At 46.4% G+C, this 144179-nt stretch overlaps 2 protein-coding genes, 1 non-coding gene and 1 pseudogene across 5 annotated transcripts in view; 1 reads left to right on the top strand and 3 right to left on the bottom strand.

Annotated features, from left to right (window-relative positions):
• Pex19 (peroxisomal biogenesis factor 19) overlaps positions 1-30780 on the top strand; it is a 43701-nt gene extending 12921 nt beyond the window's left edge. The window contains exons 4-8 of one of the 3 annotated variants that reach the window (XM_050180092.3): positions 4199-4281; positions 8106-8279; positions 11289-11465; positions 20453-20494; positions 30404-30780. In XM_050180092.3, coding sequence (XP_050036049.1) covers positions 4199-4281; positions 8106-8279; positions 11289-11465; positions 20453-20494; positions 30404-30466 — 539 coding nt within the window. In that variant the 3' untranslated portion in view covers positions 30467-30780. Of the gene's footprint in view, positions 1-4198; positions 4282-8105; positions 8280-11288; positions 11466-20452; positions 20495-24530; positions 24681-30403 lie in introns of those variants that run through there. The other 2 variants (XM_055071562.2, XM_055071563.2) reach the window with 2 other exon arrangements.
• TRNAS-CGA (transfer RNA serine (anticodon CGA)) lies at positions 8528-8600 on the bottom strand. The gene has a single exon. It is a non-coding gene; the product is annotated as a tRNA-Ser (tRNA).
• Positions 30781-34618: 3838 nt separating the features above from the next.
• Positions 34619-44854, bottom strand: LOC126532363 (uncharacterized; annotated as a pseudogene).
• A 16757-nt stretch (positions 44855-61611) lies between these two features.
• LOC126532371 (uncharacterized) lies at positions 61612-141082 on the bottom strand. Its single transcript, XM_050180095.3, has 4 exons — positions 140985-141082; positions 76876-77183; positions 63253-63300; positions 61612-62417 (listed from the first exon to the last, which is right to left on the bottom strand). The coding sequence occupies exons 1-4, from the start codon at positions 140991-140993 to the stop codon at positions 62381-62383; spliced, it is 402 nt and encodes a 133-aa protein (XP_050036052.1). The 5' UTR covers positions 140994-141082; the 3' UTR covers positions 61612-62380.
• Between the last annotated feature and the right edge of the window lie 3097 nt (positions 141083-144179).

Raw genomic sequence — 144179 nt, 5'->3', positions numbered from 1 at the left:
TTCCCAAATAAGCATCATCCTTATGCACTGCACAACTTGAGCATGTGCTATGTAAGTAAGAGGAAAATAACATATTTAGAATATTTTTGAAAAGCAAGTCACTTAGACAAGTAGGGCTTCAGATGCACCACCCAGGGTAGGTGCTGATGGTACCTCAAGCAATTCGTACTATCTCGAGGAACCTCGGGCTGCCACTGAGGTTAATTCAGACTTGGTGGGGATTACCTAAAAGTTCCCAATAATGGATTCATCAGAAAATAAGTGCCTTCATAAGACAAGTGGCAGGAAAAGCTTGTGAATGTGTTGCTGCGCACACATACGTCTGCCTAAGACCTGACCAGCCTGTATTGCAATCATTGTCATGCTGTAGCTACAGTTAGATGATGAAAGTGTGGTCAGTGCGTACACTAAATCTCCATCCCCTGTCAATTTGACAAAGATTGACTGCACTTTGATAGCCAAATGATCATGGGTTTCTTCAAAAGTCAGCTGTTAGGCACAGACATTGATGGTGCACTCGGTGCCAAACAGCTAGTCAAAGTGTGGTTTTGCACACGAAATGCTGTGCTGTGCAGCCGGTTGTCACACTGGGTGCACAGCAAGCTGCCTCATGCTAGTGAGAAGATACATTTTGGGCACATTGTGTGAAAAATATGTGCCATTGCTGACATATTTCGTTTTGTTATGTTTCATGTTTACCTCGATGCACCATGACGTTAACATGTTTCAGTGTCTTTCACTTGCTTTTTTTTTCTGCAGGTGTTGGATAATGCCTTATGTGCAGTGCAGCAGGTGTAGGGGGTCACATCGCATATTTTTGATGGCTGGAAGAATGGAGTTGCCATAATTGTGTGACCTTGAGTATGTGATGAAATATACTGCTGCACATACATTATTTTACTTCTTACGAGGATATAATCTCTTTCTCTGTAGTGCACATGTATAACTGTTATTGTGCTATCTCCCACACACACAATACACATGCTTTACTGCAGCACCAATTACACCAAACTGGACCTTATGGTGAACTCTGCTACATTTTTGCTAAATGTGATAAATCTGCACGCACCCTGCACTAAAGAGGTTGCTCGGGCTTTTGAAGAAAAAAAACTAACTCCTCAAGCACCGTTTCTTCACAACATCGAGAGTGACTTGTCGTAGACTGTCGGCTTCATTGACAGTGTGATAGACCGAGCCAAGTCTTGCCAAGCCATGCACTTTTGTGTTCATTTATTTTCCGCGGCAAGCAGGTTGCTTAGGCATCCCGGCAGGATTGCTTCTGGTCATTTTCCACGTGCTGCAAGCGATCGCACTGCACCCTTCACCCCAGCCCAAACTATATCACGTCAGCGTGCTTGCTTGCTTGTTTTACTACAGCTTTGTGCAAGAGCTGGGAGTTGCCACTGTGCATTTCACACTGAGCCTTTCTTGTTCCCATAAAATTGGGCAATTATAAAATTTGGGTAACCATATTAGACAACTCCAGCTTGATTCTTGTAGCACGCCTCTGTTTTGAGATGCAGTCGCTGAATAATTTTTTGGACTTCCCCGTGCCACTAAGTTCACTAAGTTACTAATGTATAATTGTGACCGAAATTTGTCGGCAAGATGACAGGCGGCAAACCGTCTTTGAATGTCGGTCGTCACCTATGCTAGGCGGTGAAACGTGGTCGCCCGATAAAAGTAAACAAATACACGTGTCTTAAAAAGCATCGTCCCGATGCTGCAAACAAATGAAAGTAATAAACAAAAGCACCCATAGTAAAGAAACAACAAAATAACAAAGTTCATCAGCGTTGGTAAAAGGGCTTAAAACGCACCACATGGACCACTTCCAATTGTGCGTGGCGCTGCTGTGATTGCAAAATGCCGCCTGGCACAACCTCGTAGTCCAGTGCACCAATATGTCGGATGATCTTGTAGGGTCCGAAATAGCATCTCACTGGAATAGTTTCTCACTGAGTCCTCGTCGGCTTATCGGGGTCCAAACCCAAATACAGTCGCCGGGCTGGTACTCCACGTAGCGTAGTCGAAGGTTGTAATGTCGGCTGTTGGTTCTTTACTAGTTCTTGATGCACAGGCAGGCGAGCTGTCGGGCTTCTTCGGTGCGTTGAAGATCACTGGCGATGTTGACATTTTCTTTGTCGGTGACGTGTGGCAGCATGGCGTCGAGAGTCATCATTGGGTTCCTTCCGTAAACCAGCTTGAACGGTGTGATCTGTGTTGTTTCTTACACTGCCATGTTGGAAGTGAAGGTTACACACGGCATGACGACATCCCACGTCTTGTGCTCGATGTCGACGTACATTGCTGGCATGGTGGCGAGAGTCTTGCTCAGCCGCTTCGTACGACAGTTCTCTGCGGGTGGTAGGCAGTTGTCCTCCTGTGGCTTGTCTGGCTGTATTGCAGAATGGCTTAGGTGAGCTCTGCTGTAAATGCCGTTCCTCTGTCGCTGATGAGGACTTCTGGGGCACCATGTCGCAGCAGGATGTTCGCGATGAAGAATTTTGCCACTTCTGCTGCACTACCTTTTGGCAGAGCTTTCGTTTCAGCAAAGTGGGTGAGGTAGGCCGTTGCCACAATAATCCACTTGTTTCCAGATGTTGACGTTGGAAAGGGTCCCAACAAATCCATCCCGATCTGCTGAAACGGTCGGCAAGGTGGCTCGATCAGCTGTGGTAATCTCGCTGGCCTCGTTGGCGATGTCTTGCGTCGTTGGCAGTCACGGCAAGTCGTGACGTAACGGGCGTCGTCAGCAGTCAGGTGCGGCCAGTAATACTTCTCTTGTATTCTTGCAAGTGTACGGGACAACCCAAGGTGCCCAGCTGTCTGATCGTAGTGCAGTGTGTGCAGGACATCTGAACAGAGTGCTGCAGGCACAACGCGGAGGTAGTTTGCACGGGTTGGGGAAAGGTTCTTCTTCACCAGGATGTCATTTCGCATGAAGAACGTAGACAATCCGTGCCTAAATATCTTCGGGTCAAAGTCGGTCACGTTGTAGTGATCGTGAATAATACAGCGTCAAATCTGTGAATGCCGAAACGAACTTTTATTGGGCGAACTTGTGCCCACAAAAATGGTAGCTGCGAACACAGTCGATGATCGGCGAAATCTGATCAGCAGGTCAAGCCTGTCAGCCTTTATACATCAGTCATCGAAGGTTCCAGAGTAATCGCTAGTGGCTTTGTGTCTTCCAGAAAGTTCTACGCCATTCGCATTGCACATACATGAAATCAGATTACACAAGGTTCGGTGACAACAGACAGCTGATAGAACCATTGATAGCATTCAAGAAACGTCTGATACATGCAGGCACGTCCTGCGCTGTACGATAACATTTGTACGTTAGCATAAGGAGTTTTTAAGGTGTATTTAATGCATAAGGACTTTGTGTCCATCAAGGTGCAACTACTTGCATAGCTAGTGTAGTGTGTTTATCAAAATCCTTGATGGAATTGCCACCTGTATAATTTTGAGTAAATTACACGAACCTCCGCTATATTTACAACATACCTTTTGTTTCATGAAGTGTTCCATCTGAAGCATGTGTTATCTAATAGCGACAAGACAAAGGAGAAAGTTCTCAAACACTTCCAAGGTATCCATGTACCCGTCGACTTGCTTCTGTTCTTGTCACGTAATTTAAGTGCTTTTTAAGCACACCTAAAGCATATGTTACCTAATAGCGACAAGACAAAGGAGAAAGTTCTCAAACACCTCCAAGGTATCCATGTACCCGTCGACTTGCTCCTGTTCTTGTCATGTAATTTAAGTGCTTTTAAGCACACCTTCAAGCACCACCACTATTTGCTTCGCCGTCCACAGTGAGGACTATGACACAGCGGTAATGTAATTTTTAATGTTTTAACTAAGGTTCAGGGCAACCAACCATTTCACATGGTTTTCACGTGGCTTGCCCACTGTAAGGGCTTCTTATTTTGCATTCGCTTTCTTAAACCTGCTCCAGAAGACCATTCTGCTACTCTGAAATGCATTTTTGGCTGCTTTAAAGGCTGCTCTGGATTGGCATGGGCCAGTAACTTTACTCTGTACTGAAATATTCATGAATGCTGTGATTACTTTGGTGGTGAGGTATGCCCATCTTAATGCCTGAGAATTTATGACTTGGCTTGACAGTTTTGTGTCAAGATACTATTTTTGGCAGAAAGTCCAGCTGTTCTGTCTCTGCGAATTGCAGCCTCTGCTGCTTCGGATGAGGAGTTTTCTGCTACGCTGAATGAAACCTTGCGGAACATCTCGGACACGGCCCTTGCTTTCGGGGTAAGCACTCTGGAGCTAACAGCCAAGTTGCAGGAACAGCATACTTTTATCTTCGGTGCATGCAAATGCTCTTATTTACTGCGTAACCTTGTGCACAAATTTTGTATGTAGACAGCAAGAAATAGTTGAAAGGCACCTGGTGGCTTTTGAACCCCTTAGAGAAGGCATTTGGTACTTTTTTAAGATATTGAGCGAAGTTGAGGAGGCAGATGTCACACTTGTTGCTTCATTTGGCTAAGGCTGCACCTATATTGAATGTCACAGTTTGTGCCACATCGCAGGTCCTTACTTTTGGTGAATGCTTTCACCATCGTATGTTGTACTCTCAAAAAGGCTCTGGACAGGTTTGAACATGGTTTAGTTTAGCTGTGGTGATATGTGCCTGAGTGGGCATTTGTCACAGATTACAGTGTAAGAATGGACAAAATTAGACGAAGCTGTGCTACACCTTTTCTACAAAACTGAGAACACACTGAAGTGAGTGTGATGCCTTTTCATAAATGTATTTTTGCAGAAAATTTTGAAAGGGCCCAATTATGGAGGTATAAAGAGTACAATGGTTACTAAAGAGTGCAGATGATGTCCAGCTGGGCTTTAAGTCGTGTAAACTTGCCATCTGTGAGAGACAGGTTCGGCTTGGTCTGAACGAAGTGTCAGAATGGGCCTGTGAGAATGGATTTAAGCTTAATCCGGATGAAGAGCTCTTGCGTCCTCTTCACAGCCTGGTGCCAGATCCCAGTGTAAAGCTTTATGGACAGCAGTTAACTCTGAATACACAACACAAATTTTTAGGCATCATGTTAGACTCGAAACTAACCTTCATTCCATGCATAAAACACCTCAAACAGAAATGTCTGAAAACAATGAACCTTCTTAAACTTTTATCACACACAGCATGGGGCAGTGATAGGAAATGCCTAATGAACCTGTACAAGAGCCTTGTAAGTACACATTTGGACTGTGGAGCTGTAGCCTATCAGTCTGCTACACCGAGCACCCTAAAGATGCTCGATCCTGTTCACCACTTGGGAATCGGACTGGCCACAGGTGCCTTCAGGACAAGTCCTGTACAAAGTCTTTATGCAGAATCGAATGAGTGGTCACTTTATCTGCAAAGGTGCTCTGCCAGTTTCATCTATTTTCCAAATGTACATGCCAATCCTGAGCATCCTTGTTATGATACTGTGAACGAACTGACATGTGCCACACTTTTCCAGAACCGACCTGCAGTGACTAAACCCTTTTCACTGCGTGTGAGGAAACTTGATAAAGAAATGGGTGTTTCACTCTTTGAAAATCCTGTAATAGTCTCAGTGAAGCTGTTGCCGCCGTGGAAGTGGCAACTTGTCGAATGTGACACATCGTTTGTTGAAGTGACAAAGCAAGCACCAGAGGCACACATCCGAATGCACTCTTTAGAGCTTCAGTCGAAGTACTCATGTCCTGAATTCTACCCTGATGCATCAAAGTCAAGCGCGGGTGTAGCTTATGCAGCAGTTGGACCATCTTATTCAATATCCGACATCCTACACTCATAAACAAGTACCACAGAAGAGGCTTATGCAGTAGTATCGGTGGTTAAACACATAATAAAATTGAAGCCACAAAAAGTGATCATATTTACTGACTTCTTATGTGGCCTAAAAGCTTTGGTGTCTGCAAAAGTGCAAGCATCCTGTAATTACCAATCTTAATTCACTGCTGTGTACAACATATGTATCATACCAGCATGTCAGAATATGCTGAGTGCTTGAACACTGAGGGATTAAGGCAACATGCTCGCAGATGAAATCGCCACGTCCATGGCAGGGAGGGCTAGTAGCTCCTCCATAGCTATTCCTACCACAGACTTAATACCGTTCTTACGCAAAAAGCTCAGAAGTTATTGGCAACGAAAGTGGGATAGTCAAACATCAAACAAGCTCCATCTAAATTAGCCATGTTTAGGAAATTGGCCACCAGCAACTAAAATACGGCGAACTGAGGTCATTTTCTACAGAATCGGATAAGCCATGCATATGGTACACACTCCTACCTTTTTACTGGCGATGAATCTCCTACCTGTTGTAAATTTGGCAAGATACTAACAGTCCTCCACGTCTTGCTGGAATGTCAGGAAGCAGTAGTTGAAAAGAAACAGCACGTTTCACTAGCGTATCAATAGCACATTCCCCATCACCCGGCATTGTTTCTTGGATCAGAACTGTTTTTTGACCATAAATCAGTTTTAAGCTGTTGACATATCGGACATTATAAGTTCATAAGATTCATAGTACTTCCTCTCTCCAGAGGCTGCTGATGTGACAGTAGTGTCTTGTATGGCACATATCTCCAGGCCCTTGTGCTTAAGGGCAGTGTTGACCTATTGCTACTTACAGCGATGTATTTTAGTATGTAACCTACTTGTAATATGTAGTTTGTACATAGCACACATCGTTTCTCATTGTAATAGTTTTAATACATACATATTTTACGAACTTTTTCAGCTAATGTCTTTAGGCCTTTGTACAGTCGTGTTTCATCCACCCCTCGTAATTCGCAGTTCAGTTCCATTGACAAGCCCTTATGAGCCACACCTGGCCCTTGCACCAATAAACCCCACTAATCGTCGTCGTCACCCCCAGCAGTGCACTGCCTTTGTTTCTTCTACCGTGCACCTGTGGCAACCCTTCGAGGTTGGCGTCCGGTACAGGTGCTGGAGATGGGAGCAGGTGGGACACGTTAACAACCACCTTTTCCCATTCGCTAGAAGATTGTGGGGGTGTGCATTCGAGCAAGGGTAATAATGAACAATCACTCAATGGTGGCTCAAGTCTATTGCTTACTAGATGGAGCAAAAGTGGTCACAAAGTGGCTGCCAGATACCCAGATCCCACGTACCCCAAATTGATCTCAAGTCGCCAAAGAAAACCTTGTCTTCAAAAAGCCTAACGTAACATGTTGCCTAACTAAACTACGATACACGAGTGTGCTGCTGAAATTCTGCCTCACCTCCGCATTCTCGAAGGTAGCACTGCACATGGATCATTTCGAAGGTCTGCGGCTGCTTCACAGATGCATCAGGAGCACCAATCCCGACACAAATTGATACAAGCTTACATGTGCATGCAGCATGGCCAGGGCTGCTTGCACTGGCCAAACTTAACACTCAGCGTTGATCTTGATTGTTTCTCACGCCAGTGCTGGCACCTTGGGGACTGGAAATGCCTGACTTTCGTCACAAAGATGAAGATTAAAATGAAAGCTATGCTCACGTGGCACCCAGGGCTTCACACTCCATTGCGACGCTTCCCCTGTTTACTCCACTTCCCTTCCAAACCCACTCCATCGGGCCGCAGAGGCACAAAGAGCGGACACAGTTTTAGAAAAGAAAAACGAAAAGCATAGGAGGAGCAAGGAGGTGGGTGGAAGCATATCCTGACATGCCGCCGTAAGTCTAGACTGAGCAGTGACTACTTGCGTTGCTGGCGCTACGATGACTCCAGGCTAATGCTACAAGAGCTGCTGCCCGGTATCGTGTTGGGCCCTCTCTTCTTTTTCTTTTCTTTATGCAGTTGTTCGAAGCATAGGGTGCATTGCTTGGATAAACTTCTCATGTGGCTGCCTTCACCGCAATTATAGCAATGACTTTTTCGAAATTGACCATAGGTTGGCAAAATAATGAGAACGTACTTTCTCACTCAGAAAATGTTTTGCTTCATAGGGGTCCTTCATAGGTAAAAAGGGTGTTAGGGACTTTAGTTTACCCTCTGCCAGGGGTCGCAGTAACAGACTCTATCAGCACTGTGTCTACTGTGAACATGGCTGCTTCCTTCTGTGGCCAGGACCCGCCCACTGAAGACGAGCTGTCACGGCTGGTAGGCTCACTGGGTCTCGAGGGTGGCCCCAATGGTGGTGGGGGGGATGTGCCTGGCCTGGTCTCCATGATGCAGGGCATGATGCAGAACCTGCTCTCCAAGGACCTCCTCTACCCAGCACTGAGGGACATTGTCGACAAGGTACGATAGCTCTGCCTTGTGTGACCAGCGGCTCATGTTGTAGATGGGATTTCATTCACATTGTGTGTCGTGGCACCTACCGTATAAAGAAATGAGAAGAAACGGGGTTAACCGAGGGGCCCAATTAATATTAGTGATATCATAAGAAGCCAACAAACACTGACACCAAGGACAGCATAAGGGAAATTACTTTCGCTTAATAAATGAAAATAAAGAAACGATAAATTAAAGTGGATGAAAAAACAACTTGCCGCAGGTGGGAACCGAACCCACAACCTTCGCATTTCGAGTGCGATGCTCTACCAATTGAGCTACCGTGGCACCGTTTCCCCATCCACTTTCTTGGGTATTTATGTGTCCTAGTAGAACCCCAGGAGTGACCCGCTGTGGTTGCTCAGTGGCTATGGTGTTGGGCTGCTGAGCACGAGGTCGCGGGATCGAATCCCGGCCACGGTGGCTGCATTCCGATGGGGGCGAAATGCGAAAACACCCATGTACATAGATTTAGGTGCAAGTTAAAGAACCCCAGGTGGTCGAAATCTCCGGAGTCCCCCACTACGGTGTGCCTCATAATCAGAAAGTGGTTTTGGCACGTAAAAACCTATAATTTTAACCCCGGGAGTGTTAGCCAGCGCCACCACTCACAGACCTTGGCAGCGGACGTGGCACGTCCTTTTTGCCGCAGGCGTCATGAGAACGTGATCTTTTTGGGTGAAGGCAACTGGTCAATAAACTCACACATGCTACCTGAAGGCATCAATGTTGCTGGATTTGAGACCCTTATTCTTCTCCCAAACCCCCTTTCTTCTCGTTTATTACATAACGAGGGTCTCGAATCCAGCAACATTGATGCCTTCAGGTAGCATGTGTGGGTTTATTGACCAGTTGCCTTCACCCAAAAAGATCACGTTCTCATGACGCCTGCGGCAAAAAGAACGTTCCACGTCCGCCGCCAAGGTCTGTGAGTGGTGGCGCTGGACACATAAATTGGACACATAAATACCCAAGAAAGTGGATGGGGAAATGGCGCCGTAGTAGCTCAATTAGTAGAGCATAGCACGCGAAATGCGAAGGTTGTGGGTTCAGTTCCCACCTGCGGCAAGTTGTTTTTTCATCCACTTTAATTTCCATTAATCTTTCCTTTCTTTATTTTCAGTTATTAAGCACAAGTAATTTCTCCTATGTTGTCCTTGGTGTCAGTGTTTGTTGGCTTCTACCGTATAACAAGAATAAGTCATGATATTTTTTTGAAAAAAGTAAGTTAACATCACTATTTACCTTATATATAGTAGTCTTTAGCAGAATGGTTTTTATAGTGATTGTCTATATGATATCCGCATTGATTGTTCCTCTGTTTCATTTGCAAAAATGACAAATGCATTGTTTATATTTTTTGTGTTCTTTCTTGACTGTGACCTATGCATGTACATATACTTTGTTTGCCATTATGTTGTATTTTCTTTCATGTATTGTATCCCACCCTGCTGAAATCCCGTAGGGGTTGCAGTACCAATAAACAAATAAAATAAAATAAAATGTGAGTGCTCATCTGGTAACCTACACCATGCTTCTTGGTGAATGTATAGCTAAAGCAATATCCATGTCCAAATGTGATGGCCAGTATTTCTTTTTTGTGTTCTTTTTTGCTGTATCGTCTTGCTCTCTCTTTGGGAGGACCTCGTGTTTAATTTGTTTTTATTTGTTTTTCCTGGTGAGCGATGAGAAGCTGCACGCAGAGACAGTTATCAGCGGCATTCAAGATAAAAGTTGTAGGCTTCACTGAAGCAAACAGCAACATGGCAAAACTGCAACGTAGCAATTGCTATGATGGCATGGATGTCTCATTTTCCCTTAATTAATTACTTCTCTCCACCTTGTGGTTTTTTGCAGAACTGTTACGTCAAACTTGCATTTGCTTCGAGTTGTTGGTGGGTTCTATTTCGTGCTGACATCTGCTAGCAGCCTGTTTAGCTCAGATTGTAGTGCGGCTGCCCCAGAGAGGTGGTAGTCCTGGGTTCGAGTCCCGGACCAGGACGAATTTTTCTTCAACTAAGAGACTTTTCTTTCGATGAACCCGTATGGGTTTCCTTGGGAGCAGTTGCTACGATTGCATGGATGTCTCACTTTCCTTAATTACTTCTCTCCACCTTACGGGTTTCCACAGAACTATTATGTCAAACTCTTGCCTTTGCTTCGAGTTGTTGATGAGTTCGACTTTGCGCTGCCATCTGCTAGCCGCCTGGTTAGCTCAGATAATACTGTACCTGCCCCAGAAAGGCAGTGGACCTGGATTCGAGTCCCAGACCAGGACGAATTTTTCTTCAACTACGAGGCTTTTCCTTCGAGGAACCCGTATGGGTTTCTTTTGTAGCAATTGCTACGATTGCCCCTGTGGATGTCTCATTTTTCCTTCATTAATGGCAAAACATGCATTTTAGGGCCCTTGTTCCAAAGTAAACTTGCACAAAGCTCCAAAACACACTCTGTTATTTCCACGCAACACGACTAAGTTGGCCGTTCAGGATGCTTGATTTAGGCATTGCATACTCATCAGAAGGAAGCCTCATGTGCAAAGTCATGTGAACAGACACTATGCTCCGTTGGTTTAATCAAAACTTTGTTTATTTACTTGCTTGGACAGCAGACAGGGGAAGGTACAAGTGATATTGTTGCATTCAATGCATCTTGCCTGCATGCCTTGGTGGTGAACTGGTAAAGCTGCTTTATGTTTGCTCATGCAGTACCACATTCTGCACCATGCCTCACAGAACAAAAACGTGGCTTGTGTCGGCTAAAACAGACACACAATGGCAATTGTGTGTTTTGACTAATCTATGTAGAGCTAGCAATGGTCACTGGGATGTTTTGACAAGTGTAAGAACAGGTAGTGATGAAAAGTCAGAACTTTGACTGGTCATGCTCAGAAAGGGCAAGCCATGTACACTGCTGTTGTTGGCAGTCAGGCACAGGTAACAAGTGTCTAGACTATAGCAGGTTTGTCTTGCGCAGTATCCCGACTGGCTGGCCGACAAGCGGTCCTCATTGGTAGACGAGGAGTACGAGCGGTACAACCGGCAGTTTGGCCTCATGCGGCAAGTGTGTGAGGAGTTTGAAGCAGAGCAGAGCTCGGACGCGGCCGAGGTCAAGCAGGCGCGCTTCGAGCGAGTGCTCAGCCTCATGCAGAAGGTAGGTACCCTGCGCATTTCATGAAGAGGTCGCTCACCAAGGACACTTAGAGGGGAAGTTTGCCGGGGTCTGGAAGCCAGGATAGAGCAGGCACCAGGCTATGTCCAGTGCTTACCAGCTGGTTGCAACTTCAAGCTGGACCAAGACAATTTCTTTTGTTGCAGTGACAAGGCTTTCTTTTTTTTCTTCCCAGGAATACATGTTGATTTCTTTTGTATCACTGTGCTACTGCCGTGTAGACATCAGCTTCTGCTTTTGCGATTCCTTCTCCAGCTGCTGCAGATCATCACAGTGCAGATGTGTTCAGCAGTTGCTTGCAACTTGAAACATTGTTACAGTGGAACCCTAATCGTACAACTTTCTTGAGACCATGCGAAAACTTTGTATAATTTGAGCATCATATAATCAAACGAACAAACATTATGTCTATACAGTAAAACATTGTTAAACTGTACCCACTTAAACAGTAGTTTCGTTTTAAAAGTAGTGAAGTCAAATCGCTGACTCAGCAGCCATTGAACGTATAACATATTGAACGTATCCGCATAAACCATAAACCGTACCAGCTTATTGCGTACATATCGGTTAACGCATAGTGTTTCCACTTTTCGTCGCGAAATCGCAACGGTACATCGGCCCAGCAGAACAACGAGCCTGATAAAAGGTTCGACTTTTCGAGGTTCAACTTTCGCCATTTTTGCCTCTGTTATTGCCGAAGTGTCGCCTAACGACAGTGATGAGGACAACACGGAAAGCAAAAGTAAGAGCGATACAGGCCTGACAGTGGCAGAAGCTACGCATTACGTCAGCCTCATGTGACTGTTTGCTAAGAAGAGGGAGCTGGCGGAAAAGCTGGCTCGTAGCTTAAGTGGGCTTGAGGCCACCATCGTCGCTGCTAGCCTGCTGGGCATAAAACGAAAATAAGACTCTGGTCGAGCTAAGTGAATAAATACTGCATGTTTTCTGCCATTTCATTGCACTCTCTCATAGTTCCGTTTTTGACAGGTAAGTGGGCGATCTCACGCTATTTCGGTTAAGCAGTACTACTATTTAGTATGTACTTCTTCCAAGCTCAGGCCCTATGGTTTAACGATGTTTCACTGTAATACACAGTTTCATGTAAAAGAGTTGCAAGGAGCATAAATTCAAGCTATAGGCTAAAACAGTCGAAACTCTTCTGCAACGAAATTACCTTCACATTGAAGGATTCCATGTATCCAGACAGAATGCCTATCTTTTGTTATGTATTGTGAGCGCCTCTATAGTGAAGACCACTATACAAGGAATTTGCCTGTACAAGAAGGAATTGAGGTATCCCCGATGAATAAATTGTTATTTTACAATGTATTCACATAGTAGTACTGTTACACAGGTACGTACGCAGGATTTTCTGTGCAAATAAGGGGGAGGGGGGGTATCTTTACTAGTGTAAATGTGAATAATGCCCACCATTCGCCATAAAAACATGTAATCCCGCAAAAGAGAAATAAAATGAGGTGTATCTCACAGGTATATCTCGCCTGTGAGATAGAACCCTCCTTTGCTTGACAAACAAGGAACCACATCAAATGGACTCTCGCAGGAAAGAAGCGCAGGACGAACACTGCCAATAACAAGTAAATAAGCAAAAGTGTAAAATAACAATTTGTAGCAGTTTTTTTTTAATCAGCTCTGAAAGAACTACAGAGAAATATTTATGTGTGGAATAATCACAGTTCTTTTGGATCCCTCGTTTGCTGCTTATCAAGTTAAGTGCCAAAACCGACTCGAATTGCTATTTGGGAAGTTGCATAACAATGCGTGGCTGCCGGTCCTGTACAGCCACTTGGAGCGCAGGACGCTGCGGTTCTAGACGTACTCCGCCCACCACGGAATGTTAGAAAAACACCCACATAAGCATAGCAGAAAAGTGGCTACGTCAGGCAGTTTATTTATTTTTATTTATTTCAGGTGCCTGCAGCGCCTGAAGGCATTATTGCAGGGGGAACACACAGTGTTACATAAACTCGGAAAAATACATAACTGATCAAAGAAAAATAACACAACAATAGAAAGGTCCACGCCGCTATAAATTAAACAGAAATGCTTTGAACGATGCTTCATTGCGATAATCGGCAATTTCCTGCGGTAGCTGGTTCCACTGTGATATTGTGTGTGGAAAAAATGAGTTCTGGAAGACGTTGGTTCTACAAATAATTTCTCTTATTTCTAAAGAGTGGTCACTTCTGTGAGATAAGAAATGAGGAGGTCGAAGGTAAGTTTCTTTATCTAGTTTAACCATACCGAAATACATTATAAAAAGCATTTCTAATCTCATGTTTTGTCTGCATGTGCTTAATAATTCCCACCCCAAGCTATCCTTAAGTACAGTAATACTAGAAGTTGTCATAATTACTACAGACAAAATGGGCTGCATGGTTTTTCACATGCTCGAGCATACATATTAGACGAAGTTTTGGTTTGCGGGTCCCAGGCCATACAGGCATACTCTAATATGAGTCTTACGTTCGAAAAGTAAAGTAGTTCTTTAATTTTGGGAGGAGCTAACCGGAAGTTGCGTTTAATAAAATTTAGCATTTTATGGGCTTTCGCTGTAACATATTCAACCTGCTTAGTCCAAGTTAAATTCTATGAAAAATAAGCACCAAGATACTTAACTCAGTTACTCGCGATAGCTGTACATTGTCTAAGGTATAATTAAACAGGTATAGATCTTGTTCATGTGTAAAGGAGACGTATTGACACTTACTGGGGTTCAAAGACATTCGCCAGCTAACACAACAGTGTGTTATATAGTCCAAATTGCATTGCAAGTACTCGTGGTCAGTGGAAGACCTAATGCAGTGGTAAATTACAGAATCATCCGCATGCTTCCGCACACTGGAATAGGCTTCCCAGGAGCATTGGTGAATGTAAAACGTGTTCAGAGTTTCTGTCTTTATTGTCACGCAGTCTGTCGTAGTATATTATCCCGTTTTATTTATATCATTTGGCTGGCATTGCACTTCATGCGATAGTGTACCCTTTCCATTTCTGTCTTGCAATTGTGCACCGCATTTCACTGAAGACCATTTTGCCATCGAGATGACTCATCGATGTTACGTATTTTGTTACTTTTACCACCTGTGCTCTGCTGTATCAAGTTTTTGTCACATGTTCATTTTTCTTCAATTTGTCCCCCCCTGCAATAATGCCCTTGTGGCGCTGCAGGTACTTGTATAAATAATAAAAAAAAAATACAGACGCACTTTGCATGACACAATGTGGGCAATATCATTGATGTATACCAAAAGCAGCAACGGCCCCAAAACAGGTCCCTGGGGAATTACCGAAGTAACAGCAATATAATCAGATTGTGAGCCATTAATTACAACATGTTGCATGCATTCTTGTAGATAACACTTAATCCAATCAAGCAATGAAGGAGGGATACCAAGGAATGATAGCTTATATAACAGCAAAACATGGGGAACAGAATCAAATGCCTTTTTGATATCTAGAAATATGCAGTCAGTCTGTGCACCGAGATCGAATGAATGAAAAAGATTATGGCTGAATTCTGGGAGCTGTGTCGAACAAGAACGACCAGACCTAAAACCATGCTGATATTCGCTAAAAAAAATTATTGTTTTCTAGATGTTTTATTACGGCACTGTATAAAGTGTGCTCCAGTGTTTTACTACACACACTTGTTAGAGAAATTAGCCTGTAGTTGGAGACATTATTTTTTGGGCCGCCTTTATGGATTGGTACCACATTTGCAACCTTCCACTCGATTTCTCAAACATAATAACCAGATACTAGTGGGCGATTATGTCAGAACAAGTCTTTAACACATAAGAAGGTATTGCATCAGACCACTTGCAAAAGAAGCATTTATATTGTCAAGTGACTTAAGTATACCACCGTGTGTCGGGACCAGTTTTGGCATAGGTTCGAACACATTGTTGGGAATACACGGTAATTCATTATGACAAGGAGTTGTGAAAGAAGGCTGGACATAAAGATTGAAGCAAGAATCTGTCGAAGTGATCAGTAAGAAGGACACTGCCGTTTTTAAGCTCAGGAGGCCAACTGATTCTTTGCTAATTGTTTTTAAACACTTCCACATTTCTTTCATGTTATCTTGTAACTTTGGGCCCAATGCTAAGAAGTATTTTTCCTTAGCAACCTTGTTTTTTACTTTTATATCTTTTCCAAAGGACTCTAGCATTAGAAATACAGAAGGGTTACGCTGCTTTCTACAATCATTCAGAAGACGGTCTCCTATTAATCAATCGCCTGACCTCCCGAGTAAACCAAGGCTTATCACTACGTTTTTTTGCAGACAAATGTTTACATGGAACATGTGTGTCAACCAACTGCTTTAGTGTGAAGCAAAATGTATCCCATCGGGTATTGCAATCTGCGGACTGAGCTAAGTGACTGAATTCCTGCAGGAATATGGCAAGATTATTAGACAATGAAACATGATTGCCTTTCTCAAAAAAATATACCTTCCTAGGGGATCATGTGCACATGAAAAGGGGACAATCAGAACGTGCGCCACAATGCAGTCATGGTCACTAATACCAGGAATTACGGCGTTGTCAGACACAAGCAATGGCTGGTTTGAAGAAAGCAGATCTAAGACAGAAGAGCTATTTGGATCACACCTAGTAGGTTGAGTAACAAACTGCTAAATATCATTGGTAACTATTGCTTCGCCGAATGCTATAGCCAGAGCAGAAGAATTAAGAAGGACAGGTTTATTGTGAACCCACCTCACCTCAGGCATATTGAAATAACCGGAGAGTGCTTTGAAGCTCTCAGGCGATGTGGAAGCAGGGGAACAGTAAAAGGAGCCACCTGTCAGCAACTGCCCAGTTTGAAATCGGATATTGCACCAAACTTACTCGAGACAATCAGTTGGGATTAACATGGGAAACGATTGCAAGCACGAGTCAACAAGTAGAAAGACTCCACTGCCATGCGCATTAGGATCGGAATGGTATGCATGAAAACCAGGCGGGAAAACTTCGAAACTACCAACAGATTCGTCGAGCCAAGACTCCGTACCTATAATCACGTGAGGTTTCACTAAACAGGTCAGAGTAGCAAATTCATCAGTTTTGTTTTTTATGCTTCTGCAGTTCACAACTAAAATGGTAAACTCTGAAATTGGATGGCCGGAACGTCCCGCACGCACGCATTGCTTTGAGGACTGATTGTTCGGGTCTGACCGCCGGACCGTTCGGACTGACCGCCCCTTTTGCTACTTATTCAATTCAACAACATCTTGAGTAACATTATAAACGTAGCACTTCTTATCAATCAGCAGCTTGTCGTATCGAAGTTTGAAAAGAGAAATTTAATGTTTTTGCATAACTTACAAGTTTAGATCGCGCAAGCATGGCGTCAGGGCTGGAATCCTCACAGATTGCAAAGTTAGTACCCTTAAGCCTGATACCACGAGATAGGATACGTTCCTTATCCTTGAAGTTAACAAACCTAGTAATGATAGGGCTGTTTTTGCTTTCATGAGAGTTACCAAGCTGGTGAGAACGCTCTATACTTTCCGGAGTAATCTGTTCATCCACTTGCGTTTGGAAGAAAGACTACTTTTTCCTCTGATTCAGACCCTGTATCATCGGCGGAAATATCCAGGCCAAAAATAATGAGGTTGTTTCTTCTCCCCTTTAAGATACAAATGGAATGTATCGTATCAATACAATAATTACGGTAGTATCTTGTATTGTATCATGATACAATTGCAAAGTATCTTTGCCCAACCCTGCGTCAAGGCTTGCTTCATCTGAAGAAGACTCGCCGACAGCCATTACACAAGCTCCAGATACAGGAGAAGCCAGTAACCTTTGCTTTACGCACTCTATTGTTTTTTCCATGGTGAACAAATCAACCACTGGCCACAAGTGGCATGCTTTGGTAGCCCTCCTTTTGAAACACTCCTTGATATTCAACTTCGCGCAGCACAACAACCTGCCATTGGTTACTGCATATAGAATCATCTGCGTCATATCAACACAGGATCTCCCCTACCTATTTGATAAGTTTTATTGTGCACCACTCACAGAGTGCAAGATTAATCAGCAATCAAGTCCATGAAATGCTAAGCAAATGAGTCATTCAAGATTCTTTCAGGCTTTTCTTTGGGCGGCCCCAGTAATATCAGGGAAAAAGAAACATGGTAGGGAGTGATTCTGTGTTAACACTGGCACTGCCTAAATGCTGTTACAAAAAAGAAAAAAAGTCATGTACCCACTGCCAAGGATTTACAACGCCATTGACTGCCTTTTTGCAATGACAAGGAAAAATACAGTGTTTGTAATGCCCCACAGACTACAATCGATCCCAGAAATGTCACTGGAACTTATTGAATTATTGCGTATATTCGAACATTTGTGACGTCCCCTTCGAAATCCCATACAGAAGTATAGCGCTACATGTCTATGGAACTCACATTCACTGCCACATTAGGTAATACGCTGTGCTGTGCCCCTGCAAGTGCACTTCTCCTAACAGGAACATGTTTTTTGCACTGTCATAAATATTTAATGCCGATGAAGTCAAGGCGGTACTGTTTAGGCAGATGCTATCAAACGACACAAAGAATCTAAGAGCAGTGCATGCCATAGAGGAAAAATGCACAGGGTGCATGTCTCACTTTTACTCCCTGCGCATTACGGATGGCTTTTGCAAACTGCGTCCGTTCTTTATCGCTAAGAGCAAATTGCCACTCTGCTTCAAAAATGAAAAAGGCCTCCTGGTTTGACAAGTGCTTCACAAGAAAGTGTGAATGACACTCAATCTTTTCACTGAGTGGCTCTGAGCATGGGGTGCCGAACTGGAGCAACAAAAATTCACAACGGCAATAAAAGTTGTCCAGAACTGTGCCGCTATTTAATAACACCGCATGCCACATCCTCTCTTTGTGGAAAGACCATCACAGCAACAGTGTGCAAGGCTCGTGACTGTGCCATTCTCAGACCCACAGTCTGTGCTGGACCAGGTAAACGTACATGTGAGTGGGAATGGATGTGGATGTTCATCAAGCTGAACATCTCTTTTCAATCCAACAGTGTCTGTGTAGTGTCGGTAATCACCAATGCAGTGGTCAGAGGGCAAGGGCTGAGAACAAAAGAAATTAAGACACTGGAGCACTGAGCAGCATGCAAGAGGATTCAGCTGGACTTGGCCACGTAGGGTGGACAAGAAGCAAAGGCAACTGGTTCCAACGAGAAATCTGTTCTGCAACTGAAATCTTGCGGTTGACTCATTGCCGACATATCACGATCACTCGTTCAAATGGCACATTGTAATGGACGAGCAGCCAGGCATGTACTATTCCTAGTATGTGTGTACTAGCAATTTCTAGCGCAAACACATATTCATACAGGCTGGTTTGTTTCTATGTTGTGTCCATTTCCACCTTATCCTGGATAAGAACGTGCAACAAGCACTTCGACGCGAAGAGCACACTTCAGTCTTGTGTCCGGACGATGTGGGCTTTTAGGGTTAGCATTGTGATCAGTATATCGCAAACCACTTCTACTACAGACCACCGTGCAAGTGACTCGCGAAATTCGTGTGCACAAAAAAGAAACAATGACATTTTGTGTATTCGACACAGCTTTGAAAAAACAAGTCAGTAATGAGTAAATTCCTGCTTTTTGTGATCACGGGAAACGGTTCGAAATGTATGGAATTTTTAAATAAGCTTCAGATAGGGACATCTTATATTTCAAATTATTTATATATGGAAATATGTTGCAATTGCAATCCTGGTTTATTGAACAGTCATTTTCACCCATAAAGATCATGCACTCGTGACGCCAGCGGCAGAAAGGATGTTTCACATCTGCCGCCAAGGTTTGCGAGTGGTGGCACTAACACTCCCAAGGATAGTTCTAGTAGTAAAACATAAATACCCAAGAATGTGGAGTTAAAAACGGCACCGCGGTAGCTCAATTGGTTAGAGCGTCGCACGCGTAAAGCAAAGACGTGGGATCGTTCCCCACCTGCGGCAAGTTGTTTCTTCATCCACTTTCATTGCCATAATTTATCAGTTCTTTAATTCAATTAGTAAGCAGAAGTAATTTCCCCTATGTTGTCTTTGGTGTCTTTGTGTGTTGGCTTCTCATGATATGATTAATGAAAATCGGGCCCCTTGGCTAACCCCTTGCCTCCTCGTTCATTACATAATGAGGGTCACGAATCTGGCAACATTGATGCCTTCAGGTGGCATGTGTGAGTTTGTTGACCAGTTGCCTTCACCCAAAAAGATCACACACTCGTGACACCTGCAGCAGAAAGGAGGTTCCACATCCGCCGCCAAGGTTTCTGAGTGGTGGCACTGGCTAACACTCCCAAGGTTAGTTCTAGTAGTAAAACATAAATACCCAAGAAAAGTAGATGGGAAAATGTTGCCACAGTAGCTCACATGGTTAGAGCATCGCACGTGTAATGCGAAGATGTGGGATCATTCCCCACCTGCAGCAAGTTGTTTTTTCATCCACTTTCATTGCCATTAAATGATCATTTCTTTAATTCAGTTAAGAAGTAGAAGTAATTGCCCCTATGTTCTTGGTGTCTTGTTTGCCCCCTTTCTTCTCGTTCAATCCCCTTCGAGTGTGATATATCCAAGATCGACTGTGTTGAATAGCACAGTACACAGCCTTGCTTTGCCTTATCACTGGTTACTGATGTTAACAGGGGTGACGGGATGTAACCTCGCTATGTTCGGCGGCATTGGCATAATGCCAGTGCCAGGCACACTCGTAAAGTTGCCAACCGCTTCCAGTGCAACACTGCAATGTCAGCTGTGTAAAAATCGAGAGGTAACGTGCTGAAAGACATGCAACATCGAAAGGAGCTGCTGAATTTGCTGATAAAATCATACATGCGTGAAACATGCTTAACATTCACTCTCTGGCATCATGTGTAAACCTGCTGAAATGATGGCTTATCACTACTGGTGTCCTTTTCAGATGCAAGAGTGTGGACATCCACCTAAGGACCTGGTCGAAATTGTGAGTGCTACCTTTTCCTGGTTGTGGTGGTATCTTGAGATAAGCCTCAAAGGAGAACACATAATATTTAGTTTTCTGCAGAGTCAATATCCATGAAGTGAGTCATATCAAATGACCAGCCAGTTCGTACAATGTTAAAGTTATGTTTAGTACAGGACCGATGATGTGTTGGGAGGTTCCACATGATTCAGCTTGGCTCATTCAGAAACAAAGTATGCGTCCATCGTTTTATGCACACTACAGAGTCTCTCTTATTTACTGCTCTTTTGCATTTACTGACTGCATCCTATGCTTGCAAATTTCCTTATTTTGCTTATCTCATCTCCTAGTCACCTTCCATTCCTTCCCTTGGCATCCACTTTGTTACCTTCATCGACCATCGATTATCTCCTCTGTTCTGCACGACCTTAAAAAGAATTGCAAGCCTTACAGGAGTAAATATAGTATGTGGTTTAATCTCGGACAATTGAAATTTTTAAGGGAGGACAAGGGCCTGAAATCGTAATTTTTGTCGAATCGCAATGTTGAAACACAGTTTCTAATTTTTGGGGGGTTTTGGATATCTAAACATACCAAAAAGCTCCTCACCGTGTTTGGTTATCTGCTCAAGAAAGGAATTGCTTTTTTTTTACATGGCGGTTACACACATTTCCTTTCAAAAGTGCCTACGAATGCCGTTTTTAAGATGTGGCCGTAGAACGGGAGAGAACTGTGACACGAAGTCAATTCACTCGTTAGAAAGATTTGGTGCTTTCTAGTGGTGAAAGACGTTCTGTTGGGGCTATTGAAGAACACGAAAAAAAACAAAACAGAGGCACATTTTTGGCCACAGCAAGTCCACATTGTTTGCAAAGCCTGTAGAAAAAGACAAATAAACGGGGCAGGCGGGCACTGCAAAGAGAAGAAGTTGGAGCAATAAGTAGCTTTTTGTCTGGTTTCTTCACGTCTCGTTAGTCTTATACAAAGCCAATGCTGAAGGTAAGATTTGTGGCAGTGAAATTCTCAACATTCCATTTTTCCCGCCCGCGGGGTTTTGGGGCCCAGCCCTATTTTCGTTATCGTCAGCACTACTCGTCTTCATTTGCTCTGGATTTCTTGCGCTAGTTCTCATCAGTAAGTGGCCAGCGCTTTGGTGGAATGTGCCTGCCATGAACTCTTCGACGTAGAAAAACTTTGGCATGCAAAAAATCACTACAATATAGGAGCAAATGCTGCTGTGCAGTGTTTAGTCGAAAGAGATGATGCACAACAGACAGTTGTATCTCGGGGTTGGAATTTATATTCTCGGTGAGCTTTGTGTCATCCTGTGCACCCATGGCAGTGGTTTTCCTCAATACCAGTCTCCCAAATTACATCCTCCAGACTGTCGGAGAAATCTATCCTCGGCCCATGGCCTGACACTGCAACTTCAATGCGTGCAACTAAAGTGTTGTTGAAGTTCCTGCAGGACACCAAGCTAGACGAGCGGCTCTAGCAAGGCAACTGTCTCGTATACATAAGCACTCACCACTTCTCTTCTCTTATCATCATCACCCATCCCAGTACTTTCCCCTTCCCTTTTCCCCAGTGCGGAGTAGCAGACTATAGTCGGATACAAATTTAGAAAAAAGGGGGTGTTTACTTCTCCGAGGCGGAGGCACACGAGTGTCCACCAATGGGAGCGCACTCTGGACTAACATCATGAGCCAGATGGCCGGTGACTCTACCGATGGAGAAGATGGCCGCCCACGCTTCGAACTGGGCAAGGTCGCGTCAGCTGTGTGCTTCAGCCCCTCGTCAGAGTGAATTCCAGAGCTATTTGTGATTATCTATCATGCCGGAAATATTACTGCGAGCTTACGATGTGGCATTTGTGCCGCGTGCGTTTATTCTGAGCCGTGATCTGGCGAAGGAACGTTGCAGCAAGAATCGCTGGCGCTGCGCTAAGCTTTGCCTGAAAACAGGATCCTGCGGCGACCGCTACGAACACACATCCTGCGTGTTTGTTCCGTGTTGTTTTATTTCACTCCCAAGTGAAGTTACGACGAGAAAAGTTTTCCAAAGACTGGTGCCTACTGTTAGCGGCGGGTGTTTTCATGTACTGTGTCACTGCGTTTTTCATCGGACGGGGTGAAGTGATGGAGCAAAACCATTCTCGGGAGAAATCAGAAAAGTGTGCGCGCATGAAACAAACCTACGAGTGTCTCAACAGAAAATATTTGCAGAAGAAGCCTTCAACGCAAACATTTGTCGCCGTCAACTTAGCGTGAACGATCATTGTCAGCAGTGAGATAGCCGAGCATCTATCGACGGTGTTCGAGCGTTGTGTAGCACCGTCGATTGAGTGCTTTCCACCAGTGCTCACTGCACACGCAAGCTGTAGAGTGCGTGCTGTGAAAACACAAAACCCAAAAATATAAATTTTATGCTATTTAAAACCAAGAGTACTTATTTAAAATGATGAATGAAGCATTTTTGTACCTTCCTGCCTCAACCGTATTCTCGCCCCAAGTTTGTAATGGTTGCGATAAATGCATTGTTCTATATAAGTACTTTTTCAATAGCAACTGATTCATTTTAAGCTTGGAAAACGAGTAGTAGACGCGCCGTGTACATGTGAACTAGTGCAAAAGCCTTGCAGAGCTGCTCTTTCTACTTTTGTCACTTGCATTGAAGCTAAAGAGCAGACAACGGGCAGCGTTGTAGAAGGCATGGGGTTATTTTTCTCTCGGGTTATCTTTCGGGAGCCATGGCACCCATGGTTCCCGCTTCAGCATGAGTTCTTGTGATGGCTACACTCTTACTCGCATTGATCGCCAGTAACTATTGTAATGAGCTTTTGCTTTCTCTAAACTCACCCGAGGGGTTAGTTATGAGCACATAGCCCATCCCATTTTCTGAGATCGTTCGGCGATTCGGGCTCCCGTAGGCCTAACGAGACACATCCGCATAGCAACAGCAAGGTGTTTGCTAATGGATTGTCTTGGCTTGGATACGTTTGGCACGAGGCACCAGATGGCGCCCTGTTTTATAACGTCTTCTTTACGTCTGCATTTCTGTAGGGTGAACTGAAAGACTTGAAAGGATACACACTGTAATGTCCTGCAAAGGTGCTTACGTTTAACCTACGTAAGGCAACAAATGCTGCTATATAACTGTCTATCGTTTTTTTGTTAGTGTTTGAGGATGACATTATTAAAAAGAACAGTGATGTTGCAAATTCGGGTAGAAGTATTGGCATGGCTTCTGGGGTAGTACAGGAAGCATGATGTTGCTATGTTCGTGGTGAATTTTGCAGGGCGTGCCCAGCCGGACATAACACCACCTGCTGTCAGTGTATGTCTGTGTAGACGTACCAGGTGGCAAGGGGAGATTTAGATGTTTATTAATAATAATAATATTCCAACCTAGAGGACTCATTGGTGAGCCCATAGGACTACTAGTAAATGATAGTTTGGTGTTCGAGGAAATATTTTTTTAAGTGTTGGCAAAGTTTTTTAGAGTACTTATGAGATCTGAAAAACTGTTCCACTGCAGGATGCAAAAGGTTGCAAAAGACACCTTTGAAGTCAAGAGACTAGTGAATCAAGTAGCTTTTTCTTTTCTTTATTTTTGCTGAGTGTTTTATGGAGCACGTGTAAGGTGAGGTGCACACTCTTCCCATGTGTGAAAACAAATTGTTTAGGATGAAGCAAATTATCAGAGTGCAGGAAATATCTACGAAAATTGAAAAGCCGTTAAGCCGGCGTTCGTGTTGTCTTTCTCTTCTCGTCCGTGTTAAAGAATTTCGCCAGAAATATAATTCATTAGACTAGGCCAGAACACGTGTCAGAATGGGTGTTACCCAAGGTTGTTCGAGCTCCTCAATGGTGAAAGGCATGTTGTTAGTTGGTGGTCAGCCATTAATTTCTGGCACCGAGTGTGAAAATCATCATCAGTGAATCTGGAGAAGTTTGTGTGGTTAACAACTTAGTGGAATGTAAAACACTTGTTCTGAAACCACCGTCTGGAAGTGGAATGATGGAAGTTGTTACATGGTGTGCTTTTTCCAAATCAGATTTGGAATGGGAGACCAAATATATTTTGCTGTCTAAACATTGTGCAAAGCCACTTGGAAGCCAGTGTTTTAGTGCTGAAGAGGGCTGTGAATATCATTTGGCAGCCAGGTTCCAAACCAAGGTACTGTTCGTAACGCTGCTACACTTACTTAGTTTTAATGCACAACTTGCTGTAGTCAATTGAATGCAGGAGGAATGCCTTGGTTTGGTTTGGTCTTTGCACCTGCACAAGTTGCATATGTCCTGCAAGATTATATATATATATATGTTAGCTTGCTTGTTTATACTTCACATTTGTAATGTTTATACATCATTCCCGTTTAAATTCATTCACAAACTAAAAGACAGGAAGAGAAAGGTCTGAAATTCATTAAAAAAAAGTGAGTTCCCGAGAACACTTGCCTAATTTCGCCACCCTTTGTTAGAACTTATGCACTACGCAGTGAAATTCTTGGGCCATCACTTAATAGTGTACAAAGACAAGAAGATTTTGAATGGCAATATTTAATCTTAGGGGTCATGTTTGCAATGATTTCGCATGAATCAAAATGCAAAATGTGCCATATTTCAGTGACCAGGAACAGGCCTGCTTACTGCATAATTTTTGTCTTGTGATGTTGCCAAACCGGAGTACCTAATGAGCACACTGCTGTGGCAATCACAAATGGAAAGACCAGTGTTGTCTACCCACTTTTAAAGAGTTCAATGTTGGACTAGTAGCTGGTATTTTGACATGAGAGCCATCTTGAAATGTTGTGCAACTAGTGTAAACAGTGCGCCTGTGTTTTTGTTATTTTTTATTTAGGAAACACTGCATTCATTAAAAACCAGTCAGGAGGGGAGAGGAACAGATAATCAATTATACACACATCAAAAGCAATAATTAATTATACAAGAATATGCAATGGGCGATCAATAAAAAAAAATGAAGGGGAATAGACAGTAAAATAACGAAAGCCAATGTCTACACACACACACACACACAAATATATATATATATGCATACATATATATATTCACATATGTATACATGCATGTACAAATCAATTCGATTATACAGCCACATTCAATAATTACAATCTGAACAATTATCCCTACAGATTATACAAAAAGAAGTAAGATATTTTGAAAGGAGCACAGTAAATAGTGTAAGTAGTACACAAAAGCTCGGGCTCACTCAATGTTCATACCGAGCAAAGCTTTGTCAATGTCATCAGCACAAACGATATCTGATGGCAAATTGTCCCACTGAACAATTGTTCGAGGAAAAAAAGAATATTTGAATATGTTTGTCCCAGCAGTGTATGGGAGCAGGTTATGCACATGACGATGCCTGGATGCGCGTCGTAAGAACGGCTGTATGTAGGTCTGTGCAGGTGTCTTTACCGTCCTATTATAAACGGAACGCAAAAATTTAAGGTGCGCGATTGTGTGGCGATTTTCAAGCACAGGGATGTTATTTTCCTTTACTAGATTGGAGAATCTGTTGATAGAAATTAAAAAAAAAAAAAAAAACGTACAGTGCGTCTCTGAATCATCTCAATTTTTTTATGTCTTTTTTGTTGAAAGGGTCCCAAACCACTGATGCATATTCTAGATTTGGTAAAATGTACGTTTCATGTGCGAGCATTTTCAATTCGGGAGGTGTTATTTTCAACTTGCGTCTTGGAAAACCAAGTTTTCGCGAAGCGGATTTGCAGACGTTTGTCATATGCATGGACCATGAAAGCGTGTTAGTAATGGTTACTCCTAGGTATTTAAATTAATTTACTTCATGTACTGTGTTCTCTGAACGCGGTAAGTAAACGCGAATGGTTGTTGTTTCTTCATCACGCGTAGTAGGACCGTTTTATCGGGTTTTAATACCATTGACGACCGGGTGCACCATACACTAACTTTTGTTAGGGCGAAATCCAAGTCAACCTGATCTTGTTGACGAAGTTACTTTCTTATATAAAACACAGTCGTCAGGAAACAATCTGATATTAATATTAGAATCAACCGTATCTACTAAGTCGTTGATATATATTAGGAAAAGAATCAGCCCTAGTACACTTCCTAGTGGAACCCCAGAAGATACTGGTAATATGTTAGAAGCGTGTCCCCTTACACCAACGAACTGTGCACGATTTGAAAGATAAGCATCTATCCAATTTATGATGAAAGATGGAAGATCAGGGTTTTGGAGCTTCAGGAGAAGTTTGACACGAGAGAAATGATCAAACGCCTTGCTAATGACCAAAAAAAGTAAATCTATCTGACCTGACGAATCAAGCGTCAATGCGATATCGTGGACTCTTGCTACGAGCTGTGTGCAGGTTGTTAACTGTTTTCGAAAGCCATGTTGAGCTGAAGACAACAGGTTATTACTTTCAAGAAAATCAGTAATGAAATGAGCAATAATGTGTCCTAGTACCTTGCAGCACGCTGACGTCAGAGAAATTGGGTGGTAGTTTTCTTTCAGCAGGTGATCTCCTTTCTTGTGCACAGCTAACAACTCTGGCGAGTGCCAATCATCTGGTAAGGTCGCTGTTTTGATTGATTCACAGAAAATAGTAGTTCAGATATGCGATACTGGTTATGCATGTAGACGTAGGAAAAAGTTCGGAATTCCGTCGGGGCCCCCAGAAGATTTTGCTTTTATGTTCAGTAACAGAGAAAACACCCTCAAAGGTTATGAAATCTGGATCTAGCGAGGATGGAACAAGATCAGGATTTGTATCATCCTTTGAAGAAAACACAGAATGAAAGTAGTCGTTCATTACATCTAAAAGTTCTGTTAGGTCTGTAACTGTTATGTCGTTGTGTTTTAATTTTTCTAAATGAGAAGCTTTATTTCCCAGATAGCACCAACATTTTTCCATATTACTCTTTCAGTAACTTGGTGAGGTTTATAAAAAATGTTTATTTCGAGATGCAGATAGTGCACAAGAAAGTTGAACTTGAAGTTGTTGAATGAGGTCGGGGTTTCTGCTCAATCTCTTTTGGGCTCTCTTTAGCCTTCGTTTAAATTGTAGAATGTAGCGGGTAATACAAGGGTTTGTTCGGCTCATTTTAATAAGGTGATCAGGAACAAAGGCATCTGAACAGTGCTGTAGAGTGCTCTTAAAAGAAAGCCACAAAGAAACGGCGTCAGTTTGGGGTAGCTGCCACAATACATCAAGAATGGTCAAGTAATATTGCGCAACAAGAAACGACACGGACGTAAAAAAAGACACACCAAGTCCGTGTCGTTTTTTGTTGTGCAGTATTACTTGAGTAATGGATTACCAACTTGCCCGGAATGCTGCTCTCATCAAGAATGGATTCGTCACCAGCTTTTGTCATATCCTTCACTGTTTTTGGAACTCTTTTTGGATGTTGCGTACAATGAACAAATATACAAGTGACTAGTATCAACTTGTGGTCTGGTACACCCTCTTTAACAGCCACGTCACACAAAGAAATATCTCTGCTGAGAAATACAAGATCTAATATCGAGCCATGATTGGCAATTACCCGCGTGTTCTCAAGTACAACTTGCTCCAAGTTGCAGGAAAGCATAATGTCAACGAGAGAACTAATCAAGATGTGAAGCAGACTTTTTCAACCACTTGATGGAAGGTAGGTTAAAGTCACCAGCCATTATGACGTGACGACACTTTAATGACGACATTAATCATAGAGTAGTGGTAGGAACTCTGGAGGGGAAGACGGTGGCCGATAGACAGCGCACAAGACAAACATATGGCCCCAACAGTTGAAGTTTATTTGCATCATCACAATGCGGGAATGCCCAAGCAAAAAGTGAAAATCAATTCACTTGAGAAGCGCCCGAGCCCCCAGTATACAAGGCATACAGAAAGGGCGACAATTAACAAGGCATTTTAACTGTTTACCATTGCAGGTCAACCTCTAGTGTTATACAATGTAATATAATACAAACAGCTTGACAGTAACTATAGATACATAAAAATACTAACAGCAGTGGAAAAAGAGTACTGACATCATGGAATGAAGAACTCTCGTATGTTACGTATGCTGCACATTTCCACATGAATGTCCTGCAAAATTAGTCTGTTCAACAGAACTGTAGTGCATGACGTAACATTTGCCGCCCATGCTCAGTACGACAAAATGGCACGTGCCAATATTGTTTACTATAGAATGGATATACAATGGTGTTTGTTTTCAGCGATGATATGCTAAGTTTACTTTTAAAAAGGCTTTCGTGGTCATTTCTGCGCGAGTAAGCCAACGACAAAACTATCTTTGAGTACCATCGCCACCTCTAAACCTCGACTGGTGCGATCGCGTCGAAAGATTTGATATGAAGGGTGGGTTACATTCGCATCACTGATGTCACCATGTAGCCACGTTTCAGAAACTACGGTTGTGTGGGAATCGTATTTAAAAAGAAGTTGTTCAAGCTGTTCAGTCTTACTTAATAAGCCACAGGCGTTAAAACTTCGCAATCTCAGTTCCCTTAAATTACTATGCGTGTCCAGTCAGTGACTATCACGTGGTTTACGAGCTGCTCGGAAAAGGACGCGCTGGAGATTGTATTAATGCTTAGTTTTTCATTAACAAGGTAAACATGTTTTGCTTGAGATTTATCGGCCTGAGCAGATTCCCATAGAAGGTGCCTTTTACGCAGGGTATACAGGCTGTAATCATTTTGCAAATATATGTTAGTGCCTTTGAGCTTTCTAGCATTACGCATGACCGCTTATTTTTCTAGGAAATCTTGGAAGTAAATGATCACTGGCCTGTTGCCTGACTTTTGCCCAAAACAGTGAATTCTTGCAACAGAACGGATAGTTTGGTTTAGCTTCTGTGAAAAAAGCTCATCTACGATTGCATGCTGCAGCGATTTTTCATTTTCTCCTTGTTGTTCTTTAATGCCATAAATAATGACGTTGCATCATCGGCTGCGATCCTCGAGATCTGCCAGCTTACTGTTTTCTTGTTCAGTTACTTGCTTTAAGCTTTGTACTTCAGTCTGAAGTGGTTCAATTTCAGTTTTTTTTTTTAATAGATTTCTACCCGCACTTGGTTAACTTCTATCCATTAGTATTTAAGGATGACACAGTTTGCTCTGTAGTTGAAAGACGTTTGCGAATGTCTGCTAGTTCTGACAAGATTGTGGCTTGCCCAGATTGAAGTGATGCAAACATTTCCTCAACAGAGGGACCGGGATTTAGTTCGATATCACCGCAAACAAGCAGTTTACAGACACAAAGACACTCATACGCTACTAATAGACACGTCTGTGGGCACGAAACAACTAACAAAGTGAGGTCATCACTCTTAAATGATGAAAAACTAACCTGTGTTATGAACAGGAAACGTTCGGTGAGCGGCACGATGCCTCTGGCCTCGCTATGCCCACTGGTGAAGAAGTGCTGCTGCAGGTCTTTTAGAGCCGGAATCGATGATGTCGTGCCTTGCTTCTGTTCACGTGATGACACCACTAGCGCAGTGAGACCACAGCACAGTTCCCAGTCGGATGCTGACGAGGTACAGGGTAATAAGATGGGATCAGATTTGGTATCACCCATGCAGTGGTTTTGACACGTGCTTGCGGGACATGATCCAATGGCGCGGGCAGCCAGCAGCACTTGTGTTATGAACAGGAAATGTTTGGTGAGCGGCATGATGCCTCCGGCCTCGCCATACCCACTCATCTTCCTTTCTCTTGTGCCATCCCGTTGTGTGCTATTTCAAGATGGTTGTCTACACACCTTTATATTTCTTCACTTCACACCTGATATGGTTGTTTGCTCTAGAATAAAGAACACAAAGAATATCTTGCAGGTATCCAAGACTAGTGATGCTTTCTTATTTAGCCATGACCAGGAAGAAGCTTGACCGAGGTTTCTTCCATTTGCAGGGCCCTGACATTGGCCTGGATGGGCATGCCCCAGGAATGCCCGAGCAGTGTGCAGTCATGTGACTGAGCTTGTTCATCAGAGGTCCTGGCTGCCTGTATTTTGTGCAATATTTATTGCAACGCAATCATCAGTATTTTTGGAGACAGTGCATTCGTCTGCAGCCACTTTGGATGCAGTGCTAGCTTTTCTGCATATTCTTCGTGGTGCAGAGTGCTCCAGCTGGTGGTTATATAAGTATGTTCACAAATTTGAAATGCCACTACCACTAGTGATCACTTGCTTGTGACACCTGCAGTCAGTGACTGTGTTTTAGTTCATTCCCGTTGCTGCAATGATCAGTGTACATTCAGAGGGAATAAATTTTGCATATGTTGTCTGCGAATACTTTAAGCACTGGAGGGGTACCTGAAAGTACCTCTTCAGCGAGCGTACCTGCATAAGGACAGCGGCAATGGTTGGAACTTGTATTTTGTGTCATTTCATGTGTTGCTCATACTGGTTGGCTATTTTCCAGCTCATGTAAGATATGCTTAGAACACAAACTGTGCTGCTTCACTTTGAACTGTGTGTGAAAAAAAAATGATGGCATCCACCCAAATGCAGAGATCACAGCTTGCATGTTCTAGCATGGGTTGAGGTCATAGGCATATCTACCAGGAAGGGGGGGGGGGCAGGGAGCACACCTGCCCCCCCACCCTTCACCGTCAGAAGTAGGGGGGCAAAGTATGCCATTTGACCTCCCACTTTCGAAAGCGGTGACTGTCAGCTGTACACTGGAAAATCCAACAAAACATCCACGGAGGCCAAGTTGTCTTCCAGAATAAGATCCCCGAAAGTGTGCTCTATTACAGCGTACATGTATTTCCTGCTTTGTCAGCGAGGATTGCCTTTCCGGCCTTGCATATGGGCCTCAGCCGGCCGCACCAAGCAGAGTATGGTTCTTGGTGGTGCAAGACGTATGCACAATGCGCCTTGCACTTCTGCAGTGCTAAGGAGGCCTGTCATCGGGTGGTCCAAGACAAGTTTTGACTTCCGTTGATTGCATCATCCTGTGTTTGTTGGACATATAACCTAACGATCTATGAAAACACAATCTGCTTTGTATTTTATAATTTAACAATCTGTAATCAGTGTTGCCATTTAAGCAATTTTGCCGCTAGGTTTAGCGACTTTCTTGCCTGTTTAGCAACAAACTTCTATTTAGCGACCAGTGAATTTTTTGGCAACTTGAATAAACAATGGGCAACATTTTAGTGACTTATAAGCTAACAAAAAATAATATTATGGGGTTTTACGTGCCAAAACCACTTTCTGATTATGAGGCATGCCATAGTGGAAGACTCCGGAAATTTCGACCACCTGGGGTTCATTAACGTGCACCTAAATCTAAGTACACGGGTGTTTTCACATTTCGCCCCCATCGAAATGTGGCCACCATGGCCGGGATTTGATCCCGCGACCTCGTGCTCAGCAGCCTAACACCATAGCCACTGAGCAACCACGGCGGGTGACTTATAAGCTAGTAAAGTCCATTGAAAAGTGACCTTCTAAAACAGAGCTCATTATTCGAAAGCTACATGTCAGCAGCCGAAAATTGCTGTGTGACGCATAGGCTCCATGACCATCATGAAGCAGCGGCTGGCTTCACATTGGCAGTCTTCACGTTGTAATTGCGCTTCATAGCACAGTGGTTAATCACAGCCTTCATATTGTGTTGACAAAAGTGTTTTCTTATTCTCTAAAAAACAATTTGAGTGGCTTGAAACGCTGCCGGTTCTCAAGCATCACTAAATGCACTTGATTGTAGTACATTCGCAAGCGTATTGTCTCCCAAAATCAATTGGAATAAATTTTATGTTCAGATTGACTATAGAGAGGTGTAGGTCTCGGAGCACTTGAGCTTGTTCACGCGAATCTGAACAAATCGCTTCCGTTTCGAACGGCTTTCCGACCAATTAATACTTTACGGTGGCTTTTAGGTAGATCAAGGGCAGAAGCATAGTACTTGACCTGCATAACGCTCGGGTAATTGTGATTGCCTTGTTAACAGCATGTGGTGAAGGATTTAGTTCTCTTATCACGAATGTTGGAGAACAAGAAATATTTTGGGAAAATGCCTTTTCGTGCTAGGAAATCGTGGTTATTTGTCTTGCTTTGAATCATGCTCTTTTTGCAATCTTTCAATCTGAAAGTAAACAAAGAATCTAAATTGTTATCTTCCGTCTTGTAAATATATTAGTACAATATCAACATGGGGTTACTAAAGGTTTTTGTTCATCTACTCGGCTAACTAAAACTGGTCATGATTTTGCTGTAGAAATTAATAATGGAAGCAAACTGCCAGTTTTTTATGAAATTTCAACAAGGCACTTGACGAAGTTTCCCACAAACAGGTCCCCAAAAACACAATTGATAACCTGGTTGTCAGCCTACCTAAGAAACTGGCAGCAGTATGTTGTTTACAAAGGCCACTCTTCGGAATGACTATCAGTAGACTCTGGCATCCCACAGGAATCCATTCTCGAGTTGCTTTTATTTCTCATATTTATTGATGACAGAATAACAGATATTTCAGTTAAAATGAAGTTGTACACTGACGATTGTGTTGTTGCTTGGAAATCAAAAGCTCTTCTAACTCAGAAGAGTTGAATCAGGACTCCTGGAAAATTATTGAATGATGTCAATTCTGGCAAATGGAAACCAATTTGGAAAAGATTTCTATGACTATTACTCTGAAACGAAAACCTTAAAAATTTAGGTTTGGTGCAAATAACCTTCTTCTTGATAAAATAACTCACTTTAAATATTTACGACATTGGATGACTAACACCCTTCATTGGTCAAAGCACATTGACTATGTTACAGCAAACCCAAACTAAAAACTGTTCTTCAAAGAATTGTAAAACTATCAACCCCTGCTCTTGGGTTGCTAATCTATAAAACTGGTTTCTCACCAATAGTAGAGCATGCTTCTTTAATGTGCGACTCTTTGACTAAAAATGATATTGACAAAACAGAGAAAATGCAAGAAAAAAATTATCTCCGCTTTACATGTAATGGGTTGGGACAGTGTTCAATAACAGCTCCTTTTGCCAAGGCTAATTTATCTGCCTTGTCTCAGAGGAAGCTCTGTTCCCATGTTAATTTCTACTGGCTGAATTATGGGCCCTACAACACTGATACATCAAAAGTTAACTCTTTGTTATCCAGATATGCCACCATACAAAGGCATAATTTAACCGTTACTGTCTTTCACAAATGTGTTCATTGCTTCAAGTGCTCCTTCTTCCCGAGATTTGTTAACAATTGGGACAGTTTAACTAATGATAAAGTTCTTCAACCAAGTGTTGACTCTTTTGTTTTGGAACTAGTATGCTGAGATCGTGTTCTTTCTTTTGTATGCTGTGATTTATGTCTATATTTCACATCTGCCAGCTTTTACGATTTTATTGTGAAATGCTCAATTTTGAGACCTTGGTTACGATTGTCGTATTGATGCCAATAATTGTGTGACTTCTCATTTGCGTCCTACGTAAGGTCAAACTGATCTCAACAGGATGCAAATATATAGTCATCAAGCGAAGTTTCGGAGCCTTACTTTTTGGACCCGCTAGATTATTCGTACCTACCAGTGGCAGCACCGCCACTAATATGGCAAGTGACACTTTGGCCGCTATTCCATGGATATTTCACGAATAAACATGAACATTTCCGTTTGTGATGCAAATCATATTTGTTGCTAACTTTTCGATGCATTTTTGAAGCTTCCCTTAAGGTAATTGTAAAGATAAACTCTGTGTCTTGACTAATGAAACGACTACTGGTATACTTCACAAAATTTTAGTATTTCATGGCTTTGGCAGTAGTACCTTCTGCATTTTAAGCTTGGCATAAATGGTATTTTGTAATTAGTTTTGTTTCATAATCCACTCTGCCGAAATTCCCATTGGGAATTGCAGTATGAATAACTAAATAAATGTACATAAAGGCTATGTACACTCTGTTGGTATAAGCACTGTTCATCAGTCACCTGCATGGGCATTACACAAACCTGAAACGTCTAGATAACTGATTTACTTCACGTTAGCTTATACTATATAGTGTTCCAAAATTAAAAATTCCATGAAATTTACTAAAGCTTAGTAAGAATGTTCGCAACCTTTTTATCTCACTTCAGCGACATGCTTCAACAAGTTTTTAAAAAAATTATGGGGTTTAACGTGCCAAAATCACTTTCTGATTATGAGGCACGCCGTAGTGGAGGACTCCGGAAATTTCGACCACCTGGGGATCTTTAACGTGCACCTAAATCTAAGTACACGGGTGTTTTCGCATTTCGCCACCATTGAAATGCGGCCGCCATGGCCTTCAAAAAGTTTTTGCAACACTCAATTTTAATGGTTCATTATGCAAGAGTGATAATCAGGTCTGTCAGTGACAAAGATAGGTCTCACTGAGGCATTTTTCAGCATCAGTGAGTTCTATAGGCTTTCCTATAGGAGGCTTGCCCCCCCAATCGAAAAATAGTTGATACGCCACTGGTGGTGGTGGTGAATTCTTTATTTTTCCCAAGCAGAGGGGGCCAGTCCAAGGACCGGTTGTGCTGGCTTAGAGGAAGTCGGCGGGCACCCTCTGGAATGCTGCGGCATCCACGGCACGCTAGATGAGACGGCATTGATCTCCTGGCTCAGAGGCACATAGGAGGTACTCCCACGACTCTGGAGTGTTTGTGTTTGCATTGTAATGCGTACATGTCCACGTCTTGTGTATGAGAGTGGCCAGAGATGAGCAGTGTTTGTACCTAGGCAGGAAGCTGCCTGTTTGTAGTTTGCGCCATTGAATGGCCTCATGTGTTGTTAGATCGCGGTGTGTGGGAGAATATATGCATCTTCCAAGTCGGTAGTACTGGAAGATGTCCATGTAAGTGGTGAGTACAAAATCGGGCGAGATCATCATGTCAGGGGAAGCGGGGAGGTGGGTCCTACACTCAGCTCGGCAGCTAAGATCTCTGGCAGTTGTATGTACGTGGGCGTTTCCGCTGAGCGACTCGTGGGCTGGAGCCCAAAAGAGTAAGCGGGGGATGGAAGAGGGGGGAGTAGAAAGTAGAATGTGTGATGCCTGTTGAGAGCCGCTAATGATGACTGTGGTATTAGGATCATTTAGTGCCAGCGCATGGCAACCTCCTCTGCTGCGGTGACTGTTTCTGTGTTGCGAATGCTGCAGGCTGTGTACCAGCTACGGTGCGGGGTGAGGGCTACCGCCACCATCGCTGGCTTCGAGGGGTGGTAAGAGGCATCCGTATATGTGACATCCGGAAGTCCACTGAAGCATTTCTTGAGTTGATGTGCAGGGTTGGCCCATCTCTTGGTGTGGTGTTCCGGATGCATCCATTTGGGAATGGGAGGGATGCAGAGATATTGAAGATATTCCAGTGTAAGGTCAATATCATTGCGGGCCACACTGGTTGGTGAGATCCCAACTTGCTGCAGTACCGCTCGGCCAGCGTGCGTGAGTAAAAGCCGCTCGTATTGGGAGGTGAGGGTAGCTTCGATCAGTGTGCTCACAATGTTGGGGGTGCCGAGAGCCGTAAGCTTGTAAGTAGCTGTAGACATTGGAAGCACCAGGGCCGTCTTATATGCTTTATGAAGCGACGCCTCTAGTCACTCGCTTTCGGAGCGGGTGAGACGTAGGTAAAGTGCAGAGTAGGTGATGCGGGAGCAGATGAAGGCTTGAACAGAGTCCTTCCATTTTTTTTCTGGTCACTAACTGCCGCCTCAGTTTCATATAGAGCCAGCGCACGCCGCTAGAGGCGCTACCGTGCATGAGAGGGCATGCGAACGCCGCTACCGCTGTGGTTGTGTGTGGGCCAGCCTCGGTATTCTAGCTTTCTCAACTTCCTCAACCGTCGCTTTAGTTTCACGTAACTATTTTTAACATTGAATATGCTTAAATTACTGCCTGAGCGCGTCTTCTGCCATGATATGAGCGCCCGGGACGAAAAAAAGCCGCTCATAACATGGAGCTTGCGGCGGTCTCGGACCAAAAAAAAAAATCGGGTTTTAAGAGCCAGAACCGCGATACGATTATAAGGCACGCCGTAGTGAGGGACTCGGGATTAATTTTTAACACCTGGGACCCTTTAAAATGCACCTAAATTTAAATAAACAGGTGTTTTGCATTTCGCCCTCGTCGTAATGCATCTGCTGTGCCGGGCAGTCTCGGTCCAGATTTCTTCAGCATCGCCGTTCGCCTCAACACTTCGGTGGGCTCCGCTTTTTAATATTCGCCTGAAATTAAATACCGCGCATTCGCAACAAAGCGCCAGTGGTCCCACTTATCACCAGATGCAAACATATGGGCTGTTGCACCCCCGCTTACACGCAAGTAAGCGCCAACTCTCCGTTGCGCATAGCGCCAGATTGTTCGCCGAGCACAGCTGTTCACTTTCTCTTAAAGTGTGGCAGAGAAGGACTCTGACTGTGGGCAGTATCTTATAAGGAGATCAAAAGTATGAAATTATTATTGCAAAAGGCTGCTACCATAGAATACTTAATGACAAAGAAAAGGAAATTGAGCTGCTTCGTGCGCTTAAGATTTCTCTGCAAAGCGATGCCATTTCCGAATAAGGTTTAGGTAGGATTAATGCAAGACGAACTTCGCTACTAAATGTCTTCGGTGCGGCTTTTAGCAACGGATTACGGCAAACGTGAAGTGTTAGGATCTGCACAGTTGAAACTAGCTGTATTGTAATTAAGAAATTGCCTTAGCAAGCAGTCGTTTAGAAGCGTCAGTAAGCCTAGCACTTATTCACGCTGCTCGTGGTTTCGACGCAGAAACGACGAGACTAGGTATTTTGGTTCTTAATGCGCAACTATTTCCGGTCCTGATATTTTTATTATGGTCAAAATATGAAAATACAACAAGTTTATAATTGGATTAAGAAACGAAATAAAACGTGTTGGTGCAAAAACAACATACAAGCACGATCATTTATCATGTAACATAAGCGGAGCGAAATACAGACAGCACAGAGGCGTCCGGTCACGAATGGTCTACCATTCACAATGCAAGAAGTTTCTTAAAAGCATGACACTGACATAATAAGCATAAAGAAATAACATCAAACGTGATAGATGTGCATTGGGGGGCAGGAAACAAACACCAGCAAACGAATGACAATAAATACAGAACGCACAATCGATTGTTTTTATAAACAAGAAAGTGTAAAGCATAAGCATTTCATAACACATGGCAAAACAACTCAAACGAACACAAGTAGCCACATCACAAATACAGCAATTTTTTTTTTAAATAGCTTGTTAGAGATACCACCATTCTACTTCTTCAGCTGTTACTTGCAACACGTGTTCGGCATCGTTGTCCCACCCCGCCACATCAACTAAACAGCCCAGCACTCGAAAAATAGCGCTGTACATGCACAGAATGCACCCGATCACTCAGCCCGCCTCGCACTAAGCACGCGTTTCGGTACGCGAACGATGCCCTCTGTTGCACAGTGGCGCCGCGTCGCGGCACCTTTGGGCAGCATATGAACCTCTTCCATGGGGGCGCTGGATTAAAGCCCCTCCTAAAGTCCCTTGAGCCCCTCCATACACGTTTCCGCCGACCAGCGGCGGTGGCGCGTGGATGGAGGGGCTTTACGCTGGATAGGCGGCGCGTCGAAAAGAGTGCGTTGCACGCCGGCCTGGCGACGAAACGCGGCATATACCAGCCGCACGACCAGACGACACACGTGCGCGGCCGTATTATAGTTCGTATGTTTCCGTTTTCGCGCCGCTTCAAGTGGCCAGTTTTCGTAAAGAAGCTAGTGCCATCAAGTGAAGAAATGACGAAAGAAGCTTTTTAAGCTTTACATATTTTTCAGTGTGTCGCGGCGAACACGTGTGTTTCTTGAACGGTTGCGCCGTGTGCCGTTGCCATGCTTGCGTGGCAGCCTGCCTCGCAAATCTAGCAGCTATGGCTCCGCTCGTGCTGCGCTACCGTTCCGGAAGTATTAGTTGGCCTGAAGACATTCCATATTTCTCTGGCTAGACATAAAAAATTCTTATGTTACTTCGCCACAGCAGTCAATGGAGAAGAAAGCTTTATCGCATCAGCTGACTCGCGCAAGCAAAGGTTTGAGTGCTCCGCTGCTGGATCCGTAACAACGCTGGCAACATTTAGCACTAATTACATAAATTTACCGGATGTATCTCAACGCCGAGTCCTCATCCGCATGCGCATTTTTAAAAACACATAGACGGCTTAGTCCGCGTACGCCGGCAGTATGCGCACAACTCGTATTACAAGGCAGCTTCCCTCCCACATAATTCTTGGCAATGAATGGATAATATTTACCTTTCGTATCGTTCGCATGGTGCGGTGGCGTTGGAAGGGGCTTGGCGGTAGAGTCACTGGAAAAAATTTCAGAGTACCGCAAAGGTCGGGATTTGACTGGCAACACTGAGCGGCCACCGCCATATACCTTCCAAGTCGACTGCGTCGCGGGAAGGCCGCCGTGTTGGAAGAGCTTGATATTCGGTGACACATCGGGTTGAGTGTTTACTGAAGTACAAATACTTTGTGCCCGGAGATAATGGTTGCTAAGAACGAAAATAAAATGCTATGTTGTGCGAAGTAATGCAGCCGGTGGTTGTTTTGCACGCCGATCGTGTTTACTGTTGGAACTGTGCTACGATTGTGGGCAGCAGCTTACCGCCGCTATCAGGAGCTTATACACGCGTTTTTTTTCCTTCCGCGGAGCGAGCTACGAAGGAATCATTTCGTCACTTCGAGCCGGAATGAGGGAAGCTTGTGCTTTTGGGCATGAACATCGTGGACCGCCATCGGCTTCTATTGAATGTTTCCAAGCAGGACGAAACTAACACCTGACAGTGTCACAGGCACGTACGTTCATTGTATAATTTCACAAGCTGAATCGGATACATCTAATTTAGTTTGTAAACGGATACCGCGCGTCCTCGATTCTGCAGGGCGACTTTGCAGGAAGCAGGAACGCCTGCTAGTGACGCAGCACTTTTTTTTTCTAAGTTACATAGGCGATGTATGAAATTCTTGTGCTTTTAGAGCGGCTTATGTAACATGCATAGTGACAGAGTGAAACTAAAGCTACTGGGTGTTCTGTTGTGTTGTATTTCTTGTTACGCATCAATCACAACATTATTTGGGTATGCACCGTAGCATTTCAACATAAAACATAATATGTATGCTGACTTCAGTTCATTGCATGTGCTCGGCTTACAAGCTCAAAATTTGAAGCATGTGTTGTGAATATCACCTGGCCATTGGTTTCAAGCTCGAAATGCGTATGTATAAATGAGCAAAGGATATGTGGAAAAAAGGAAGTATCATGGGCCTCGTATTGACCATGTTTTTATTGACTGCGATCGTCACGACCTGCGAAAAACAAGTACCATATGGGTCGAGCGACTCGAGGCGAGAGCGCGCTCACGTGCGCGGAGAAATCATGCGAGTACCTGGTGCACGTGAGGACGCGGAATTCTCGCGCGACCAGTGTGCCTTCGCGTGCCACGAGCACGGAATAACCACGTGTGTTGAGCAACAAACGCGTACACTTGTACCCGCGTCAAGCGTGCAAGACGCGAACGATCCCTGCAATGAACTCCTATTTTCGTAGCATCGCTAACACCGCGTGCACTTCGCCTAAATATCTTCTAAACAGTGCCGAAAAAGCACAAGCAAGGTGTACTTATATCTCGCACACGCGGGTGTTTTCTGTAGGCTTGAAGTTCTCCCGGCCGATTCTGTGTAACCACGCAGCATGACGCTCTCGGTCATTTTTCCCGGTCGGAATCGAGAAAAAAGTCTTTCCAGACTCAGTTCGGTTACTGCATCCGAAGGCGCAGCAGCCAGGCATGATTTCCTTGCAGTCAAATGCGAGCGCGACAATCGGAACACACACACACACACACACACACACACACACACACACACACACACACACACACACACACACACACACACACACACACACACACACACACACACACACACACACACACACACACACACACACACACACACACACACACACACACACACACACACACACACACACACACACACACACACACACACACACACACACACACACACACACACACACACACACACACACACACACACACACACACACACACACACACACACACACACACACACACACACACACACACACACACACACACACACACACACACACACACACACACACACACACACACACACACACACACACACACACACACACACACACACACACACACACACACACACACACACACACACACACACACACACACACACACACACACACACACACACACACACACACACACACACACACACACACACACACACACACACACACACACACACACACACACACACACACACACACACACACACACACACACACACACACACACACACACACACACACACACACACACACACACACACACACACACACACACACACACACACACACACACACACACACACACACACACACACACACACACACACACACACACACACACACACACACACACACACACACACACACACACACACACACACACACACACACACACACACACACACACACACGCACGCACGCACGCACAAAATACGTTGGGAACCTGCGCTGCCTGCGCTCTAACTCAGCCGGCCCGACCGGCGCTTGGAAGGTATATGGCACCCCAGAGGTCACATGGTACGGTTGGGCCAATGAACGTGTCGGCGGCGCGGGGAAAACGAATGCGGTACTCTGAAATTTTTTCCCGTGACTCTACTTGGCGGTGGTATTGCGAAGGAAAAATGGTTGGTACATATGCCGGATGGTGCATGCTATTGCTCATTTTGTTTTCGACGATATGCCGACTGCAGATTCTGCTGTTTGGTACTGTCTGCCATGGCTGACTGTCTTCACTATCGGATAAACCAAGCCCACACGCGAAATTCGAGTTAGAAACCAGCCCGACACCGCTTGACAGGGCGACAAGACGGGAACTTACTCCGCTCGCCTGACTGCTTGGATCCAACGCCGCCTCCGTTCTTATTCGTAGGGTTTAGATGGAAAGACACAGAAGGATACATCCTCCCTCATCACGACGTAGTTGTGGCACTTGTATACGCAACAGTATCGTTGGCGTCCTTTTGTTTTCCTTCGACTTTCAGGGCACGCAACACCACTACCAGTAGCAATTTTCGTCCGCGGGAGCGGCTGCATTGTGCACGTTCTGGCCGCCAGGGCGGCGCTGCAGGCGTCGTGAAAACTCCAGCGCTAGTTACCCATAGCGTGACGGCGGAGTTTGGTGACCAGAAAAACATGGAAGGACTCTGGCTTGAACGAGGCGCAAGAGGTTGGACTCTCGCATACCTCGGTGCTTGTTGGAGACTCACTTGAATAGGTGACCGATCTATACCACTGACTGGTGGTATAGAGCGACATATTGTTACTGCCGTTTGCCTGTAGGTGTAGGCCCAGAATCCAGATGTGATGTGTACATCTCGGGAAGTACCTTTGGTGGGCATCGTCCTGGGGATGGGATGATGATATACTCTGACTTAGTCGCCGAGCAGTTGAGGCCAACTGTATCGAGATCGTCTCTTACCCGATGGCGGTCTGTAGAGTCTCATCGTTCTGGCCGTTGCCGTGTGTGATCCAAAGAGTGAGATCGTCAGCATAAAGGCTGTGGTGTAGGTGGGGGATGTCAGCCAGAAGCTTGGGCAGGCCCTGCAGTGCAACATCGAAAAGCAGCGGCGAGAGCACGGAGCATTGTGGCGTGTTGCAGTTGCCAGGAGAGATGGTGGAGGGGTGTCCCGTGCCAGCGCCGAGTTGTATTTTGCGGTTGGTGAAAAAGTCTCGGACATACGCATACGTGCGATGTCCGACGCCGAGAGTCTGGATTTGAAGAATCGCTTCATGAAGGATGATGTCAAAGGCCTTGGCAACATCGAGGCCGACGATGACACGTGTCTAGTGTATGACGCATGATGACCTGGTGATGGAGGAGAAGCATGAGAAGACGGGAAGAAGCATTCACCAATGTGTGGGGCTGCTAAGTAAGCGCGGAAGCCGAACATCGTGTCTGGTAGGTAGTAGTTGTTGGTAGTGGTGGTAGGTTCGAGGTAGCGAGCGAGTCTGGTCTCGATAACGTGTTCCATTAACTTCCCAACGCAGGATGTAACAGAGATGGGACAGAGGTTGACCAAGGTGGGTGGTTTTCCCGGCTTAGGGATCAAGACCAGCTTGGCGCACTTCCATTCCTGCGGGATGGTACCACTGGCCCAACGCTCTTGAAGGTAGCCAGTGAGGGCGTGAATGGAGGCGTCATCCAGATTCCTAAGCATCGTGTTAGAAATGTGGCTGGTGCCGGCCGCCAAGTTGGCCTTGAGGCGTTGTAATCATAACTCACTTGAATGCTTATCCCAAGATCACTTTTGTCACGGTAATTTACTTGGCTAAGCTACAGATCATGTCATGTCAGTATTGAATCTCGGGACAGTTTCTGGTAGTGACATTACGTGACAATGGCAGTGACATTACGTGACAAACCTAAGTGCCCAGGTTTGGAGAGGCACGTCTCTGTGCTTGCCGCAAATTAGTTGTGTCCATCTGTTGCTCTTTGTTTAGCTACTCTACCATAAAACAGATATAGTCAGCATCGAGAGACTATACAGTCAACGACCGATTTTCTGGACGCACGATAATTCGGGTACCTTTGCAGCACCGCCACATACCCTGTAGAGTCAATGTATAAGAACTGGTGCGCGAATATTCGAATTTTCGAATAGTAGCTTCACATATTACGCTATTCGATATTCACTCTGAGAGCAGCTGTAATATTCGTGCTTTTCGAAGTGTTGGCAAAGTCATGGTAGCAAGTTTGTTTACTGTCTAATACAGTCAGCGACCCATTTTCCGGACACCCGATTTTTCGGACATGCCCGATACTTCGAACGCCTTCGAGGCACCGCCATGGTACCCCATAGATACCCACATGAAAATGAACTGGGAATTTTCAGCTGGAAATGCTCTTCCCAGCCAGGTTTCCAACTGGAATTATCTCTCCAGCTGTAAATTTTCCAGAGCCAGCTGGATATAGCTTGAAATGGCACTTTCCTGCTGGAAACGGAGTCCATCTCAGCTGGTCTTCCAGCTGGAAACAGTACTTCCAGCTGGAAGTTTTTCAGCTCCAGCTGGAAACAGTTGGATAGAGCATTTCCCAGCTGGAAGTAGAATCTACCGGCTGGAAAGTGGCAGGCATGTAATAGCGGGAGCTTCCCACTTGCACTAAGACATTTTTTATATCTGCCACATGCCCATATTTAGTCCTAGGCGGTGTTTGTATCAAAGCAAAGAACTTGTACTCTTGCAGCAGCAAAAATTATATTTTTCTTCAGTTGTTTTGTGACAGAAATCGTAATTGCATGATCTTCGTGGAAATTCTCATAACTCTGGGTACCTTCGATCACGACCGGGCCCGATCGGGATAGATTACAGTCGAAAGTGGCCTGCGCACATTGGTTGCCAAAAAAAAAACAAAAAAACTAACAGGCCAGGAAAAACCGCCACTTTTATTGAACCTTATTTGTGGTAGACAAAAGCGACGCACTCCTGATCAAAAAGGTAATAGTAGTAGTAGTAGAAAACTTCTTATTTGGTAATGAAGGCCCAGAGGCCTTCAGTCCAGAGCCCCATTTGCTGCTGCGGCTGGCCCGGTCAATCGGGTATCGCTGGTCGTCCAAGGCTGTGCTCGAAGGAGCGGCTTCCCACTGGGATCGGGAGGCGTTGGGTATTGCAGGAAGGCCGGGTGGTTTGGAGCATTCCCACGTAGAACGGTAGAGGTCTGGGTGTCCTCCACAGAAAATGTTCCTATGGGTGGGTAGCGCAACCTGGACGAAGGACGAGAGGAAGTACACAATACGAGCGCAGATTAACAACTAACAACAACCCTTCGTCCGGGTTGCGCTACCCACCCATAGGAACATGTTCAATTACCAACTCGCCCAGCTTGCCGTCTTAACTCCACAGAAAAGACATTTGTTGGGATACTGGGTAAGGTAAAAATTGTGGCGGAGAGCAAGGTTGGGGAACGTATTAATTTGGAGCTGGTGCCAAGCGGCTGCATCTGCACGGTTTAGTTTCATGTGTGGTGGAGGGAACGTTCTACGGTATAGTCTGTAGTGTTGTAGTATATGCGTGTGTGTAAGTGGTATGTTTTCCACCTTGTCTGGGTTTGACTGGCCTTCCACCGGTGCCCGGAGGGTGATGCCTCGAGCTGTCAGATGAACGCACTCATTGCCAAGGAGAGACGCATGTCCAGGTGACCACACTAGGTGAACTAGTGGGGTATGTTGGTTCTTGTGTAGCAATTTATAAGCCATCAGAGAAATACTGCCTTGTGCATAGTTTTAACATGCTTGCTGAGAATCTGTAAGAATATATGTTATCTGGGGGTTGAGCTCTGATGGCGAGAGCTATGACACATTCTTCCGCTTCCGTGCAGTTGACGGTCTGTATTGTGGCTGATAATATTGTTTCGCCCCCTCCAGTCAGCCACCGCTACCACTTTAGCTGCAATGTCGCACGCGGCGTCTATATAGAAGTTGTCGCGGTCGTTGCCGTATGCTCGGTGCAGTGCCATTGCACGTGCAGCACGCCTGCCTTTATGGTGTTCGGGGTGCATATTCCGAGGTATGGGGGCCACTGTAATGTTTTCTATGATGTTTGGTACTATTGACAGGGGCTCGCGTGGGGCAAACTCTGATGTTGGATATTGTAATTGTCTGAGTTCATCGTACGTACATCGCCTTCCGGTCGATGTACGTTTTTCTGTGCTTCAAGTAATTTGGCCAAGGTGTTGTGCAAACCAGGCTGTAGTTTGACTCTTGAGGTGTATATAGGAAGGCCTGTCACCGTTTTCGCCATTGTGCGTATGAGGATGTCCAGCTGGCTTGTTTGTTTTTGGGTGAGTCGATGGTAACGTGTGTGATAGGTAATGCGGCTTACGATTAAGGCATGTATCAATCTTGCTACGCTGTCGACGTCCTCTAGCTAGGAGCTTGCCCAATTGGTCATGATGAGCCGTTGCGCAAACAGCTAGTGTTTACAGCACAGCAATTACTTCCCTGCGAAAAGAGAGCACTAACATGTCGCACCTTCAGCCGTTATCAGGCTGCAATGACCACGGCTCATATCCATTCCCTCCTGCAAGGCGCCGATACAATCGCCGCCATTTTTAAAGCGATAGCGTTAAAGAGCCCGTGTCGCAGAAAATCCGGCGTCCCGCGTAGGACGTCGTTGCGGCAGAAGTATTTTCGAACCGCACATACCCACGCCGTTCACGCCAGTCAAGGAATTCACTGAACTAATTGAATTTCTCAAGCTAAGATACGTGGAAAAATCGTAAAAATCGTACACAACCTACAGATATGATAGCTCTTGGATCGCAATTTGAATATACGAGAAAACATAATTCTGTTACGCGAAAACTCAAACAAACCCCCTTTCCAGCGTTTCTACAATGCACAGACCGGAGACGGCATCCGCCGTTTGCGCACACCGGCGCGTCAAATTTCGGAGTCCACGGAGCGGGCTGTGAAACGCTTCCGTGAAACGCTTCCAGATGGCGCTCGCCTCCGCCGCATCGCGGAATACTCTGGAAGGGGAAGGTGACGATTGTGTGCAGCGTTCGAGAGAGATTTGCCTAGAAAATACAGTTTGCGTTGAATGGGAAGGGATGAGGAGCAAGAAGAAAGTTGATATCAACAAGGGACTGAGGCAGGGGTGCTTTTTATCCGCATTGCTGTTTATGATGTAGATGGTGAGGATGGAGAGGGCGCTAGAAGGAAGCAATATCGGGTTTAATCTCTCATACAAACAGGCGGGTACAGTAGTAGAGCAGCAGATTCCAGGTTCATTTTATGAGGACGACATTGTGTTGCTAGCTAACAAGCAAAGTGATTTGCAATGTCTGGCTAATACCTGTGGACAGGAAGGCAACAATTTAGGTTTGAAATTTAGCGTTAGGAAATCAGGTGTTATGGTATTCACTTAAAACAGTGAACAGACAGGGCCAGGAAATACCTCGGGTAACAGAATATAAATACCTTGGTATATGGATAAACGAAGGTAATAGATATATGGAAATACAGGAAAAAACAACAGTGAAGGGAAAGAGAAATGGGGGGGGGGCAGCCATAATGAAGCACGGAGTGCCATGGGGATACAATAGGTACGAGGTGCTCCGAGGTATGTGGAAAGGTGTAATGGTTCCAGGACTTACTTTTGGAAATGCGGTTGTTTGCTTTAAATCAGGGGTAAAATCAGGACTCGATTGGAACCAAAGGTCAGTGGGACGCTTCGCATTTGGCGCTCACGGCAAGTCTACAAATGAATCTGTGCAGGGTGATATATGGGCTGGACTAGTTTTGAAGGGGGGCAAGCACGCAGTAAAATCGAGTATGAAGAACGACTGAGGAATATGGAAGAAAGCAAATGGGCTAGGAAAGAGTTGAGGTATCTGTACAGCAAAACAATGATTCACGGTGGAGGAAAAGAACTAGGAAGCTTACCAGTAAGTATGCGGCTTGTAGGGTGGGCATCACAGCAACAAAGAACGTCAAGCGGAAAGTCAGAGAGGCTGAAATAATCTCATGGGTGGCGGCAATAGAAAAGAAACTTGCCATGAGTAACTACTTAAGAGGAAAAAAAACGAAATCAGGAAAGAAAGAATTTCACACTCTATGCTTCAGCGCAGAGGCCTCAGGTGAACACCTGAGATAATAAAGGCTAGAAGCGTGTCCAAGTGAGGTTTACAGTTGTTATCACACGTTGCTTACACTGTGTAGGCGCAAAAATTCTAACTCGCTTCACTGCAATTCACTGACTGCTTCGCCGCATTACACAAATGCCGTGCGTTGAAGCAATCAAATTACCGTTTTTTCTTTTTTTTTCGTAACTGAAGAATCGTAGCAAGCTCGGTGTCTTAGTAGAGTTTCCCACTTGGTCTACGGTTTATTCCAATAAGAGACGAGACAATTACGTTTTGGACACGCGCTTTTTGTTCACGCATAGCCAGTATAAGAAAATCGTACCCCACGAAGAATGGGGGGGGGGGGGGGGGGGTCAGAGCTAAGCCGCACGCGCGGCAACAGGAAAGTGCTTATGGTTTGAAGCATGCTCTGAAGGCTTATGGACGCACATCTGCAAATATATGCGCGCTTCTCATTCCGCGTGCCATGCACTCAGTCCCTCTGTGTGGCGTCAAAATATTTTGGACAAGTGCGCGATCCGTGTAACGTATGCGACGTCAACTCTTACCTGATCTTACTAGCGTTCTTGGGAATATTCACTTTGAACTGCAACAAAAACTTACCGTGTAGTCGTTATTGTTGTGGCCTCAAACACGTAGTGGTGGTGGTGGTGATGATGCTGCTGCTGATGATTATGAAGCCTCAATCAATGGCACAAACCCGCTACAGGGATAAGGCACGAATTGGGAGGTAATATGATGGAAAAATAAAATAAATTAGTTAACAAATAAATAACACGAACAAGTAAAATGAATGAATAATCTGAAATAAACAATAAAGCAATAATAAATGAGATAAAGTAGTGTTTAATACGATAGTCAGCCTTGCCTTGATAGGAGTAATAACAAGAATTTATTACTGAAATACATAATGTAAAGGATATATAAAGGACATGTTCATGTTAAATTTTGAATAATATGAATAATATTTTAAGTGTGAGTTTGTGTTTTACTTTCTGAATTCTCTAAAATGAAATAGAAGTAAATCAAATATGGAAACTACGAAATATTAAAAGGCAGCCTCTTTGTGTCACATCGAAAATTAAAAATGGCCAGGCAAACGTTCATGTGGCTGTATCCTAATACGTTGCTCCAAGGGAGAGTATAACAGCACTGTTTAAACGCAGTCCTAGATTTCGAAGCGGAATTTCTAGACATCGTTTTCCATTAATAGAAATCCGCCGACACGATAATAAAGAATGATCGATGGATTCTGACTCATTGCAGAGGTAGCCTAAAGGGGATAACGCCGGACCATATCTCTGCAAGTAAAAATTAAGTGTTTCAATACGGCAGCGGCAGATTTGTAAATGATAGTTCGAATTGCCGGTTAGGAGACCATTGTCGGTTCCAAGGATGATCTAGATGCATGAAATCTGCAGATTTTGCTAATGACAGGCCTTTTTTGTCTTCGGTCAAAGAAAACTGCCTATATATAGGTGCAGTGATGTGCGCAGTTGCCGGCAGCACAGATATCACCGGACCTTATAAAAAAGCTCGTGTTAAAGAATCGGCTATTTCATGGCGCTTCAAAGAGCTAGGGAGAGCAGCGAAGGAGGATACCACATCTCGTGGTTCCCAGCCCATCTAGATGGCTCAATTAACCCGTTTGGATGTAATACTAACGAGCAGCCCCGCCGGAGAACGCGCGATTTGACGTACCGCGCTGTCGCGGGTAGCCAGGCTTGGAACGAGGTCAACATCCACAGAGGTTCATTATGTACTTTCCACGAAAGTGTTTCCCATTATCGACTGGGCAGGAGAACATTTCCACCCCCTCACCCCAAATTGAACAAACATCAGGCTAGCACACTCAGACTTCTGCAAACCCGTTCGTATCCCACTCCTCGGTCCCTTAACAGGATGTATCCTGACTACTCACAGCGGTGCCCCAAATGTGGTCATGACTCATGCTCTTTTGAACACATGCTCTGGCTGTGCCCTGCCCTTAACGTCTCTCCACCCATCACGAAAGAACAATGGCAGGAATTCCTCAAGAGCAGCAATCTCCACATTCAACTCCAGGCTGTCCAGAGGCCCCACGACATTGCGGCGGGACTTCATCTCCCGGTCCCATCGTGGGCAGAGTCACCGACTTGACCTTCGGGAGCCTTCGGCTTTGGCTCCCCAAGAGTCCCGTAGGACTCAAATAAAGTTCTTGTCATGTCATGTCATGGCTCCATGATCATGCCGCCGCCGTCTTCCTTTTCGATGTGGCACGTGTCCGCGTTCCGCATGAATGCTTTTTCAGCGTCGTTGAAAGAGGAGCGACGCGGCTTTCGGCAGCGAGGCGTGGCGTTCTCAAAGGCCTGCGCACAACCCTTGCGCAACGGTGCACAGGCGCTTCTTTTAAAGTTGCTTCACGTGCCTCGGATACACCGCAATGCAAGTGATACGTGCTCTATCACCAAATGGGCGTTAGTGCCCACTAAGTGCATCACGTTCACCGCGGTGGCAGCTCAGCTTCGGAGTGTAAACAAACTTAAATCTCGGAGGCAACGTCGGAAGCCGCGGCTCTGGGTGCCGCCATGCTAGCGGAAGTGGCCTGTGGCGAGAGCCAATAGGCGCGCAGCTCTGAGCCTCCGGCGCCCAAGGAGTATATTTTCCGTATACGCCGCCCGGGCCCGGCCCGGGCCCAGGCTTAGAGTAACATGGGCCCAGGCTGGGCTCGGTCATGTGCACCCGGGTTGAGCTCGGGTTTCATAAAGCGGGCCCCGGCCTGGACCTATAAATTAGGCCCGTGCAGTGTTGTACGTTCTACTCCAGTGGTGGCTACGTATGGCGCGGCTGAACGCGGCCGTGTGGGCCGTATCTTGAAAGCGATCTGCGATGAGTAGAGTTCGGGTGCGCCGAGGGCTGATAGCTTCGTGTACGCTGCGTTCTCGCCGCTTAGTTCGCGCTGAAGCGAGAGGCAGCACGAAGGCTACTTCGCTCGCTGCTGCGGACGCTCTTCCTCGCGCCAGCGTTTTGACAAAGGCCATGCTTTTTAATTTAGGGAGTAAGCGAATGTTGAGTTTATACTGCTGATAAAACTACTATCCTTAGTTCGTATAGCGGGATATTAAATTGTTATTGAAATCGACCCTTCGTCATTCCGGCGAAACTGAGAATATTTTTTGATAACCTACACATATTTGCCCCTAATTGTGTTGTCGTTTTAGAGGGATCCGATGCCACTATAAGCTTACTTGGAGAAGCGAGACCGAGGGGCCCGATGTTTGTTAAGCATCAGAATATGGAGCCAACAAGTAATGAAAAAGAAAAGCGTAGTGCAGGGAAATTTACTTGTTGTTTTTAATAGAAGTGTAGGAAAGATAAGCCAAAAGGAAATGAAGACGAAAGGAACAACTTGCCGTTCTTGGGATTCGAACCTCCGCTTTACGTGCGTGTTGTACTGTGCTACGGCGGCAACTGTTCCCACTACCACATTCTTGGGTATTTTTTGTGCGTGCTTAGTATTTGGCACGGGTACAGTGTCGGGCAGCACCTCTCGAGGCCGTGGTGGAACACCCTTTTTGAGCGACGGTATCACCTGAACGTGGACGTTTTGGGCAGGCAGCTGAACCCTCGTATGCTACCTGAATGCAGCAAACGTGTCAGATTCGGGACCTTCGCTGTTGAACGAACGAGCATGAATGAGGAATGAGGACAGCCGCCAGCGTAGAAAAACTGGTCATGAAACGCACGCATAACGGCGAAGGCTGTGGGTTCGGATTCCACCAGCGGCAAGTTGTCTCGTCCACTTTTAGGTGATCATTTTTGGGGTATTTTAAAACAACGCAAAACGCTGCAAAATGTGACGAAGAAAGACACGGGGAACGGATCCAAAACTAAAGTTTATTCATCGCAAATTAAGAACTGCAAATAAATTTCCCTAAGCTCTCTGGGCTTCTCTTGGTTTCATGAAGTAGAAAGTTACTTTTACGATAAGAAGCAACAAATATTTTCTTTTTATTATCATCTTAAGTGGACGATGGAGGGACCACTTTTCTGCCTTTATTCAACTTCACTGATTACAGAAGCTTTGGCACGTTCCTTCAGGTTCTAGTCACTTGAAAAGATGCATTACAGGATCTGTGTATATAATGCTCTTTGCAGAAGCAAACAAATTTTTAAGCATGATATGCTTTTGGTTCCCGTTGTCGGCGATCTTCAAGTGACCTTGAGCCAAAAGCCAGAGCCGTCGTCAGGGCATTCAAACGACAACATCCGGGCAAGTTGCGAGAACAAAACGAGATGATCCTGGCAACCAGCCAAGACCACACTACATACGCTCGTTACTCCCCGAAAAAGTTACAAAAAATATTGCTTTCGAGTTCTTCCAGGTATTTGTTGACAATATCACTCAAGCTGTAACTTCTAATGCGCTGAAACTTTATTTGTCATTTCCAATAGCGGCGTTCAAAAGGCATGTACCGGGCAGTATACACTTGATTGCCACCTTTTGGAGCTGAGACAGAGGTGACTGTGCTCTTTCACGCCAGCGGTCCGTGAGGTCCGCGGCGCACGCGCCGGTAGCGTCCGGCAGCGTCCAAGCCGGCAGCTTCCGGCGCACCGCGGATGGCTGTTTGACCGGCACGAGACTTGCAGTGAGGTTCTGTCTGTGACGGGAAACGATCGCGTCCATGTGGACCAGTGTGGCGTGCCGTTGCGAACGTGCACGAGCCCCGCTTTAACGTCTGCAACCAATCCGCGTTGCGGGTGGCCATTTCGGGCTATACGCTCGGTTACGGGAGAGCGAGCATTTTTTTAAGGGCATGTGTTGCTTCTGACTATCGATTTCATTTTCACGCTGTTTCTAAATAAGAGTTACACTGGCAGTTGTTTCCTGAAAAGAGCAAGAACAGCAGATATTTACCATTTTGTAAGAATGGGGACCACTTTCTGGTGACGTATGCTGAAAATTTGAACTGTGTAGGTTGCTTAGGTGCGCTGAAAACAGTTGCTAAATACTCGCTTTCTCTCAATTTTTTATGCATTACACAGGACATTTAGTTGTTTTTCCCCGGTATCCTCAGTAAACTATGCGGGACACAATAGTTTGCGCTCTTTTCGTCAACCTCGTTTTCCCCTGTGTCCCTTCTTTCTTAGGCACAATTCTTCCTAAAACAGCCATGCACCAACTCGTCCAGCGAAATGTTCTTATAAACGATGTTCATATTTCTTTTTAGTACGAAGCAGTGCTCTGGGTCACGAGTGATAAATGTTTACTATGTGTAGGTCCACAACAGCCTTCGTAGAAAGTCACTTCCAGGGTGTCATACTGCCGCTAACCGCGACATGTTCCCCCGACTTCTTGAACAGCTGCACGAGATACGGACTTGAAAATCTGTGAATTGTGATGGAGAATATTAAGCGTAATGCATTGGCGATACTTTCACTTTGCTGCTTTACATGTAAGTGTTGCAGATAATTACTAAACCATTGTTTTTGCATGTGTTTTATGCATCATATGAGATCCGTAGTTTGTTTCTCTGGTGTCCTCAGTGAGCTAAACAAGGCATCTCGTATTTTTCCGGGGGAAAATCAGGGGCACGGTATGGGTGATGTGTAGGCAGTGTTCCCAATGAGCTGGTTAAATGCGCCTTCTTCAGTATAGAATAGCGATGCAACTGAGGTTGATGACGTCATTGGTGGGCTTTACGTGGGGCGTAACACTTGTAGCTACAACTGAAGTCAAATTTTGCGAACATAAGAGGAACAATACGTCAAGGTTATGCGTGACGGTAAATGCGTGTGAACCAAATAAAGCCTTATAAAATATCCTAAGCAAGTATTTGAATGTATCACGCTGCTGTTATTGGCTAGGTTTCCCAATGTCCCAAGAGAACTGTGCGTTTCAGATATTTTACATTTGAAGGAGTAGCCTGCATTTTAAGGGCAATGTGTCGGGACGTTGTAACCTTTCAAGCTCATTTAGAAGCCTTATGAATAATTATTCAACGCTCATTTCTTTTTCTTTTTACTTTTTCATGCGTGATGCATTATGTTCGCCTGGCGCCCTCATTGAACAAAAGGAGGCAAGTTCTGTATGTTTTGTAATGACCATGTAATGGACAATGTGTAGATAACTTAAAGTTAAGATTCAAGAGAAGGGAACTTTGGGCCAGTTGGTCCGACATGTTTAAACAGGAAAAGAACCGCGACTTCAGACGGGACGTGACGCTCGTCCTGTCCACTCCTTCGTCTGAAGTCACGGTTCTTTTCCTGTATAAATTTAAGAGTATGGACGAGTAATCGAGGCTGTCGCAATGAATTACGTACATCATGCACGCGCCCTGTAGAGCGTCGTGATCGGGGCAGAGCCCGTTGAACCGGCGGCAAAACTATAAGTGCCACCGAGAATGGCGGTGCGCTATGGAAACTCTGTGGTTGGATCAAGCAGAGTTTGTAAAAAATTCTTAATCAAGTGTTAGGGCGTGTGCGATGGCGACTATCAGTGTCGCGACATAGCTATAGGTTATAACAGGTTTATATCTCGTGGAAAGCGTGGAAAGGGGGGGGGGTCGTGGTATACGTGCAATGTGCAACAATTTTTTTGCTTTCCTGGTCCAGTTAGAAGCGCTGCAAATAATTACTGAGCCGTCGTTCCTTTCCCCCTATTTTTATGCGTCAGAAGATGTCTATACTTGGTTTCAGCGATGACCTCGGTTAACTAAACGAGGCACTTTCTTTATATTTGCGAAAATAAAGTACGCGTTATGGGCAATACGTAGGTAAACTTCAAATTGAGGGGACAAATTATGGCATTTACAGTAAAGTTGCGCATGCAAGTAATCCGGAGCTTTATGAATGTGTTTTGCGAACAAAGCAGAAGTTAACCCCCTGCCCTGGGAGACCTGCGAACTCAACCGATATCGAATCTATCGAAAATAGGCTGTGGGAGAAGAGGGGCGAGGGAGCGAGGACACCATGGTAAATGTTCTGGCGAAGTAAGTAACGTGGGTGTTGTTGAATTACTGGCTTAAAAAAAAATTACCAACAACCCGCCGCGGTGGCTTAGCGGCTATGGCTAAGCACGATGCCGTTGGATCTAATTCCGGCCGTGGCAGCAGAACTTATTATGGGGGCGAAATGCAAGACCGCCCTTTTCCCGCGTATTGGGGGCTTAATACGATGTCCCCCGCTACGGCGCGAATCATCATGAAATTGTGGTTCTGGAAGGCAAAACCCCAAAATGGAATTGAATTAAAAAATTCCCGACAAGTTCTCCAAAGTAAGGTTTCAAACGGAGCCGCCAAATATGGGCATCTTTTTAAAGTATGTGATATAGTTACATGAAAATGAAACATTTATTGCAACTGCTCGAAAAGAAAACAGATTCTCTGGAAATTGGGCTGTAATTCTCCACAGTCGCACACATCTCTTATTTTTTTTTCTTGCGCATATTGAAAGTAATTTATCTTAGTTATACATTGCTGTTTATAACCTCGACAATACTATTTCCTTAACTAGTGATACATTAACATCAAGTACGTTATCTTGTTTAATTAATTAGATTATTTGTAGCAAGTCGCATTCTTTATGTGGGCTGTAATGCTGCTATTGGGCGGGACCTCTGTCAGGCACTCGTTACGTTTTGTCGCTCCATCACCTTCAGATTTTATATTGTTGCAAGAAATAAATGCAAATGCAAATAATTTTCGCGCGCCCAAATAATAAATAGGTCCATAACTGACAGACGCATTCCCAGGCTCTTTCACCGAATGTACTAGTCATTCCCAGTATATATTTCCAATCTATATTCCCAACGATTTACCATGTAATCTAGCGTTTAAAGTATGTCTGTTTACGCTGGCCACTGCGTTGTGTACGACATATTTACCTCTACTGATGATCATGATCGCCTTAACAATTCATTTGCATGTTTTCACAAATGACGCATCACTTGGCAAAAGAACATGAACTTGAAAGAAACCATGATAACGGCATTGTGTACAAAACAATGACCTTCGATTATTTATTTCTGTTTAGAGGATGTTTCACTGACGAGGCTGAGCCATTACAAATACCTGGGTGTAATTTTTACCTCAAACATATCATGGTCCAAACATATATATATATATATATATATATATATATATATATATATATATATATATATATATATATATATATATATATATATTCGAACGCACTAGAAGGTTGGATAGCTTGCGCAGAACATTAACAAAGGCACCAAAAAAAATCAATCTGTTATTATTACTGTTATTATTATTATTATTATTATTATTATTATTATTATTATTATTACTTGTTTTGAAAACATATATACATTTGACAGGAAACCAAACGCGAGGAGCAGGCTGGCGACTGACACCGGAAGGGGAACAACGCCTGCCTACTCTTCATAAGGGAGGTAACAGCAACACAGAAATAGAAGCTAGGAAGTAGAACTTGATGCTGGGTGTGTTGGTTGATCAGGGTCAAGCGGGCACAAACAAGGGCAAAGTGAGGAGGAGACAACGCAAGCGCTTACTCCCAACTGGTCGAGTGCTTACAAAATTGCATCATTTGAACACTTTCCTTCATGACGCCACAAGACCGAAATGCCGACATCAGGTGGCCATGCTCAGAAACTTAGTTTCTTTGGACGACAGAAAAACAGAAGGTGCGCTGACACACGACACACCCGCCTTTCTCAGCATGGCCACCTGATGTCGCCATATCGGCTTTGTGGCGTCATGAAGGAAAATGTTCAAATGATGCAATTTTGTAAGCACACGACCAGTTGGAAGTAAGCGCTTGCGTTGTCTCCTCCTCACTTTGTTCTTGTTTGTGCCCGCCTGTCAGTGATCGGCTATGCGTAACCAGCTAGTCCAAAAGTCGGTGCTCTTGAGTCGGTTGAGTTGGTTATTTTCCTTTTGGCGCAACAAAGTATTATTCATTAGAAGTTAGGAAGGAGGGGAGGAAAGAGGAAAGAAAGCGCAAGATGACAAATCTCAAAGAATAAAGTGAGGCAAGGCACCAAGGCAACCAGTAGGCAAGCTCTCCCAAGTAACAAATGACCTAACAAAGAAACGACAAAGAATATAAGTGTTCAACTCAAGAAATAAGATAGAATTCGCGGAACTGTCAATACAGTGTCAACAAGGCGAAAATAAGTGGTATTGGAAATTATAACGTGAGAAAGACTGAAGAAGCCGTAAAAAATGGACGCAGCCTGAAATCAGTGAGAAGGAAACTTGGCATAGGACAAACCAAAATGTGTGCATTGAAAGATAAGCAGGGTAAAATAATCAGCAATCTCGAACGTATAGTGAAAGCAGCGGAAGAATTCTATACTGACCTGTACAGTACTCAGAGGACTCACGAGAACTCTATTCGAAACACTAATGAACAGGATACAGAAACTCCTCCTATAACTAGAGATGAGGTCAGAACGGCTTTGCAAGGCATGAAACGGGGAGAAGTGACAGGAGAAGCTGGAATAACAGTCGATTTAATCAAAGATGGAGGAAACATAATTGTTGAAAAACTGGCGGCTCTCTATACGAAGTGTCTATCTACTGCAAGGGTACCAGAAAACTGGAAGAATGCAAACCTTATACTAATCCACAAAAAGGGAGGCGTTAAAGAATAGAAAAATTATTGGTCGATCAGCTTACTCCCAGTACTATATAAAATATTCACCAAGATGATCTCCAATAGAATAACGGCAACGCTGGATTTTAGTCAACCAAGGGAACAGGCAGGTTTCAGGAAAGGATACTCTACAATAGATCACATCCATGTCATCAATCAAGTAATCGAGAAATCCGCAGAGTACAATCAGCCTCTCTATATCGCTTTCATAGATTACGACAAGACATTCGATTCTGTAGCGATACCAGCAGTCATAGAGGCATTGCGTAATCAAGGAGTACAGACCGCTTACGTGAATACATTGAAAAGTATCTACAGAGATTCCACAGGCACCTTAATTCTACACAAGAAGAGTAGGAACATATCTATAAACAAAGGGGTCAGACAAGGAGACACAATCTCTCCAATGTTATTTTCTGCGTGCTTGGAAGAAGTGTTCAAGCTGTTAAACTGGGAAGGCTTAGGTGTAAGGATCGACGGCGAATACCTCAGCAACCTTGGGTTTGCCGATGACATTGTTGTATCCAGCAACACTGCGGACGAGTTGCAACAAATGATTGAGGACCTTAACAGGGAGAGTGTAGGAGTGGGGTTGAAGATTAATATGCAGAAGACAAAGATAATGATGAACAACCGGGGAAGGGAACAAGAGTTCAGGATCGCCAATCAGCCTTTAGAGTATGTGAAGGAGTACGTTTACCTGGGGAAATAATCAGAGGGAACCCTAATCATGAGAACGAAATTACCAGAAGAATAAAAATGGGTTGGATCGCATACGGTAGACATCGTGAGCTCCTGACTGGAAGCTTGCCGTTATAATTGAAAAGGAAGTTATACAATAAGTGCATTTTACCGGTAATGACATATGGGGCAGAGACTTGGAGACTGACAAAGAAGCTTGCGAACAACTTAAGGACAGCGAAAAGAGCGATGGAACGAAGATTGCTAGGCATAAGTTTAAGAGACAGAAAGAGAGCGGTCTGGGGATCAGAGAGCAAACGGGTATAGACGATATTCTAATTGACATTAATAGAAAAAATGGCGCTGGGCATGTCATGTAATGCACAGATTAGATAACCGTTGGACCATTAAAGTGACAGAATGTACAGCAAGCGAAGGGAAGCGCAGTAAAGGACGGCAGAAGGCTAGGTGGTGCGATAAAATTAGGAAATTTGCTGGTGCTGGTTGAAATCGGTTGGCGCAGGACAGGGGCAATTGGAGAACGCAGGGAGAGGCCTTGGTCCTGCAGTGGACATTAGATAGGATGATGATGATGATGATGATGCAAACTGTGGGGTTTGTATTTACTACTCAATGTGTATTTGTATTTACTGCTTATTTTTTGCACCGACTCCCCCCGTCACCTGCTATAGGTCAATAAGGCTGCCGTATGTATATATAAATAAATATATAGGCTGGTTTTTGGGTGATACGGCGAAATGAGTTTCCGCTTTAAATATATATATATATATATATATATATATATATATATATATGTGTGTGTGTGTGTGTGTGTGTGTGTGTGTGTGTGTGTGTGTGTGTGTGTGTGTGTGTGTGTGTGTGTGTGTGTGTGTGTGTGTGTGTGTGTGTGCGTGCGTGCGTGCGTGTGTGCGTGCGTGCGTGTGTGTGTGTGTGTGTGTGTGTGTGTGTGTGTGTGTGTGTGTGTGTGTGTGTGTGTGTGTGTGTGTGTGTGTGTGTGTGTGTGTGTGTGTGTGTGTGTGTGTGTGTGTTTGTGGAGAGAGAGAGAGGTGGATGCTTTTGGACATCGCGAGGCAAGTGACACCTGCACAGAAGATTTTACGCCTGCGCTACCAAAGGAATCACATTGATATGCACACGTATGGCGAGGCGACAACGGGGAAACAAATACTAGGCATCAGTTAAGAGGAACGGCGGGACGTAAATACGGGGTAGTCTGGGGCTTTCATGGAACAAACATGCGCGCCTCGGGGGACCTGACTGCTTGGTGGTATTACTAGTTTGTGTATGCGCATTATATTTTATGGTGCATGTAGTGCAGTTTTGACTCGGCTAATCGGCTATATACAAATGCCAGTTGTACTGCGGCCACTCATACGATTTCTTCTTAATAAATATTTTAATAAGATGCTACAGCGATAGGAAGTCGTATATGCGTTCATCGTTACGTGGTGGGACCCCTGCCTGTAGAAGAAAGAAAGAATGGCAAAAAACAAAGGCAAACTGCTGTGTCGAGTTTTGCCATATCGACAACGCAGAAAAAAGAAAGCTTTGCTCCCATTCTCAAGGTATCGCTTCCCGTATTATACTTCAGCATTCCAATTTCCCCTCAACAACGCCATACGTCGGCGCTGTTTCGAGAATGCGAAAAGCAAAGCACCGATGGAGGTGAGGAGAATGATTTGGCGCCACTAACGCCGCGCTGTAGGGGCCCCTGATCGGTGCACTTCAGGTGCGCTCTGTTTCGGGCCTTCTCGCAATGGTTGGTGGCTCGAAGCACCGCCGCGTTGCTTCTTTCTTGCGTGTCCTCGAGAGGGCCAGCTGGCTTCGTCGTTGCAGGCGGGCCTTGCCGCGGTGAGTGCCGATCTCGCGGGCTGCCGCACTGGGCCTTGCAGGCTCCCGAGGCCCAACAAAGGGCACTCCAGGCACTCGCGTTGTGGAGCGCGGTTGTTCTCAACCTGCACGCGCAGGTAGGCGGCTCCCTACGTGCAGGCTTTTCGCAGATGTCTCTTGTGGTGCAGCACAACAGCTGCCTGATGATATCGACAGCCAGCAAACCACGACACTGGAAACCCGCTGTTTCACATTACGTGAAACAGTATAACGCCATTATGTATACAGCTGAGAATTACATTGCGTTGCTGCTCGTCTCCGCGAGAGAAATGAGAATGCAGAATGAAACCGAAAGATTTGCCATTCGAGTCTTCCCACACCTGACGCTTGCGCAGCGCGAGATTCTGTGGAAGACAGGCCGCGTACTTTCGCTGCACTTTTTTTTTGTGTGCTCAGAACGAATCACTTCAACGTGCTCTTGCACTGTACAGATGACCAATGATAGTATATAGTCTTGGAGAAACTTAAGCGAAAATGGACATGTTCTTTTTTTATTCCCGCGCGAGAATTCAAATTTTCAACGTCCTGCAATTTTTTACAATTTGCCGCCAAAATTAAAAATAATTTTACACAAGAGAACCCAGATTCACCTTGATACGCGCTTGCCATGTGACAAAGTATGCACAGTAAAAACCCTGAAAAAGACTCGCAGTCCCAAGACATATTAAAGAATTGCGTATGTAGACCAATTTCTTTAGTAACCTCTGCTGTTGGGCTAGTTGGTACATGGGAAGAAGTTGTTCTAGGCCCACGATAATCGCCTGTCAGCGTCTTATCTTGTGCCTAAAACGATTTCTAGCTATGTTTTTAGCTTCGTGTTCGAAAGCTCTGTTTGGCATTTTTCGTTTGTGTTGTGGGCTCGCGCGAGCAATTTAATTTATTTCTATTAAATATGTTGCGTAACTGCTGTATAAAAAACACGGAACCACAGCAAATTTTGTTAACTTGTTTAGACCCGCTCGAAGTCGGAACATCGTGCAGTTCCGTAAAACGCGTCTCTCCCCTTGTGCACATTTTTTTCATACTGAAACGAGGATGTGCTAAAAAAAAGTAAGCCCGGTTCTGGTCTACGAAAGTACTTTGCTATCACAAACATTTCGTTGAAATCAAAAACTAGTCGGGAACTCCCTCGGAACGTCCTTACCTGAACGCACCTTCTAAATGAGGACCGTTAAAAGTCTGGAGAATGCCCTCTGCCTGCCACCTTGGCGCACTCTCGCTGTACTGACCTGTATAGCGTCTTTCGTGTACATACTTTGCAAAATTTCGCCCCTTAACTCTACTTTCCGGGTTGGGACGATTCTCCTGCTCTTTTTTTTGTGTACACACGTTTATGAACGTAACCTCAGGCGATGCCGGTGACACCATAAGTGGTGTTCGGCAGAGTGCGCTCGTCGGACATTCTAATGTTCCCTACCAATTAGTCAACAAATAGCGTGCTTTAACGTTTTATATAATTTAATAAACTCGCCATCATCTACAGCTGATCGCCCAGTTACATGCAATGTTTTCACGCACTATATATTTTTGCTTGCTTGTGCGAATTCCTTGTATATCGACCCTGAAAACCCAGAGATAACGGACACGGATGAGCGTCTTTAATAAGAGTTAGCGCTGTAGGGATAGAGCGCATTTCAAGTGTGCTAATGATTAGTGCCGCATCATTTCAGTTTTGGCGTATAGTGTCTTATCATACTTGCAGGGTGTCCTAGCTAAATTTAGACAAGCTGTTGAACAAAACTGGTACAATATACGATTATGAGACCTGCGTTGTTCGTTCCTCTTCCACAGCCAGGATAATTCTTGTGCGCTACTTACACGACTATTTAGGAAACACTCACTAAACCGGTTTGTAGTTTTTTGAATTCAGGGCGTGACTTCCGACTGGAGCACCGCGTCCTGAAACATCCTGCGCCGCTCAGCTGCTCTCGTGGTGCCATGTCCTGCGCAGCTTCTCGTCTCCGCTTAGCCGAATAATGAAAGCACAAGATATCTTGGCGCCGGAAGAGGACTGACATTCGAACACCGTACAGGTATCATAATCGCGACTATCGCGTTAGATTTCTTTTTAATACTTTGGCTAGCGTTAGTGGGGACACCCTGTATAACATTTACATAATGTAAGTGCGTGCACAAAGGCATAAGGAAAAAAACAAACGTGGAAGTTGTTGGACGATTCCTGTTTTTTTAATTTTCGACAACATGGAACAAATATTAACAAACCGGCAAACAAAAGCCAACCTAAAATTGAACGAAGACAGCTAGGTACAAAGCCCATGAAAGAAATTATTCATAGTTGCAGCGCAAAAGGGAACAGTGTTGCTGGTATGGTATCGCGCGTAATTTCCACATTCCGACTCTTGTCAACGTTTAGAAGGAACAAGTAGAGAATAAGGAAGGCCAACGTATGCGTGTTCCTTCTTACTGCGTTCTTTCGGAAACGACTTATGTTGGTTGCGGGGCCTAGAGCGGTCCTTATTCATGTTCTCTTCTATTAACATGTCACGGATGCGTACGCATCAAGGATGTCGCAAAACTTATTATCGCTAGTTATGTTGCTACAGTTGAAATAAGTTGTTGTAATGTATACTACTAATTCCAAATTAACCTTACGGGTGCTCAAAGATCCAAAGTCATGGACAAAAATGTGTAAGCTAAGGGCGCCATGCATATTGAAAGTTTGCGGATTTGGCTCCTGTGCTTCCGCGTATATCCCTTTCTAGACTTTTAAAATAGTACCTGTAAAAGTGCCAAAGGTCATGGAAATTACTGTTGTAGATGAGCTCAGTTTGCATATCTGGTGCGTCCGTTCTTGAAAAAAATCCTCAACACCGACAACTGGTGCTTCTTGAAGTGGTCATATCTTGCTTGTTTTGCGCTGTTGCCTTTTAAGTCGCAGAGAGCAGCCACTGCTGCTGCTGCAGGTGTCCGCCTTTAGACAATCCACACGACACCAGCAGGAACCATGTGACTGCAAAGACAAGGGAATGGAGCGAAATGGTTCTTTGATGTGAAAACCGGTGCACAAACCCATGCGATTCATCGGAGCAGTACCGTTAAAAAAACATTGTTAGTACAGTGGGCTCTGAACCTCTGACCAGGCTACCTAAGCATGCCCATTTTCGGGGCAATCAGTCACGGTGTTGTCATAGTGTTCTGTCGCATTGCCTACAATTTTTCTGCATTGCTGCAGACCTACATGTTCTTTCGCAGTGTACCGATACCCGAGTACTTGTGTAGGTTGTTCAGGACCGGCGTTTCCCTAAAAATGCGGTTTTATGTAACGTGGCTTTATCTCCATGTCTAGGATGGAAATGATGCGTGGGGTACAGAGGGCATTGTCTGACAAAGTTATTCGTGTATTCACAAATTCACGTCATATATTATTGCTTCAGTAGCAAAAACGACGCAGTAGCTTTACCGAGGGCCTAGTTGGCATATGCTTGGCGTGGTTAAAGAGCGCGAAAAACAAGCACACCACGAAAGAAAGTAGAGAGACCACTCCCTTTCTTTCGTGGTGTGTTCGATCTTTTTTTTTTTTTTGCTTTTTAATCACTTCAAGGCAGCACCTGTTCGGTCATATATCTTTTCTTTTACGTCACAATCGTGAGCTTTTAATGCAGATACTATAAAGCTCGCACTTAAACTGAGAACGAAGCATTTTGCAGTGTTCTGACAATTTAGGAAGCAAAGTGTCTCCAATGGAGCGAATGGTGAATTCCAATTACGGTTGGCATAAAAAGATTGCAAAGAAGGTTTTCTTCGCATGTGAAAAATTTGCACAGAAATCGAGATAGTCAACTCACCGCAGAAGACTCACACCAGACGGCCATGCCTGCGGATCTTCAGCAGCTCTGAAAAATATGCATATGCATAATGGACTTTCTGAACTATCGTTTTTTCATGCGATTGGTTGAGGCTGCTGTCCTGGTTTCAGCGAAACTGGTGACAACTATCGCTACTGGAAAAACATTTATGTGGAAGTGAGTCAGTTCCTCGTGAATACGAGAATTGCACAACATGGGTCACGCGTTAGCAGTATAAGTGTTGCCTCGTGATTACACTCCTTGCAGTGTGTGTGTCTCAGAAAGCAAAGAAATACGAAAACTCTAGCATGCTGACAGACAACGTGCAGGTTCGCGCTCAAAAGCGGCCTCTACAATTGTTAGATATAAAATGAAACATTGGCGAAAAGGGAGGAGACACTTCCCATTCGTGGAAGTGAGCATGATTAACACATGCGAATTGTGCGACCGCCTTTGAACGTTGTAGCGCGTAGTTTCGCGTTACTGTGTGAATTTTCTTTTTTTCCATTTTTTTTCCTCTTTTTCTTCTTTCTCCTTTTATTCCCTTTAACCCTTTCCCCAGCATAGGGTAGCCAGCCGGTACTTACACTGGCTAACCTCCCTGTCTTTCCTCTCCTTTGTCTCCTCTCCTATTAATTATTTCAATGGATGCTTTTATTGGCAACATTTTACGAGCACATGTTTTCGAACCCGTCTGTAAGGGCGGTGCCAAAGTACGAGCGGAATTACAACTACGAGCGTACCCTGCTCTTCCACGTCGTGTGCCCCATTGTATAAACAGCCCTAACGTGCATCGCACCACTGCCTGCTTTCCTTCAAATTGTCTCCGTTCCTAGCGAGTTATTCCGGTCGGGAGCGCTGCAGCAATTGCTGCGTTCTTTAGTTTCAAAATTACAACGTGTCACAAGAAATGAAAATTGTCACTGACTCGTGCTGAGAGCACGAGCTCCAAGTTGTGTCATCAGTAATAACTGCCAAAGGCTGTGCCAGTTTTGTCTGGTCTGCAATAACCCAACGCAGCATATGTATACGTGCTATCATAAAATGATACTGACTCGCCGAAACGCGCAATTCCTTGTTCGCTACGACAACATGCAAAACGGAAGCTCAGTGTCATCTCTCTGTAACCTGGTTATTTCGCTTCGCTCATTTCAAGCGCGAACAAACGTTAAGCGTTGTTTACGCCTATTTGTTAAGATACTACATCTGGAGTTGTTTTTTTCTGCGCGCTAGGCTTTCTTTTATGTTCACCATCCGAGTATGTGCAGAATGCTTGCCCAAGCAGTTTGACTGACCAGGCTTGTTGCACCAAGTCCGCATTGCTGCGATGAAAATGTTTCTGTATTTCGCTCCACTTTTTCTTTCTTTTAAATGTGTAGGAGCACTATAATAAATGTATTTAATGTTTATTTATTTAATTGCTTACGGCAAACATGAATGTGCACGTATCACTAGGCAGCTAAATGTCTTGTGAGACGCAAATGTGTGTGCTGACTTTCTGACAAAAAAAAAAAAGAAATAACTGCCAGTTTCGCCCGGAGCGCGCAGCATTGAGAGCGGTAGTTGAGCCTCCTCGGACGGGCGGCGTAGCTGCCCAGCAGAGCGGTCGGCGACGGAACGCGGCGATGCAGAGCCGATCGGGCGTCCGCTTAAATTCGTACATCTTTTTTTCAGCCCAAGCGCCTGTGTACTTTCTCCCTTCCCTCCCTCCCCCGTCCTGCATTTCTGCCCCTTATTCTCCTCCTTTCCCCCTGTCCGGCTGGCTTTGGAATGACCGGCAGTGCCCCAGCATTTGACGCCAGCCTTCGCACTTTCCTCCTGCTACTCTTTCGTTTATCGGGACGAGAAGATCAAATTTGGGACTCGGAGGTAGCCAAAGTTCTATCGCATTACAAAAATATGATAGCTTCGCCCTAAATTAAATTGTGGGGTTTTACGTGCCAAAACCACTTTCTGATTATGAGGCACGCCGTAGTGGGGGACTCCGGAAATTTCGACCACCTGAGGTTCTTTAACGTGCACCTAAATCTAAGCACACGGGTGTTTTCGCATTTCGCCCCCATCGAAATGCGGCCGCCGTGGCCGGGATTCGATCCCGCGACCTCGTGCTCAGCAGCCCAACACCGTAGCCACTGAGCAACCACGGCGGGTAGCTTCGCCCTAAGGGCGAAGCAATGAATGCGATAGCAACATATGTTAGAATATTACACGAAGCGCAAGACTCGTAGCTGCAGTGGTGGCATGAATTGAAGTGAACTTGTGTCACAAGTTTCGAAACCTCTTCTCTCTCCCGGGCCAATTCCTGAGGTAGAGCGCAGCCGCGCCAATAAATGTACAGCATTTTCAGGTTTCAGCTCTGTCATTGTTTCGAACTTATAATATTCAAGTCCGACAAGGCTTAAGATAAAAGGCATGCGTTGTCGCTGTTTTGTTTCCTGACATTTGTTTTGAACTGCCATTCTCAAAATCTTGCGAAATAATTTTGTCGAGAATGTAAGACCTGGTATGAGCAACTTTAGTGATAAAATGATGTGGCAACATAACCCGCATATACCGCATGTCTTTTATACCATATATACATATACCTAAATATACAGGGTGTTTCAGCTAACTTTAGCCAGAGTTTAAATATATGCCGATGCGCTCTAAAACGACACGACCAAATGCATTTTGCTCGCTATTGTATGTAGTGTGTCACGCTATTCTTTGTATTCTGCTTAATTAGATAATTAGTCTAGATTAATTAACCAACTTCGGAGGCAACGAAGCTAGGAAAAAAAATTCCAATTAGAAAGTTGCTTAGCGGTGTGATAGGAGTTTGGACTGTTTGAATGTCGCGGCCGAATGCGCGTGACTGCTGTGCGGCGGCGACGGACGAAGAGGAAGAGAAGAGCCGGTGTCTGGGCGGAGACGGCAGCCGTGCGATCTGCCTGAGCTGCCTGGGCTGGCCTTCCGAACGAGCCGAGCAGTCATCTACCCAAGGCCGGTGTTCCTGGGTGTGCTGGCAGAACAGGCCGGGCTGTCCTTGGTCGTCAACCGGCCTGCTCCACTGCTGGGCGAGCATCCGACACCGGCATGTTCCGGTGCAGCTAAGCCTTCCGAACGGTCTACCCTGTGGCGGGCCGACGTCCCGACCCTGCTGTCGCGCGAGTGGCTCGTCGTGTGCCGGGCACCCGCCCCGGCCTCCAGCACCTGCGCCACTCGCCGCTCGAGATTCATCTCTGCGCCTCTTCGTGCCGTGAGTGTGTGATACCGACGCGCTATCGGACGCCTTCCTACATTGACGCTGAGCGTGACGATACTTACGCGACAGACATTTATGAAAGGAACTGTGTGTGTGTTATCGTGTACGTTATCCTAGTCCCGTCCCCGTGTCATTAAAGCCTCTCTGTGTTCATTGTGCCATTCCTGTGTGCTTGAGGCCTGGGCCCACATCCTCCTATCACAAATTTTGGCGAGCCTGCCAGGATTTTCAAACGCACAGGAGGAGCGATGGAGATCGAGAGGTTGTACGCCATAGGGAAAGAGCTAGGAATGACAGGAGCGGAGTTAAAGCGTTGGATTGATACAGAAATCGTGAGGGAACGTGACCAGCGCGCCCAACATCGGGAAGACGCGAAAGCGCAGGCGCTGCAGGCCGAAGCGCAGGCAGAACAAGAGCGTCTACGACTAGAAGCGGAAGAACGAGTGCTAAAGCTCAAGATCGAGCTCCAGGAAAAGACTGCTGGCGTACAAAGCGCACAGAGTGACAGCACTACGGAACAGTCGGTTACCAGGGCGGCTTCTGAGCTATTCAGTCCTCATAAGTTGATCCCGCCCTTTAACGAAGCCCGGGATGATTTAGACGCTTACTTGCAACGTTTTGAGCGAGTGGCAACAAGTCAAGAATGGCCCCGCGCAAAATGGGCGCTCTCCCTCAGCCTCTGCCTGACAGGAGAAGCGTTGACGGTCATAGGACGGCTTGATTCTAATGCAGCCCTAGACTACGACCAGCTGAAGGCTACTCTCCTTCAGCGCTTTCGGTGCACTGCTGAGGGATACCGAGAAAAGTTTCGAAACGCAAGGCCCGAAGACAATGAGACTGGCCTACAATATGCAGGTAGAATATCGGGCTACTTTGACCACTGGCTTGAAATGTCCCATATTGAGAGGACCTTCGACTCCCTCAGGGACACCATGATTGCTGAACAGTTCTTGAGAAGATGTTCTGCGTCGCTGCGAGTGTTCCTGAAAGAAAGGAACTGTAAGACCCTCGCTACATTGTCAAAGAATGCCGATTGTTTTATAGAGGCGCAAAACCTGACCAATCTAGGTAGAGAAAAGTTATCCAAGGAGATCGTGTTAGACTCTGCTCACAAGACTGAACCTCCAAGGGCGATGCCGCGCGCAACTAATCGGTGCTTCCTCTGTGATAAAGCGGGACATCGAGCTTCGGAGTGCTGGTCCCGGACTAAAGAGAACTCTACAGGTCGCGGATGGTCCGGCAGAAAGGGACAAGTAGGTGAATCCTCAATAATGGAAAATCAAGGACAAGCTTCATGTATTCTGGCTCCGTCGCAAACCGAAAAGCCGACAGAAGAGGGTGGCGGGTACGTAATGCTTCAAGGTGGCGAAACGGTTCCTATAGTCAACATGACGTTAATGCGACAAGACCCCAAATGTGACAGTGGAAATCTGCCAGTGGGAAGAGGCTTCCTAGAATCACAACCGGTGTCTGTCTTACGAGACACTGGCTGCAATACCGTGGTCGTGCGACTCTCTTTGGTACCTGAGGACAAAATGATAGGAACAAAAAGTCCAGTAATGTTGCTGGACCGCACAATTCACTACTTACCGGAAGCGATAGTATACTTAGACAGTCCATTCTTTACCGGCGTTGCAAGAGTTAAATGTATGCGAGATCCCCTGTATGATGTGGTATTGGGAAACATTGAAGGTGCCCGTGCACCTGATGACCCGGCCAATTCATGGTCTCCGCTGAAACATAACAGCGACAAGACGAATTATCCTGCCAACCGGATGTCATCCACCGCTCAAGCAGAGCTACCAGACGTAGAGGGCCAAACGTTGTCCACAGCTAAAAACACAGCCGCCTCCTCGAGACATACAGAAGACTACGAGTCTGATACCGAGCTCGTTGCTGTGACAAAGGAAATGAAGATACGGTCGCTGCCTACACTGCCTGTCTCGCCATCCGCAGTCGCTGGAATAGAGCAAGGCAAATTAAAAGCTTTACAGAGGAACGATGGGTCTCTGAGGACATGCTTCGAAAAGGTCGGCAAGATTATGGTCGCGGATGGCCGCGCAAGCGAATATTACTTAAAGGATGACATTTTATACAGGAAGCACACAGTGTCAGGTGGGAAAATGCTAGATCAGCTAGTGGTGCCAAAAGACCTCAGGGAGATGGTGATGAAGTTGGCTCATGAAGGGATCCTCGCCGGTCACCATGGTGTGACGAGAACGGTGGATCGAATTGTTGCTGACTTTTACTGGCCAGGGGTCCAGTCGGAGACGAAACGGTTTGTTAAATCGTGCGACGTCTGTCAACGAACGGTGCCGCGCCATTTAGTCGAACGCGCCCCACTGGGTACAGATGACGCGACAGGTCTAGAGCTTGGAGAGACAACGCCGCTTTACCCATCACTCGTCGGAACGCAGACATCAAAAGACATCGCCATTTCGAACCAACTGACTATGGATCAGCAACACAAAGTTGAAGTCGAGAAGTCTCGGAGCAGAACACGACGGGCGTTTGCATCCCGTGCCCTACGATAGCCGGAGGCTTTTGCCACGTGAAGCTGCCTACTTCACAATTGAGAGGGAGTGCCTCGCTATAGTGTGGGCTGTACAGAAATTTCGTGTGTACCTTTACGGTAAACTGTTTATCGTGCAGTCCGACCACCAACAAGTGCCGTACCGCAATTCGGCGCAGCACGTGAACAGGCGCGTACTACGTTGCAGTTTACTCCTTATGGATTATGACTTTCATGTGGAATATATTCGTGGATGTGATAACGTTGGTGCAGACTATCTAAGTAGAATAGCTACGGACATGGACTACTGTGTCATGAAAGTAATAATTTGAACTGTGTGACTTGTGATACTCCGTAGTGCTACCCTCCTCGACTTCTTGAACTTGGGGGGAAATGTGATAGGAGTTTGGACTGTTTGAATGTCGCGGCCGAATGCGCGTGACTGCTGTGCGGCGGCGACGGACGAAGAGGAAGAGAAGAGCCGGTGTCTGGGCGGAGACGGCAGCCGTGCGATCTGCCTGAGCTGCCTGGGCTGGCCTTCCGAACGAGCCGAGCAGTCATCTACCCAAGGCCGGTGTTCCTGGGTGTGCTGGCAGAACAGGCCGGGCTGTCCTTGGTCGTCAACCGGCCTGCTCCACTGCTGGGCGAGCATCCGACACCGGCATGTTCCGGTGCAGCTAAGCCTTCCGAACGGTCTACCCTGTGGCGGGCCGACGTCCCGACCCTGCTGTCGCGCGAGTGGCTCGTCGTGTGCCGGGCACCCGCCCCGGCCTCCAGCACCTGCGCCACTCGCCGCTCGAGATTCATCTCTGCGCCTCTTCGTGCCGTGAGTGTGTGATACCGACGCGCTATCGGACGCCTTCCTACATTGACGCTGAGCGTGACGATACTTACGCGACAGACATTTATGAAAGGAACTGTGTGTGTGTTATCGTGTACGTTATCCTAGTCCCGTCCCCGTGTCATTAAAGCCTCTCTGTGTTCATTGTGCCATTCCTGTGTGCTTGAGGCCTGGGCCCACATCCTCCTATCACAGCGGTTTACAAAACGTCCGAATAAACAGTTTCTGTCTTTCGATCTATTAAGTATTACGATTAGTGTTTTTCAGCTTACTGCGAATGCCCACGAAAAAAAAAAAAAAAAAACAACGCCACGTGACATGCCCGCTTGCGCGTCGTGATTGCACTGCTCCCAAGCGTTCCGTGCACCAACGAACATAGCATTTAGCCGGGTGTGCTGCTGCTGCGTCTGCTTATCGCTATCACGAACCGCCGCGAGGGAAGTACATCGCTGGCGTCAGTACCACAGCCCACGCCTTCGTCACTGCCCTGTCGCCTTTTAAGAAGCAGCACGCCCTGCTAGGATGCTGTGTTCGTTTGTACGCCGAGAGGTTGGGACCGCTGCAATCACGGCGCGCAAGCAGCTATGTCGCGTGGCATATTTTTTTTATTTCATGGTATCCGCACTGAGGTGAAAAACACTAATACTTAATAAATAGAAAGTTAGAAACTGTTTAATCGGACGTTTTGCAAACCGCTCAACAACTTTCTAACTATAATTTTTGCCTAACTTCGTTGCCTGAGAGGTCGGTTAATCAATCTTGACTAATTATCCAATTAGGCAAGATACAAACAATATCGTGACACTACATGCAACAGTCAGCAATATGCTTTTGGTCGTGTCGTCTTAGAATGCATCGGCATATTTTTAATTTCTGGCGAAAGTTAGCTGGGGGACCCTGCATATACGGAACCTCACGGTGATGGCAACGCCGACGGCAAAAAGTTCTCTTATGAGTGCCCTTATGATTGATCGCAATAAAGTGACATGTTCATTCGCCGTGGATGAGTGAGGGAACGTGGAGCCGGACTTGACATCCAGGACGTTTTGAAAACACATTTATATTACATTTTGTACAAGCGCTGCAGAAATACCGAAGGTAAGATATTCACGCTCAAGCTCAAAATGCGGATCCTTTTGTCCCCAAACTACCGTCTCCTCTTTTAAGGCGAAACTTTCTTTCCCTCTTCCTTCGACTTGCCCACTGCTGCTGCTGCTGCTGTGGCTGCTCCTGTCATGTGTATACATGACAGGAGCGAGTCATAGAGGAAAGGCGATGCGAGAAACTCGTTTTCACCCCCCCGCGTCGAATGTGCGCAATGGCCTCTGAAGCTCCCAGGCGGTCGCCAGATTAGCCTCTTCACAGCTGTAATTATCCGTGACTCAGAAGGATTGCAGAAACTGCAGCGCTTCCCTTTCTACTAACGTGCGAGGCCAGAGGGGACGTAGATATAACTGTAGAGAGGAGGGGGAGAAGAGGCAGTTTCCATACAAGGGAAGGCGAGGGAGGATGGTGCCGTGAGGAGGTAAGGAAACCCTACTACTATACGACAGTGGTTGCGGGAAAATTGGATAAGCTTAAGTTCAAGGCACGGTACGATACCTTGCTGCTATTTCTGAAAAAGTAATTCCATGCAATTATGTCAAGCCGACAAACGGGCGTGGAGATGCAGAGCCGCATTAATTTAAGCGCACCGCAAGGTCCAGGCGACACTGCGGAAGCGGTCGACCGGCAAATCAACACTTCTGTGCCCGCCGCGGTAGCTTTGCGGCTACGGCATTGCTCGAGGTCGCGCATTTGATCCCAACCGCGCCAGCCGCATTTCGACGGCGGCGAAACAGAAAAGGCAATTGCGCTTAGATTCCGGACACGTTGAAGAACATGACGGTGTCAAAATTAATCAGGAGTCCGCCACTACGGCGTGCCTCATAATCCCAGTGTGGTTTTGCCACGTACAGCCCCATAATCGAAGTTTAATACTTCTGCCACAATGCGATGTGCCATGTGCGGCAATGACAATAGTCTACCATCCCAGAGGTTATGAGTCTGCCGAACAACTCCTAAAGCAAACACCTCTTCCTGTGTGTCCTGTGCACTACGCAGGCAAACAGCAGCGGCGCACGCAAGGTAACGTTTAACATAAATTCACCACTCTTGTGTTAGACTAAGCGTTGAAGAAATTAAGCTTTAGCCGTCAACATCATCGTTAATTATCGTCAATTAAAGTTTCCAGCACGGAAAACTTCGCTTAGATCGATTCCTACACTGCGTGTGATCTGCATAATTTTTAACGTCTCCGTCTTCCTGGCCCCCTCGCCTTTCCCCAATCCGGGCGTTGGTAGGCCTCTTCCTCCGAGAAGAGCTTGGCCCCAAAACATACTAATCCTAACTTCGCATGCAGATAGCATATCACCACTTACACATTTAACTGGCCTAAGTGATCACGCAGTAATCCACGCCACAGTGCATCTCAAGTTATCACATCAGAAAAAAAAATAAGGAATCTATCACGCTCTACGAGAAAGGAAATTACGAGGCCATCAATGAAGAACTAACAACATTCTGCTATTGGTTCTTTACAGACTTCTTGCGGCGCTCTGTTGAGTGTCATTGGTCCCTCGTTAAAAACAAAATGCAAGAGTTAGTTGCGAAGCACATTCCCACCATTACCGTTATACAAAAATCGTCATCCCCTGGTTCAACGCGTCACTCAAACGCCTCAGTAACAAGAATAAATATTATTACGGTTGGCGAAACAGTCAAACAACCCATGCGCATGGGCCAAATATCATGATGCAGATAAAACGTTCGCAGCGGTATCTCAAAAGGCTAAACGGTTTTTCTTTTCAACCACATTGCCAGATAAGTTCCGAAATAATCAACAGCGATTCTGGAAGACCATTAACGTAAATTGTCGCTAAAGGGCCCCTCAGCAGGCCCAACAGCAAATCTTGGCCATACGCTGCTAGTTGTTACATGTACTCTAGGGAGCGTTCTCCCCCCAAAATTTTTCAAATCGGCTAATTAATAGCTGAAATATTTCAGTGCCGCGAACCCATGGTTTCAGCAGGCGGGCTCCACTGCCAAGCAAGACGCTCTCTCCACTCGCCCCGTCTAGTCTCCGCAAGCGAAATTCCTTCCCTGCGTTCTCCCATACCGAACCTCGGGGATCGCGTGACGCATACGTCACAGGCCCTGCATTAATTTTTTTTCCTCGCATTTTTTTTTCGGCGCTGCGCACTTCCGTTGACAGCGTCGCGCGCTAGCTATTAGAGACTTTTAGCTCAGCGGGTTTACGTTTCGCTCCGCTCGCGGTCTCCACCGTTGCGCCAGCGGAGCGGCTCGCGAAAAAAGAATTTTAGCCCGGCGGATCACTCACCCGCTCGAGCGGGGTAAAGAGCGAGGTAGGGTGCCTCGATGTCCTCCGCCGCTCCGGAGCGGCGGGCGAGGAGGACATCGAGGCACCCTAGAGCGAGGCGCTCTGCTGCCCCACCTAGTGGTCCGAATAGGAGTTACTGAGAAATAAATTTGAATTACGCTTGCTTTTATAATGCAAGAAATGTTGAATAAAGATATATTACATGTTCTCTGTACATTATTTGTTAATAATGTACTGAGTACTAATGTACGGGTCAGCGCCGCAGTCGCCGTCGTCGATGCAGAACTGCCGGCGTTCATGTTCGCGGCTGCCATCTTGAATTTCCCATACACGCCCGCGCGCGCTTACGCACGCTCGCGCGCTGCGTATACCCTCCGCTGGGAAGTGCTTTCCAGCGGGCGTAAACGCTGCTCCGTAAACCGCTGGCCGCCTCAGCGTTGTGCGCATGCGCAGTCGCGTCCCCGCTCGCCCGCTCCGCTCCGCTGGCCGTAAACCCGCTGGGCTAAAACTCTCTAATATTGTCTCGTTCGCGCAGCGCACAATATTGTGCGCTGCGCAAAACGAACGTGACGTTTGAACGTGACGTGACGTGACAACGGCAAGGTCCAAAATCTGGGGGACAGCAATTGGTATTGTCCTCCCGATCCAACAATGCTCACTGACCTGGATAGGCAAAGGGTGGGTCTAAAGATTAATCTGCAGAAAACTAAAGTAATGTTTAACAGTCTTGGAAGAGAACAGCAGTTTACGATATGTAGCGAGGCACTGCAAGTGGTAAGGGAATACATCTACTTAGGGCAGGTAGTGACCGCGGATCCGGATCGTGAGACTGAAATAATCAGAAGAATAAGAATGGGCTGGGGTGCGTTTGGCAGGCATTCTCAGATCGTGAACAGCAGGTTGCCATTATCTCTCAAAAGAAAAGCGTATAACAGCTGTGTCTTACCAGTACTCACGTACGGGGCAGAAACCTGGAGGCTTACGAAAAGGGTTCTACTTAATGTTTTTTTTTTTTAATTATGGGGTTTTACGTGCCAAAACCACTTTCTAATTATGAGGCACGCCGTAGTGGGGGACTGCAGAAATTTGGACCACCTGTGGTTCTTTAACGTGCACCTAAATCTAAGTACACGGGTGTTTTCGCATTTCGCCCCCATCGAAATGCGGCCGCCGTGGCCGGGATTCGATCCCGCGACCTCGTGCTCAGCAGCCCAACACCATAGTTCTACTTAAATTGAGGACGACGCAACGAGCTATGGAAAGAATAATGATGGGTGTAACGTTAAGGGATAAGAAAAGAGCAGATTGAGTGAGGGAACAAACGCGAATTGAGGACATCTTAGGTGAAATCAAGAAAAAGAAATGGGGGCAATGGCAGGACAGGGAATGAGGAAGGAAGATAACCGATGGTCATTAAGGGTTACGGACTGGATTCGAAGAGAAGGGAAGCGTAGCAGGGGGCGGCAGAAAGTTACGTGGGTGGATGAGATTAAAAAGTTTACAGGGACAACACGGCCAAATTAGCACATGACCGGGGTAGTTGGAGAAGTATGGGAGAGGCCTTTGCCCTGCAGTGGGCGTAGCCAGGCTGATGATGATGATGATGATGCAAGTGGATTAACGAGAGTTTTAATTTAAAGTGATAACTTAGAGAGGCCATACTGCTATCGCATTCAAGTCACGTAAGGATTTTGAGGTGGCTGTCAGTTTTCATCAAGAACTTCGCTATGTTGGACTTTCACAAGTACACGCACTGCATCGCACTCTCAACTAATTACACCTAAGAAAAAAAATTCTGATGCTATTTGTTGCTGATAGTGGTGTTTATTGCGCCATAAAAACAGAAGTTTATGTTAGAAACAACGCCACCAAGTGTCTCAAACAAACTTTCAGAATTAGCAAGACTGAAATTGGATGTATTGAGACATACAGGGTCATTTGCCATGTCTGCTGAACATGTTTGAAAGGGTCACTGTAAACTCAAGCGTAACAATAAGAAGAGAAAACTTGGCAAGATGGTATTGATTCATGTCGAAAAATATACTGCTACAAAATAGACCACGACGTAGGGAAGAGCGCTCATTCTGTTTCCTTCCTTACGTCCTTGTCTGTCTACAGCGCAACATTTTTTTCACATGAGTCTAGAGTATTGTAGCTGTTGTAGTTTTTTTTATGTCTTAGCCAGCTACGTTTTTTGAGAAGGTGGTGAAAACCCACGGTTTTGCATTTATCTAGAGGTCGCGTTTCAAACATGCACTTGGAGTCCCTTACGAGGAGGATAGAATGAGAGAAGTTCCATACTCTGAAAAATGACAATGATGACGGCCAAATTTGATCGCTCCTGTATTCGAGGTAGATTATGGATGCAATGCATCAGCAACAAGCAGTAAATTGCACTCGATGCATTAACAACATACCCAAAATCATCAGCCTTAGCTCGCTGCAGCAGTTCACGGACAAATAAGTAAATGTAGAACAACGACGTTGCTACGCTTAGAGGTGCAAGAAAACTGTTCAAGATCAGACCATTTCGTATCACCCATTCAAGTGCGACGAAATTGTGTTTTTCGGTGGTTCCAATTGGAGTCACGCAGTAAAATTACACCTGTAAAAATGCCCAGTGGCTATTCGGCGATGTTTATCTACCTGCTTCAGGAAGATTACATAACAGAATGAGAAAGTTTTCCATTCGGGGCAAAATATATTAATTACGCCAGTTAAAGTTTTCTAACGTCTTTACAATTTGTGATATCAGATGTTCAGATGTCACTCTCTGCTCTCAAATTTTTCTCTCCTCGCCCATGGCGACCGCTCCGATTCGTCGTAATGGGCGTGACGTCACGTCGCGCAGGTTACATACAAGGGCGCTTTCCTAGTACTGATTAGTTCAATACAACATGTGCTAAGCGTGAATGGTAATGATCCTGAGTGACGTGAACAGAGGTGCGAAAAAGTTCCAGGATTTATTGCCCGAATTCGTAAGCGTTGGCGTAATGCCGCGAGAAGGGCGTGGCTGATGCACCATCGTGGCTCTTGCGTTGGCGCGGGATCGAGCGTCACGAGCGCAAACCGAGTCGTCCTTTCCGGAGGCGGTCGAAATGCAAGTTTGACACCAACGGCGCACAAAAATTTTGTTTCGTATGCCTTACGAGATGTGAATTTTACGCTTGTCGCACGTCACACGCAGGGGGGGACTACACTGCAGTATACTCGGTGCAACGTGCCGCGATGCTACGGCGAACAAGAGTGCTTCGAGAGCATGCTCACCTCCACAAACGTAAAAAAAAAAAAAAAAAAGCTGAGTGCAATAGGCTTCGGCACGGGCCTCTCTCACAGCGTTAACACGCACATAAAACAGGTTGTGCAGGGCGCTGGTTGTCCAATCAGTTGGGTTGATCGGAAAGAATTCGATCGTATCGGAATAACGTTTGGGGTGCGCATCCAACAGCCAATTTCATTTTGTCTCGATCCGAGTTTCGAGGGAGGATCAACAGAACGAGCCCTTGTCCCCGCGTTTGTCGAAATGCTCGGTGCATCTTTTAGTGGTCTACGTCGCTCTGCGTCGAGTCTTTCGGGAGCGTGAGCAATTAGTTTGTCCGCCGTAGCTGTCGCGCCGGGCCCGCGCTACTCACGCGGGCGGTGCTCACTTCTTCTTCCTGCTGTGGTCGACGGTATGCGTGGGCCTGCGGTTGGGATCCCCTTGGTACGGAGTCACGTTCTCGCGGATGCGACCCCGCGTGCCGACGATGTCGGTGTGATGGTGGTTGATCTCGTCGGTGGCCGAGTTGAACTGGTACTGCTTCTGCAGCTCGCGCGTGCCGAACACGACGCCGAAGTTTGTGTACATGAAGCTGGGCTGCTCGGGCTCGTATCCCGGCGCCACTCCCGTCAGGATGATGCCCGTGTGAGCGGGCGCCACCAGGCACCAGGCGAGCGTGGCCACCAACAGCAGCTGCTGCAAGGGGAGGAAAAGAAGCGACGCTGAATTGGTCCGCGGATGTTAAGATCGCGCGACCACCCAACGGGCATAAACCATTATATGGCTATATGGCTGGTACTGCGAGAAAAAAAAAAACAGTGTAGGATCGTTATTCGCAATCGTTTCCATCAGTGAAGCTTCATTTCACCGAAAGCACCTATCGAATCTCACGCCTGCAGTGTTAATTTATAAAAAAAAAATATTATTATTAAAATTTGGGGTTTTACGTGTCAAAACCACGATCTGATAGTGAGGCACGCCGTAGTGGGGTAGTCCAGAAATTTAGACCACCTGGGTTCTTTAACGTGCGCCTAAATCTAAGTACACGTGTGTTTTCGCATTTCGCCACCATCAAAATATGGCCGCCGTGGCCGGGATTCGATCGCGCGACCTCGTGGTTAGCAGCCCAACACCACAGCCACTAAGCAGCAACGGCGGGTGCCTGCAGTGTATGGCGCATTACAAGATTGAACAAGGTGGAAAACTTCTGATTCAACGTGCATTTGACCGAACAGTGAATACCAAAGATTTGCACGCACGGGAGCCCCTGGAGGAGAAGTTGTAGTAATATGCTAAGTGTCTATAGTATGCGTTCAGCACACATTTCTTCGCCAACTGGATGAGGAAATCAGAAACGCTCACGTTTTTTACTGTAGAGATCGCTGGACGCCCTATATAACAAGTTGTGTAGCTGTATGGCTGTAGGGCTTGAATGTTATTTTTTCACCAGGGCCGGATGATTTCGTATCTCGCATGCTAGCTTTAACATAGACCTCCGATGTAAGTGGCTGATCGGGCTTGGCTTGAATTTGGGTTTCATTTATCGCGGAAATGCTCCTTTCATTTGCTTTCAGTTTTCTAGAAGCCAATGAAATTAAGCACTCACAAATTTTTTTGTCATCTAACTCTTTTCTCCGTCATTGTGGAAAATCGGAATTTCGATGTTTACATGGAAACGGAGAAATCGCTTTTCTCGGCAACCACTGCACGTACTTTAATTAGATTTCTTGGGTTTAAAAGAAAATGTTAGAATCTAGTCACTCCAGGACGTCAGTTCTTGCTATAGGACATCAGGTATTTTTTCTGCAGATTAATAGTATGGAATTGTTGAATAGATTACAAGTAACATAGCGCAGTAAGGACGAAGTACAAAACTTCTCCCGCATCCTTACTGCGCTATGTTGCTTGCATTACGATGAATAACCCACATAATCAAGCCTATTCCCTTCTGAATAGTTTCCAGTTCCTGATTTGTGTGCGTCCGATTGCTCTTCGCCCCGCCGCGTTGTATTTTATCATGACATTACTAGGCCAATAGTCACTTCCATGAGACTCGATATCTGTGGGCCATTGTATTCAAGACTCTTAGATCAGACGAGAAGAATGACTAGCCCAAGCATGCTGAATACGATAGTTCATTAAATGCTCGGTGATTATCGAGAACACAGACTGCGATGTTTAAAAAGTCTTCCCCCCTAAAGGTCTTCCTCAAGGATGACTGTGTTCCACCCCACACGGTGTGACGGACGTTGACATCCTCTCGAATTATGCCACCAAGTAGTGAGTCTAAAAGGCTTTCAAGCGCGGCAGGTATTAATGTGAAATCGTTATATAACCACACGACGCGAAAATCCGTCGTAGCCGCCGTGACCAAAAGATAGCACCGAAAATGGCCGATGGCGCAAAGAGTAAAAACGCGTCAAATGCTCAGATTGACGTCAAATTTCTCAGGTAGGTTGCTGTAAACTAAGTTAATGGCTTTGAAAGAAAAAGTTTGTACATATAGGTTTGGGTGGGAATCAAGCCCGCGCCTCCGGACTGAGAGACGAGCACGCTCACCTGACGCCACAGCGGCTCCACGGTTCTGGTTGACTAATGGCTCATTCACACCGGCGACTTGAGCAGGTCGCGCGACCATTTGCGACTCGCGATCGAAAAGCGACCGAAGGCGATGTTCACACCGGCAAGCCCGGCTGAGCGCGACCCGCAAGTTGCAATCCCGGAGATTATCGTTCTCAGCGAGAACTCTCGGAATCTACGTTGAATTTGTTGCGACGCGGGAGGAGGCCGGATGTAGACACATGAAAGATCACTTCCAGTGCGCCGCTGATGGGTTTATCAGTTTTGCGACCACGGTCGCGCGACTGAAAAATCGCGCAGAGATCGACTGGCCCAATATGGTCGCTTTTCGAGAAAAGCGACCGTTTGCGACTATTTGCGACTGGTCGCTTCGCGACCAACTTGGTCGCGTGACCACTGTCAATCGCCGGTGTGAATGAGCCGTAATGATGTGGCCTAGTGCGTGCCTGATTGTACACGTCACGTCGCAGCCATCTGGCTGACTAAAGATGTGGCCTAGTGCGTGCCTGATTGTACACGTCACGTCGCAATAATCTGACTGGCTAAAGGTGTGGCCTAGTGCGTGCCTCATTGTACACGTCACGGCGCAGTCATCTGGCTGACTAAAGGTGTGGCCTAGTGCGTGCCCGATAGTGCACCTCACGTCGCAGCCGTCTGGCTATCTAAAGGTGTGGCCTAGTGCATGCCTGATTGTACACGTCACGTCGCAGTCATCTGGCTGGCTGAAGGTGTGGCCTAGTGCGTGCCTGATTGTACACGTTGTTAAGAATGGCCGTACGGGCCAGCTTTCAGCCCGCTGCACGTGTTCCAAGCCCACCAGACAGGGATCCATTCCGAGAACTGCGAACGGCCGGCGGCCACGTGGCGCGCGATCAGCTCAGGAAATTGGTACTTGGCCGAGCCACCCGGGACAAAGCAGTTCTACGAAGCCCTCTGACGTCGGCACTGAAAGCTGGGCGGTACCGAGAACTGCGGATGACCGGCAGCCACGTGGCGCGCGGTCAGCTCAGGCATGTGGTACTCCGCCGCGCCACCCGAGACGGAGCACAGTTCTACGAAGCCCTCGGTCGTTGACTCCGGAGCCTTAGTGCGGGGCGGCGGCAAGTTTACAATGCTTGGACGAACCTTCCCGACCATTCCTGCTCCGTCCCCGCCGAACGATGACGTCGAACTATGACGTCAAGCGGAGAGCTTATAAGCAGCGTTTGCCGGCTGCTAGGGTGTGCTCGTGTCGTGCTCGTTGTCGGGAGCTGAGTGCTCTGTCATACTAGAAATGTACTAGTGAGCTGTGTGCTCGTAAACTGTTTGCTGTATGTTAGTTTTGCGGGCTCCATATGGGAGTCGCGCTAGTCTGCCAATGTATGTCCTGTTTTAAATGTAAATCCTGCAATTAAAACCTGCTCGCCTAGCCCTGTCGTCCCAAGTTCATCTCTACAGCTACGACCTTCATCTCCTTCAAATGGTGGCAGCGGCGAGATAGTCCGACGACTCCTACATCTGGTCGACAGCGGTAGGACCGTCCGACGAATCTAATAACGTCACGGCGCAGTCATCTGGCTGACTAAAGGTGTGGCCTAGTGCGTGCCTGATAGTGCACCTCACGTCGCAGCCATCTGGCTGACTAAAGGTGTGGCCTAGTGCATGCCTGATTGTGCACGTCACGTCGCAGTCATCTGGCTGTCTAAAGGTGTGGCCTAGTGCGTGCCTGATTGTACACGTCACGGCGCAGACATCTGGCTGACTAAAGGTGTGGCCTAGTGCGTGCCTGATTGTGCAAGTCACGTCGCAGTCATCTGGCTGTCTAAAGGTGTGGCCTAGTGCATGCCTGATTGTACACGTCACGTCGCAGCCATCTGGCTGACTAAAGGTGTGGCCTAGTGCGTGCCTGATTGTACACGTCACGGCGCAGTCATCTGGCTGACTAAAGGTGTGGCCTAGTGCGTGCCTGATAGTGCACCTCACGGCGCAGCCATCTGGCTCACTAAAGGTGTGGCCTAGTGCGTGCCTGATAGTGCACCTCACGTCGCAGCCATCTGGCTGACTAAAGGTGTGGCCTAGCGCGTGTCTGATTGCACACGTCACGTCGCAGCCATCTGGCTGACTAAAGGTGTGGCTTAGTGCGTGCGTCATTGAGCACGTAACGGCGCAGTCAACGGGGAGGAAGTGGCGCCACGCCATCAGTGTATAAAATGAGCGCATTCATGACGTTCCGAGTCCTATAAAGGGTATATAATGCTTTCGCATTCCCACACATAAGCAGTCTTAAGTGTCTCTGGCGAATTTTTTGTTCTTGTCTCATGTGAGGGAGCGGGCGGTCAACGTCGTCAACCACATTAATAGGAATCAACTATTCTTTGAAAATCAGCATGGTTTTAGATACAAGTCCTGTCAAACGCAGCTTTTCGAATTATTATCTGACTTCCATTCTTCCATTCATGCTTTACAGTAGACCAATGCCATTGTTATTGATTTTGCGAAAGCCTTCGACAGGGTACCCCATAAACGATTAATAACCAAAGTCTGCAAACTTCAGTTAAACCATAAGATCACTACGTGGATTAAAGATTTCTTATCTAACCGTTAACAGCGTGTAATAATTAATGAATGGCGGTCAAGTACCAGGTCGGTCTTGTCCGGGGTACCGCAGGGATCTGTGCTGGGTCCCCTTCTTCCTTTAATTCATATTAATGATATCATGAGTAATATTGGCTCAACTCTAAGAACGGAAGAAACGGGTACATAAGAAGCCGATCAATGAGTTAGCGGTAAGAGGGAAAATAGAGGAATTCCGGATCAAGCTACAGAACAGGTATTCAGCTTTAACTCAGGAAGATGACCGTAGTGTTGAAGCAATGAACGACAATATTATGGGCATCATTAAGGAGTGTGCAATAGAAGTCGGTGGTAACTCAGTTAGACAGGATACAAGTAAGCTATCACAGGAGACGAAAGATCTGATCAAGAAACGCCAATGTATGCAAGCCTCTAACCCTGCAACTAGAATAGAACTGGCCGAACTTTCCAAGTTAATCAACAAGCGTAAGACAGCTGACATAAGGAAGTATAATATGGATAGAATTTAGCGTGCTCTCAGGAACGGAAGAAGCCTAAAAGCAGTGAAGAAGAAACTAGGAATAGGCAAGAATCAGATGTATACGTTAAGGGACAAAGCCGCCAATATCATTACTAATATGGATGAGATAGTTCAAGTGGTTGAGGAGTTCTATAGAGATTTATACAGTACCAGTGGCACCCACTACGATAATGGAAGAGAGAATAGTCTAGAAAAATTTGAAATCCCACAGGTAACGCCGGAAGAAGTAAGGAAAGCCTTGGGAGCTATGCAAAGGGGGAAGGCAGCTGGGGAGGATCAGGTAACAGCAGATTTGTTGAAGGATGGTGGGCAGATTGTTCTAGAAAAGCTAGCCACCCTGTATACGCAATACCTCATGACCTCGAGCATACCGGTATCTTGGAAGAACGCCAACATAATCTTAATTCATAAGAAAGGGGACGCCACAGACTTGAAAGATTATAGACCGATCAGTTTACTGTCCGTTGCCTACAAAGTATTTACTAAGGTAATCGCAAGTAGAATCAGGAACACCTTCGACTTCTGTCAACCAAAGGACCAGGCACGATTCCGTAAAGGATACTCAACAATAGACATATTCACACTATCAATCAGGTGATAGAGAAGTGTGCGGAATGTAACCAAGCGTTATATACAGCTTTCATTGATTACGAGAAAGCGTCTGATTCTGTCGAAACCTCAGCAGTCATGGAGGCATTACGGAATCAGGGTGTAGACGAGCCGTATGTAAAAATACTTAAAGATATATATAGGTGCTCCAGAGCCACCGTAGTCCTCCATAAAGAAAGCAACAAAATCCCAATAAAGAAAGGCGTCAGACAGGGAGATACGATCTCTCCAATGCTATTCACAGCGTGTTTTCAGGAGGTATTCAGAGACCTGGATTGGGAAGAATTCGGGATAAGAGTTAATGGAGAATAGCTTAATAACTTGCGATTCGCTGATGATAGTGCCTTGCTTAGTAACTCAGGGGACCAATTGCAATGCATGCACACTGACCTGGGGAAGCAAAGCAGAAGGGTGTGTCGAAAAATTAATGTGCAAAAAACTAAAGTTATGTTTAAAAAATTACATTATGGGGTTTTACGTGACAAAACCACTTTCTGATTATGAGGCACACCGTAGTGGAGGACTCCGGAAATTTGGACCACCTGGGGTTCTTTAACGTGCACCTAAATCTAAGTACACGGGTGTTTTCGTATTTCGCCCCCATCGAAAGTAATGTTTAACAGTCTCAGAAGAGAACAGCAGTTTACGATAGGTAGCGAGGCGCTGGAAGTGATAAGGGAGTACATCTACTTAGGGCAGGCAGTGACCGCGGATCCGTATCATGAGACGGAAATAATCAAAAGAATAAGAATGGGCTGGGGTGCGTTTGGCAGGCATTCTCAGATCATGACCAGCAGGTTGTCATTATCCCTCAACAGAAAAGTATATAACAGCTGTGTCTTACCTGTACTGATGTACGGGACAGAAACCTGGAGGTTTACCAAAAGGGTTCTACTTAAGTTGAGGACGACGCAACGAGCTATGGAAAGAAGAATGATGGGTGTAACATTAAGGGATAAGAAAAGAGCAGATTGGGTGAGGGAACAAACGCGAGGTAATGACATCTTAGTTGAAATCAAGAAAAAGAAATGGGCATGGGCAGGACATGTAATGAGAAGGGAAGATAACCGATGGTCATTAAGGGTTACGGACTGGATTCCAAGGGACGGGAAGCGTAGCAGGGGGCGGCAGAAAGTTAGGTGGGCAGATGAGATTAAGAAGTTTGCAGGGACAACATGGCCACAATTAGTACATGACCGGGGTAGTTGGAGAAGTATGGGAGACGCATTCGCCCTGCAGTGGGCGTAACCAGGCCGATGATGATGATGATGATAAGACTCTTTGCAGACGATTGTGTAATTTTACGCAATAGCTTCTCAACATGATATAAATGCTTTGCAAGCCGACCTAGTCAAGCTGACCGAATAGTGCTATCTATGGCAGATGGAAATTAATACAGGGAAAACGAAACACGTTTCTTTTTCCACGCTCACTAACACGCCCCGTAATTTTTATACGATTGACAGTACTCTGATCGAACAGGTTGAGTGTTTTAAATATTTGGGTGTATTTTTCACATCTGACTTAGCTTGGGACAAACACGTAGATTATGTCACCAAAGAAGCCTTTGAAAAGCTAGGCCTCTTAAGCACCGACTATGACTCGCAAACTCGGAAACGACAATGCATGCATACACATCCCTGATAAGGTCTTCTGTAGAGTATGCATCAATCATATGGCATCCAAATAACGCTAGTCTTCCAAAACGCCTGGAATCAGTTCAGAAAAAGGCTGCTAAGTTTATTTCATCTTCTTACTCAACATACGCTAGCGTTTCCCTTTTAAAGGGCACACTTAATCTTTTAAACCTTTACACTAGATGCAAGTTTTTTACGTTTGTCTTTTTTCCACTCTGTATATTTTGGTGACTCTGGATTCGCGGCTACACGCATTGTTCCTGCGCATCATGTTTCCACACGTACCGATCACATACACAAGGAATCACCCATTTTCGCAAAAACAGTAAAATATCAAACTTCCCTCTTTTGTTATCAATTAAAGAATGGAACGCGTTACCGGAAAGCGTTTTGACAATACGGGAAACTGCTTCTTTCGAGAAAGCCCTACTTGCCCATCTTGAACCAAGAACAGCGCAGTAATTTGAATGTAAAGACTATGACTCGATTCATGTAAGAGTTCCATGTTAGCAGAGTACATAATTATCGAATTGTGTTATGCCAAGCCGAATGTTGCATTGCCCGTGATGTTCTTTCTCCCTTTTGCAACTTTACTGTGTGCCGCTTTTCTGTGCGTGCCTTTCTCTTTTCTGTTGTATGTGATGCAAATTCGGATTGTGCAAATCCCCCCATATGTGATGCCCCTAGGGGCCCTTAGGCTATGTAAATAAATTTAAAAAATAAAAATAATGACGACGTTTCTTTCTGTAAACTAATCTTTTCAAACCACATATTCCGGTTTTTCAGTGTCTGCGAACACATATGATAGCTCGATTTGGTTTGTTGCCCGTCCGAGCATAACGCGGAACGACATAATTGGAAAGCCGGAACAGTCGCAACCTTCGGAAATAGATAAAACTGTGAACTGCTGTTCATAAACTGAATTCGCCCAGCTGTCTGTTCAAGGGATGTCCTTAAGCACCCCTCAAGCTTGGTGAAAAAACGCAGTACGCGGATAGCATATGCTGCTGTGAACATCTCAGCCAAAATCTGCAGTCGTGTGCAGAGCGTCGTGTGCTTGCAAGATGTCGTCACATGCAAGATTTCCATAGACGGTTGCTATTGGCTGATAGCTGATATCAATCAAGCAGCTGTTTGGATCAGTCCGCCTCTTTCCATTGGTACTGTGTATATTCGCTGAAGCAGCTTAATAAAGAGGCTGAAGTAAGCGAAAATCTGCTTTCGATTTTTTATAAGAATAACGTACTTCCGGAAGAAGCCGACTATTTGCTATTGCTGGGCCTTGGCTGCCCACGTAGTAATTAAACTTTTGCCACCCTGCTTATCGCTGTGACAGCCTTTGGGTGTCGGTAATTTTGATTAGTTTTGAACACTCAACCAGCTTCGAACCAGACGAACTTTGAGGTCACGTGCGCTCACTCCGGGCTAGACGCCTTGCCAGACATCCATTCGTATTGAAATCTTAACAGCGCTTCAAAATCCTTCCAGAAGCTATTATCCGTCGCCGCACTGCAGCCCTGCCTTGCGCTAAGCAAACGCTGCGCATGCGCACGACGAGCCCGCTCGCCGAGGACAGCAGCGTCGTGGGCGCCACAGTCTGTGTGGACATGCAGAGTCAAATGGCTGAACGCTGTGGGCATGCCCGCCGTAGCTTTCGCAGTGCAAGACATTGAAGGAGCGGGAGCACCGTGAAGGCGATCAAAGGTGATCTTTTATTTCCAATAGCTCCACTTCGGCTGAACGCATTCAAGTACTTTTTTCTGCAAAGTATTTCTCAGGTCTAGTCTACGTTAACTTCAAATGCATTTCTTGACTTCGATAAGGAAGTTACGGTTTTTCCCGAAAGGCGGAGCATTGATTGTACAGCTATACCAGGCAAGGACAGTAGTTTCATCCGCCGCATAAACTTGTAGGCATTCGTTTACTGACAAAGCGTGGTGTGACGCGCGGACAGGCGATCATGAACGCACCTTGCTCGATGACCGCTGACACTCGCTGTCAAAACACTGGCGCGAGGAAAAGCGACAGCAGCGGCGAGCGAATCGTGCTGCCTCTCGCTTGAACGCAGACTAAGCGGCAAGAACACAGCGCACACGATGCTATGAACCTTCGGCGCGCTTGGACATCGCAGATCGCTTTCAAAACGGAGCCCACGGGCCACGCGGCGACGCTCAGATGCGTCATGCGCTGCCGCTATTAAAGTGTAAGTTTTTCAGGGCCCCTTTAAAGCCACAAGACGTTTCACAAAAATATTAATACGTCGTGAAAACAGTTATTCAATACTGCCAAAGCTAACGGTTACCTTTCTTCTCTTGTTCATGATTCATTCTAAGCAAGCACAGCACCAACTCAAGGGAGCGAGCATCCTAGTAACGACCTAACTGTATCCGTGAGTACAGCAAATAATAGTCGCTAACAGGTGGCCAAGATATTCATCTGCACTGTCCTTCCGGTAAAGTCCGCCTGCGATACGCGGTCTCTGACGAACAGTACGAGTGCTTCAGTTGTTAACGCTTAGTCGAATCGAGAATGGCCTCCTCTTCTATCGGCTTCACTTCTCCGTCTGCTCACGTTGCGAACGACGGCAAAATCGCGGTTAGCAGGCACCTCCCTCGACTACGAGCTTCAGCGCGCAAGGGAGAAAGCGCAACCGTTGTAGTCCAAGGACGGTGTCGTGCAGTAAACGCCTGCACGAGCCGGGCTTTTGTGTGCAATATAATGAGAACAGTGACGGGAGGCTGCGAAGGGTACGATAGAGCGCGCTTGTGCTACCTATTTTTTTTTTTTTATATGCATGTGCCTCAGTGAAAAAGACGAATAACGGATAGAGTTGGAGTGTAATAACGAACACTCGAAGGCATATGTGGCGCCTTTCATCTGACAGCGCAGAACCGACGCGTGCGGCTGTGGAGGGTATTTTTCCGTTGCGTAAATCGGTCACGCCTTGGCGCCAACGGGTTAGCAGAATGTGTGGGCCGGTCCTGGCGAAGCAAGAAAGAAAGAAATGCGACAGGTTCCGTCCGAGCTGAAGAATCGACGTGCCGCCAATCGCCGGTGCTGCCGACCCAGCCTCTTGAAGGCGGACAATGAGGACTAGTTGAGTGCGGCTCCTTTCTAAAGGTTTGGGAACTCGTTTTTCTCGGCGACCACTGTGCCAAATTTGATGAGGTTGGTTGTATTTAAAAGGAGAAAAATAAAAGACGTTTAAATCTTCCGACTTTGGCAAGCGGATTGTAATTGTAATAACGATGTCACAATTCGTATACTGCACTCATTAATGCACCGCTATCAAGCATACCCCAGTTTGTGGCATGCACAAAGCAGACGTCAAGCATACCACTACAAGCAGTCTAGCGACTGTACGTCAGGTGTAAACTCGTATGTTAGTCTTGTCCGCTTTATGAGTAATGCATATTTATTACAGAACTGATATTACGTCCCCGATTCATAAACTTTGTGCTTGAGTTTTTTTTAAGCTTACCGATTGTCAGCGATATTCGTAAAATTGTGAGGTGCTAAATCAAAATCCTGCTCACGGCAGTTAGAATTTTTCTTTCTCTCTCAAATGCATCAAATTTCATTCGGATCGGCCGAGCGATTGTCTCACGAAAGGATTTCTGCGTTTTACATGTATTTGAAAGGGAACTCAGATCTGCATTTAAGCTTCCTCTCAAACGAAGCCAGGGGCAAGGAATGGGGACTGTAGTAGGAAGGTAAAGGATAGAAAGGCGTGTAACATTATATATACATATAGTGTGGAGAGAGGTTTGATAGCTCAGCTTGTAGTTGAAACTTAAAACAGATGGCAGGATCAAGCATTGCCGAACAGCTACTGCTTATTTTGTTAAGAGATTCGGAAGTGCAACTTCCTTCACCAGGGGTGTATTGGTCATGTACGTACGTGTATAGAAACTGCCCGCCGCTTGCTCTTTCTTCCGGCCGCGCCTCGTTGGGCGAGAGGAAAATAAAAAAAATCTACATATTCCTTCTCCGCCGTCTTTTCCTTCCCACTGTCGTCCTTGCTCCAACGAACGCGGAACTGAGCCTCCTTCCATTCGCTTCCGCTGCTTCTTCGCCGATACGGCACTAGACTGCAGCGCCCGTCCTTGTTTGCTTTGCCGTTTTGTTGCATTGCTGTGAGTGTTTGTCCACCGCTTTGCGCTAGGCTGCCGTATTCAGTAATGCAGCAAGTTGACGGGTTGTTTTCCCATCGTAACGAATGCTCAGAGCGCAAAAAAATGAACAATGGCAAGAAAGAAGACAAGTGCTTATTCACAACTAAGACTGAGTATGAAAATCACGTGACACACACACAATAATAATGCCATATGAGCATCTGTGAAAAGAGAAATACAGTCAGTGACCGGATACTGCATCTCCTTTTCCGAAAGTGCGTCCGAAGGCAGACTGTAGTTCACACTTTACTGCACACGTAGTATACAACATCATTACTTAATCATCGTAAGGTATCATCCGCGTCTGATCACTTTGGATTCAACAACAAGTTACTCAAAGGTACATCACAAGGCAGTTCGGGAATCTTGTGTGCTCTTTTTTTGCAAACTTTGTCATCAGGCCAAATTTCTAATGATTGGAGGACAGCCAAAGCGATACCAATTTTTTAATCTGGCGATCGCTCATCAGCACTAAACTACCGACCCATTTAGTTAACTAGTACCGTCTGCAAACTACTTGAACATGTCGTACATTCGCAAATCATAACATACCTAGAAGAAAATAACATATTCTTTAAATATCAGCACGGCTTTCTTAAGGGATATTCATGTGATGGGCAGTTAGCTGGATTTACTAATGACTTGCCTTCATGGATTGATGCTCGCAACCAAGTTGATGGCATCTTCGCAGATTTTTCAAGAGCTTTTGACCGTGTTCCTCACCACAGGCTACTACTGAAACTAAAATACTTAACATTCACGCAGAAGCCATTGCATGGATAAAAGATTTCTTGTCGTATCGGACTCAATTCACAAGTATTAATAACTACCACTCCTCCTTCATTCCAATAACGACCGGTGTTCCACAAGAGAGCGCGATTGGTCCTTTGTTTTTTCTAATCTATATTAATGATTTGCCTAACTGCATGTCGTCCCGAGTAAGACTGTTCGCCGATGATTGCGTTACCTACCGTAAAATTTCTACTGACACTGACCATGAAGCACTGCAATCAGACCTAAACGCATCGAATACATGGTGTTCAGATTGGCAAATGACCCTAAAAAATAAAACTAAATGCATGTCATTTACATGCTCCTCGTCTCGCATTCCAACGTCATACTCTCTTCATAATAATACTGTTGAGTTTACTACCACGTAGGAATACTTAAGAATCAATTTTAAAACTCGTCTAACATGGCGTCATCACATTAACGTCACTCTTGCATCTGCTAACCGCACGTTTGGACTAATCAAACACAGACTAAGGCAAGCGCCTTCACACTTAGAAAAACTCGCGCATACTGCATTAATCACACCTGAAATTGAATATGTCATTTGGGATCCGAACCAGGACTACATCGTACGTAACTTTGAATCCTTGCAAAGCCGTGCTCCTCGTTTTATGTTTTCAGATTATTCCCCGTACTATAGTGTTTCATCTTTAAAAGGTCGTGCCGAATCGGATCCCCTATCACTACGACGGAAACACGCGGGCCTGTTGCTCTTTCATAAACTTTATCATAACGAGCCTTTGCATGACTGACTTCCTTTAGTCACCCTTCGTGCTTTTTCCTCGCCGAGGTCGCCCTTTTATTAAAGTCAAGCGCCCGGTGCGTCACTCAGCTCTTTGCGCACAGACATTCACACCCAGAACGATATCTGACTGGAACAACGTACCGTCAAGCATTGCTACTGAAGCACACCCCCGTAAATGTCAACAAATTGTGCGCACGTCTCTGTGCAATGTGAAAATGTATTATTTTTAGCTGTCTTCTCTATTGTAATCTCCTGGTACCTTTGTTATCCTTCTGTTATTGTTTCAAATTATTCTCTTTTGAGTGCCTTTGATGTATTCTGAATTATAGGTGCTTCAATTTTCTGATTTGTTCTAATTATGTGCTAATTTCATTTCATCCGAACTTTGATTTTACTGCAGAGTCGTGTTTGCGTATATGGTCGCGTTTGTTGCGGTTTTCTACCAAATTGCTATAAAAATATGTTCACGTGTCCCCCCCCCCCCACCATGTAATGCTCTCCTCCAGAGGGCCTTTAAGGGTATTTTGAATGAATTAATGAATGCCTCTAATGTGCGTGAAAGTTTATATTGTCCAGAGCAGAAGACGCGCAGATCATCAGTGCAGATAACACAAGAGCAACACTCAGACTGACGCGCAGTCTCGTTTGACAGCTCAATGTGAAACACGTGGGGACGTGAGGCGCGTTTTTATGAAGCAGACGTTCTTAGCACGACAAGGCAGGAAGCCGTGAGGTTTGTGATAGATGCCTTATCACATTGGGCGTAGTAATGAGTGCATTAGTCTGCCTTTCCATCCCTTTCCCTTCCTTTTTGCGCTGTTAACATTCACTATGTACCACAGTCAGAATGCAAGGCTTCCTCAACTATAGCCTGACGGTCATTCGTACTAACTGTGGTCCGCAAACAAAATTTGTTTAATAATACTATACAACGAAGTCCGGCTTTTGTGTAAGCGGCATATTGTTAGATGTGATGGGGCTTTAGAAGAGTCGTAGTATCGCGGGATGCGCACTCAGACGGTGCAGGAGCTGTAGCTGAAAGCGCATGTTTTGACACCACACTACACCGGATAGTGGCGACGCGATGTTGGCAAAATTCTGCTGGCACTCGCGAACAGCTGCCTCGTTATCGTCAAGCGATGCAGCTACTTCCTATAGGAGCTGCATGCAGCCACGTGACGGAGTGAGCTTCACAGTGCTACACGTATTTGCTTCGCCAGATTGGTACGAAAAAACGCAAAGCGTCATTGCGCTAGCTGCACCGAGCGGACCCGGCCGTTCGGACCTACCACTTCGTACAAATCGGAGCTCGCTGGCACTGTACTTGGAATAATCCGGTATAAAGTGCATGCACTGCGGTCAGGAATACGTACTACTTCGGTTATTGGGGCATTTAGAATAAATCTATTTCGTTATATGGAGTGTTTAACGACTGGTTACTGCGTTCGGTTTACAAAATATTCAAAACTGACAAAGCGCCTGGACCCTTATGGTAGTGGAAGTTCAATGCGGGAAAAAAAGAAACGATGAAATTGAGACGCAAGATAGAATGCAGAATGGAAAAACCAGTGACCACTGTAACAACGGAAACTTCCCGAGGCCGGCAAAGGATGTAGCAAAAAAAAAAAAAGAAAAAAAAAAGAGCAAAGAGAGACTGCGCAGCATATAAGACAAGCAGCTGAGAGCTCAGTGATCGCGAAAATAATCTCGACAGTGTCGTGTACGGTGCCGATGGTACATAGACTAGACGCTAGACAAGAGGGTTTCGCGGCAATGCACACCGGTGACAAGTCTGAAGAAGGCCCAGAAGGCGTCAGCGGGCATTTCGCTATAACTAGGGAAAAGGAGCTCCGCCGGAGGGATCGCTGACACTCAAGCAACTGGTCTTCAAGTAGGCGCTGCAGGAGTGGGCCAGCGTACGAAACGGGCCAGCGCAGCAGAATTGCAGGAGCAGCAGCACGCTTCTTCGCAAGCAGCCACGCGTAAGAAGCAGCGAAAGCTAAGGAGAGCAAAAAAAATAAAAAAATAGCAACGGTCGACACGTAGTCAACAACGAGAATTTTGTATGCTAACTACCACACTGGTGCCTCCTTTAAAAGTGCGACAACGCTACCGACAAACCACGCTCGTCTCTCTCTTGACGACTCAAGGACTCGTCCAGCGACGGCCTGTTTCTTCTCTGAAAATCACGTCCCCTACAGAAAAGGAACGGCGTATCGTGCACATGGGCCCGAAGCTGTTCAGAATCATCTACGAGGCGAATCACAAAGAAGCGTCAAGGCACTCGAAGAAGAATAAAGTAGATCATTCTTCCGCTTGTAGCGGGTCTCGTTTTTTGCCGCACTCCCCTTGTGCAACGTGTCTAGCATTGGCCAGATAGGCTCTGAAACTCGATGTTGCGTCCTTCTTTTGCAGCATATGAGGCACGCGGTGGCGATCCAGTTGCGCTATTGATGCTCGAGTATGCAAGATAATGACGTCAGCGTAACACAACAATGGCAAGGCAAGGAATCGGGAGCCTACACGAGGCGCGCTTTCTCGTCGCTGTTTCTCTTGCACTGCCCTGAATCGCGAACAACTACTGCGGCCATCAGCTCTGTTAGCATACGCAGTAGCTTAGAAATTCCAAGGTTACGTAATGTGAAATTCGTACAAAATTATTGGGGCTCGCAAACTAGACTAATGAAATTACATTATTTGACATAGTGGAAACAGTATAGAAACATCAGTTTCATAGATGTGCACGCAATAAAATAGATAGGTTAATTACTATTTAATTGCAGACATTTATATATTGCGTTCTCATTGCCCGATGTATGTGATCGCGAAAATGTAGTGCGAAAGTAGGGGCACACCGCAAAACTGACGGAACACAAGACGAAGAAAGGAGGAACACGGCGCTGACTTAACTACAAATGATTGTATTTTTTTACATGTGGGCATATTGACAGTAAAAAAAAAAATATGAAGGAAAATAAAACAAACATGATACACGTATTCCTATCTCCCAACAACCTACACCATCCACTTGCGTCACAAGCACGTGCTGTACTATCTCCGAGTAAAAAAATCGAATTTTTTATTGGGAAAGGGTCAGAGAAGGCATACTAAACCAATTTTATTTTAGGCGTGCTATTTTCGAAGCTTCGATTATTTCTCTAGCTCTTTTTTTTCTGTTTTGTTGCTATAACGTTTGTTCCTGAAAAGATTGGAGCGCAACCACAATCCCTGCATTGGAGACCTAGTTGGCCACTAATCGTTTTGTGTAGGTTGTAGTCATTATCTGTTAATCTCTCATTTAACAGTCTACCTGACTGTCCTTTCTTCCTCTTGTGTTACTTCGATATTGCGCTTTCGCACCACGAACCAGCCAGCCCAAGCCACAACCCTAGCAAAACGTAGTGTTGTTGCAGTGTCTGGTACGGGCTTCGATAAATCGGCGACGTATACGATATGTCTTGTTCAACAAACATGTCCTGCTGCGGTCGACACAGCCTCGGCTTATCGCTCCAAGAGTTGAGCTTTGCGGCTTGCTTTCATTTTAACGATTTCTACGCCTTCCACGAACAATTGCCGCATTCCACTGGGGAACAGAATTCACGCACCTCTGAATGCTGCGCGCTATGCTGCTCCAATAAATGTGCGAATTTGCGCTCAATGTGGCTTACGAAACCGTGTTGTAATGCAGCGGACAGCGACATACTGTAGCACCGTGCGCTATTCACCCTCGTCAGCTAGAGTTACTGTATATGCTACCACAGGTAGCAGAGTTGCGCGTAGGTCCGCCATCTTGCCTGGGAAGCAACCAAATCTATGCGGCGAAGCCGCACTCCGTTTTTGCAGGCGGCATGCCCACCGTATCGTCGATCGACAGTTGGTGGTTTTGCATCGCTTTTGGACTGCTTGTCCGCCTAATCGCAAACAAAGCGCATCGAAACAGCTGACTACATAAGATCGTCAAGAAAAAGGCGCCGAGATCGGTCCCCACCGAAGCTTAGGCCTAGCGTATCCGCCGAGTCCGTCTGCACGCTCTCGGCGCGCCTAGGCTCAGGGATCAAGAAGTCTAACACGGATAAATCACTCTATATTTCAGCTTTCGCATCGGTGTTCTTAAATAAACCATTTTTTTTTCATGTTTACAGTGCCAGCACAAGTAGCGATGGGCGCCGATGTGACGCGTCATAAACACAGGTATATATGTGCTGTCGCGGAAGACTCCCGGCACTAGCCTGCGCTTCTCTGACGAAGATATATGACTAGACAGACTGGAAGGCATCACTGAACTAAGAAAACGTTGCATATTCTTCGCGTGAAGAACAAGAAACAGCTATCCAAACCAGTAGTAACAGCCCATACAGCGTCCCGGGTCGGCGGTTCATTTAGGACTTTTTTAAAGTTAAAATGCCAGTCGCAAATGAAAATCGATGTCGTGGCACTTCCGAGCATGCTACTGAATACGGACAACAAAATCTTCTTTGTGGTACAGGCGTGAGTTTTATATGCAGGGCGATAGCGCATCTACCATGACTGAGCGAGACATCTCTGTGAAATTAAAACTGCTTCTCGATCCTTGACATGGCATATTATCCAGTGATGTTCTCCTCATGGCGTGGCGCAGTGGTAAAGTATCCGGCTTGGGATCTGTAGGTCCGACGATCGAATCCTGGTCGGAGCTTTTTTTGTCTTTTTTTTTATTGCACCAAATCGCTCTCTGTTGCTTTTTGTATTCCAACAAAATATATACGGTGTCCAGGCACCGCGTATTTAACACGCTAGTTATTTTTCGCACCAGTACCCAGTGCCTCCGAGTACGCCGCGCCTGCCCAGCATCCAGCGCGCGGCACTGGGCCCATAATCCGGCGCTGCACTGAACACTGGATAATGGGTACTCGGTTTTGTATTCGGGATACCTGCTTATGTGCCAAAGCTCTCAACGTGTAGGCAGTCTAAAACATTACTGGTGAATCAATGACCAACCATTAGTATTTCGACACTGGTACCCCATTAGACTTGCTGTAGAAGCGTACCCACCTACTAGCAGGCACTGGATATCAGCCACACCTGCAAGTACCACTTCATTATGTGCCTTTTCACAGCAGGGATACCAAAAGTAACCTTCTGTGGGAGTGTAGTGAAAGTTTTTCTCTCACAGGATTGACATAGCTACATTGACATAACTATATAGCTAGCTCTCCGCAGCTAGCCCGCACGCGAACAGCGAACGCCAAGGTCGGCCGGATTCGCTTTGAATTTGACTGGCGATAACTTCTGTCAATCCAGTTCGCTGCAGCCGCGGCGTCGGGAAATACAAAAATTGGCCCGAGCATCTGCTTCTCCGCAATACACGGTTGCTTGACTACCACGTGATGACGCTCTGCCAATAGAGGCGCTAGCGGCGTGATAAAACAGACGCGCAACTCTGCTACCTGTGGTAGCATATACAGTAATTCTATCGTCAGCAGCTGGCGAAAACGCAAGGCGCGCAATCCATATATGCAGCGTTATGCGCGTGAAAGTGAGTGGCTGCTATACGTACGGAGGCGACCACCGAGACGTCCCCAGAACCGGACGCGGGCCCGTGTTATGCAACTCCCTTGTCTCGGCGCGTGACGCGGTACTTGGGAATGCGCGCTTTCAGTGCGCGGAGCGACCTACATATCGGAGGCGGGCACTACTCGCCGGTTCGCGCCGTCGTGGGCGAATACGCAAACGCGCTGAACGGGTTTTCGAAAGTTGGCAGTGCTCGCGAGAGCGGTGCAGGCCATCAAAGCCTGTTGTTCAGATATCGCACAAAATGTGCGGGGCGCAAAATCCTCGCGACTTCCATCACGCCGCATAGGTCACAAATGCAATACGTTAACGTAACAACAACAACAACAACAACAACAAAACGTTTCATGTTGTAGCACGGCACAATACGAAGAAATAACAACTTTGTCATGAACTATAGGCCTCGATAACGTAAAGCTATTCCATTTTCGCAATTATCCCTTCGTATACGATTAGCCAAAAATTTTCAGGCCACGCCAACTTGGCTTGTCCTTCTACGCGACGTCGCGAAAGCATCTCAAAACGACGCGCACACGCCGATTATGCAAGATTATGCCAAACAAAAAAAAATATTCCCGATGCTATATGTCTTCGTTCTCATTAATTAGCCGTCCGCTATCGGTCAACAATTTTCGTGCCGCGCCCGCCTTATACCTGTCTGTCCCACGATGTCATAAAAGCCGCGATAGCTCACGTCAAAGTATATGTGTTTGCGCTAATCCCACATTATTCCGCATAAGAACGTTACAGTTCATCAGTCTAACATGACTGAAAGAGGAATGCACACTCAGCAGCCGCGACACGGCTGCTTATAAACACTCTGTCCTCCCCAGATCCCTAGCGAGAGAAAACGACCGTTCGACCAAACGTAGCCGACCCGCCTTTGAGAGGGAGGGTTTACGCACTCACTTCTGCACAGGTTGCACTGACCACACCAAGGTGAGAGGGTTTTCGCAGACACGGTGCTGCCCCGAGCAGGCGCCTCTTTATCCCAGTGTCGACTCCGCAGGCAGTGGCCACCGCGTCTGTCCATGGACTGACGACTTCTAAGCCGCGTGAGACAGCACCGCAGAGCATCTTCCCGGAGCTCCCCTGCTCCAAACAGACCGTGACGGTGTCGGCGTACACGCTAACAATACTTGCTCCACCGACCGCCCCTAGACATGAGTCAGTTTGAGATTAGGGACTTGACCTTGCTGTTATTTTGTGGCCCAGTTTAGGCGACTACAGCAAAGCGCAGGACGAGCTCACACCTGCTGTATCGGCCAACAACCGAAAATGAGGCACGCATGTGGGTTCCGCGAAGAGGGGACACTGGCAACACTCAAGCGTGAAGATGAAAGTTGGGGGGTGCTTGAGGTCACCGCCACCGCTAATGCCCATGCACTTCCCAAATGTCCCGTCGACCGTCTCGGTCACGGAAATTGGGCGACGCGACGCTGCCCAGCCGGTTTGGTGTTTGGCATCCGCGTGCGCCTTCTAAGAATTCCCGTGAAGATGGCGGTAGCTTTAAACCACTTAGCCGGCTACGGCCGATGGATGCTTTTGTGTGCGATTGCCATCGGGTCCCAATTATGGTGTTTGGATTTCAAGCGAACCGGCACACAGCTGCACGGGAGACAGATTTCTCAGTACTGGCAGGGTAGCCCGCTGTCCGGCGGATATGCAGTCAATAATCCGTGATTTCACGGAAACATTCTCGGCAGCTTGCATGACGGCCGTTTGCAGGTGAAAAGAGGGAAGACATCAGGGGCCGATACTCGCAGCCCAACGTAGGGGAGAGGGAGGTGGCACGTGTCATTGAGAAATAATATCCCCTGGCGTGTTCGAAAGAGTGCCACTGTTTCCACCAATGCCGTGTCCGGCACGAAGGTGGTTGTGCTATTGGTTACAATGATGTGAACTCGCATGTGTGATTGGCTGGTTTGCGAATCCTTTGTACAACTGAGGGCTTAAAAAGTCATGTTTGGTTGTGTGAAGAGGAGCGGAGCTTCGGGCTTGAACTCGGACAGACGCTTCGGCGTTTGAATAAAACGTCACTTCGTCGGACAACGGCTCTTCCTTCGCGCTGCCACCGTGCACTCGAATCATCGAGGGGCGCCAACTTCGGACCTTCAACACCTTTCCTCCTTGACTATAGCATTGAAGCTACAAGAGGACAAAGGGAAAGGAAATTAACTATACATGGTGGCGCCGTCGTGCTGGGGAATGACGTGTCCTCGTCCTTTCAAAACGAGTCGCCCCCGCAGACATGCCGGCGCCTTTCCGACGGTCGCTTCCCCGAACATCGCCAGCCCCCGCCGGTCAAACGTGGCAATAGTGCAATGACGGGCCGACCCGCGGTGCAGGCGCAGTTCGCCGTTCCCACATACACAGCTTCGCTGGTCTTCACTGAGTGCAAGGGCACTGATATTTTTTTGTCAGGACATGATTTCCACGAAATGGCCAGGCGCGTCGTATATGAAGGGCGGGCAATGCGAAGAGCAAACTGTGAAACACACACACACTTAGCATTGCTCGCCCTTTATATACAACGCGCCTGGCCGTTTCGTGGAAATCATGTCCTGACAAAAAAATATCAGTGCCCTTGCACTCAGTGAAGACGGATGACCAGCGAAGCTGTGTATGTGGGCCATATATATATATATATATATATATATATATATATATATATATATATATATATATATATATATATATATATATGCGAAGGTTGTGGGTTCGGTTCCCACCTGCGGCAAGTTGTTTATTCATCCACTTTAATTTCCATTAATTTATCGTTTCATTATTCCATTTATTAAGCACAAGTAATTTCCTCTATGTTGTCCTTGGTGTCAGTGTTTGTTAGCTTCTTATGATATGTCTATATATATATTCATTGTCTCGCGGCTGGTACGGCAAGCTCTGTTTACTAATGCAAACTGTTTTGTTCCAGGCAAGAACAGCGTCTACCAAAAAATAACACAGTGTATACCTACAAATAGCATATAGCTTAAATATTGCAAATGGAAACATCACAGCCGCGCCCGCCATTTTTACGATGGACTCGTGTGTCTCTAGCACTACTGATTAGCGCTAAACCAGAGCTTCGGCGAAATTCGCAACGAATGTTTGAACAAGAAAACATTCCGGAGACGAATTTATAGAAACACACAAGTCACCTACGAGTCCGACTCCGAGATCGAAGAGGCGCGCACGCATCGGACACGGGAGCTCCGTCCGCCTCACCGGCAGCACGAGCTCCGGCCACGTTCAATTAAATCGCTTTCAAGAGTACTTCTCAACCACCAGCAGCTGCAGCCCCACGTATATTGTAGAGACCGAAGTATAGGGGGCGTTGTAGGAGACTCGCCAGGCCAGCGTCGAAAAGCGGACCTCTTTATTCGGGACAGCGCACGCCTCGAGGGAGCCTGATTGGACGCGAATGTTGAGACAGAGAGGTCTTCGCGCGACGCGTCGGACAAAGTGGCATCACATAACTGCAGAACCAAGCTCGAGTTCTCGTGTTGATCATAACACAGGACGAAAAAGAAAGATTTAGTGGTGATCTAGCGGTAACTGCGAGAAAAATGCGCTGACATTATTACGTCGCGCACCTCCTTGAGGTCCCGACATATACAGGGAGCTTAAAAATTGGCATCGCGAAATTGGCAGCTACGTGCCGTAGCTGGACAGAACCAAAGTAATGTTGTTCGCTGTCATTGTTGTTCGTTATAATTTGATACTCAAATTATTTTATTCATTCCGCTTAATTAGATAATTTGTCTTCTCAAATACAGATGAAAAGTGTCAATGAGAAAATTGTAGAGCGACATGAAAAACCCCCGATACAGCTTTCTGTTGCTCAATACGTGCTACATAAAAGTGTTTTTCCGAGTGAAAAGGAGCCCACGAATACAAAAATTAGCTGGGACACCGTTCACACACACACACACACACACACACACACACACACACACACACACACACACACACACACATATATATATATATATATATATATATATATATATATATATATATATATATATATATATATATATATATATATATATATATATAAAAGTGCGGCCTGATCCTGGTGACCAGAACCGGTAACGCACTCTCTCACCAGAGCAGGAATGGCCACCCTGGTGCAGTACTTGGCCACAACCTCCTATACGAACACAACAACCAAACCCCGGCCCTCAGTCCCCAGCAGCTGCGAAGCAACTGACCACGGCGGCGGTCAGACCTGCGACGCTGCAGAGGGTGCTAAGAATCCTTGGCTCCGGACAAGCCGCCATTGGAATATGAACCTGGCAACGTTTAACGCTAGAACGTTATCTAGTGAGGCGAGTCTAGCAGTGCTATTGGAGGAATTAGAGGGAAGTAAATGGGATATAATAGGGCTCAGTGAAGTTAGGAGGCCAAAAGAAGCATATTGACACGTGTACTTATCTTTATCGGGCGACCACGCTTCGCCGCCTAACAAATGCTATCACACAGCGCGGGACGCACCTGCATGTATCCGAAGTTTCTAGAAAGTTATCGATGCTTCTATCCGCGGTCTGTTGTCGACGAACCTTGTGTTATCTGATTTCATCGCCTGACGCGAATGATGTAGAACTATGTGGAAGGCACGCGGGTCCCAACGATTAGTCTGGAACATTCGATGACTGCTCTATAAAAGCCGACGCGCTTGACCCGCTGATCAGATTTCCGACGATCGCCGACTGTGTTCGCCGCTTTCGTTGTGCTATAAGTGTGGCCTGTTTTGTGGGCACAAGTTCGCCCAATAAAAGTTAGTTTTCTCGTTCACAGTATTGCTACTGTGTTCTTCTACGTCACCACCACGTGACAATATACAGTGCTAAAAAGCGGGCACGTCCTGTGCTACCGGGGCTTAGCAGGGAGACGAGATCTAGGAGTCGGATTCCTGATTAATAAGAACGTAGCTGGTAACATACAGGAATTCTATAGCATTAACGAGAGGGTGGCATGTCTCGTTGTGAAACTTAATAAGAGGTACAAAATGAAGGTTGTACAGGTCTACGCCCCTACATCTAGTCATGATGACCAGGAAGTCGAAAGCTTCTATGAAGACGTGGAATCGGCGATGGGTAAAGTCAAAACAAAATACAGTATACTGATGGGCGATTTCAATGCCAGGGTAGGCAAGAAGCAGGCCGGAGACAAGTCAGTGAGGGAACATGGCATAGGCTCTAGGAATAGCAGAGGAGAGTTATTAGTAGAGTTTGCAGAACAGAATAATATACGGATAATGAATACCTTTTTCCGCAAGCGGGTTAGCCGAAAGTGGACGTGGAGGAGCCCGAATGGTGAGACTAGAAATGAAATCGACTTCATACTCTGCGCGAACCCTGGCATCATACAAGATGTAGACGTGCTCGGCAAGGTGCGCTGCAGTGACCATAGGATGGTAAGAACTTGAATTAGCCTAGACTTGAGGAGGGAACGGAAGAAACTGGTACATAAGAAGCCAATCGATGAGTTAGCGGTAAGAGGGAAACTAGAGGAATTCCGGATCAAGCTACAGAACAGGTATTCGGCTTTAACCCAGGAAGAGGACCATAGTGTTGTAGCAATGAACGACAATCGCCGTTAAACAGGAAACCAGTAAGCTATCGCAGGAGACGAAAGATCTGATCAAGAAACGCCAATGTATGAAAGCCTCTAACCCTACAGCAAGAATAGACCTGGCAGAACTTTCTAAGTTAATCAACAAGCGTAATACAGCGGACATAGGGAACTATAATATGGATAGAATTGAACAGGCTCTCAGGAACGGAGGAAGCCTAAAAGCAGTGAAGAAGAAACTAGGAATAGGCAAGAATCAGATGTGTGCGTTAAGAGACAAAGCCGGCAATATCGTTACTAATATGGATGAGATAGTTCAAGTGGCTGAAGAGTTTTGTAGAGATTTATACAGTACCAGTAACACCCACGACGATAAGGTGAGAGAGAATAGTCTACAGGAACTTGAAATCCCACAAGTAACACCGGAAGAGGTAAAGAACGCCTTGGGAGCTATGCAAAGCGGGAAGGCAGCTGGGGAGGATCAGGTAACAGCAGATTTGTTGAAGGATGGTGGGAACACTGTCCTAGAAAGATTGGCCGCCCTATATACACAATGCCTCATGACCTCGAATGTACCGGAATCTTGGAAGAACGCTAACATAATCCTAATCCATAAGAAAGGGGACGCCAAAGACTTGAAAAATTATAGACCGATCAGCTTACTGTCCGTTGCCTACAAAGTATTTACTAAGGTAATCGCAAATAGAATCAGGAATACCTTAGACTTCTGTCAACCAAAGGACCAGGCAGGATTCCGTAAAGGCTACTCAACAATATACCATATTCACACTATCAATCAGGTGATAGAGAAATGTGCGGAATATAACCAACCCTTATATATAGCCTTCATTGATTACGAAAAAGCATTTGATTCAGTCGAAACCTCAGCAATCATGAAGGCACTACGGAATCAGGGTGTAGATGAGCCATATGTAAAGATACTGGAAGATATCTATAGCGGTTCCACAGCCACCGTAATCCTCCACAAAAAAAGCAACAAAATCCGAATAAAGAAAGGCGTCAGACAGGGAGATACGATATCTCCAATGCTATTCACAGCATGTTTACAGGAGGTATTCAGAGACCTGGAGTGGGAAGAATTGGGGATAAAAGTTGATGGAGAATATCTTAGCAACTTGCGATTCGCTGATGATATTGCCTTGCTTAGTAACTCAGGAGACCAATTGCAATGCCTGCTCACTGACCTGGAGAGGGAAAGCAGAAGGGTGGGTCTGAAAATTAATCTACAGAAAACTAAAGTAATGTTTAACAGTCTCGGGAGAGAACAGCAGTTTACGATAGGTAGCGAGGCACTGGAAGTGGTAAGGGAATACATCTACTTAGGGCAGGTAGTGACCACGGATCCGGATCATGAGACTGAAATAACCAGAAGAATAAGAATGGGCTGGGGTGCGTTTGGCAGGCATTCTCAAATCATGAACAGCAGGTTGCCACTATTCCTCAAGAGGAAAGTGTATAACAGCTGTGTCTTACCAGTACTCACCTGCGGGGCAGAAACCTGGAGGCTTACGAAAAGGGTTCTGCTGAAATTGAGGACGACGCAGCGAGCTATGGAAAGAAGAATGATAGGTGTAACGTTGAGGGATAAGAAAAGAGCAGATTGGGTGAGGGGACAAACGCGGGTAAATGACATCTTTGTTGAAATCAAGAAAAAGAAATGGGCATGGGCCGGACATGTAATGAGGAGGGAAGATAACCGATGGTCATTAAGGTTTACGGACTGGATTTCAAGGGAAGGGAAGCGTAGTAGGGGGCGGCAGAAAGTGAGGTGGGCGGATGACATTAAGACGTTTGCAGGGACAACATGGCCACAATTAGTACATGACCGGGGTAGTTGGAGAAGTATGGGAGAGGCCTTTGCCCTGCAGTGGGCGTAACTAGGCTGATGATGATGATAATATATATATATATATATATATATATATATATATATATATATATATATATATATATACATATATTTATTTATATATATCTATATATGTATACACGCTCCTCTGAGCTCTTCCATCCCTTTTCTACTTCTACCACGTGGCCGGCTTCCTCCCACGCACGCACACGCACGCACGCACAATTTTTTGCGCTTTTAGACTTCTAACTCATCAAAAACATTTTACAGGACGCTTTAGCTAGAGGCTCCGCCATTGTGAGGGACGGAACGCCGTGCACTATAGACGCGTCTTTAAGACGTCTGCGAGAACGATGCGAATCCGCCCACATTCCGGCATTTTGATTACTGCATGAGCGGAACATTTCGGTCTAGGTAACTGTGGGTCTAGCAAAAACTGAAACTGCCTTCAGACTTAACACTCGCACCGGAAGCGTCACAATGATCCAGTGTATTATTCAAGGCAACTTTCACTCTTCTTAACAGCACATAAAAAGACAACGTCATGGGCATAAGCAACCACAAGAACGTTGCAGTTGCGCCAATAATGTGAAGCACTAATAGGAAATCTTGAGCACTATTATATGCAGCAAGCCTTGCACTGGTGTGTGTAGCATCGGTAGGAGCAAACATTTGCAGATGCTCAAAAAGAAAGCACTATCGAGAAGAAGGAAGACATGCTTTCAACATCCGAACTCCAATTTGAGTGGTGGCGCTTCACGGTGGTGGATAGACACGGAACTGCTTTCTCTTGTGTGGAGACCGTGCGCTCTGGTGCGAGGACTCGCTGCTCTGGAAGGTTAGCCGCCCAAGAAGCACGGCGCAGCTAGAACTTCTCCTCGTTACAAGCTCTTTGCACGTAAATTCTATTTACAGCAAGGCATCAATTTGCACAGGACAAAAGGATGCGAATGGTCGGAGCCGCTCTTCCTCCTGTGAAGCCGTCGCACGCTCACGTCCGTGCCTGTCCGGCTGGTCAGCCGAGCCCTTCAGCGACAACAGTCTGGGCTCGACAAAACATCCCGCTCCGCAAGGATGCATTCCGCCTACGGTCTCGGTTGTTTTGTACCTGCTGGCGGGGGCCACATAAAGGGCGTCCTTATTATGCCTAACAGCAACTTTAGGCGTTTTAAAGGAAAAGATAGAAAGAAGAGAAATGAAAGTAGGAAAAGAAGAAAGAAAAAAACGGAAACAGAAGATAGCCTCTTAAAAATTGTCACGTACGGGCACGGAGGCCACTTCCGAGTCACCGCCGTTTGTCCTTTTCCCGCCGGCCTGAGTCCCGCCACGGAGCAGGTTCATTCTTCTTCCTATCCTGCTTGTCGCTTGTTACCGCTGGCTTCTTCCAGCTCGATGCTGGTTCAGTGGATCACAGCACGTTAGACGCATCATACTTTTCTGCTGTGGCATCTGCAGGGGCGGATGCAACAACGCCAGCCTTTTTGTTAGACTACAAGCCTGTGCGCTTAGAATTTGCTCGACAACGGGCATCTCTGTCGAGGTAAACACTAGCTTTGTTACTCATCTAAAACGAACTAGTCGGGTTTATTTAGGTCTTCCAATGTTTCCTCGACCCCCAACAGGGAAACAGCTAGGTCAAACAGTCGCTGTGGGAAAGTAAGCTGCTTACCCGCTTGGTTCAGATCACCGCCGCGGCGTGCCATGTTTGGGGAGGCACCGGAGGGGCGAAACGCGGGCTCGTGATGAACGTCGGTGACGTGACGGGGCGGTGCGACGATAACCGCACGCGCGTTCTTTCCACAGGTCACGACGCGCCAACAGTCCTGGCGATTATTGCGTATCAACGTGCAAGGAAGCACTGCCCTGAGGGGTGAGATGAACAGCCTGCTTTCACACGGAGACCGTTTGAAGGCGCTATCTCGTGCGTGCCAGAGTTACTGTATGTGCAGTTTCCTATTTGATTCCTTTTGTGAAACGCATTCGTAGTGTAATTAATTGCCTTTGATTTGTCACGCGTTTTTTTATGCTTGTACGCTTACTTATTTTTAACTTCACCCGTTTGCGTACATATACTTCGTCGCTCTCTTTTTTGCCAAATTGTTTTTATTCCCTCCATCGTCCCGAAGTGTGGTGAGTGTGTAGCAGCAATGAACTCACTTCGGATGGATGCAGCTGAGCCTCCATTTAAGGCAACCGTTGCTCGGATCTAAAACGTTGGTTGTGAAAAGAACTACTGCGTGTTTGTGTGTGTGTGTTTGGGTCGAGGGCTTGGAGAAACCACGTGGCGGGCCTAAATTTGTTCCGCACAGAAAAACTCGGCGCAGCACGGGATTGTCTCAACTGCTGACGAGAGTTCTTTGCGCGCGCATGACTTTAACGGGAACGGGCAGTTAGAAATAATTGGAATTATGTCACCGACTTCGCCGGCTTATATCGAAGCAGCACCAATGGGCACAACCCAGAGCTCGTGTCGCGTCCTTCCCCTCCGGGCCTCTCGCTTTATTCGAAACCTCGGCGGCCTATATAAGTGTGATGGCGGCGATCCGTTCATACTGAATAATTATTGCAATCTCTCTGGATTTCGAAAGTAGATAACGAAAAGAAAGCAAGTTCCAGCAATACCGCATTGTTCTGATGAGGAAATGCAGACGTGACACACGAAGGACCTCTAGGCCATTCAGGTTTCCGCCACCCGTGCAATGTAGGACAGCGTTCGGTCGCTCGGGTTAATCGGGCGTGGAATTGCGGCAGGCACCGTGCGCACCTGTTGCCGAGGAATTCCCCCAGCGGCGGGCTCCTTGAGGGCCGGTTCTTCTCGCAGCGGGTGTTGGGCCTCTGATTAGTTTGGACCAGCTGGTGTTATCTGAAGGCAGTGAAAGTATATGAATGACGGATCTTTTACAAAGAATATCCTTTCCCGTTGATTTACGGTCGCTACGTTACTGCGTATCCAAGAACGCTGCCAGCTGTCTCGAGTATTTTCACAATGACTTACCTCCCTCTTTTTAGAGGCACAGAGAGAGAGAGAAAGGAAAACGTTTAATGATACGATATGCAGAGAGGCCGGCCTGAGGTACACTCCTCAAGCCAACTACCCTGCGCTGGGGGAGGGGGCACAGGGAAAGAAAAAGGGAAGAAAGAAGAGCATGATGGGTGATGATGACAACAGAAGGAGAATGTAAAACATATAACAAGCAATTAGGTCTAATCAAAGCCTACAGTCTAGTCCCGTACAGTCTACTGATGATGATGATGAAAAACTTTATTTATCCCTCTTTAAAAGGAAGGGGGCAATGGAATAGAGGGTGGTGGGAGGAACTACTTGAAGTAGGCCTCCTTTATCCTCTCAGCCCACTCCAGGATGGCCTCCTGAAGATCGGGCCTAGAGCTGCGCAAGGCAGCCTCCCACTGCTCCTCACTAGATATTAATTGCTTGAGGAAAGGGGTAAGGGGGTGCTTAGGGCACCCTCACATGATGTGGTTTGAGTCTGCTTTGGGAGAGACACAGAGTTTACAAGAGGGAGAAAGGTAAATGGCGGAATGAATGCGGTGGAGGAGGTAAGGGGACGGAAAGGTGCGAGTCTGCAGCTGTCGCCACAGAACTTCACACCTACGCGGAGATTTGCCCATGAGTGGCGGAAAGGTTAAGTGGTCTAATCGGTAGTGTGTGCAGATGTCGTGGTAAGTAATAAGTCGATCCCGCGCTGTAAACGGCGCCTCCTCCGTGGCTAGGTCCGACACATCTGATGAGCCGCCTCGTTTCCGGCAAGGCCCGCATGCGCGGGAGTCCAGATTAATGCCACAGTTTGATGTGAAGGATGGGCCAAGAGGAGAGAAAGGGCTGGCTTAGAGACCCTACCCGCTCCGAAGTTATGTATGGCTGCTTTGGAGTCGCTAACGATAACTGATGAATTTGGGATTGTGAGGGCCAGGGCTATGGCCGCTTCCTCCGCCTCCTCCGAGGAAGAGCCAGGAATGGAGGCGGCCGCAGCGACCTGGCCGTTAGAGTTAATGACTGATATTGCGTAATGATTTCTGTTCCCATATTCGGCGGCATCAACATAGAGCACGTCTTTTGAGGTGGAGAACTGTTTTTGGAGAGCCTTTGCTCGCTACCTCCTGCGCTGTTTGTGGTGCACAGGGAGCATGTTTTTAGGAAGTGGGGGATGCAGAGGTTCTCGTGTACGTGATGTGGAATGGTGTATTTAGTCTTGATGGGTGCTGGAGTGATAGAAAGAGTTTGCAGAATGTGTCGACCTGTTGTGGTGTTAGAAAGTCTGCTATATTGGGATTTGAGGTGGGCTTCTGTGAGTTCAGTAAGTGTGTTGAAAGTTCCAGTGAGCATTAGCCTTTCAATGGAGGTACGTATGGGGACCCCCAGAGCGAATTTATATATTTTGCGTAAAAGAGTGTCGATCTTATCTGATTCTGATTTAAGGAAATGTAGATATGGTGTTGCGAATGTAATCTTACTGATAACGAAGGCCTGGATCAAGCGGAGAAGATCGGCCTCCTTTAGTCCGCCATGTTTATTGGAGACTCGTCCTAGAAGGCGCAGGGTGTGATCGACTGTGGTGTGGAGTGTATGTAGGGTATATGTGTTGAGCCGGTTGCTTTGAATGTGTAAATCGAGCACCCGGAGACTGTCCACTCTAGTAACGGGAATGTGGTTTAGGATGTCCTGTATACTAGACATGTGTTTTCCGGCCCCCCGGTGGGATGGCCGAAGAAGTAGCTCGGATTTTTTAGGGGAGCATGTGAGATTCATAGCCACGACGGCGTCTGTTGCGGCCTGTAGAGTGTCTTGAATCTCTCCATCGGAGCCGCCAGTCGTCCAAAGAGTGATGTCATCGGCGTAGAGTGAAAACTTGAGATCCGGAATAGACCGTAATGCTTGCGCCACCGGCATCATAGCAAGATTAAAAAGAAAAGAAGACAGCACTGAGCCTTGGGGCGTGCCGTAGCTACCTAAAGCGTACGAAAGGGATTGCTCTGTGCCTATGTGTATCGTTGCGGTACGGTTGGATGAGAAGGTACATATGTAGTCATATGTCTTTCCGCCAACCCCAATGAGATTAAGCTCTCGGAGGATGGCGGAATGTGAAACGTTATTGAAGGCTCCGTGGAGGTCCAGACTGAGAATTTCTTGCGTATCTAGACTGCTATTGGGTGTAATGATGTCATGCTTTATTCGAAGCATGATATCTTGGCATGAGAGAGATTTTGGAAAACCTACCATTTCTGATGGATAAAGATTGTTGTCTTCCATGTATTTACTGAGTCGGTTGAGGATGACGTGTTCGAGTGTTTTACCTAGACAAGAGGCTAGTGATATAGGTCTGAGATTAGAAGTGTTGAGTGGTTTGTTTGGCTTTGGGATAAAAATTACCCTGGCATCTTTCCACGAACTAGGGAGGGTGCCAGTGTCAAAGCAGTGATTGAAGTACGCCGTGATGGCTGTGACAGAGTTGTCGTCTAGATTGCGGAGTATATTATTGTTAATAAGGTCGCGGCCTGGTGCTGACATTGTGCGCAGGGTGGCGAGGGCATGGCGAACCTCTGCTTCCGTGATAGCGGCGCTAAGTAGCTCGTTGGGTTCGCCAGTATATTTTTGCATGTTATACTTCTGAGCGGGAGGCAGATGTCTATGGCGGAGGTCGTCGAAGAATCCGTTGAGATTGTTTTTGTGTGCATGTAGCAGTTTGTTTATGCTATGGTTGTAGTGTGTGCGCGATGTGGTAGGGTCTAATAAGTGTCGCAAGAGTTGCCATGTGCGCTTGTTATCGAGGTTGTCATGCATGCTTTCACATACCTGGCCGCACTGCTGGCAGGCCAGTTGTGCGGCGTACTCCTGGATCTGGAGGTCTAATTTGGCAATTCTGAGTCTTAGTTTTCGGTTGAACCGTTGCCTCTTCCACCGTTTGAGAAGAGTCTGTTTGGCTTCCCACATGTGTAGAAGCTTGGAATCAACCGTAGTGAGAGTGGTTTCGGGGGGCAGAGTGGTAGTATGCGTCTGAGTGTAGTTGCTGAACCCATTCTGAAATGTCTTGAATGTTTGTGGGAGCTGATATCTGGCGGGCCTCTCGAAAATTGTCCCAATTGGTAAGGCTGAGGCATTTGGGTGCAAAGGGTTTGTGTTTGAATTGTAGTGTGATGGTAATGATGTAATGGTCGCTACCGAGGTTAACTTGTGAGTTGTGCCATGTGACGTGTTGGATTCTGTGTGCAAGCGTAAGATCGGGGGAGGTGTCCTTAGCTACGCTGTTGCCTAGCCTGGTTGGTGCATCGATGTCGTTGTGTAATGTGAGTCTGTGGTCTTGTATGTGGATCCATAGGGCTCTGCCCTGAGGAGTAGAAACGGAGTGACCCCGCAAATGGTTGGGTGCGTTGAAATCTCAAAGAATTAGGAGGGGGTGGTGGGTGGCAGCGGCAATAGCTTGAGCGAAAAGGGAGTCAAAGCGGTGATGTTTGTTTTGTGGACGACTATAGATATTGGGAATGTAAAGGCCAGATGCATTATTTTTGCGAGGAATAATTTCTAGAAAATCGTGCTCTGTATCGAGGCTGTCGAATTGGGAGTGATTGGCAGTGAGATGTTTTTGCATAAGAATTGCCGTATCGGGCCGGGAGACCTTATTGGTCTGATAGACATTATAACCTGGGAAGCTGATTAGTCCGTGAGTTTCCTGAAGCACAATGACAGCTGGGAGATTAGAAGAGGAGGCTAGAAACTTCTGGAGGCGTGCTTTCTTTTTTCGAAACCCCCTACAGTTCCACTGCCAAACTTCAAACTCGGAGCGTGTCGGGTTATTGGCCATTGTTAAGCGGAGCTGGTGGGGAGGCGGATCGAGCAGGTGCAACTATGCTAGGATGATTCGCGGTGACTCCAGCTATCCAACTTGTAGTTTGTTGGATGTGTGCTTGTACGAATTCAATAAATTTGTCGAGCTTTTCATTCCTGGCTGTGTAATCTGTATTGATTTTTTCAATTGCAGTGAGTATATTATGGAATTTAGTCTCCAAAGCGGTTAGCCTGTCGTTATAATTTAAGATTGTCTCGTCCAGGGTGTCCTCTGATCGCGGAGTGCTCGGAGTTTTACGTTTGCTAGGGGGAGGGTGAAGCGGTTCCCGTTCAGTGGAGGGGCTAGTGTCCATGGGGCGGTGTGAAAAGGTTTCAAGTAGGGCTGATGGATGATAAGTCAAAAGGGTCGTATTAGATAGAGGGGCTTCAGAGGTTGAAGTAGAGGGGTGACGAGATTGAAGTTCTAGTTTAAGTCTTTGAATTTTGCCATTTAGGATTGTATTTTCTTCAAGGAGGGATTCATTATTAGCAGTCTGGTTTGAGGAGCAGCTGGAAGAGGCTACCTTAGCCCAGCTTACCTGGGGTGCGTTGCGCGAGGAGTTGGCGAGAGTAGGGCTTGATGATAGAGCTGGCCAGGCGACGTCTTGGGTTGCATAGCCAGGCCCATGGTCCTTGCTTTTGCTGCGACTTCTTCGCCGGCTTCAGTCGCGAGTGCGGTCGAGACTGGGAGTTCGGTTGGTGGGTGAAGTGTCTTGTTTATGCCTGGGACGTGTAGGGCGCGGTTTGAACCTTTGTTAGTACAGTGAGGAGCCGGTTTGATGGTTTCCGTTGCAAACAACACATATCGGGTCACATTCGTGGTCCATGGGGGCGTCTTTCATTCCACACTTGGGGCAGAGTGTGTCGGTGGGATTAGTGCAGACGTCCTGGCGATGACCAATCCCGCGGCATCGGGTGCAGGCTTCGACCTTCTGCCTGAAGGGGCGGCAGCGAAGTGAACAGCCGTCGTAGTTGACGTAGAAAGGGATGATTTTGCCTTGGAATATGACCATGATGGTTTCAGTATTGCCCAGGCGTCGTGCACCCCCAATAATCAATGTTGGGTTGCATCTGCGGAGGGCTGAGGCGATGTCATCTTCTGGGGGCAAGTGGGGGCAAGTGAATGAATCCTCTGCAGGTATCGATGGGATCGGCCACATGGGTGGCGACTTCGTAAGGGTTACCATTGAATCCAGACTCTGGATGTTTTGGTAGAGATCTGCACGTCCCATGTCTGGTGTGCTGAATAGAACGGTATTGTTGATGGTGTTGACACGAATTTGATCAGAACTGGTGCGGTCGGTGATGGCGAGCCCCACAGCCTTGAGGATGACTTGTCTGAGGACGCATGCATGGATTCCAGCGCAGTTGAGGCCCCCACGAACTCTTAGGATGATTTTATAATCGCTGTGCCGCAGCGGCGGAGGCTTCGGTTCTGCTCTTGATTAAGTCCTATGAGCCACTGTGGGGTATGCTGGTGGCGAAGGATGCTGAAGCTGTCTTGAGAGGTTATCGTGGATCTCGCGCCAGGTGCGCGTGCCATCGATGCCAGCGGCATCGCGCTCCGTTCCTGCGCCCATGCTAGGCGGAGCTAGGCCCAGCAGCGAGACGGTCAGCCGAGAGCCCTAAAAAGGGCTGCGGCTCGCGTAAGGGACGTCTGAGTTGCTAAAAGAACTGTCAAGAAGTGCCGATAACACTCACATAGGTCCAGGCAGGAAATCAGGCTCTTGAAGTGATTGTCTACTGAAAATCTACTGTCCAGTCCCGTGCTTTTTTAAAAAAAACCAAGTAAGGCCTGAATGGCCTGAAAACTCGGCTAGCGTCTGGCCAAGGGCCAAAAATAACGTCCTCCGATGACGGCAGGCTGTCGAGGCGCGTAAGGTCATTGCTCGACTTTGTCGTTCTTCCCCGTACTGGGGACAGTCACACAGCACGTGACCTACAGCCTCATTCATGTTGCACAGCTCACGGCCTGGAGACTCGGTGCGTCGCATGAGCTGCACGTACCCGCGCGTAAACGGCACCCCCAGCCTAAGTCTGTGCAGGCGACTGGCACAGCTGCGCTGAATTTTTGGTGGTAGCCTAAGTTTCACGGTAGGGTCCAATCTTTGGAGCCGTCTGTGGTGATATTATACGGATTGTCCCAGTGCTTTTTTGTCGCTTTCTGGATGACACATGAGAGGAGGCAGTTGGCGTCGGCTCTTGAAAACGCAATTGCAAGCAGCGGCTCTGGTTCTTCGACTGCCTTCTTCACTTCGGCATCGGTATGTTAGTTGCCGTGTGCATTACATTGACCGGGAATCCTCTGAAATGTAATATGGTGGCCGTTCTCTTCCGCTAGAGTGTATAGCTCGGCAGTTCGAAGAGCCAACACTCTGTCAGAGCTTTCCTTCCTTACAACTCTAGGTAGCCGCAGAGCCGATTTCGCGTCACTGAACACGTAGTGTCCATGCTTGAGGAGGCTGTCGCGAAATATAGTGAACTGCCTCTCTGATGGACACTAGTTCCATGGATGTTGGTGTCGTCTTGTTACGCAGACGAAACTGTCGAATGACTTCATGCGCAGGAACGACGAAAGTCGCACCTGACAGATACGACGACACCGATCCGTCTGTGTACCGAGGAGCCATATTCTTTCGACATATATTCAAGTGTTATATGACTGAGGCTCATGGTAGATATTAATGATTTTTTCAAAATTCCTGGAATAGAGAGACGTAGCCGTACGTGAAAAGTTAGCAGGGGCAAAGTATGATGGCATAGCGGATTCTTGGCATTTAATGGCTTTCGAAAAAGTACAGTCCGGCCGTATGTCGAGCCAAGTCAATAAGTGGTGATGTCGGTGACAGCACAGCAGTCGCATCGTAGAAACACAGGTACAGGGGTGACGCAAGCTTCCTCAATTGTGTCATAGGTGGAGGTGCAGCGTGGAATCCCTGGGCATGTTCTGAGCACCTGTGCCCGGGCACTTTTCAGCGTACGCAAACATGACGGGCTCATACTTGATAAAACTGGCAGGCTGTACCGAATGTAGCCTACGTGGAGAACCCGGTACAACCGGAGTAGCGAATGCTAAGATGGGCTCCACTTCATACCGGCCAGAAAGCAGCAAGTGCAGTTCATTAAAAAACATTGCTGCATGTTCCAGCCATGAAATACCGCGGTCAATGACAACGCCGAGGTATCTGTGGTAGGTCAAAATATGGAATGAAATTGCCGTTGATAATAATCGGGTACCAACACATAAGTTTCCGCGTGAACGCTATCGCTACGCTCTTATCTATAGCCAGTTGCAGTCCTTGGCACTGCAGGTACTGAGACGTTAAGAAAACAGCTTGCTGTAATCTTGTACGAATTCGCAATCGCGTGACTCCAGACGCCCATATGACATCGGCGTAGGTACTGATGCTTACTGTATCAGGAATTAGTTACTTTCGCAAGGTCAATAAGGGCAACATTGAAAAGGGCCGGGCTGAGCACTCCTCCTTGGGCCACTCCACAGACCACAACAGTGTCTTCTCGTTCTGCCATCATTCGTGGGCACGAAGACTGTGCGACCATCTAGGTAATTTAAATGCACGCGTAGAGAAAGCCGCCGATGTACCAATTACCAAGGGCATGAAGATTGGCTTCGTTAAGTACATTGTCATATAGACACCGCTTATGTCTAAGAAGACTGCTCCTACAAGTCGGCGCCTCTTTTTTCGAGTTCCATCGGGGACACGAGATCAATGACCCCATCTATAGCAGACCGTCCACGTCTAAATCCGGTCGTCATTTCAGGACGAAGCTAATTATTTTCCATGAACCACTCTAATCTGGTGAGCACCATCCGCTCCTATAGCTAAAGCTACTGGTCGGTAAGGACAACCAGGTGGCGTTATAGTAGGACAGCAAGACTTTCCGACCTTCCATGCCAAGAGAGACAAAACGGAAGGAACGACAGGGAGGTTAGCCAGTGCAAATACCGGCTGGGGAAAGGGATAAAGGGAATAAAAGGAGAAGGAAGAGAAAAAGAAACAAAGAAAAATGCACACAGTAACGCGGTGTTACGCGCAACAATAGTCAAAGGCGGTCGCACAATTCACATGTCCTTAAGAACTTGAGCAAAGCCCTTAAGGCCTTGAGTGCCGAAACCCGTCTGGACCAGTGTTCTAGAACTTTCTCTTTCATGAAGGGGCGATTGTCCAGTTTTTCGAGTGCGGTCACGAGCACTTGTCTTTGCACATTGTAACGTGGACAGTCACAGAGGAGGTGCGTGATCATCTCTTCGCAGCCACAGGTGTCGCAAGCAGGGCTGTCGGCCATTTCAATGAGGAAGGAATAGGAGTTCTTGAATGCCACGCCGAGCCATAGGCGGTACAGAAGCGTTATTTCCGCTCGTGGCAACCCTGGTGGAAGACGAAGTTGCAAACTTGGGTCCAATTTGTGAAGACGCGCGTTCGTGAATGCACTGGTGTTCCACAGAGTTAGCGTAAGCTCGCGTGCGAGGGAGCGAAGACTTGTGGCTGCATCTGTTCTTGACAGCGGTATGGGTATAATCTAGGCACCATCATGGGCCGACCGGGCAGCGTTATCCGCACTGTCATTTTCCGAAATTCCGCAGTGACCAAGTATCCACTGGTAGATGATGTTGTGTCCCTTGTCGATTGCGTAATGGAGGAGTAGTCGGATGTCTGCGACTAATTGCACATTTGGTTCGTGGTTGAAAGGAGACAGCATACACTGGAGAGCTGCCTTTGAATCACAAAAGATGGACCATGAATGTGGTGATTTGGGACCAATAAACTCCAGAGCAGCACGGATAGCTGCGAGTTATGCAGCCGTCGATGATGTAACGTGAGACATCTTGAATTTGATGGTGACAGATTGAGTCGGAAGTACCACTGCTCCAGCTGAACTTTTAGAGGAGACAGAACTGTCCGTGTAAACGTGGGTGCATTCGTTGTGTTTTCATGTAGGAATGAAAGCACGGTTTGTTTGAGGGCGAAAGATGACATCTCCGTTTTCTTTTTGATGCTGGGAATGACAAGAAGGGCCTGGAGTGGATGCAGGCACCACAGCGGTAGAGATGGTCGTGCTGCAGGTGTGAAGTTTGATGGTAAACTTCCATGGATGGCGGCAATAATTCTGCTAAACGCTGAATGAGGTCGAGTAGCAGGAAGGAAGGCGAGATGATGCGATGGAAGTCGGGCAAAGTGCCTGATGTGCATCCTTAAAGAGTTGACATGAATATACGTATTGATGGGGTGGTCATGCGCGATGGCTATTGTTACTGCCGTGGATGCACACCTGGGAAGGCCTAGACAAAATCGCAGAGCTTGAGCTTATACAGATTGGAGGGCTCGGACGTTGGTCTTTCCGGTCCCACCTAGTACAGGTAAGCTGTAGCGTAGGAAACCCAGGAACAGCGCGTTATAGAGTTGGAGCATTGCACTCACAGACGCACCCCATGACTTTCCTGCAAGAAACCTGAGCACGTCTGTTATCATCACTAGTTTCCTTTTTAGGTAAGAGACGTGAGGACTCCAGGAGAGGTCTCGATCTGTTATCACACCTAGAAAACGGTTCGTCTTCTCGTAGGCAATAGGCTGTCCATTAATTCTAACAAAGTATTGTGTCATTGCTTTGCGCTTGAAAGCGACCACAGAGCACTTCTCGGAGGACCCCTCCAAACCTCGAGCTCGAAGATAGCTGGATGTTAGTGTGGCCGCTTTTTGCACTCTGGCGCGCACCTATGGACGCGTCGCTCCTGATGACCAAATGCATATATCGTTTGCATATATCGACGCATGGACGGATTGTGGAAGGGTGTGAACCAGGTCGATGAGCACGAGGTTAAATAGAGTGGGGCTCAAGACTCCGCCTTGTGGTACACCACGGTAGGTGTTGTGTTGTGATGATGCACCATCCTCTGTTTGCACAAAGAATGACCTCTCCGTGAAGTAGCTGAATATCCATCGAAACACAAGTCCACCTAGGCCGACATCGCCCAAGGGGTCCAGGATTGCTCGATGTGTTACGTTGTCATAAGCGCCTTTAACGTCCAGGAACATCGCCGCTGACAGTCTCCTTAGGCTTCTTTCGTGTTGAACAGACGACACAAGATCTATGACGTTGTCTACTGAAGAGCGTCCGCGTCGGAAGCCTGCCATAGCGTCAGGGTATATCTTGTAGTGTTCTAGATACAACTCTAGACGTGTCAGCACCATCCTCTCCATCACTTTTCTTAAACAACTGGCCAGAGCATGCCAAAGTGAAATACCGTCACGTCCAGGTGCAGAGGATCGTCTCAAAGTGGCAAGTGCAGCGTCCAAGCGTGGCAAGGAAGGTCGAAACAAGCACCTTTAGGAGGTTGTGCGAGTTGATCCGATGTGAAACATGTTAAAATATTTGAACTGGTAACTCTCTTACAGAAGTCTTTCGCAGCCTGCACTTCTGTCAGAGATTGGTGAAGTGCTAGAGCGCGGAAAAGATGTTCTTGCAGAGGAGGGGCACGGCGACTTCGTACTACCTGCCAGATCCTAGAACGTGACTTTCGAGGATCCAGTGACGAACAGAAGGTCCTCCACCCTTGCTTTCCAATTTTATTGCGATAGCAATCATATGGACACTCCAGACGCATTTCTGCCGTCGCCGTGAGGTTCTGTATTAAGAGGAAGCTTTAGCTCGGGCCCAACTCTGACGCGGCCTGTTCAAATACATGTAAAACGCAGAAACGCGTTTCTGAGATAACCCCTGGACCGATTTTCATGAATATTTTTTGAATTTAGAGAGAAAGGTAAATTATAGTGACTGCTAGATGTGGAATTTCTTTTTGAGGCTTGAATTTCGTTACATGAACTTTAAAAAATTCGAAAGTTAGAAAAAATAGAAGTACGAAGTTTACAAATAATAGCTCTGCATAAAAGAACAGATATCGCGGTTCTGTAAGTGGCATCCATTAGATCATTCAAAGCGTACAAGTTCGATATCTTAATTTATATCTTACGTAAGTTTGTTACGTTGTGTACAAGGATTCTGCAAAAGCTGTATTTCCATATTGCTGAATTTTTTCAGATTCTAGTGTAATATATCAATTTTGTCCGCTTTAGATGTACTATGAGATGCAGTCCACAGAATTGTGTTATCATTTCTCCTTGCTAAGTTACCAGAGTTGTAAACTTGATAGTCTCGTTTTCTGAAAACTTGCGATTTTCGTCAATCAACTTTTAATAAAAAATGACGGCCCAAATAAAACATTTTGAACCAGCTGTCACTACATTTTAAGTTTTTCTTTTAAATGCAACAAACCTCGTCAAATTTGGTAGAGTGGTTGCCGAGAAAAACGAATTCTCCTTTTACATGTATTTATATAGAGGCACCCGAGCTAAGGTTAGCTTCGCCGCAGTACAAGTATCTTATGCGGTATGACATACAGAATGTCTTGCGGTGAAGCATAGAAAGCGTTCTTGGCCTTTGATGCAAAGCAGCTTCTCAAAGAGGCACGCTGATCTCACGGCTAGTTATGTAGTTCCAAAATCGGCGCCGCGTGCCGTATGCTGTATGTGCGAGTGAAAGCGTGCCAGGGTGAGCCGGTGAACGCGGCTCAACATCGCGTGCGCGAGCGAGGAAGGCGGACCAGAAGCGCGCTGTCTTCTGCCGCGTGCGAGGCACGGCGGTGATGGGAGGTGGGGCGTTCTTCCACGGCGACTGCTGCTTATGGCACCGCCGTGCGGACATCATCTTCAAAGCGATCCGCGATGCTTGCAGCGTGCACGTAGTGCCCGTAGCTTCGGATGCGCTGTGCTTTCGACGTTTCGCTCGTGTTGAAAGGAGAGATACACGAAGTTGAATTGGCTCGCTGCTGCTGCCGGGATTCCTCGCTCTAGCGCTTTGACAGCGAGTTTCCGCGGCGATCGAGCGAGATGTGTTCACGTTTACCTGTGCGCGCGTAGCACCGTGCTTGTTGATTTAGTTAGTCAGCGAATGTTTACAAGTTCATACGGCCGATAAACAGGTATTGCTGAATAGGCGAGTTGTTGCGTCATATTCTTGTCTTGCTTTAGCGCAACTCAGTTTGAACATGAAGGGGAAGCCGACAGGATGAGCGCAGTAAAAGTACTATCCTTGCTTCGTGTACAGCTATCTACTAATTTGCTATCGCATTGGTGCTTCGCCTTTCAAGTGAAATTGCGACTTCTTTTGAAGGTGACGCCGTATTGTTCGTTGAACTCGTTCACATAAAACAAAGTCTAATGTCGATTTAGTTTGTCTACACTTCCTTTTCGCTTGACGACGGATCACGTGGAGCCGTTCATAATGAATATCTATTATTGTTCATGATTAGCTTTGTTGTAGTCTGCACTGGTGACACAATAGTGTCTTCTATAACAGATGGTGAAGCGATGTCTCCACAGTAGTCTTCGGCACATGTAGTGAATGTGGACCAATCAGTGCAGCGTATAGCAGACGCAGTTGATTGCACAAACTACTTCATCTGCACATATGTTTTTATATGATTGCTCCCATGCGTTTCTACGTCCGAGCAACAGCTGACAGACCTGACAGTAGGCTCTGAGATACAAGAATGAAGTCTGAGCAACTGCCGTAGGAAGTGCCGTGGATGTAGGTGGAAAACCAATCGCTGGAGGCAGTAAAACCACAGAGAAAGAAATTCAGCAATAGGGGACACTCGGCGAAAACTGGCAACCGGAAACAGGTCACGCCTAGCGTACGCTCCATCCATTAGCTCACGCTAAAATCGAAAAAAAAATGTGAAATGATCTCACAATCTTTCATCTTTCTCTTATTCTTTCCCGCTAAAACTAAAACAGTTTTGCGTATAAATGAACTTATACTTTGCGACTTAATTTTTCTTGCGTTGCCTAGCAACAAGCTGACGGCACGCCAGACAAACCAAATGAATGCGTCATGCGCCAGACAGGCCACCGAAGCGAGCGAGGCCAGCTGCGCATGTGAAGCTCGCCTGCTCGGTGACTTGTCTCTCTTTTCATTGCGATATCTATTATATGGACACTCCAAGCGAATTTCTGCCGTCGCTGTGAGATTTCGCATAAAGTCCAACGGCGATAAAATCGTCGGCGCGCGCTGTATCTGCGAGAGAAAGCGTGCGAGGGTGAGCCGGCTCCATCTCGCGCACGAAATGGAAGCGCGCCGCTTTCCGTCATGCGCAAGGATCCGGTTTCATGCGCAAGCATCCGGCGATTCATTGCTGTCATGTTGATTGATCGTATGTCGAACAAACGTCGTGTCGTTGTGTACACACATTAACATTTTGTTCTTGTGTCCACCTTCACGTGACCATAGCTTGATGTATCCGAAAAGGCAAAATTGCGACGTGAGAGTTGTGTCGCATATCACAAACATTGGGAAGTGATATTCAAGAACCCGTTGCCTAAAGTCAGACAGACGGCCGCTTAGACCTCCAGCATTCCGTTGCATTATAACAGGATACATTTTCTATCCTACGTCTAGCGTTCTATCGTGATAGCCATGATTTCCGCCCTTATTTTAGAGCCGCCAATAGCGGCTCCATTGCATCTAACGCCTTCAGGACAGATATTCACCACAAGGGGCTTCAGGTGGAGGTACTTCTTCGGCGTTCCCGAAGAGCTAGGAGGGTAATGAAAGACTCGGGAATGAAAAGGTGATAGACACACTTAAACAGCTAGTAAACACTATGCGTGTATTGCTCTCCGGATTGGCAACGCCAACTGCAAACCAGAGGCACAAGGTGTTTCTCATACAGATTAAGGTCAAGTTGTGGACGACCCGGGTTATGATTCGCGAAACTCTGAAAGCGGTTGACACGCCTCTTAACTACACCTTGGCGCCGCATCTTGTAAGAATTAGTGTTTCGAACTAAAAAACAAAGTTTTCTTTCGCTGACAAGCATAGGTCCGCGGCTCTTTTCTGTAGGTTGATGTTTTGGTACGTAACACTTCAGACCCCATCGAAATAAGACCAAGTAAACAAGAAGACGGCAATGACTTCCTCCCGCAAAACGACGCGCGCCATTAACGAAGGCGAGCGCTGCAGGCCGGGTCTCCCTTCCGATATCGGGACGGTGGAACGGAACCATGGCGCGACGCGGCGGCACATGGCCTGCCCGCGAAACGGGTAACCGTTTTTAGCCCATTTGCCCACCTCGTGGGAAGCGTGTGACATTCGACTACCCTTCGCGTCATCTCAGCGGCAAAGTTCGTTCGCCGTCTTGGCAGCCTTCCTGAGATCGGTTCTCGATATTGCGGACATGAAGACATAGCCTGAGGTGACACACAGGCGGCTGTCCCTAACTTGAGTTTGAGCAGCACACGCTCTTATTTTTGGTGGCAGCCCGCGCCTTGAAACGATTGCAACACCAGTTGACGTACACCACCCGCAAGTGCGACAAAACACTTATTTTTATAAGACGCAATGGTGCACAATAATTTTTGCGCTATTGCAATATATGTCATAGACACGTGCTAACTGGCCGACGCTAGCTAGTGCATAGTAAAGTGGCGCGGGCCTAGTCGCGCGGCACTTTTTCGTGTTTTGCAGGCTGTGTTTACCGCTTGGAAAAAAAACTTTTAAGCAGCTCTTATTGAGCAGCAGAAAGATGGATAGGGAATTTTTAATGGTGGCGCACAGTTTTCTGATTGACAATCTTTCTCCCCTTATAATATTTGAGAAGTTAGTTAATTAACGAGAACTTATTATGTAGTTGGGCGAAATGAAAAAAATTGCCTGACTTACTCCACATGGGGCTCTGTCTGTCACCATCAGTCAGAACTACTGCATTATACACCAGATCGCAGGGGCAAGAGACACTCTACCCCTCTCGACCAGATTCCCATTAACCTATACGCAGAATCTGGTCAGATGATCCCAAGAGTCGAATCAATCGGAATTCTAGGTCTGATACCAAATGCAAAGGGAAGCAACAATCAAACTGTTGTCCGCGTCAAGGCAAAGACGGAAAGTATGCTCCGATTAATTACAAGAGTCTCAATCCGCAGAGGCGGCCTCATTGATAGCAATCTCCTTAGGGTGTATCGTGTGTTCCTCATGAGCCACATAAGCTACGTAGCATCGCCGCTCAACTGGTACCGCTGGGAGGAGGCCAAAATTGATGCGCTGATGAGAAAAAGCATCAAACGCATATTGGGAATTTCCACTAGCGCTAGCACGGACCAGCTCCTACAATTAGGGGTTCCTGAGGGATGCAATCGAAGCACAAAGAACGCCGCAAACCGCCTGCCTATCGTCTTCGAAAGCAGGCAGGCGCACATTAATGTCCGCGGGTATGGCCCCCATCGATGCGAATGCCGTCGTACTTTCTCGCACCGTTAGGGTGACCTTTCAGGCTAGCCCTTTCCCTCGGAATGTACACCCCAAATATAATGCAGCTAGACACAAGGCACGAGCCCGCTCTCTCAGTGACTTTACGCACAAAAGCCTGAAATTAACTACCTAAGTAGATGCTGCCCAGTATGGGCGTACAGATTTATTTGTAGCTGTTGTCCTCACGGGAAAATCCTTGACGCAGCTTCGGTAAGACACACCAGACTAGCGGCGGCTGAACAGGCTGCCACGCCGCTAGCTACGAACGACCCCTCGCGGCCTGACATCTACACTGACTCGAGATCAGCCATACGAGCCTTTCTATCTGGCGTAATCTCGGAAGAGGCGGCGTCCATAATCAAGCAAAGACCGCCTGATGCTGTTCACGCTGTCGCATGGTTCCCGGCGCACATGAGAACCAATGTATACATCCCAGCAAACCCAATCCGAATGAGCTAGTTCATGACCAAGCACGAGGTCTAACATTCCGCAATTGTCCTGATACGCTAAGCAGTCGGGATTGTGAGCATAACTCTGACCCTTTGCTCTCTTTTCATGAAATAGTCAAACACTATCAGCTTGGGCGCAGGCTATTCCCGCTCCGACACCCAAAGCTAACTAGATCTCATTATTCCACATTGAGAATCTTACAAACGGGATCTTTCCCTTCGAGAGGAAAGTTTAGCCGCTTTGCTCCGGACATCGACCCACACTGCCCTGAGTGCAATGAAGAGTATTGCTTGTTAGCACACATGCTCTGGCAGTGTTCTGCGTTACAAAACGCATCTTTTAATAAACAAGAGGACTGAGAAGAGGCCCTTAAAAGCGGCGATCCCCAGGACCACCAAAGGGCTGTCCAAAGGGTTCGCGAACGGGCCGAGGACCATGGTATTCCGGCCCCAACGTGGGAGCGGACCGCAACTACGACTCCGTAGTTCCTTAGGACCTTAATAAAGTTTGTTGACTGACTGACTGAATTGCCCCAAGGGAGGGCAAACAGCATTACCTTACTTCCGCCCATTTAAGTGGCGCTCGCATATTTAAATTTTTTTTGGCACAAATTACTTGGGACACCTGGACACCTCCACGCACGTAATTTCATAATCGAAATCATAATCGTAATCGTAATTTCAAAGAACTGTCAGGATTTATATGGCTCGGATAGCTAGAACGAAGCTCGGCGCCATTTTGACAAATCACGCGACGGCAGGCGGAACGGTCCCTTTTTCGAACCGTTAAAAGATCGCACCAGTGCACGCCCACCTCTGTTACAAACCCACTAGGCGCACCACTTCCTTCGCATCGTACGTAAAAGCGACAACCCTCGACTATCTGCTTGTGAAGATGCGGAATGCGCTTTGAGTAGGAGCAGCTGGTCGCGCTGTCTTGCGGGCCGCCCGGCGCGCGCAGCTCTGCGCAGCGACAGTCATTCCTACTCCCGGTGTGGGGCAGCGTGTTGGAAATGCAGTCGCCTGCTTTGTTGCCTCACGACGCCCACGTGAGTGTTTTGAACTGTCCGGTGGAGATTTTTTTTCGACACTCGGGAACTTATTTCCGCCTCGCAGGCAGCAACATGGAGGACCCGCCGCGGTAGCTTAGCGGCTACAAGAGGTCGCGGGTATGACTCCGGCCGCGGCGGGCCTGTATTGGGGGAGGGGGGGGGGGAGTCGGTATGCGAGAACGCTCATGTGTGTGTACCGTGGCACCTGAAAGAACCACAAGCGGTCAAGGTTAAGTCGGAGTCCTCCCCTACACAGCGTGCCGCATAATCATATCGTGGTTACGGTACGTAATAGGCCGCAATTTAGTTTAAGGAACACGAAGGAAATAGATTTCGGAAGCTGTACACATTTGCGCTGACATCACCTTCTGAGATCACTGTTGCGTAGGAAATCGCGTGGTCGCAGTAAGTGTCACATCATTTATGATCGAATGCCAGGTCTTACAGGAAGTCCGCAATTTCTTTTTAACGCGCTCCGAACACCTTTGTTACACTCTTACTTTGTCATAAACGAGAAGAAAGAAAATCGAGGGCTCGATCTTTATTAGTCATATCAAAAGAAGCCAACAAACAAAGGCACCGGGAGGAAATTTACGTAGGAAAACGTAGGAAATTTACATCTATTTAATGAATTAGAGAAATTATAAATTAATGGAAATGAAGGTGGTGAAGTTGGATGAAAAAAATTGATTAGGCTTCCCGCTCTGTGAAAAACCACGACCAGCGAAGCTGGTATGTGTGCTAAGATGACGGAATTATATATATATATATATAGTGTGTGTGTGTGTGTGTGTGTGTGTGTGTGTGTGTGTGTGTGTGTGTGCGTGCAGTTAAAGCCCACGTCTCGCCAGTGCTGCTTTGCCGGCGCTCACGTTCTGCTCACGCCGCCGTTCTTGACGCGGCCGTTCAGTCGGAACACGCGATGGGCCAGGCTCACTGACGGACCGACGATCGGCCTTAGCGGCTTCCCGCCACCGGTGTGCCCCGTCTCGCTGTCACTCTCGTCGTCATTCTAGAAGGACACGTTGCTCCTCTTCCGTGCGCGCGAGACGCGGCCGCCTCATGGAACCGCTCAAGAACTGCCGATAAGGTCGCTATAGGCGACACTGGCGTCACTCTACAGAGGAACACACATTGGACGATACATACGCGTACGTTTATTACGGCCTACATGGGCACGGTTGCTATACCGGCGCGCCTTTTAGCGGCGGTTAAGGAGCGCCGCGCTGAGAACAATGTATCATCAATCACTCGACTTGACACTTGCGACAAGCGCACTAGCATGAACAATGGGCCGTCCATCATAGGTTTCGGCAGTTATGCTAATGAACCTATAAGTCTGGACTATTTTACGATAGCTCTGGAGACAAAAAATTTCTTCGTCTACGCGACGTTGTACACGCACGGACGCAGAAGAAGCAATATACAGCTTCGCAGTAAAGGCAACTGGCCGCAGGTGTGCCACAAACCCACGTCTTCTCATTACGCGTGCGATGCTTTTACCAATTGAGCTACCGCGGCGCCGTTTTGCCATCCACTTTCTGATGTATTTATGTTTAAGTACTAGAACTACACCTGGGATCGTTAGCCAGCGCCACACCTCAAGGCCAGAAAGTGAAGGTTCATGCAGTGAACTTTTTCTGCTCCATATTCGCTGGAACATTGTAACTAAGTTATGTACCTTCGAAATTCAGAGGAGCAAGTTTCTGTTGTGTAACCCTTTGATGACCTCTCTCATATTGCCATTGTATGAACTCGCTAGTACACAGCAGCTTCATGCAAAAGAAAACAAATATAAGGCTTGTTGTAAGTCATTTCATATGGACGTCGAACGTACGTGTCTGATTCCAAAGACAGAGATGGGTGATTTGATTTAGATGAGCAGAGACAGAATGTTTATTAATTCTTCGTATGCAAACCATATCACGCTTCCCGGCAACTGGAGCGTATGTAACCGTAATGTTTACCGGGAAACGTTGGCGGCGAACGCTAGGCACGAAGCGGGCTTTCTGGTATAAACGCGGCGTCGGGCATGGGCCGCGATGCGGCGGAGGCAAGCGCCATCTGGAGGTAATGCAAAGAACCAGGGGTGCCTCCGTGGCCTCTAAGATACCCACGCGCCGGTGTGCGCAAATGGCGGACGCCGTGGCCGGTCTATGAAGAGTAGAAACGCTGGAAACGGGGTTTCTTTGAGTTTTCACCTAACAGAATTACGTTTTCTCGTATAGTCAAATTGCAGTCCGACGCTATCATGTTTTTAGGTTGTGTGTAAGTCGTACTTTAGGATTTTTCTACGTATTTCAGCTTGAGAAATTCAATTAGTTCAGTAGCTTCCTTGCACTACATGGAGGGCCTGGGTATGGGTAGAAGAGTACGCATTTGGGCTGGTTGGTTCATGATTACGAGCAATAAAACACAGCGCTAAACGACAGGACGAGTGAAGGGACACAGACAACAGCGCTGACTTGGTTCGAAAATCATTTTGTCGAAACGACGTGCGACGCCAGACACCGGAGCGGGACGCCGATGCCGGATTTTCCGCGACACGCGGCCCTTAAAGCGCCCCTGAAACAGTTCGGACAAATTTTGCAGACGAATAGGGTACAGCTAAGGTAATCATTCGCACCATAATTTGTGGGAAGTGTCTCATATTAAGAGAGCTACGGACGATTACAAGTTACCCTCCTGCAATCATCCATTTTCTCCTCAACTCATTCGCCGAGTGATCGGGGCTAAACTCCGCCTTCACTGGCTCTGCGTCATGATGGCACGTCGTGTCGTCGACTTCCGGATCTCTAGGAGTGAGCGTGCGAAGCCTCTCCAAATTCTCCGCCAGCTGCTTGGCAATAGACTCCAAGCGAGAGCTATCGAAGCAGCATGCGTTGCGAGCATTCTGTCGCAGCGCCGAACATGTCTGGTATTCCGGTAACCACAGGCTAGCTGGGTGTTTCGACGGATCGGTGGAGGCATAAGCTCAAGCTGTTCAAGGAACTTTACCGTAGAGGTACGTGAGCGGCCTCACCGATCTGCACTGTCCACAGAGCTTAACCAGCCAAACAAGGCGCTAATATTGCTCTAACCAAGTGTAAAACGTTTTAAACATTTACAAAATCAACGTGTTAATGATTACACTCGTGCGAAAACTTACATCAGCAGCAAAGAATACAATTCGTTACTACTACTGTGTATGGTTGAGCTATATGCCACCAGGTGGCTGCACCGTGCGAACCATTCACATTTGTGGTTCTGCTCATCCCCTGAAATGGCGCAGTCGAACGGCCAGGACCTATACCGTTGCGCTTGCGTTTACCCGAATACCGGACTTGCGAAGCGCTATTGCGGTAGTAATCCTCTGGTGTAAAGTGACGGCCGCAAACGCGCAAATCCTGGCGCCGATCGGATAGCGGCAGTCCGATGCGCTGCAGCAAGTCCGCTCGTCTGCTGCTTTGCAGAGGAACACGATGTCGCAGCTTGACATATTGCCAGTCGCTATGTTTGCATCCCACAACGCAACAAAGTCGAATCGTAGTGCTCGCGAAAAGGCCAAGTCAGACCGCGGAGCTCTCGTCAAAATGGAGCACGTTGTAAGTCTTGCTGCGTGCCGGAAGTGCTAATTGTAGTGAGAAATTGTACTTGTGCATGCCCTTTCTGTTACTTTCTTTTTATAGAAACAAATTAACTAACATTACACCTATTACGAACATTATTTGTTCACCACAAAGGTGGAAATATCGATGGCACGACCTGGGCAGCCAATCGGATAGCTCGCCCTACTGACGTCAATTGGGTGATTTACATCGTATGGGTAGAGGCGGCTGACAATTCCGCCGAGCAGTGTGTTGCGATAGGCAGCGGTGTACATTTTTAAAACCTTATACATGCTTGACGCGGAGCACTTAGATGCGTCAATTAATGATCAGAAGGGCCTACTCTAACGCCTCGGTACGTTTGTACAAATAGTCAACGTCGTTTCCGGGTCCCTTCAACGCTGTCGTGTGAAAACGCCGATCTGTGGGAATGTGCCGCGAAATCTAATCCGCTTGATACGTATTGGTGGAGCACTGACGGGGGCTCATCTGGAGATTTTGTTGGCGTGCGTCGACTCGCTCATCTCCAGGCAGCCGGCATGCACGGCCGCAGCCCTCGGTTCTGACCCGTGCGAGCGCGGCGGCTTCCGACTGCGCCGATAGGCGACCCCACGCGTCGTGCGCCGACGAAAAATCCGGGCGCCACTTCTCGTTTCGGCGGGGGTTCGCGCGTACCCGGAAGCGCCCGTAGGCGCTGCGGGCTGAATCACTCTCGTACACGACATTTCTCGTAGATCTCGTCGCTCGATAGCACCTCGGCCGGATGCCGCGACGTATCAAGTTCTAGGACGAAGCGAGGCGTGAAATCGGTGCGTGCTGGCTCTAATCTCTTGCGGCGTGCGTCTTGAAGCTTGTGCAGCTCTTTCTTTCTTTCTTTTGTCCTCCTGCCGTGGTAGGTCAGTGTTCTGCTGATGAGCACGAAATACTTTCTCGTAATGTAATGAACGAGAAGAAAGGGAACCGAGGGGCCCAATTTTGCGCAATGCGAAGACGCGGGTTCGTATCCCACCTGCGACCTGTTGTTTTTACATCCACTTTCATTTCCATGCATTAATTTATATATTTTTTTATTCATTTAGTAAATGCAAGTAATTTTCCCTATATGTTGTACTTCGTGTCTTCGTTTGTTGGCTTCTTATGATATGGCTAATAAAAATTGGACCCTGTGGTTTCCTTTCTTCTCGTATATGTATGAACGAGAATTCAGAAGGCAAGCCAAGGAGCCTACAGACAATGATACCAAGGAAAGCGTAGAGAAAATTACTCGCTTATTTATTTGAAACGTAGAAATTGTAACTCAATGAAAATGAAAGTGGAGGAAAGAACAACTGGCCAGAGGTGGGATACGAACCCACAACTTCGCTGTTCCACTTGAGCTACTGCGGCGCCTTTTCCCCGCACACACTTTATTGTGTACGTGTGTAGGTGTACAATAGTTATATAGTTAATCCTGGGAGGGTCAAAACTACATATTTAATCAGACCCGTTGTTATTTCTTGCAAAATTCACACCCCCCCCCACGCACACACACATGCACAAACACTCATTTAAACAGAAACCCAGGGAGTTAACGCTGCAGCTTCAGAGGATGATCATATGTCACGTTGGAGTGACAGTGAAAGATCAAACACTGTCAATGTGAGTTTAGAATCTGGCTCTTCACCGGGCGAATCTGTGCCCCGAAAAGCAAGCAACACTCAATACGAGCACAGTCGTCACGTGGCACGGGCGTTCGCTGTTTATGCATGACGCACCGCGTAGCGTAACCGCCCGTGCTCGCGCACGGTGCATTCCGTAGGCGGCGACGCTGCTTGCGACGCGCGCGCACTCTTATCAAACAGGAGTGCTTTGTTAAAGAAACTCCGACAAACTTCAAGAAAGTTCGAATATTGTACAGGCGCGTCTTCCGCCGAAAGACAACTTGATAAAGTGATAATCCAATGAACTCTGGCGAAAAAGAAACGAAATAGTAAGACAATGCCGCGTAGCAATGTGAATGGCACCGAGTCAAGTAGCGTGGCAACGCTTGCACCGCGCCTTATACCAACGCTTAACCTGCAAGTGCCCTTGATTATTGGGAGTTTGTGCATGAACTGGAATATCATTTTTGCGACTGTTAATTATGCCATATCCTGTGCGGGTGCAAGTTACATTCTGCATTTATTATTATTATTATTATTTTGGTTGTCATTTGTCCCTATTGTCTCATCTTTACGATTGATGGCCCCTCCTGCTTGGACCACAGTAGTGGTTCGCAGTATGTATATATAAGATTATAAATAAAGCCCCACGGTGCGTACTATGTACTTGAAATGGTCCAGGATGCTGCTCTAGAGAGGCAAGGACCGCTCTTTTCGATACGCACGATTAATAGAACGTACTCGGTTCTGAGAGGCCGTGGGCACGTGTTGTGATTTATTCCGCGCTGACCTCCGATGAAAGGATAAGAAGAACGTGGCCAGATAGATGGTCGACTGGTGGGAGAGAATCGATTTCATTTTTTTTGTTGTTGTTCTAGAGCAGATTGTCACAGACATATTTCTTCTCGAAGAAATGGCCATAGCGTATTAAACGGTCAGACGAATTTGATCTGTTCCGATCGTGTGTATTGTTGTACTAATCGTGTTTTTCTTGTTGTTGCAAACCATTTATTATACGCACACATTCGCACAGAGCTAACACAGTGACAAGACATGGAATATCTTTCAGTTCATTTGCCATCATCAGCTCGCATGCAACTTGGAACATTGTTAGCGCGTAATAAGTAGGAAAGTTATCTTACGACCCCTTTTGTGGCTTACGAGATTTCTTGAAGAAACGACCGACCGTCGCAATTTATCTGTGGTGTAAAGCACAGTCGCCGTTTGTTTCAATACATGAATGTCATCATGCTTTGCCTATACCGGGAACAGTCATTCGCATTCCTCTTTGTTACTTAAAAATGAAGTAAGAATCCTGGGCCGCAAAAAAAAAATTCTTTAGATCCACTTCTCATAGAAGATAGCGGAAACGGTTTCCGTGACGCCAGTCCCGAGCGTTGTTCATAGAACAAAAATGCAGAAACATTGCGCCTACCTGGGCAGCCACTTTATTGCGGTGACAAGGTACCTGGAAAGTCGCTTATTTTTCTTTGTCCTTGGATTGCAAGGACGACGTGCTTTTGCCTACTTGGCTCGCTGTACGCCTGACAAACGGAGGCGCTCAGGCGTGGGCCGCGGCGACGCGGGCCCGCATATCGGCGCACACGTTTATGCAGGGCGCACTTCCAGTCGAGGAAATATTGGCACACGCACACCGCTTGAATGATCGCCGCGCGATCCGTTCGATTGCGCGCGCAGGTGGCTGTACGCGCCTTTTCTCGCGTCAGTGCTTCGAGTTTTCTCGCATGACTCGGTGGCGCTTAGCTCCCCGTGCTCGCGCCGTTATTTGGTTCCCATACCGGCAGTCGGTCAAAAAAAAAAAAAAAAAAAGAAAATGAAAAAAAAAATAGAAAACAAATTCAGAAAGACATGACAAGTGTTGCTTTGATCACCCCAGACAGAGACGGTCTTTAAATAATCCTGGAGAGTTTCGCGTGGCGGCAAACCTAGTACGCTACTTCAGGTGGGTGTGGTGAAAAAACCACCGTTTCGCCCGAAAGGCGAAGCACCGATTGCGATAGCAGGTTAGTAGATAGCTGTAGGAAGTAAGGATAGTGGTGTTATCGGCCGTGTGTACTTGTGAACATTCGCTTGCTGACTAAATTAACAAGCCCGATGTCACGCGCGCGCAGGTAAACACGAACACATCTCGCCCCAAGACAGCAGGAACTCGCTGTCAAAACGCGTCCAGCGAGAAATCGCGGAAGACTGCGATCGAATTGACCTTGGTGCATCTTTCGTTTCAACGCTAACGAAACGCCGAAGGCACAGCGCATACAAAGCTACCGGCACTGCGCGCACTCGTGGCAGATCGCTTTCGAGATGCGGCGCCCGCACGGCCGAAGCAGAACGCCGCCTGCCTCGCCTCGCGCGCGACAGGAGACTGCGCGCTTCCGTCCAGCCTTCGTCGCTTGCGCAGGCGAGATTGAGCAGCGCTTGCGGGCTCACCGTAGCACGCTTTCACTCGCACATACAGCATACTGCGCGCGGCGACGATTTCATCGCCCTTCGACTTGCTACGGAACCTCACGGCGACGCCGAGGCAGAAATGCTCCTGGAGTGTCCATATAGTTGCCATCGCAATAAAAAGGAAATTATACGCACATTGCGCGAGAGACGCACAACACGCACGAAACACACCTTGTAGGACCTAATCGTGGCCGCAGCGCTAAGCGCTGTACTCCGGGCTGTTTCTTTCTCATTGATGAAGCACGTCCACGTCTCATTCCGAAATCGCAGCAGTCACGATGGCTCGCGGAAGGACAGAAGCGCTCGGTGCTGGCGCTGCAGTTGGCAGTGGTCACGTGGCGCCATTCCAGCAGGCGAACAAGCTTTAGTAGTAAAAGCTCGCGACCTGGCAAGCACAGAGCTTCGGCTACCTGCGATGTTCTACGCGACGCTTCCACTTGCGACCCAAGTCTGACGTAAAAAGAAGCAGCGCTTAACAGAACTTCCACTGCAGCCTTACTCTAATGAGAAGGGCGCTTGCACAGCTGTATTGACGTCGACGGGTAAGCCAAGCCGAGAATAACGAAGCCTTTCCGCCTGCGCCAAAACTACGTCAAACCCGGTGGCTTATCCTCTTGTAACACCGCAAAGTTCATTTGCATCGCCCAGTCAGAAGTAAAGCTAGGCTCGGCCATTGCGTATCTCTTTGTGTCGTTTTCATTCAACCGGCGTGCGCCACGGCAGGCTTTACGGCTGACGAACTCTTTTTGTTTGTTACATTGTTTTTCAGAGAAATTGCAGTGCAGTTTAACAGGTTTACAGGACTTATACATGCATAAAACTGAACATGCACTCATTATTCATCGAGTATTCGAACCCATGGCCACGTAGATCCTGAACAAAGGTTCTTAGCTTTTTTTGGTACGCTGAGAGAACTCACTGCTCTTTATATTATGCATAGCGGCCCTCTCGACCGTATCTTGGCTCGGGTCCACTCACAGGCGGCAACGGTTCGTGAGAAGGAGCTCTGGCTTGTCGGAACGAAGAGCCAGGGATATATCTATATATATGAACCGAAATGCAGTGCTGGCACTCTTGGCTCTTGGGAAATCCTAATCATCATTTTACGTCTTCTGCGTCTCCCTCGCCAAATGTAACTCAGTGTACTTTAGCTTAGCACTTAGGAAAATATAACACCGTTTTGTAGGTTGTTCATAATATTTGTTCTGCAGAGGTGAACATACCGTGGTAAATCATGAGTTCGCTTACTCAAGGCAAACTAGATTACGCTGTCTGACTGTAGCTAGTGCGACTAACGATCTCCGTCACGCTCAGAGAGAACTGCGTTTTCATGGACTGTCCAAACAGTAGGTTACAGGAATCGCAATGGCGTATTAGCGCCTCAGGCAAGTTGTCCAAAAGCGGCAGTTCTTTCGTTGTTGTAAATAGAGACATACGTAATGCGGCTCGTTCAAGACGCGTAGAATCTACGTGCTTCTCATTCGTCATGGCGTCCGTAGCCAAATCCAGGCGACACGCAAATTTTCTTTTCGTGGTCAACATAAAGTCTTGGACTGGAGTGGGCTACCTGTACAGCTGACACGGAGAAGCACGGCATAAGCTTGGGCAGCGCCACAGCCTTGCGACTCAGCGCCGCAGTAAAACTACTGCAAACTTGGCACCTTCCTTGAAAGTGCATACACTTTGTGTTGTAATCAAATTGAGCCAAATAACAGGTGTAATAGGCCGCTTAAGGTATATTCTTTCTACACGCATCAAACTCTTGCTATGTAATTCCCTTTTTTATTCACACTTGAACTATTGTCAGCTAGTGTGGGGAAACACGACATCCAACAATCTAGAGCATATTCACTTAGTACAGAAAAAATATCTCCGATATACATATAATGCTCCCTATACTGCATCGACAATAACTTTCTTCATGAACACAGGTGTAATTCCAGCGTATAATCTGCACGAATATCGATTAAGTCGTGTCTATAAGGCAGAAGTCTATAAGAATATTTTTAATCTGCATAAACTCGCCCAATTGCAAACTAGAGCACCAAATTATAGCACAAGACACTTCGAAGACTGGGAAGTAACGACAACACGGTCAAACTATGGGAAACAGTGTCTGAGGTATACATTGCTCACACTCCTAAACTATTACAATTCGGTTGGTTTCAATCTCTTCTCTTCGTCTCTCAATGAGCTCCGGCTGATGTATGTGATTGATTTGTTATACTTCTATGACCATTATATGTGTATTTTTCCTTGATGATCTTCGTGACTTTTTGAGTAATGTATATGATGTGCAATATTATGTATGTACGGTATACATGTGCATATTTGAATGAATGAAAGAATGTGATGCTGCCTCTGCCCAAATGAGGGATGGTGGACTTGTCAAGCTGTCCAATGGACAGCTTTTTTTCCTCCACCCGCCCATCTATATCTTACAAGATCTGTACCTTACAAGATGGAAAATAAACTTTCATTTCACTTTGCGCATTTCTGCAAGACTAATATATATGTATATATATATACAGAAGATATATATATATATATATATATATATATATATATATATATATATATATATATATATATATATATATATATATATATATATATATATATATATATATGTGTGTGTGTGTGTGTGTGTGTGTGTGTGTGTGTCATTGCAAAATTCACGGAAAGTATTTTGCTCAAAAAGAGGCTCTGCGATGGCTGTGCAAGTGCGACGTCATTGCGTAACCTCATGGTGACGGCGCGACCTCTGTTTTGTGCCCCGCTTCATCCGTCGTGACCACCGTTGTCGTGACCCCCTGACGTGACCTGCCGGGTCCATTGCTGCGACGAGGGTATGGTGGCACTTCCGGACGTCGTGCTTGTTATGCGACATCGAAACGCGTGGCACGTTCACTTCCGGGCGTGACTTCGGACCCCTTTTGAAGCGGTACTACAGACTGAATAAATCTAGCGGAGGCAATTGTGATTCCAGTGTTAAGCCATTGAAAGACCATGAAGAAAGTCATGTGTTCATCGCACAGCAAGAGAAATACCATTTTGCCCACCGAGTATGAAACTCAGGTCAGTGCGCGGCCAGGTGCAGCTGGAAGCACGATCCAACCAAGTCCGGCATTTGTCGGAGCTTGCGACGGGGCGGCCTCAGCAATGCGGTATCGTGTTGTCAGACATGTCGGAAGCAACAGCGATGCGCTCGTGCTGACATCGATAGTGCTATGCAAAAATTTGAACACGGTGAAGAATGTTCACGAACAACTGGCTTCGGTTATTTTCCCACAGCTCTTCGACGTCCAATCGATTTCATTAGAGATGCCTTCCTGTGGTCACACAAGTCGCTTAGCCCTCTCATAGTTCCATTCCGGCGTAAGACCAGACGTGCACGAGCATATATTTGCTGCAGCGTAGCGGCAGGCACGAGATAAACCACCTTAAGAAAGGTTAGATTGTTTCCGGGTCTCTTGCCTGATCTTGCCTGAACCAACCGACCAGTATGTACTAAATGGCGAGCATTATTCTTCCTTCATGAATAAAATTCCTGGCGTTCCCCAAAGAGGAACATTGTGAGAACTGTTATATTGAACGTACATAATATTAATATTGCGAGAACTGTTCTACTAATAGTTATTATGATGACCGAGAACCGGTCTTTGTTCAGTCTCACAAGTTCGGTCAACAGAGTCATTTAGCTAACACCGTGCTTGAATGAATGCGTCAGAAAAGTTATGTGAATTCTGTAGTTCTAATAGCTTGTAGAACAACTGCTCGGAGCTTATATATCGCACCAAAAACGCATAAATTGTAATTTTAACCGTTATGTAATAGCGTGATCAGCTTAGTTTCTGAAATAACGCATGTAGCATGTTTACTCAGCCTTTATCATGAGACAAGTATGTTCAACATGTATGCTCAATCGAGCTGCAAACTCTGGAGGACTTTATCGTTACCGCAATGCGCTATCACAAAACAAGTGAAATATTTTCATAATTTGCTAATCTGTATCATGTTAATGTGTGTTAGGCCAGATCAGAACATTACGCTGAAGCAAAACGTAAAGATCTGTTTACCGCCAGAACGAAAAGAAAAACACTTTAAATTGGGGATGAAATACGTTTGCCGCACTTATGAAATTCCATCAACATATTCTTTGGGCACATATATAGCTAGATTAACAAAGACGCCACATTTCTTGCTCCGTAGTCTTTGCTAGCAGCGGACCCGACACGAGGTGCCCTTCTACAGGGTGCGGCAGCTATCATGCGCCAAACTAAAACAACAACAAAAAAACAAGCTTTTCTACGCAGATTGAACCAATCATACGTTAGCAGGAAGCAGAATAAGCGTGCAATATTTTTTTCGGTTTCGAATTATTTTGCAAAAGTTAACTCTAGCTTTAATTGACACACTTACTTCAAAGTTATAACACCTTGCCCCTAGCGTGTACTGAAAAAGATTTATTTCAATTATTTGCACCGCGCTATCTTTTGCGTAGCTCCATTCGTCCACGCCTAAAGAAAGACCGCAAAATATACATACGAGCTGATCTATCTTAATGGAAAGAGATTAAAAAAAAAACGACAACAAAACAAATAGAAGTTAACCGACCTGATGAAGCCTGCTTCTCTATTGGTTCTTTCAGCACAGCTGATTCTATAGATGTTCGAGTAGCCGTCGCAGTCCATGCGCTAATTAACAATTATAATGAATTAACTTATATATTACTGGTTTTAACTCCGGTATTGCAGTGATAGTAATGCGGCGCAGGTCCTGTACCGCCCTGTACTCTCCAAGGCTCGCGAATCATGGCATTATTTCGCGCGGCTTGCGTCAAACGTCTCCAATTGTTAGCGCACCGTCACAGTGCTGACAAAATTCCGACCGGGTGAGGCAAGTCTAAACCCCAAGAATCGTTAAACGACGACGACAAAGGCGTGCATCATGATGATGAAAAAGAAAGTAGAAAAGAATGTGTTTACTTCATTGGTACATGGTTGTGACTCCATCCGAGTCTCGAGTGGTTCTGCTTAACACGGGGGCTATAGGAAGGCCTTAATAACCCCTCGCGGTCTTGTGGTGATCGATGTCTCCTTGGAAAACTTGAGGAACTTGTGAGAGTATCAGTGCCTTCGTCAGGTTCTGCAGTCGAAGAGCTCCTGCCCTCCGGGTCTTCTTCTCTTCGTCCTTCCCTTTGTGTCTGCTCAGGGCGTAAAGGGGTAACGCTTTTTCGGGGAAGAGGGCAATTATCTCGTCATTAGAACACACGCTTGAACGTTTCTAACACTTGACAGGTTGATCATAACCTGCCGAACACGGGAGCCAAGACGGCCTTCAAAACCCCCTCGCGGTCTTGTGGTAGCCGATGTCTTGGAAAACTTGGGGAACCTGCGGAACTATCAGTGCCTTCGTCAGGTTCTGCAGACGATGAGCTCCTGCCCTTCGGGTCTTCATCACCCTTTCACTCTCTCCTACCTCTCCCTGCTTCCCTTTGTCCTTTTCCGCGTGATTCGGACTCGACAAGGGGCATTGTCCCCTGTGCCCCTGCTTTTTCCGCGTGGCAGCCTCAAGGTAGGTGCCGCTCTCTCCAGCTAACCCTTCACCACGTTGCACGCATTCCACGTACTTTGCTAGCCCTCCCTCTCATGTCTCGTCGGAGGACTGCGTTTCATTGTCACGCACATTCTCGTTCACAATGGCGGCCCTGTTCAGCTCTTCCTCGGCTGCTTCAAGTCTTTTTTCGACTACCTTTCGTGCATCACGCTCCCTGTTTAGCTCATTTTGAGCTGTTCCACCTGTTTGACAAGCTCTTCCTGGAAGGCCTCCATTTTCTGCAGCCTAGTATCGACATCACAGTGTGTGCCAGTTGACTCGATGCCCTCTCCCTTCTCATCCGTGCCCTCCTCAGCCTTGAGGGGCCCCCCGCGCACTGCCTGCTTTTCCGGCTTTCTTGCCATGTATTGCACGGCTATTTCTGATGCAAATACTATAATAATATAATAATAATGCAGCGCACGTGCCTTTTAGCAAAATGCGATACGCACAGGATCCAAATCCTCAAAATGTCGCAAGGCAACTCTCAACACTGTTTCAAAAGCAATCAATGCTGCGGAGACCCAAGATATGACACGCTCTCGCACGCACTCAACCACGCGCCCATGCTCTCACTTTCCTACCAAAACACGCACAGCAAAACCACTAATAGCTATTAGTCTCAACTATTAGACAACTATTAGTAGTCTCAACTATTACTAATAGCTATTAGTCTCTCTCATAACTCAACGTCCCATCCGGCTGCACGTGATGAAGCACGTGGCGCGAAAGGGCGCTCTAACCATCCTGCAAAACCAAATGTACACGAAACACACCCGCGCACACGAAATACGAGACAAAAAAAAGGAAAAAAAAGGAAAAAAAGAGAAAAAGAAAACCACCGAATTACTATTTAAAGGCAAAAAAACGGCAAATCAAAAACAGAAGCAAGCTCAAAGCATGCACAATAACTTGTGATTTTCTCGCCGCCACGGAGCCCCGAAAAGCACGTCCATTCGCCACAAAATCTCAAGCAATCTCTCTCCCATATTCAAAGCGCGGTGGCGCCACCTGCTGCTCCAATCGCTCCGAGCGGCCAAGCGAGGCGACCGCAGGTAGACGCAGTGCTTGCGCTTTCACATTTTTTCGTTCTCACGAAGGACGGGATGTTGAATTTTAGCTAGCGAATTTAGTTAGTGAACTTCAGCTCCTCGGCAAGATTGTGCTTCAAATCGGAATGACTGTGGCAAGTTCAACGTCCGCAGACGGAGCGGATCGTTAGGGTAAGTCAGTGTTACCTTTGCATGCGGAAACATTGGCTATTCTACTTTGATTTGCACATCTGACCATACGTCATGAACTTGTAAAAGCCTTGCAGTACGCGATATACTTTACCTCCGCGTTGTAGTGCCTGGAAAAATCTCGCGGCTCGCATAGGTTCGAGTGAGCGTAGCGCACGTGCGCGGATGCCCAGATCAGTCCGTTTCTTGTTTCGGGACGGCGGAAGAACGAATTAACATTAGTTCCGCCGAGTCGGATCTACTGTGCAATTTATGCATACTTTTTTAACAAACATCGCCGCTCTTGCCCTCTGGCCAGTAGTTACGATAAGCAACACAAACCAGTTTTCACACGTAACGGTTTCGAATAGTTGCTGAAAGGTATTGCGAAATTTCGTGGTCACTAAGGCCAGTGCAGGGAATTCAATCTGTTACGCATGAGTTCGATTGTCATGAGCGTCAGAACCTTGTAGCGGTGCGAACACTTTAGTGGCGTTTACTTGTGAATCAGGTGCGGAGTTCTATGGCGAGAGCCGCTGTGTAATCAGGCAGGCCCTTGTGTAATCGAGGCCCGTAGACAGACAGACACATACTATAGTGCTGTGTGCGGAGGCGCTCACTCACTGCTGTGTTCAGCAAGCTGGACACGCAGCTGGTAGAGATGAAGTAAGCTACACTCCATATCACCCCCCCCCCCCCTCCAGAAAACAGTGAAATGCAGTATCGCGCTTTCTGTGATCAACCGGACTCAGTGAACGCCGGTTGTACTTAAGTGTTATTTCTGCCTCTCTTCCCCGTGCAGGACAGCAAACCTGGAGCTTGCATGTGGTTGTAACTTGCGTCTGCCTTTCCCCTCTCTCCGTCACTTTCTTTCTCTGAGTAAGCGGTAAATCTTCGTGAAATACTCGCCGTTGCGTTTATCAGACTCGTAAGTACGTCAATGTGTCTTTCTTTCTTTAGTTCTTGGGTAGTGCCTTTGTGCGCGCTTCTAAATGTACAATATATATATATATATATATATATATATATATATATATATATATATATATATATATATATATATATATATCCTTGAAACCAATCCTTGAAAGCGATCGAATGAAGTAATGAATGAATGAATTATTCGTCCCCCTCAATTAGGGATAGGAACCCAGACAGAAAGCTACAAAAAAAAAAACGAAAAAGCTTGAGAACTTGTGGGGCCCCGAAAACGAGTGCACGCATATATCATGCAGGGGCGGCACGCAGACACGTTTATGTCAGCAGGCAATGACGAAATAACATTTCAAAAGAACACTTGATGTAATATGAAATACTAGGGAATGAAAGGTCTACGACACAAACGCTCAGACGAAATATGTAAACTAATTGAGTATTAAAAATCTATTATTTAATAGTTCTAACAAAATGCAGGTTAAAGTAAGTAGGAGGCAAAGTATAATCATGACAGGCATCATACTTATTTAACTTTGTAGGCAATGTAGCGGTGGGAAGGGGGGGGTGGAGGAATCAGTAAAACTTTCACGTTGGACGGTTTTGCATTTGCGCTGACGCCGAAGAGAAAAAAAAAAAAAAGTTAGCGTTACCTCTCAGTGGAAGTATGTAAGAATGGGGTTGTTGGTGAAACGTGCTTTAAATTTCGATCAACAGTGTAAGGACACCAGAGGGGACAGAGGAAAGAACAGATCACTGATTGAAACGGGTCCGTTGTACGAGATATGTAATTAAGAACGGTGTAAGATTGGGCTTATTGGTGAAGCATGCTTTAAAGTTCGGTTAAATAGCGCAAGGACACCAGAGGGGACGCAAGAAAGAGCCGAGCGCTCTTCCGTCCCCTCTGGTGTCCTTGCGCTGTTAACCGAACTTCTAAGCTCTCAGTGGAGTATTTCGTAGGAAGGTTAAAACTGCGCGAAAGAAACGGGAACATGCGGACAGGACACGCAACACACGACGAACGCAGTGGTGTGTCCTGTCCGCTTGTTCTCGTTTCTTTCGCGCAGTTTTAACATTCCTTCAAATATGAACCAACTAGCCCTCAGGAATGTCCTGCTAGAGTATTGTGTCTCAGTTTGTTATTGAAATTAGGTTTTTATATTTTATCTTGCCCAGCTTAAACTAACGCGTATGATAAAGTGCAATGTGTGTGTGTGTGTTTTGTTTTTTCAGCAGTGCTCTTACTTGTGCACGCTGTGTCTGCATGCCTCTCCCTTCATTGCCACGGAAGGTTGTCCGCGAGCATACTGGGCCTATTTTTCTAAGCCTAGGCGCCCCGCGTTCTAACCCGCTGCGAATACGCGTCGATACCGCGACAGCACGACGCTGCGAACGCGCTCCGAGTGTCGGTACACGTGCTGTCGCAATAAAACGTTGAAGAAGAGAGTTACTGAAAGATCGAAAGATGTTCGTGTGTACTCTGATTTAGGGGCACGTTAAGGAATTACAGGTGGCGACAATTAATTCGGATTCTCGCACTACGGAGTGCCTCGTAGTGAAGTCGTTGTTTTGGCACGTAAAACCGGAGAGCTTGTATCGAATCAGCCACGCATGCGCCCTTTGTATGTGCTCTTCGCCTAGCACGATTTCTGTATGAGGTGGCTGTTATGCCGTCACCGGAAGGCTATATATATATCGTCAAGCGATGGCCAATAAACGTCATTCTTCTTTAGAAGCGTCAACTGATGGGCTAGTTGGTCATCCGACATAATAAGCGAGTTTTGCGCCAAGACCACAGATGCAAGAAAGGAGACAACACGGGCGCTTGACAACACGCGCCCGTGTTGCCTCCTTTCTTGTGTCTTGGCGCAAAACTCGCTTATTATGCCATTCTTCTTGTTGCTTCAACTCTGACTGTTCCTTATAGGACGCCATAAAAGAATTTAATTAAGCTTTCTAAAAGGCATTGGACATTCATACGTTGTTGAAACTGACAAGAGTCATGAAAAAAAAGAAAGGCTGTCACGGTAGATCACTGAACAGGTCGTTGTCTGATGTTCAGGAACGAAATATTTGGTTTCTTATTGGCTATGGTGTTGGGCAACTGAGCACGAGGCCGCTGGATTGAATGCCGGCGACGGCGGCCGCATTTCAATGGGCGCGAATTGCGAAAAGACTTGTGTACTTAGAGTTAGGTCAACGTTAAAAAACACCACGTGGTCAAAATTTGTGTAGTCCTCCTTTACGGCGTGCGTCCTAATCAGAAGGTGGTTTTGGCACGTAAAATCACTTACTTTATTTTTTTTTTATCGGGGTATAGGTTCGAAAGTTCGGCATTTTCGCTCTAGGAACGGCGTCATCTTGGTACGCAGTATACGCTACGCTCAGCTAAGAAAAAAAGAAAAAAAAAAGAGCTCTCTCAGCTAAGGCGCGTTCCGTCTTGTTTTTACTTGAGATGCCAGCCCTTGTTCTCATGCTTTTCCCACCCGCCTGCAGAGCCCGTGCGCGCGACTCGCTGCGCATGTCGCTCGGTGGATCAGGCGTCCGGAGGTTGCACGCGTGCGCTGCCATGTTCGTGGAGCCAAGCAGATGTATCCGCGCGCGAAAGACGAGGCAGAAAGGGCTGTCTGCGTGGCGGAGAGATCACGCGGAACGGCGCACTCCGCTCACAAAACTACCGCGGGAACCAGCGCACGCGACGGGCATCGCTCGCGCGTCACCTCGAGGCAAGAGAGCAGCGGTACTCACCGGAGTCATGGCGTTGCCGGCAGGCGACTGACGACTGTGCCGGAGAAAGTCCGCCGCACGCCGCTCTTTCCGGCGCCCACAACGCTCTCTCTCTCCGATCGACCCCTTCTCCGGCTCACTTTCCTGACAGCGAGAAGCCATCATCGCACGACCGGAACGTCCACCTCTTGCTTTCCGTGCGCGCCTTGTCCACGCGCTGCCCACCCGTACCTTTACGCAAAGCGGAATGTTGAAAGTAGACGTGTGAATACAAGAAACACTAAATAAGCACGAGATCGTGTCTTGACTACTACTGTGGGTGCTCGCTTCTTAGGGCGGAAAGGTCGGGTACCAGGGGTGCAGCCGCAGCGTGAAACGTCTCGTGCGCTCTGTACACGGTGTATGCGTACTAAGGCACAGGGATCGGACGTACACCCAAATACACGAGTCACATGACGCATTAGAAAGGTCGCACGCCTAACTCAAGTTACAGATACTGGGGGTCTTCTTGTCTAATTCTTTTAATTGTGTTCGCTCCCTATCCGCACCGGGACCGTTTGTTTTGCAGAGGTTGCTTGGGCAATATATAGCGTTAAAAAATGACCCCCTACCCTCTCGATCCTGCGCACTCGTAAATGATTGGCGTTCCTGAGCTTGTATCCGCCGCTCCCCGTGGAGACGGACACATTGCGCGCCGTGGTGCTGGATATCCCACTTTCTTGCTGCCCCAGCGTCCTTTCTGGACCGTACAGGTCTAACGCAAGGAGGCCGTCGCCGAGTAAGCGTGAAATTTCGTCAACGAATTGTACACTTGTAGGCCTAATAACTCTTAATAAGCACCAGTTCGGGTTCGATAAACTATTTCTACGCTGGCATAGCGAGCTCTCTCAAACGCGACCACGATTGCTCGATTCGACAAACGTACTGCGGAGCCATGCCTCTCTGAACATCGAGCGAGAGTCTAAATTTAGATCAAATTGCGTCATGCGTGGCGTGCCAATGACGTCATCTGTGCATGCGAAACATGTATGGTCTAGTAATGGTTTCTTTCCTCTATAATACGATACCAATGTAAAGCGCGTGCGTAGTATGGTTCCAATTATATAAGTCATAATACTATAACATTATTTCGTTACGTGCGGTTTTAGCAAGCCCTCCCAATCAATCTGGCTGATTGTAAAAACGTTTCAGGTAAAAAAAAAATAAATAAATTGGAGGACGCTTAAGAGGAAGCTTTAGCTCGGGTGCTCCTATCTAAATACATGTAAAAGGAGAATTCGTTTTTCTCGGCAACCACAACACTAAATTTGACGGGGTTTGCTGCATTTAAAAGAAAAGTTTAAAATCTAGTGACTGTTGGTTTCGAATTTTCAATTTAGGTCGTCAAATTTTTATAAAAATTTGGTAAAAATCGCAAATTTTCAGAAAACGAAACTATCAAGTTTACAACTCTGTAACTCAACCACTAAAAATGATAATACAATTCTGTGAATTGCATCCAATAGTACATCTAAAGCGGACAAAATTGATATGTTACACATGAATATAAAAAAATTTAATTATAAGGAAATACAACTTTCGCAAAACCGTTGTAACCAACGTAACAAATTTACGTAAGATGTAAAATGACATAATGAATTTGTCCGCTCTGAATGATCTAATGGATGCCGTTTACAGAACCGCGATATCAGTTCTTGATGCAGAGCTATGAATTTGTAAACTTCGTTCTTCTATTTTTTTCAAACGGTCAAATATTTGAAAATCATTTTAAGAACATTCAAGCCCTAAATCGAAATTCCGCTTCCAACAGTCACTAGACCTGAACTTTCTCTTTCAAATGCAACAAATTTCATCAAAATCGGTCCAGGGGTTATCTCATAAAATAGTTTTTGCGTTTTACATTTATTTGAATAGGCCGCGTCGGAGTTGGGCCCGAGCTAAAGCTTCCTCTTAAGCTTCGCCTTCAAGAGTGGAACGCGACAGCGTTCCCGTCGACCAGCCAAGGGGTGTAAGACGCGTTACGGCGCAGCGACTACGCGCCCCGCATCGGACGCGGTGAGCGTCGAGCAACGCAGCGTTCGGCGCGACAACGAAATGTGCGCCTGAGCAAGCGACGCACGCCTGAGCCTTAGAAACAGCTCGTTTCTAAGGCAACACCGCGTTCACTAGAGGCGCTTTTGTACCTCTTTGAAGCATCGATTTGTTTATCAGACAAATTGTGTCGCGTTTCCTTTTTTTTTTCGGAATCGGAGAAATGATTTTCTACGCACAGTAATTCAAGTTCGTTTGGGAAAAGCACTGCCGCAATATGTTGTAACGACCAGTGATGTGATGGGAGGAAGTATTAGGGGATATCTGCGCGAAGTGGTTGATTCACTTCGTATGTTGCGTGTGCGGTTTTCCATGGAATATCTGTGCTCTGTGACAAGAAAAACACTGTATAAAGACTTAGTTGATACAATGTTGCCAATACCATTGTACAGGTCTGTAAACTGGGGAGGCCAAGGAGATGATGTACTGAAACGGGTGAAAAAAATGCCAGTTAGACCCTCTCAAAAAACGTTTTTCTTTAAGCTACACACAAACACGCTACCCGTAAAAACGTGGTTAGACGAAAAAGGAATATATGTGCCATGGACAGTAAACTGCTTACTTTGTAAAAAGCCAGAGACCATTGAACACGTTTTCATCGATTGCTGGGACCCAATATTTCATTGGGATATCTTACAACGTACACTTAAAAAAGAACTACCGATTACACCTCTTGGTATTCGATATTTGCCAACCGATAACGAAGGAGGAGTTCCGTACGATATGTTTATGCTCCTTGGCCTCCACAGTCTGTGGAAAACGAGAATGGCAGTGCGAAACTCGGATGTCGATACCCGTCCGGCGAGAATAAACTTCATCGAAAGTGTCGCGTATATTCGGGAAATATATCGTGCCCAGAGTGAGCCTCCCGAGTGGGTGGCTATTCTTGATGAACTGATCAAGCTGAAGCGATTTTAATATATAATGTTAGCCAAAGTGTGGTTGACATGTTTTAGCATTTGAATGTGTTCTTGGTTTGTGCTGCAAACAGGCAATAAAGAAAAAAAAAACTCGTGGCTCAGTGGTAACGTCTCCGTCTCACACTCCGGAGACCCTGGTTCGATTCCCACCCAGCCCATCTTGCCAGTTGTTTTTTATTCATGAAGTGCCTGCTGGGATTTATCG

This window comes from Dermacentor andersoni, chromosome 5 (assembly GCF_023375885.2).
Source record: "Dermacentor andersoni chromosome 5, qqDerAnde1_hic_scaffold, whole genome shotgun sequence".
In the NCBI taxonomy this organism is placed as follows: Eukaryota; Metazoa; Arthropoda; class Arachnida; order Ixodida; family Ixodidae; genus Dermacentor; species Dermacentor andersoni.
The sequence above is the reverse complement of the archived record's forward strand: the minus strand, read 5'-3'. Positions and strand labels throughout refer to the sequence as shown.

Excerpts from the sequence above, each read along its gene's own strand:
- LOC126532371 (XM_050180095.3), bottom strand. Across the intron at positions 63,301-76,875 it reads GACCACAGCAGGAAGAAGAA|AGCTGCTGAAGATCCGCAGG; the intron begins GTGAGCACCGCC and ends CATATTTTTCAG. Across the intron at positions 62,418-63,252 it reads TCTGGTGTGAGTCTTCTGCG|TCACATGGTTCCTGCTGGTG; the intron begins GTGAGTTGACTA and ends TTGTCTTTGCAG.